Source organism: Xenopus laevis, chromosome 6L (genome assembly GCF_017654675.1).
Source record: "Xenopus laevis strain J_2021 chromosome 6L, Xenopus_laevis_v10.1, whole genome shotgun sequence".
Taxonomy (NCBI): Eukaryota; Metazoa; Chordata; class Amphibia; order Anura; family Pipidae; genus Xenopus; species Xenopus laevis.
The window spans coordinates 53675688-53810786 of NC_054381.1; the positions used below are offsets into that span (position 1 = coordinate 53675688).

General features: G+C 39.4%; 1 protein-coding gene across 1 annotated transcript; it reads right to left on the reverse strand.

The window, feature by feature from the left end:
- Positions 1-214: 214 nt before the first annotated feature.
- znrf2.L (zinc and ring finger 2, E3 ubiquitin protein ligase L homeolog) lies at positions 215-68877 on the reverse strand. The gene is made up of 5 exons (XM_018267490.2): positions 67538-68877; positions 17765-17860; positions 4590-4695; positions 1947-2027; positions 215-637 (listed from the first exon to the last, which is right to left on the reverse strand). Exons 1-4 carry the CDS (start codon positions 67989-67991, stop codon positions 1970-1972), a joined length of 714 nt encoding a protein of 237 aa, XP_018122979.1. The 5' UTR covers positions 67992-68877; the 3' UTR covers positions 215-637; positions 1947-1969.
- Positions 68878-135099: the final 66222 nt, after the last annotated feature.

A 135099-nucleotide genomic window follows, 5' to 3' on the forward strand; every position in this document is an offset into this window, starting at 1 on the left:
CGGATACATATAGAAAGTGTTGTGTGAGTATGTAGGACATGGTGCTGCTCATCCTACAGTTGTCACTTCTATTATGATGCCCTTGGATTCCCTATGTCCCACTTCCCCTCTCCCAAGTGAATGTAGCACAACTGGGTGGTACAGAAACAAATGAACTGTACTGAATTTGGCATATAGAAAAACAAGGGATACAATGAAAAGTTCTGCTAGAAAGTACCTCAAGCCCAGGAACCTTTTATATTACAATCTGTACTTACTATTTATAAACTGTCACATGAGAGGAAAAAAAATTACACCTTTTATCGGTTCCAGTCAATATTCAATGTTAAAAAAAGAATGCTTGGACACGGGGTTACTTTGGCCTTCACATAGAAAATGTCCATTAGCAGGAATGGAAGGGCTAAAGAGTATGTGCAGCATTTCTATAGAATCCCTGTGTGTTGTGTGTCCGTATAAGAAGGTTTGGCACACTGATCTCTGAGGCAGTCCTTTATCATCCGTGGGGCGGAGTCACTGGCACTGCCGCACATTGGCCCACGCTCACGTCAGTCACGCTGCTTAAGCCGATATAATGCCGTCTCTCAGGTACTCGCTGTAGTCATTGGCTTTTCCACTCACTCACAAGTAGAGAAGGAACCTGCTCAGAGGAGACACAAAGAAATCACCTCAGTGACCACACAGACAGAAAGGAGCTGCTTGGGAACAGAGAAACAGACAAAGTACTTTTATAGGAATCCTCATCTTTCACTTTTATTTATAACACCTTTAAAATAGTTCCATAGAAAGGAGACCCAACGTTTGGGATCATCGTCACAAGCTTTGCTGTATTTCCCAGTATTCGAGGGATTTAGCAAATCTCACACTTGGTTTAGGAGGAGTTACAACAGTGGTGTAACTGGAGTGCTGGGCCCTGGGAAAAAAGTCTTTGGAGGGGCCCGGCACACAGCAATCCCTGCCCACCTCCCCCCGCTACATAAATTAAGTGTAGATTCCACTGCTCTCAGCCTGTGTATTTTTCTGGGGCTCTGTGCTCCATCTCAATTTATTTGAATTAGATCCACCTGTATGCACTCACACGCAGTGACGAGGAAGCAGATGTCAGCCCAAATACCTCAGCAGGCACCTTCAGTCCTAAGAGGCTCAGATAAATGGAGCAGGGGCACTGAGCAAAAACATGCAGGCTGAGAGCAATGAAGCCTATGCAACGTGTGCCCTTGTCCTATATTAAAGGGATACTGTCATGAGAAAAAAATGTTTTTTTCAAAAAGCATCAGTTAATAGTGCTGCTCCAGCAGAATTCTGCACTGATCTCCATTTCTTAAAAGAGCAAAAAGATTTATTTTTTATATTTCATTTTGAAATCTGACATGGGGCTAGACATATTGTCAGTTTCCCAGCTGCCCCCAGTCATGTGACTTGTGCTCTCATAAACTTCAGTCACTCTTTACTGCAAGTTGCAATGATATCAACAACCCCCCCCCCCCAGCAGCCTAACAACAGAACAATGGGAAGGTAACCAGATAGCAGCTCCCTAACACACGATAACAGCTGACTGGTAGATCTAAGAACAGCACTCAATTGTAAAATCCAGGTCCCACTGTGACTCATTCAGTTACATTGAGTAGGAGAAACAACAGCCTGCCAGAAAGCAGTTCCATCCTGAAGTACTGGCTGTTTCTGGCAAAATGACCTGAGATGGCTGCCTACACACCAATATTACAACTAAAAAAATACACTTGCTGGTTCAGGAATGACATTTTATATGGTAGAGTGACTTATTTGCAGTGTAAACAGTGTAATTTAGCAATAAAAACGACACCCTAAAAATCATGACAGAATCCCTTTAAGTATAGGGGCTATATCAGACTAGTGAAAGAGGTGCCTCGTGTGTGTGCTAACCTCTTGAACACAAGATTTACATTGGGAAAAAATAAAAGTATTGTTACCTATCATACAGGACCCTTGTAGTCTAGTCAGAGGGATGTTCGGGACATGATCTATTTACTTCAAACCATTCATCTATGCACCTAAAGGAAAGAGAAAAATAAAGGCTGTGAAGAAAGAAATTTCCCATCCCAAGAAAGATTAAAGGGAGAGCTATGAAATAGCAGGGGAAGATAGGAAGGCAGAGAAGGGGGAATGTTCCTTTGTAGATTGGTGAGCACACAGACATCTGGCAGAATAGGCAGAAGAAAAACAAAATACATTAATTTATACAAAGGCACATTCTCCTGTACTGGGCAATATTTCAGGCCCATATTGCCTCTTTATCAGGTTCACTGGCAGCAAATGAGTTCACATCAGTTAAGCTGGATGAAGAAACTGCAATCTTATATACAGTATATATACACAGTCACTGACCTTTCTACATTTGTACTGTTTGCACTTGCTCTTATTTGTGCACTGCTATTTGTGAACTGCTCTTATTTCAGCACTGCTGACCAAATGGGAAGATTTGGGAATGTGGGAATTGCTGTTCTCTTCCCTGTTGGTCCTGGCAACCACTGAAACCGTAGTCAGCTCCCTTCAGTAAAGGCAACAATGCCCACAATGATTGCAAGTTCTATGATTAAAGGAGAACTAAATATTAACTAAAGAAGTAGCTAGAAATCTTGTACATGATGTATTGTGCTTCTATACCAGCCCAAGGCAACCACAGCCCTTTAGCAGTAAAGATCTGTGTCTCCAAAGATGCCCCAGTAGCTCCCCATCTTCTTTTCTACTGATTCACTGCACATGCTCTGTGCTGCTGTCAGTTATTGAGCTTAGGGACCCACTCACAATATACAGTACACATAGAATGTAAATGTCACAATATAAGGCTGATCAACCTCATTTTCTGATTGATAATTAGTGACGACCCCTAAGCTTAGGTTCTCAACAGCCCACTGAGCATGTGTCGCACATGCACTGAAATTATATATATATTTATATATTTATATTTTTTTTTATATACACCTTGGTCTATAAATTATAAGGAAAAAAATGGAGGGAGGGGGAAAAAAAGATTTGGGGTAGAGGGGGTGAAATAAAGGTTTATCAAAAAAATAAATATATATATATATATATTTTTCTTTTTTTAAAGAACAACTAATTTTTTTAATATTTTGTTTTAAAGGGGTGGTTCACCTTTACATTAACTTTTAGTATGTAATAGAATGGCCAATTCTAAGCAACTTTTTAATTGGTCTTCTTTTCTTAATAGTTTTTGAATTATTTACCTTCTTGTTCTGTATCCAGCTTTCAAATGAGGGTCACTGACAATTGCAAATTGTCTTAGAATAGCACTCTCTACATCATACTAAACGTTAATTTAAAGGTGAACAACCCCTTTAAGAATTGATATAGGTTACAAGTGCCTTGTGACTTGAACAACGTGCAGGCAACAATAGAACACACTTGCATATAAATGTATATAAATCAGCTGCCTCCAGGAGTCAGAGGAGGCTAGTGGTTGGCTGATTCCTGGCATGTGTTTTTATGAGAAGCAGCCCCACCTAGCAGTAGCCTTATAGCACATGCTGCCTCCCATTCACTTTAATAGCAATGGCAGACTGGACACTTCATCACCAACCATAAATCTCACTCCACACAGGCAACAGAGTTACAGGTATGGGATCTGTTATCTAGAAACCTGTTATCCAGAAAGCTCTGAATTACAGAAAGGCCGTCTCCCATAGACTCCAGAAAATGAATTTCCTTTTTTCTCTGTAATAATAAAACAGTAGCTAATACTTGATCCAAAGTAATATATAATCAATCCTTATTGGAAGCAAAAACAGCCTATTGGGTTTATTTAACGTCTAGTGGACTTCAGGTACGAAGATCTAAATTACGTAAAAGCTTTGTTATCCAGAAAACTTCAGGTCCCGAGCATTCTGTATAACAGGTCCAATACCTGTACCTGAAAATACCTGGAATTGCTCTCTTTGTGCGGGTGAAACATACTTCTCACCTAATTGTGCAGAAGGGAACATTGTCAAGCGATTATACAAGGTTAGTTTTACCTTCGGCAATTCACACAGGGAGCAATTCAAAGGTATTTTGTTGTTTTGGGTGTTTTGTTGAACTGACTATATTTGCTGTGTCAGTAGATGTTACATCAATAGAAAGTGGCATGGGAGGCTTCAGGCATTTCTCAGCTACAATACACTGTTCAGAAACTGCCCCATGTTCCATTAGCTTCAGACCCTCCAAATTAGCTTGCACATTATACATTATAGGATATATATATCAACCAAACAGATTCGCACTCTCCTTGTTAACCCTTGTAAGGTTCGCCTGGGTGCTGGGATTTAGATGTGCATAAAGAAAGAATGGTAGCGCACTCCTGGGACTTCAATAATATTATATTTTATTTCATCATGGCAAAGAGATCGAAGTTTTGGTTCTACACAGTTCCCCAAACCAAACAGACTGAAATTGTCTATTATTATGTATTATTATTATAGTCTACTATTTCATTCAGTTTGGTTTGGGGAATTTTGTGATTGTCTTGTTAAAGGTCCTCCGTGTAGGACTAAAACATCGACTCACAACAATAAAGTTTTTTGGGGTGACTGTACTGCCCTTCAGACTTACTTACTTACCCTTTATGATATATACAGAGACATGGCAGTCTTGCTATCGTGTCCCCTTGCTGCAGTTCTTCCAGGCATATTGAACACTCACCAGCATCTTTAGTGAGGACGTCCTCTGTAAAAAGTCAAAAAGAGAAATTATATGTAGTGTAAATATGTATCCCCAAGGGTTTTTTCTTTAGCATTCCAAAGTACAGTTACTGTATCTGTTCTGGGAGAAAGGGAAGAGGGTATTATTGTAATAAGTGCCTGTGTTGTTTAATAAGGGGAGTTTGCTCTGTAGTGTATTTACTTCACTTTGGTCACATGTAATAAGTGATCACTGCTTCCTTTTCTTTTTATGCCTACATCAACTATGACTATATTGGCCAATAACGGAAAGTGCTTATTGCAGAAGAAAAAGACAAATGAGTATATATATATATATAGATATATATATATATATATGAGCAGAGACATAGGAATGGGAGCTGGAATGTGCACCTGGGATCCCCCTTATGGCTGCTGACATCTACCTAATGGAATAAGTTCAGCAGACATTTTTAGGGACATGTCCCTTGATGTTGGTGACCCACATCCTGATTATAAGAATTGCTTACATATTCACACACAGATTCCTCATGCTGTTTAAACTAAAATATATTCTAAGTGAAGTATGGTTTGTGCTATAACCAGACATTGCAGTTCCTCGTTTTAATAGTAGCTGAGAAATGCTCCTCCTCCCTATAGAAACAGTCTGTTTGTCTCTAACATATTTACAAGCAAAAAGAGTTGGGCCCCGTCCATTTGGCCACATCCTATAATCCAGCCACACATACTTGCTCTCTTATTCAAAATGATTTCTTTATGTTGTGCCTATTACCCCTGACAGGCAGACTACAGACTGAGCCCAAAATGTCATATATTGCATTGGATATAGTGCAAAGGAGTTTAGGAATATTACAGCAGACTGGTGGTTAATCTTATGTAATTTGCATTGTAAATATTTACCCATGGATGTCAGAAAACCAGATGAACTTGGAACATTTAAGGTAGCTGATGTAAATAAACTTGGCTGTAGCAAGCAATGCCCGTCAACAGCATCAAGGGCAAATAAGGTCTTGAACTGTATTGATTGTGCATTGATTCATGGGAGGAGGGGGTCATTCTTCCACTGTATAGAGCACTGGTAAGGCCCCATCTAGAATATGCCATACAGTTTTGGTCCCCATCACTCAAACAGGACATTATTGTATTAGAGAGGGTACAGAGAAGGGCAACTAAGCTGGTAAAAGGTATTGAAAATCTTAGCTATGAGGAAAGACTGGCCAAATTGGGGATGTTTACGCTGGAGAAGATGAGCTTAAGGGGTGATGTGATGACTATGTATAAATATATAAGGGGATCATATAATAATCTCTCTAATGCTTTATTTACCAGTAGGTACACAAGGTCACCCATTCCGAATAGAAGAAAAGAGTTTCTGCCTAAATATTCGGAAGTGTTTTTTTACAGTGAGAGCTGTGAAGATGTGGAATTCTCTCCCTGAATCAGTTGTACAGGCTGATACATTAGATAGCTTTAAGAATGGGTCGCTTTTTAGCAAGTGAGGAAATACAGGGTTATGGAAGATAGCTCATAGTACAAGTTGATCCAGGGACTAGTCTGATTGCCATTTTGGAGTCAGGAAGGAATTTTTCCCCCTCTGAGGTAAATTGGAGAGGCTTCAGATGAGGTTGAACTTGATGGACGTGTGTCTTTTTTCAACCTAACTTACTATGTTACTATGACTTAGCAAATTGATTAGGAGGGCAGGTTCTGTTTTAGGTATGAGATTATAGACATTAGAGATGGTTTTAGAGAAGATGTTGTCTAAACTAATGAGTATTTTCAGAAATGATTCTCATCCTTTACATGAAAGTTTGGAGTCATATCATAGCTCTTTAGCAATCGATTCATTTTACCTAGATGTACTATTGATCATTATAAGGGATCTTTCTATCTATCTATCTATCTATCTATCTATCATCTATCTAAAGATTAACCCTTCACATGAACACAAAGAACAGACTGCCCTGCCCCCCCCCCCCATGGGAGTTGTAGCCAGGATTTTTATTTTACTTACCAATGAACCATAATAAATAAACATCAATGCATGGTGGAGAATGGTCACAGCTACTGTTTTATTAATTACCTGTCATATTAATCAGGACAGAAACAACTGCTAATAACTGCTCAATACATACCTTCCCAGCCAGCCCCTGCATCAGATCTCCGCAGAAGGCCACCTTAAAGGATTAAGAAGCATTAAACCACCATGCCTGTTTACTACCTAGCCAGGGGCATACCTCCACTTAACCTGTAACCTTTATCAATTTATAGCTGCAATAAGATTAAATGTTTTCTAATATATTTATTATATTAACAACTGGGTGGTTGGGCTTCAGTCGATCCTCTCCCTTCAACCGCTGGCGAACAATGAGGAACGCTCCGCAAGTTCGCCTTTATATAGTTTGATTTTGCGCCTTTTTTTGGATGCCAGTAACCAATAGAATACAGGTAAGCAACTCTATGGGAAAACATCTATAATACAATTTTAATCACTGTCACACTGCCATGCCATGGGAGAGCTGAAGTCTCAGTCCATTCTCACAATGTAAAAGAACATTTTTATTTATTTATTTTTTTTAAAGAGCATTACTGAGCCACAAGAATTACCCACAAGGCACCATCTCATTGCTCAGGTGTGTATAGCCTTTAGTAATGTGATAGGCTGATGTGCAGACTGAGGGCCAACCAAGCCCAGGATTGGCTGCCTGAGAGATGAATGTAGCAGGTAATATAGGATATTATTGGTACTTTTTGATGAAAGTACACTGATGGAGTGCAAATACCAAATCATCCAGTAGGCGGCAGTGTAATGGTAAGAAATGGTTATGCAGAGCTCACTATTGGTTTACTCTGACACTTCTACAGTAAAGAAGGAACCTAGTTGGCAAAACAATGTATTTATATTCTCACAGTATATTCAAATCCATGTTACAGATTTGTGAATATGTACTAATGTTTGCCTAAGCAAAGGCATGGATTTGTTATCTGCTGCAAGAGCTTGCTAAGTGAGTACTAAAAGACGTGCTCTTGCTCCCCTTGCTGCTCTTGCACTTGCGCCCAGGAGTTAAGTAAATGATCCTTAAACTGGCCATACACGGCCCGATAGGCAGCTTATTGGCCCGTATGTGGGGCCCTCTGACAGGCTTCCCCGATCGATATCTGATCGAAAGTCGGGCTGCTGACGATCAGCAAGGGTTAAAAATCCTATTGAATCCAACTGCCCGTATTGGCCGCATTATGATCCAATCGTTCGGATCACCCTGATATCGCCCACCTCATTGTGCACATTTCGGGGAGAGATTCGGTGTTTGGCGAAATCACCAAACGAGTGAATCTCTGTGTATAGCCAGCCACCTTTAAGTGTTTTTTCCACATACAGCAGCTGGAGAAATGGCATATCCCCAGACTCCTGCTCCCTGTTCTGTATGCACTGACTGGCACAGCATTAGGTGCACCGAAATACACAGCAAAAAGACAGGGCTATCCGGCACTCAGAGTAATCCACAGGGCCAAAGATGTACCGTATATACCCGCGTATAAACCGAGTTTTTCAGCACCCAAAATAAGCTGAAAAACGCTGCCTCGGCTTATACGCGGGTCAGTTAAAAAAAAATTACCTGTTTGACTGATGCGCGATGCGCATGACTCTTCCCTGCTGATCGCAGCAGTCCTGTCCTGCTTTATGGCAGCTGAGATTATAGCTATCTGTATAACAGAACATTCTGTCCCAGTGGCTGCACAGATCCTATCTGATCCCCATTATAAGCAGCAGTCCTGCCTGGCTTTTTGGTAACACACATTAAAGGCTTGTGTCTATAGCATAGCCATGTAAGGGGTGAGTTTCTCTAGTGGGCAACCAGTGATACATTAGGAAATTCCTAACCACCAACTGAATTCATAAATATATACCGTACATGGGCTGTTTTATAAGGTTTTTTTACTGTATATATGGGGGGACTGACTTTTTTTTTTTATCCTGTTAGAAATGGATACCGATACCGCTAATCCTAGACCAAAACAAAAACGCAGGTCATACGAAGCTAGTTTCAAACTGAAGGTTGTGTCAAGAGCAGAAGAAAGCAATAACAGTATTGCAAGTAGGGAATTTTGTGTTGATGAAAAACAAGTGAGGGAGTGGCGGAAAATGAAGGCTGACTTGGAAAAGATCCCAAAGGCTAAAAAAGCTCGACGTGGTTCAACAACTTCTTATGGGGCTTTAGAGATTGAATTGCATAAATGGGTTATGGAGTGTCGTCAAAATGGTTACTGCGTAACACGCATGGGAATTCGCTTACGTGCCCTTCAAATGGCTAAGGATGACAAATATAAAGCACCAGGCATTGAAAATTTTGTTGCGTCAGCAGGATGGTGTACCCGCTTCATGGATAGGTTTGACCTATGTTTGTGACAGAGAACAAAGATTTCACAGAAGTTGCCGCAAGACCTTGAAGAAAAAGTGATGTCATTCCAATCATTCATCATAAAACAAAGAAGGATTCATAACTATGACCTGGGAAATATTGGGAATATGGATGAAACACCCATGACTTTTGATCTTCCAAGCAACAGAACTGTGGCAAGTTTAGGAGACAAAACTATTTTCCTCAGAACCACAGGAAATGAAAAAAATCATTTCACAGTTGTTCTGTCATGTTTGGCTGATGGAACTAAGCTGCGACCTGTCATTATTTTTAAAAGAAAGACCTTGCCTAAAAAGGTAAAATTCCCACCAAAAATTACAGTGCGTGCACATGTTAAAGGCTGGATGGATGCAGACGGAACAAAAAAATGGCTGGAAGAAATTTGGAATGCACGACCAGGAGCAGCCTTAAAAAAGAAACCATCATTGCTAGTTTGGGATATGTTCAGAGCCCACACATCTGATGACATAAAACAATTGGCAAAGTCTTCTCAAGTTACTTTGGCTGTTATTCCAGGTGGGCTTACATCTGTATTGCAGCCCCTCGATGTGTCTTTAAATAAACCTTTCAAAACCGTGTGCGAAAGATGTGGCATGAATGGATGTCATCTGGTCAAGCTAAACTGACAAAAGCTGGAAATCTAACAAAGCCTGACATTGAATTAATAGCAAAGTGGGTTCGAGATGCATGGGAAGATATTCCAGAGGACATGGTGCAACGCGCCTTCCAGAAATGTGGCATTAGTAATGGATGGCAGTGAAGACTGCGCATTGTATGAGAATGACAGCAGTGATAGTGATGCCTGCGAACTCAATGATGATGACAATGTCTATGCTGACATCCTCACACCAGCTGAAATTGAAGCTCTGTTTGGAGAAACAGATGATGAGGAGGAATCCAGTTTTGAAGGATTTTAACTTTTTGTGATTTAACTTGGTTGCTGATTGAGCTCAGGTGGTTGTACTTTTAAAGTATCATTGTTGATACCATATTGACCCTTTCTTCACTTACAGAGTTACAGTAGTTTACTGTTTTTATTTGAAATAAAACCATATTCAAAAACATTTAACCCACTCATGCCTCAATTTTTGATTATTGAAACTTACCAGTAGCTGCTGCATTTCTCACCCTAGGCTTATACGCGAGTCAATAAGTTTTCCCAGTTTTTGTAGGTAAAATTAGGTACCTAGGCATATACAAGGGTCGGCTTATACACGAGTATATACGGTAAGTTAAAAAAAAAAAGACTTCATTAGTAATAGTTAAAAGTATACGTGCATCTCCATAGGCCCTGCACGTTTCGTACCCGCAAGGTACTTAATCATGGGCTAAGGTCTCCACAGAAAATGAGCTTTTATACAGAAAACAATCAGAAACAGTTAGAAGAAAAACATATATATATTGTATATATATATATATATAGCTCAATAGTAACATGAAACATCAAAGTCTGAGTTCATGCCCAGTGGTATCCAGGGCCGTATTCATATTAAGGCACCCGAGGGCCTGTGCCTAGGGCGGCAGGTTTTGGGGTGCCTATAAATGTATTTTTTAATACATAGGAAATCTGGTGAAAGAGCTGAGGGGTAGGGGGCAGGCTGGCTTGCAGAAGTGACGTCACTTCCACACAGCTTATGACGTCACTTCTGCTATGTCCGTTCGTGTAACTTCACGCGCACACGGCACGTATGGGGCGTGTTTAGGTCCGATGCCTAGGGCAGCATCGGACCTAAATACAGTCCTGGTGGTATCCTTGTATTTAGATTAAATATCCAGAAGACTTCTCTTTTGGTAAGTATTTTAGACAAATCACTTCCTTGATTACCCAAGCTTACTTAGGTAGCATTAGGCAAACACAGTGTGGATCTTAAAGTGTAAAATATGCATCTTTGTGCTAAAATCTATATTATATGTGCACAGGCCGATGCTTTGCCTTTCAGTTAATACAGAACAGGGAGTGGAAGTCAGCAGATCCACCTTTTCTATGTACGTGGAAAACTGCTTAGTGTGCCACTTAGGAAAGATTTGAGAAAGGTTTCTATTTTTTTTCCTAAGCAGAAGAACATCAGAGCAGCCTCTTCCTTTCTCCTGACAACTTCCTTGACTACTTGGTTACATCCACCTATTTTTAAGGTTTACTTATCCTTTAAGGCCGTTATAAACAGAGTGTCCTGCCATCAGTGTGGATTTACAGTGCTTACTGCACGGTGCAATATAGTCCTTATAAGGCTTGTTACAATAGACTGCCATGGAACAGTATTGCTGTGTTTCGTAGCTTTCTGAATAATCACCATCATTTATTTATTCAGCAAGGGAAAGCTTTGCAACCCGTGTATAACAAACAGGGGGCCTTATAATACATTGACATAGAAAGGTTAAAGAAAACAAACAGTAGAACTGGAAGGCCCTGGGGAACAATCAATAAATGAGGTTGATGCTATGATTCTTTATGGTGCCTTGACCTCAGGGTGCATTAAATTGGCTTGATTAACCCTCTGAGTGCTGGCACTGGCAGCCACAAATGGAGGATCACCCCAACCCAGCAGGCAATACAGAAATAGACAGTCCTAATTTTGCTTTATATATTATCTTTTTCTCTCCATGCCCAATGCCACTAGTTCAGAAATATTCTTTAGCCATCCTCCCGCGCTGTATGTTTAAGATCTCACGCACTTTTGACAATATTCAAGTCTAGGAACTGAATCCAAATACCCAACCTCTTTTCAGCTTACGTTTCTTCACTGTGGGACAATGGCATTTAGAGGTTGACTTTAGATGTTACTTACAAGATTCTATTATTGACTCTACCCACCCAGTATTCCTTTGCTGCCGGACTGAATAATAGAACAATTTAGAAAATGATATGTTGAAAGAAACCCAACAGTATACACTGGGCCTCAGGTGCACCGCCCTGTGTATTCAGCAGCTCTATTGTCAGTGACCTCCATTTGAAAGCTGGAACGAGTCAGAATGCGGCAAATAATTCAAAAACGATGAAAAAGAAAAAATTGAAGACCAATAGACAAGTTGCTTAGAATTAGCCATTCTATAAGGTACAGGTATGGAATTAGGGTTGCCACCTTTTCAGAATATTTTTACCGGCCAGTGGTGGGGGCAGGAACATTGGGCGTGGGGCATGTCATGATGCTAAGGGGGTGGAGCTGCTGACCCTGACGCAAAAGGGGTCTTGGCAGGTGTTTTACCAGTAGGCCGGTAAAATACTGGCCGGGTGGCAACCCTATATGGGATCCATTATCCAGAAACCCATTATCCACAAAGCTCAGAATTAGGTAAAGGCTGTCTCCTATAGACTCCATTATAATCAAATAATCCAGATTTTTAAAATTGATTTCCTTTATCTCTGTAATAATAAAACAGTACCTTGTACTTGATGCAAACTGAGATATAACTAATCCTTATTGGAAGCAAAACCAGCCTATTGGGTTTATTTAATGTTTACATTATTTTCTAGTAGACTTAAGGTATGAAGATCCAAATTACAGAAAGATCCATTATCTGGACAACCCCAGGTCCCGACCATTCTGGATAACAGGTCCCATACCTGTACTAAAAGTTAACTTAAAGGTGTAACCAGCCCTTTAACAAAAAGCCATTGAGCAGGGATGTGAAACTTTTGGGAAACCACTGTCTGTCTGTATTTAGGCTGCTGAACATTAGATTACACATACATGAAGGCTACTCCCTTATTTTGTAAAGCACTGCTCTCTGTATAGTTAGAGTCATGTTTCAAGAAGGTTTTTTTCTGTTTCAAGTGAGAAAAAAATGTCAGTGAAAATGACAGTTTGATGCGATATGGGGAATATGATTGCAGAATGCTCTTTATTGGGGTTACTAGATCACTTACACATTTAGGGACACGTTTAATGAATGAAGGTAATTTAAATTGCAATCAGTGCAACCTTTGTAGCTGGATTTTCTGGATGTGCCTATTAATTTTCAAGTGATCTGATAATATATTAAAAGGCAAGCAGACTATAGATAAACTATATTTAGGATTTGCTATAAATTTTTCTCCAATATGTAATTTATTGAAAATGAAGATATGTCAGCCATTCCATGTTGTCAGTGGTATTTAAAGGTCATCTGAATTAACACCCTGACAGAAAATTAACAGTGCAACAGAGCGCTCAGTTAGGTAATGCACAAGGGAGGCATATTAATCTATAAATCTCCTGACCCTTTCTTCATCCATATTAATGTGCTCTTGTAAATTCCCATCATGCCATGCAATTTACTGTAACTACTTAATCTCAAAGATTATTAGACAACAGATCTACATCTAAACAATCTGATAATTTGACTGATCTCTTTGTAACCATTCTGTCCAGTTCATTCTTAACATTCTATCTCATACAACCTAGCAAACTGTTACTAAAATCACAATGCTGTTTCATCTTATCAAGGTGGTACAGGTATGGGATCTGTTATCTGGAAACCCTTTATCCAGAAAGCTCTGAATTAAAGAAAGACAGCCTCCCATAGACTCCAGTTTATCCAATTAATAATTTTTTTTAAAAATGATTTCCTTTTTTCTCTGTAATAATAAAACAGTACATTGTACTTGATCCCAACTAAGATATACTGTAATTAACCCTTATTGGAAGCAAAGCCAGCCTATTTGGGTTTATTTAATGTTATCATGAGTAGACTTAAGGTTTGCAGATGCAAATTATGAAAAGATTCTGTTATCCAGAAAAAGCATTCTGAATAACAGGTCCCATACCTGTACACGTTATCTAGGATGCTTGGGAAAAAGAGATCCAATAAGGATTAATTATATCTTAGTTTGGATCAAGTACAAGGTATTGTTTTATTATTACAGAGAAAAAGGAAATAATTTTCAAGAAATTTGAAATATTTGATTTCAATGGAGTGTATGGGATGGCCTTCCTGTAATTCGTAGCTTTCTGGATAATGGTTTCCAGATAACCTGTACATCATTTTACCCAAGCGCTCCACCCTTAGTAACTTTAGCACATCATGTAAATAGTTAACAGTTTCAAATACAATAACCAGGCCCAACCACTGACAGCAGAGGAACGAATGTTAATTATTTTAATGGCAAGGGAAACTATTAAAGTGTTTTCCTATCATGGCTTATTTTCACAGAAGAATACTGTATCTACAAGCAGCAGTACCTGAATACTTTATAAACATAGCTGACATACCTACATTAATGCACAACAGTCACTTGGAGAAAGGTGATGGCCTACAGACCTCCAGTAAACTGTCTGGCGCTTCCAGAGACGCACAGTAATGCTTTGTTCTCAAGTTATTTTCACTAACATTAACTAGAGCCTGGCTTTAGGAAATACCCAAAGAAGCATCCAGAGCTAATGTGTGGGGCTGGAAGTAAAATGTAAACCTAACAGCCACATCATAAGTACACTAGATGAATGGAATATTTGAAACATCTGTTCTGAGTGGGCAGAAAGCTTTAGTGTATGTAACAGTCCTGTAAACCATAATGATATTTTAAGCACCCGCAAGAATTCTGTTTTTAAAATTTATTGCATTTTTTTTTTTAAGATAAAAGCGCTCATTTAAGTTCACTAACTGCAGCAACGGGTAAAGAATTGAGCCCATTAAAGGAGAAGGAAAACTACCAAGGCAGTTTATTGACACTAGATTAGCCACAACAGTGCAAGCTAGGACGCCATTTTTTTTCTGCAGAATGCTTTATCATACCGGAGTAAACAGCTCTAGACACTGTCTCTGTTTAGGATAGCAGCTGCCATATTAGCTTGCTATGATATAACTTCATGCCTGAGTCTCTCCCTGCTCACTCATAGCTCTGGGCTCAGATTGCAGCAGGGAGGGGAAAGGAGCAAACTGAGCATGCTCAAGCCCAAGCCCTGGAGGCTTAAGCTGAAAACAAGAAGTCTGATACAGAAGCCCATGTGTACAAAATAGAAGGAAAGAAATGTGGTGTTTATTTTGACAGAGGACTCGGAGCAGCATTACTTTGATGGTTTTCTAGTGTATTCATATAGACCTTTCTGATAAAGCTTACTTAGTTTTAACCTTTCCTTCTCCTTTAAAACTCCATACACAATGCAGTCTCTCTTACTTGTACTGCCTGATAATTTGCTAGTTACAACTACTTGAGAGTATGTGGCACAAGGTGTGTAAAGGCAAGTATAGAACTCATTCATATTGAAATAGCATTTATCTTCTAACTATTTTGCATTACAGAAAGAGCAGGGCACATAACAGTTTATTATACAGAGAGCTTTCTTCTAAGTGTGAACTGACATATGGGAACGTTGGGAAATTCTCCATTAATAAGAGCTGCATCCCACGCAGAAGAATCTGTTGCAATTGCTATCTGTGGAGAATTTTTTCTATTTCATTTGGCAAAGACAATGAGACTTTTCCTTCTCAGATATACAGCCATGCACAGGAGGACCACTCTGCATTTAGTAAGCTACTTCTTTGCACAATATACGCTGAACAATGCTCAAAAATGCCCACATTTGCTTTGCTTGTTTAGTGGATTTCAGCTATATTGCACAGCTGTCTAGATAATGTATGTACAAGTGTAATTCCTGTTATCCAGAATGCTTGGGAACTGGGGTTTTCCAGATAAGGGATTTTTCTGTAATTTGGATGTCCATACTATGTCTATTAAAAACATTTAAACATGAATTAATGCCCATAGGATTGTTTGCTTCCAATACGGATTAATTATATCTTAGCTGGGATCAAGTACTATGTACTGTTGTATTATTACAGAGAAAAAGGAAATCATTTTAAAAACTTTGAATTATTTGATTAAAATTAAGTCTATTGGACATGATCTTCCTGTAATACGGGGCTTTCTGTATCCTATACCTTTGGGTTTAATGGATCATCCTGTAATTAAGTCGGATCACAGAAAGTCTATCCAAAACATAAAATGTCATCTGCTGATGCCTCATTTCAGCAGGTGCAGAAAAGAGAGGAAGTACAACTCTCACTTCCCGTTCACCCTAAGTGGGTTATGTAATAAAAGGCACTAAGTTTGCCCAGAGGCAGTTACCCATAGCAACCAATCAGTAGGTAGCATTTACTTGTCACCTGTTTAAATGCAAACATTATTGGTTGCTATGGGTTACTGCTCCTGGGCAAACTTAGTGCCTTTTATTACATAACCCCCTTAATGTATTATATATAGGTCCTTTTCCAGCAAGGAATTAGATGCAGACCACCATCATTTGATTCCATTTATATCTTAAATAGATTTAAGATACACAACAAAGTTCAGTGTTTCATTCACCAAGCACATCAGATACTACTGGGGCAGCATACGCACTCTAAAACAGTGTGCCACAACCTGAGCATAATTCATAAAAATCAAGTTCTATTCTGCACCCATACTGGCACTTTGTGAAAAAGCTGTTTAGAACCCAGTAATTGTGGATTCAGTGGATCACTACTTTCAACTGAGAGGCTCGGGAGACAGTATACTGTACTATAACTGTACTATAACTGTACTAAACACATAATAAGTAACACTGAATTAAGTGCACACGTAATTGCTCCCTTCTTTGGTTATCAGCAGTTAACATCAGGTGACTTACATTTTTATTACCTCTGCTAGATTTAGTTATTGAATAACTCTGACACTAGAAATACAGCCACATTCTACTGGGGTAAAAGTTAGTAATGACACACACATACTGCGGGTCTGTGAATCATCATACAAATCTGATCAGAACCACCACCACTGTCCCAATGCCTTCCAAGCTCTTCATGCCAACCCCTCTATCATCCATCCATTTACCAAGGTCCCTCAATGAAAATGTTACTTTTCTTTTTGAAAATCTGTGTGAACGATCCTGTCCTGAGTACTGACAGGGTCTCTTAGGAAAGAAGTGCACTATCCCTGTACCCAGTGTAATTTCTAATGATGTCCCCAATCCTATATAGTTAAGGATCCAGCCAAACCCATTGTTTTTGGCTGAACCAAAAATATTTTTTAAGAGTAATGCCAAACGGGCTGATTCTTAGCCTGTCCACACCACATTGTGAGAAAGAGTGTGTGTGTGTGTGTGTGTGCATGTGTGTGTGACACAGAGCATATTTTGGCACGAAAGATAATGCATATTTTGTGCCAAAATCATCTCCATCTGTCTGTACCAATGCCACACACAGTGCCTTTTGTTGCAAGCATTCAGCTTGAAACATCCATTGGAAACGGATGAACTTAAAAAACTACAGTTTTCATTCTTTTATTAATAGGCATTAGTTATGTGCGGGTTGACCTGAAAACCCATTGTGACCCACAGGTTGGGCAGGTTCAGGTTTAAATCTAGCCAACCGTTACAGGTTAGGAATGGGTGCGGGTCAGACTGGGGAAGTACACTCCTCCACTGCTCCGGAAGATTCCCTGTCTTGGGACCAAAGCTTTGCACAGAAGTAGTTTATGGAGTGAGAAGAAGCAGGTACGGGTTGGACGCGGGTCTTAAAGTGGCATCATTTTGTGGGTTAGGGCCAGGTGCAGGTTGAGTTTTTTTCTTACCCACACATCACTATTGAGCACAGAAAAAAACCTTCTTTCAAGTATTCTAAATGTATTTGTGTTTTACTGCCAACATTTGTTTAAAGTTTTTACTTCATGGCTTTAAATTCTATGCTTCAGTTATAACATAAACAAACAGTATTACTCACCATTGTATGTTATTCGTGGCTTTGTTAAGCACATGACAAGGTGCAAATCCATTTCATCTGTGGGAATGAATTTTGAGCACACCGGGCACTTAAATCCTGTTAAAAAAATATTTATATATAGTTAGCGACATAAATCTCTCAACTTAATGAATTTGTAACTAAATATAAGCAAGTTATTTGGGGATTTGGGCCCAATATTTCCAATCAGGTTGACTCTGGGATCGATAAACAGATCATCTACTGACCCTTACAGAGACCCCGATGAGGAATGCAGCTGCTGATGCACTCCTCCTTCAATGTCATTTTCAAACCTGATATCAGTCATGGAAGCTGGAAAAGTTGTCAAACAAGAACCACATCAGCAACTTAATCCAGTCCTTACCCAATGGAATCTTTAATCCTGAATGATTGATATCGGGAAGGCAGGCTCCATACAAGTGCCGATAAACTGCTGAATTGGCATCTTAAATCTGCCTGTGTATGGACAGCTTAACTGTGTGCACACATTATAAAACAGAAGTTATCTATACTGTGGTCTTCCTTTGAAATAACAAATCATAGTCTGGTAAGTACTGGCCACCTATCATATTGCAATCAGATTGTCGTTACATATTCAAGGAAGATTATTAATCAGGTGGGCATGACATTAAACCACAGTCCATTATGCTTGAGCCAGGATCCAAATCACCTTTGGTTGGATAGGATAAACTCCTAATATGAAATGTTGTATGGCAGCGCAGTTGTAGCTGATACACTGAAATGTATTCTAAAGTCTAAATAAACATGCTGCTTTGGCTTATTTAGGGGGTTATTTTCTAAACTCCGAATGCAAAAATCACGAAAATTTTTTTTTTTTTTTTTTTTTTTTTTTATAAAATCTGACTTTTAAAAAAATCACTAATTTTTCAGAATTTATTAAGCCAAGGATGGAAAAGTCCGAATCTGAAAATTCGGCATCTCAGACCTGTCGGGGTTGCATATAAGTCAATGGAATAAGTCACAACGATTTCTTGATGTGCGCTGGGTTTCAGGCAAAACCCCATAGTTTTCGGGTGAAAATTACGAAAGAATCGGATGAAAAAGTCAGAAAAATTTGTGAAAATATGATTTGTTTCCGCAAAGCAAGTTTTCAGGAAAATGTGATAATAAATTAGTATAAAAAAAAACAGGATTAGATTGGAGTTTGTAGCAAAAAATATTGAGATAAATTCGGACTTTGATAAATAACCCCCTTAGTGTCTTTACCCTTTAAGCGTCAGCTTCTTTACATTCCAGTAAATAGTATTCATGGTGGAAACGAATATGCATTTTTTGTCTACATGAGCACAGTGAACGTCTGATCCAGTGGAGCTTCTAATCTAAGGTTCCATCCATGGGCATACACACACACACACACACACACACACATACACACACATTATGAATATCTTTATTAGGAGCCAAACAACTTGCTATTAAGTATTTAAGTGTGGAAGGAAGTGGAATAAAACAGGTGAATACAGGGTGAGCATGGAAACTCTATGCAGATGGTGCCATGAAGCTAAAGGATAATCAGCTTGCCACGCTTTGCCCTTGTGACAATTCATACTAATTGAATTCTTGCCCCCCTTATACCGTACAGATTTAGTGAACTTCCTGTTTTACACACAGTTACTGTCATACACAGAGCATCATGTGAGCAGTGCAGGCAGGAAAATACGCCATTTGGCTTTAGTTTCACTACCTCAAACATAAAGAAGAAAAAACTAAACAAAAAAAGATTTCCCAGAATATCCTCGTGCTGTCAGTCAGTCAACCGACTCCCCTCACAAGGTCTAATGCTGAATAAAATGTGGCAGTGTTTTGTATAAAACTGACTTAACAACCTTCAGTTATCAGTTACATGCACAAAAAGACAAACAATTTGTTAATTTGTGTCCAAATTGCAGACCCTGTAATGAAGACCAGATAATGTTTACTTTGTTTACACTATTCCAGTAAGATCTGCTATATACTACATGCTACTTGTGAAAGTTATTATTTTGTAACGGGGACTTATTGTCGGACTGGGCCGTTGCATTATACTTCTCTAAATATAGAAGGAATGTGCTTAGAAAAGTTGTGCTGTTATTTCACCAAAAATCACCAATATGTTCCACTTCCTACTGACTGTTTCTCCCGGCCATACAGGAGAGTAGGCAGCGCCAAGCACCAAATAGCAGCAAAGCCAACCTGACAGGGAACCGCAACATATATTTGCCTGTGTGACTGCAGGGCTATGATTGGCTAACCTTCCCCTTCCCCTCTTTTTTGGCGAACAGGCCTTTGCCAATTATGATAAGATTTTGGCAGAATGCATATTTGCTCACCTAGATACACCCGAAAGAAGGTCATTTAGGTTGAGATTTTGTTGGAACCCATTTACTGTTTTAGATATGGTTAGAACTATGGGTGAATGGCTGATATATTCCAATATCTGTAATTTTATGAGCTTAGAGTTCCCTGACCAAAAGTCTGACCTCAAATAGGATTTGAACGGAAAAAGTATGAAAACAACTGCAATTGAGAGTCTTTCTTTCCTTCCAGTGTTTACTATTTGCACAGGAATGGAATCGAATCTAGTATTATGAATACTTGGGTTTTAGAAATAAGGGATCTTTCCGTAATTTGGATCACCATACCTAAAGTCTGCTTAAAAAAAACCCCAAAAAAACTGAACAATAAACAAAAGGGTTGTTTTACCTCCAATATGGATTCATTCAGCTTAGTTACCATCAAGTACAAGATACTATTTTATTATTACAGAGATAAAGAAAATCATTAAAAAAAAAATTAATTGTTTGCTTAAAATGGAACCTATGGGAAATGGCGTCCCCATGATTTGGAGCTTTCTGGATAAAGTGGATCCCATACCTGTACAAATATGGGATCCATTTTCTGGAAACCTGTTATTCAAAAAGCTCTAAATTTCGGGAAGGCCATCTGCCATAGAATCCATTTTAATCAAATAATTGCTTTTTTAAATCATTTCCTTTTTCTCTGTAATATTAAAATGATACCTCGTACTTTCTCACAACGAAAATATACTTATTTAATCCTTGTTTTAGGCAAAACAATTCTATTAGGTTTAATCAGCATTTATTTTTTTAGTAAACAAGGAAAGGAATTATGCAAAGAGCCCTTATCCAGAAAACCCCAGGTCCCAAGTAATCTGGATAACAGCTCCCATACCTGCACTAAATTACTGATATTTATTATGCAGTACCATGTAGGGTTATTGGTGCTTATTTCAGATGCATAAAAACGTAAGATTGGTCCCCCACTGTCATATATATTATACACACTGAATATTCAAAGGTATAAGGATGCTGTACATAAATCTCAAGTGCCAATGTTATTTCCTGTGCTCTCATTTGTATAAATGGAAGGGAAATCCCCTCTTCCACAAAGTCTCCAAGACTCAAGTGTTTTTGGCATTCAGACAGAACCAATGAAACAACGCTCTGTCTCACAAGCCAGAAAGGCACATGAAGCTCTGAAGAAGATGCATGAAGACTTGCCAGGTCTTGAGCACTTTTCTGACTGCTATAATGGCAGTGAAAAGCATTATAATAATAGCAACAGCGATGGATTATTATAAAGTGCTGACAGATTTTTTTTTCTACTATTAGGCACACAGTTACATAAAACAGACAAACCTTACATATATATATTACATACCTCTAGAATTACTGTAGACTGTATACTGCCTCTGCCTAAACACAAGTGCCACGTATCTGGTATATGATTTGGCAATATTTAAGACTACTTCAACAAGCATTGCATGTACTGTATATTGGACAATTCATACACTGATTACAATGTATGTGCTTTCCAATTTTATAGGACTATATTAAATACTTTTTTAGTCTCCTCTATAAATACATAAAACAACACAAACATCAATATAATATATATATATATATATATTTTTAAATTATTACTAATTATACTAATTTGCGTTATTATAATTATTGTTATTAAATTTATTAAGCAAGCACAGTTTGATACATTCTATTCCTTATTCTTAATGTTTTCAAAAATATATGCAAAATCTACCAGCCATGAAAATGTAATAAAACAATTTGATGACATACTGTAGCATGTCATAGATGCGCATAGCCCCAAGATTTTAACAGCATATTATAAATGTGAGCATAGTAGGGACTTTTTATTGTTTATTACCTAGTCATACAAAAAAAAAAACTTTCTGAATGAATGCCAAACAGGCATAGATCTCTATTTGCATCTAGAATTAGAAAATTAATAGCTATTGCAGTTATTCCAGGAATACAGATAAAGCACAAACAAGGTTGGATTTGAATTTTGCTTTTGTGTTCCAAACACTGCAACCCAAATATACATACACTCAGCCATTCTACACTGATCCTGTTCAAACTCCTCCTGGACAGTTAGAACTGTCTTCTGTTTTCATGTTTTCATTTTTTTTTTTTTTTAGTGAAATCACACAACAGTCAGTTTCTGTCTAAGGGTAGTGGCAGTCGTGGGGGTTAGTCGCCCAGAGACAAATCTAATCTACTTCGGGCAACTACCAGTAATCTCCCCAAATGACTTCCCGCCAGCAAGAATACGAATCGCCAGCCTGATTGCCAAAGTTTCCTCACAAGGAAACTTTGGGCAACTTCGGAAATCCAAAGCGATTCGTAAGCCATCCTGCTGGTGATTCGTATTCTTGCCGGCGGGAAGGCATTTCGAGGAGTCTAGTAGTAGTAAGGTGAGAAGAAGCCAAAAAAAAGGAAGGGTGGTGAATGTCTGGGAGAAGGGTAGTGGAATGTCACTTCTGAGGGTGTTGATTTTGAAGTGCTCTGCAATGTCTTCTGTAAGATTGTCCTGTGAATGGACACATTAATATGATCAGTAGAACACAAGTTTCTACTTACCTTATTCACATGACTCTGTAATTAACAGTTGCTTTCAAATGCTTCCCAGGTTCAACTGATTTACCTATTTTCACTACACTCACTTCACTTACCACTATCTTTTCTGATAAGACTTCAACAATTTCAGTGGTCACCCCCACCTTATCTCTCACTCCCCCCTCTCTCTCTTAGGGCAGAGACACATGCGCAAATTCAGGGAGATTAGTCCCCCGGCAATAAATCTCCTCTTCTTCAGGGCGACTAATCTCCCCAAACTGCCTTCCAGCCGGCTACAATGAAAACCGCGGGTGGGATGGCACTCGGAGCGATTCCTTTTGGGCGACTTCGGATAACGAAACGCTCCGAGTGCCATCCTGCCGGCAGTTTTCATTCTAGCCGGTGGGAAGGCAGTTTGGGGAGATTAGTTACCCCCCCGAAGAAGAGGAGATTTGTCGCTGGATGACTAATCTCCCCAAATTGCCATGTGTCTCTGCCCTTAAGGCCCCCATACACGGGCCTATAAAAGCTGCCGACAGACCGAGTCGAGTGTGAGGGGCCATCCAACAAGCTTCCCCGAAAGTCAGGCAGATCTCGATCGGGCAGGTTAAAAATTCCCGCCGGATTGCGGCCGCATCTGTGAGTTTATGCGGTCCTGTGATCCGACCGTCCGTATCAGATGCATTATGATCCGATCGTTGGGATTTAGGGCGTACCTCCCAACTGTCCCATTTTTAGAGGGACAGTTCCTCTTTTGACAGCTCAACCTGCAGTCCCTTATTTGTACCGAAAAGTCCAGTTTTTCTCTGCACTGAACAGCGAGAAAAATTAACTTTTGGCAGAGAGCCCAGAACAGCCACAACAGAAGATACGATACATTTGTAACAATTCAAATGTATCTAGATAAGCAATCTAGATAAGCCAATGAGTTATTGTAACAATATAAGATAACAGGTCCCTTGGGAAAAGTTAGACTCACAGCTTAAAGGGATACTGTCATGGGGGGAAAAAAAATTTCAAAATGAATTTGAATATAAAAAAATCTGTTTGCTCTTTTGAGAAATGGATTTCAGTGCAGAATTCTGCTGGAGTAGCACTATTAACTGATGTGTTTTGAAGAAAACATGACAGGATCCCTTTAAGGGTCAGTCCACACGAGCAGATTCGGGAAGATTAGTCGCCCCCCAGTGACAAATCGCCTCTTTTTTGGGGCGATAATCTCCCCAAACTGCCTTCCCCCTGCCCTCCGCCGGCTAAAATGAAAATCACGAGGAAACTTCGGGCGACTTTGGAAAACGAAGCGCCACATGTGATATGCCGCAGACTATTTTCATTTTAGGCGGCGGAGGGCAGGGGGGAGGCAGTTCGGGGAGATTGTCGCCCAGAAGAAGAGGCGATCTCCCCGAATCTGCTCGTGTGGCCTGACCCTAAAGGGCAATTCACCTTCATTAGCAAAACTGTAATAACTGAAAAAAACCACAGAAATATGTTCAAACTTTTATAACCTGCGAAATTTTGTAAAATGAACATGGTAATTGGGGGTGTGGCCATACAAATGGGCGTGGTCACAATTAATTCGCCACTCTACGCGCGGCAACTCTTTAGTCCCTCTTTTTTATTTCCAAAATGTTGGGAGGTATGCCCTAGGGCCCACAATTGGATCAGCCCAATATCGTCTACCTCAATGTGGGCATATCGGGTAGAGATTTGCTTGTCTGGCGACATAGCCAAACAAGCGGATCTCTATGTCTATGGCCACCATTAGACTATAAGCTCTAGAAGACAAGGTCCCCCCATTATCTCTTAACAATATACAACTGTAACCATGCACAACTACTCTAGTGAAGACTTTCTGTATGTGCAAACTCTTATATAATTGAGGTCTCTTACACAAACAAGCCTTTACTCATTCTGCATGTTGTGTTTGGTGGTTCAGCACAGTCATAAATACAAGCTACATATGGAAGAATGGGGTCTGTTAACAAAGGCACACCCTTGGAATGCATAAAAACTACTTTGAGTGTAAGAACCATATTAATAAATATATATATTTATATATATATAGTAAAGTTGCAAATGTATTCACACTCTTAACTAATTCTCTACTTTTACTAAAATTTAGCTATGACACAGTTTCCTTAGTAGGTACTGAGCAACTTGTTAATATAGCATAAAGAGCAGATGCAAGAAAACCTGTTTCATTCTGTTAAACTTTATCCTGCCTGATAATACAATGGTTAACTTGGCTGATGAAACAGGCCATCCAGGCCAAGCTACTTTTAGCCTCTGCAGAACTCCAGTTTCTAGATCAATTCTGCTCATAGCCTGAAGTCATTTTTTATTTCAGATCTGGTCTGGTGTAAATTTCAGTTTGAATTCTGTATTCGTTGCCTGTTAGGTAAGACATTGGCTTGACTATTATTATTAGTAGTAGTATTATCCTTATTATTATTTATAATAATAATAACGATTTATTTGGTACTAGATTATAGAGAAATCCCCCTCCCTACTGACTGAAATTACCCCCTCCCTGTAAATCCCTACGCACTGTTTATTATTAAAGAAACCAGGCCAGTGTGTAAGATCACAGGAATCGGGCTGTAAATGGAGCTTTCCATAGCAAGGAAAATCCTTAGGCTTACTGATACCCTGTTACAGGATAGCAAATAAACTCTCGTAGTACTAAAACTGTACCGGCATAGGTATTCCCCTGTAATAAGTACATTTTTTCCTGGAAATTTTGAGTACTGTGGCCATTTAATACATGCATCTCTCTAACATGCTTTAGGCTGCCCCATATGCATACAACATTTAAACCTAAGGTGAGATTAACAACTGCCTGTTTCTTTCTTGAGTGGTAATGATGATCAACACTCTTGAAAACAAATACAGGTATAGGATCACTTATCCCAACCCATTATCCAGAAAGTTCCAAATTACAGGTAGCCATCTTCCATCAAGCAAATAATTCTAATTTGTTCTAACGATTTCTTTTTTTTTTTCTGCCATTATAAAACAATACCTGATGGTAACTAAGCTGCATAAATCCACATTAGTGGCAAAACTATGGGTTTATTTAATTTTTACATAATTTTTAGTAGACTTAAGATATGGTAATCAGAATTACAGAAAGATCCCTTATATGGAAAACTCCAGGTCCCAAGCATTCTAGATTAAAAGATCCTCTACCTGTTCTGATCAATTCTAACTCACTGGTTTGTAGTAGCAATGAAAACCAAATCAGTAGGGATTTATAATTTACAGTTGTCGCTGAACTCTAAGATACTATAGAAAAGAATAGGATTCAACAGTTTAAAGCAGTTGAATAAATTCTGCCAAGCTGGCTCAAAAATTGTTTGGAAATGTAAATGTGTCATTAAAGGAGAAGGAAAGCTACTGAGACAGTTTATTTCCAATAGATCAGCCACAATAGTGAAAGCTATAACACTATATTTATTCTGCAGAATGCTTAACTATACCTGTTTAGGATAGTAGCTGCCATATTAGTTTGGTGTGACATCACTTCCTGCTTGAGTCCCTCCCTGCTCACTTATAACTCTGAGCTCAGATCACAGCAGGGAGTGGAGTAGGGAGGGAGGGGGAGAGAGAGAGAGAGGAGAGAGAGAGAGAGAGAGAGAGAGAGAGAGGCAAACTGAGCATGCCCATGCTGTGCCCTGGAGGTTTAAGCTGAAAACAGGAAGTCTGGTATAGAAGCCCATGTGTACACAATAGAAGGAAAGAAATGCTGTGTTTCTTTTGACAGAGGATTCAGAGCAGCATTACTTCGAGGGTTTACTAGTGTACTTATATAGACCTTTCTGATAAAGCTTATTTCATTTTAACCTGTCCTTCTCCTTCAAAACCAACACATTTAAACATGTCTCAGTTTAAATTCCTTAGGGCAGTGATCCCCAACCCACTGAATGTTGCTCCCAGTGGCCTCGAACCGTGTGCTTATGTTTGAATGCCTGCATTGAAGACAAATTTAGTGCACAAGAACCATGTGTTCTGCTAAGCAGATCCTCCCGTAGGCTGCCAGTCCACACAGAGGCTACCAATAGTCAATCACATCCCATATTTGGCACTGCCTGGAAATTTTTGCATGCTTATATTGCTCTTTTTTTACATTTGAATGTGGCTCATAGGTAAAAGATGTTGGGGCCTTAGAGAATGACTTGTACAATTCTTGATTATTGTTGCCCCCAAACTGGCAATGAGCAGGAGATTAGGAAGCTCTGCGGGACTCGCTTGCTATATGGGAAATAAAACATTAGGCAGAGACAATTTATATACGATAACAATAGTGACAAAGAATACAGTACTGTATTCACATTATTGCAAGCACAATGAATGCGAGTACCAGCTTTTTAGATTTCAAGTGTTCATTTGAGCCTCGAATCTAACTGCTGGATTTGCAGCAAATAATACAATGAAATAGAAAAGTAAAGAGCTGCTATATAAATGCTACTTGCTTGTTCTGCAACGCATCGCACGTAAAGGAGATGTTCACCTTTTGCAAATTCCTATCTTTGCAGCAGAAGCACTTTCCTAAATATGTTGTCCTTTCAAAAATGTATTGTTTTAATATTTTAGTAGTAAATTAAGGTAAGAGCTAGGGATCCACTATTTTGGATTCAGCCAAATCCTCGAATCCTTTGTGAAAGAATTCTTGTGCCTGACCGAACCGAATCCGAATATGCACATTATGCAAATTAGGGACAGGAGAGAAAAAAGTGGAAAACATTTGTTTTACTTCCTTGTCTTGTGATAAAAAGTCATGTGATTTCCCTTCCCGCCCATAATTTGCATACGCAAATTAGGATTCGGTTCGGCCAGGGACAAGGAATTGGCTGAATCACAATCCTACTGAAAAAGGATGAATCCTGGCCAAATCCTGAACTGATTCCGGGATTCAGTGCATCCCTAGTAAAAGCAGATACAAAGATCCGCAAGTACCACTTTGGTAAGCAAAAGGTAAACATCCCCTTTAATGAAATGTAATATCCAACCAGGTGCATTGCAAATGCATTTAGCTTTCACAAACTTCAACAGAAAAGCTGTGATGATAAAATACTTCAGATCACTTAGATCAATGAGAACTGCTGCAAGACTATGGCACTACACTACACCAGATTTGGTTTGTGTGACAATAATTCAGGTGGAATTCTACAAAAGAAACCATCTGTAACAGTTATTGTTGCTACTTGTCCAAAATGCAAGGCAATTTTCCAGTCTGACATCACCCTTAAAGGTTCTGCCTAATGCAAAAAATAGTAGGACAGATACTTTATTTAGAATGATTCATCATTTGTATAAACGTACATTAATAGTTTGCACATGGAGTCATAATTCACTGGAAGATTAGAGATAAAATATTCAACTAATTAATTATTCATCACTAATGGCAGTGTTCTTACAGGAAAATGTGTGCACTTAGAGATCAATTTCTTTAAAGGGAAAGCACCAGTTCAGGGATATGGAGGATAACTAGACAAGTGTTTTTTTTTTTTTAACTAAACTTCAAATTTATCTGGTCAGGCTTTTTGGGGCAAAAAACTCAAATTTTTGATGGGAAAAAACCCTCAAATTTTTTCGAGATTTATTATACCCCGATGCGCAAAAAAAGGCAGAATCCAAAAATCCACCATCTCAGACCTGTAGGGGTGATGTATAAGTCAATGGGAGAGGCACCTATCTAAAGTTGAAATTATTGTGGTCTGTGCTGGGTTTAGTCCTAAAATTGGGGTTTTCAGGCAAAAACTGGAAAAATTTGAAGGATTCAGGTTTTCACTAGATTATATTGAGTTTTTCCATGATTCAATTCATTTGGCTAATTTTATTAATAAATAAGGTCGAATTGAGCATGGGTGTTTGGTTGTGGTTTTTTATAATGAAATGAGATAAATTTGGATTTTAGTAAATAACCCCCTTAGTGTTAAGACACTGATTAAGTGCCTACTGGGAGCAAAATGAGTAGGGAAAATGGAAATGCCTGTATTTTAACTTTTTTCAATACATATTTACTTTTATATCTGTGGCCCTGTGGATTTCCTATAGTGCACAAATAAGTGTTAAATCAGCTCAATGCAGGCACAATAAGGTCAGTGGAGTAAATATATATCACTGGGCCCCACAGCAAATTATTTTTCAAGCTCCCAAAATGGCTAGAGATTGATCTGTTTTACCAATATTTATTGAAATTGTATATGAATTAGGCCCTCGTGGGGCCCCTATATACCTCCTTCTCCCCCTGCAGCCGCAGGGTCTGCTATCTCTGTAGTTACACCCCTGGTCAGAGTGGATAACTAAGTCAAGGTCACAGCAGTCACCACAAGCTCAATAAATAAAGATTAGTACAGATAACAAAAGCAAAGTAGCGTGTGGGTAACCAGAAAAAAGATCATTGCAGTTCTTGGATTGGATCAGAATGCACAACCAAGGAGGCATCAATCATAGTAGGAAAGATCAAAATGGACACAACATTACCACGCTCAACACATGTAGCAAAGATAACTGGCCTATCTCTGTGCTGACAGGGCAAAGGAAATAACCTAAAATTAGTTCTGCTTTGCCATCATAGTGAGCTAAATGCCCTACAGTAGAACGTTTTAATGTTTTTTATGATCATACATCATACACTAACTTCGACATATGCTATGTGTTTGAAGATAACGCTTGGGAACGCTTCATTTGGTTTTTTTATCCTTGAAAAAATTATTAGAAATAACTACACAGAAGGCCAGGCTGTAAACCTTACAGTAAAATACCTCAAAGTAGCATTTTTGGCTCCACAGGGAATACAGTAACAATATTAAATTCCACATCATCCCAGAGTTATTCATTAGTTTGTGTATTTTCAACAACCGGTAAATAACAATAATTATTCACCAATGACCAGAAAACGACTATAAAGAACTAAGGAGAGTAAAGCATGGGCAGATATAAAGGTCATTTTGTTAATAACTAAGAACCCTATGGGGCATGCTGTGATATTTTTCTTTTGCAGTGGTAGAAAATTAGATAATACTAGGGATGCACTGAATCCACTATTTTGGATTCGGCCGAACCCTAGAATCCCTTGCGAAAGATTTGGCCGAATACCGAACCAAATCCTAATTTGCATATGCAAATTAGCTTCGGAAGGGGAAAACATTTTTTACTTCCTTGTTTTGTGACAAAAAGTCACATGATTTCCCTCCCCGCCCCTAATTTACATATGCAAATTAGGATTCTGTTCGGCCTGGCGTCCCTAGATAATACATACAGGACTCCTGTTTATCTATAAGACAAAACAGTCACAACAAAGGGGAGAAGGGAGGGGGGTGTATACTGATAATCTACATTTCTACCAAACATGAAGTAGCTTCAGTTCCTTGGTTTTAGTCTAGTTAGCTCAAGAAATAATAAAAAGCAGATTTATTTTCTGATTCAAGTTGGACAAGAAAGTATAACGTTCCAATGTGTGTCTTCATTATCCAAAAGTATACAACTATACTTTGTAGTAGTTTAATTAAAATAATAATTTCCTGTTCAATGAGAGCAGGGCACAGCAACCAGTCTCTAAAGAACTTACATCTTGAATAGAATGTGCCTGCTAATGGGTCGCCTGCTAATGGGTCACAAGTCCATGCAGCTTTGCAAAACTGGATGCATATGGTGAATTTATTTTTCAGTATGGAATCTTTTCTCTATGGAGCTTTTACATGTGGTACAATTTTTGGCTAGGATTTGATAGCATCTCGCTTTAGTATGTAAATCTTACAAAAGCATTAACATACATTTAGTAACAATTTACTTTTGTCTGTCTCTAAAAATTAATGTTCTGCTTTGCAAAGCCTCCTACACACTCTAATTTTGGCCCCATGAGGAAACTGCACTTGGCTTACAGTACTGTTTTTGGAAAAAAATAAGCACAGCAACTGAAGACAGCTTTGTTTTCATTTGAGAATAATACATTTGATGCGTGTTCATCAAAAATATAACCTGCCTCTATAAAATAAATATTAGTTGCACAAATAAAATCAATGTAATTTCAGAATTCTTGAAATTACAATATGGCCCTGATATCTGTTAAACTAGCAGGAAGTTGTGTGGAATTATGGATCTGATTGGATCAACAGAGGCTTGCTGGATGAGGACTGCATCAACACACCAATGCAGTCCTTGTCCAAAGAGATTTTCAAATCTGACTGATTCATATCTGGCCAATTTTCAGGCAGATATAGGTCAGGAAGGCACATTAGCAGGCCCCATAAAAGGGCCAATAAGCTGTTGAATCGGTCTAGAAGGATGAAGTCAGTTGCTTTTATCCCTTCATCCATATAGCCATCATAAATTAGCAGACTTCTCGTGCACTATTTTCCTGAACTTTGCACCATTATTTTTACAGTTCATTATTTCCATTACTGACATATTTTTAAAGATGCAACATACTCCATGGCACCGTGGCATTAATTACAAAATCATTTTTAGTCCATTTAAACACTGCAATTACATTGCAATATAACTTTAAGAGGTCCATTTTTCAAAGTCCGAATTTATCTCATTATTTTCGGTAAAATACTCCGACCAAATCCGAACAGGTTTTTCCCCTTATTTATCAATAAATGTTATGGTTGGGAAAAAACACAAAAAAAAACGTGAAAAAAAACAAATCGTTTTTTAGATTTTCCACTCCAAAAGTCTGATTTTTTCAGATTTTTGCCTGAAAACCACAAAATCTTCAGATTACTGCACAAAACCCAGCGCAAATCAAGATATCTGCTTCTACCATTGACTATGTAACCTCGGCAGGTCTGAGATGCTGGATTTTCAGATTTGGATTTCCTCTAGGGGAATAATAAATCCCGATAAATTTCAATTTTTTTTCCACAAAAAATTTGCATTTTATATTAAAAAAACATATGTTCTGGTTTTTGGCATATGGAGTTTAATATTAAACCCCCTAAGGGACATACATATATGAGTTAAATGTTTAATGCCAATAAATTGTGTAATAGCTGGTGTAAAATAAATAGTATATTTTAAAACTCTGTTGCATACAGGTATGGCATTGTCTGGTGTATTTCAATGCCTTTTGTTTTTGCATTTTCTAAACATGCCCCATGCCCCTTAGTATGTAAATAACTACAGCTAAAAAGGTTTCATTCCTCTAAGTCATGAACATTTGACAGAGAGGCAGTTATGAAATAGTTCAAGTTGTAACATTATTATAGAGACATGCACATTCCTGCTAAAAGAACCTTTGAGGGAGAGGATTCTTGTATTCGTGCATACGCCCCACTTGTTTACAAGGTACACCTCAAACAGTGACCACCTCGCTCTGTTCAAACTCTAGACTGAGACATACTTTATGCAACTTTTTAGATGAATGTTACTTGTTACCCAAATAATTGCTGGGCATGAATCTTAAAGAAACATGAACAATGTACATGTCACGGTCAGCACCCTAAATCCAGAACCAATGCTAAGCACCCTGTTCTCGACTCTTGCTTCTGCCTTTAACAGCCGCCTTTCACCTCGAGAGGAGCCCTCGGCTAATCGGATGCCGCCAGGTCTTATTAAGAGAGGTGCCAAGCGAGAGATTCTGGACGAGCAAAGGGGTACAACGGTAAAGCAAAGTCTTTTGGGCAGAAGGTCACAGTACAAGGCGTAGACAGATATCGGAGTCAAATCAGGCCGGGTCGGTGCAGGCAGAATTCAAACGAAGTCGGACCGGCACGGGTCAAAGCCGGGAAATCAATCGAGAGGAGTCAAGACAGGCACAGGACGGATTACAGAGAGTAGAATAGTCGAATTACCAGGCAGGGGTCAGGATTCCAGAAGTCAGATTCGTCAGGCAGGGGTCAAAAACAGGAATCAATATCAGATAACAAGCAGGAATACAAGTACAGAGCACCAGGAACTCACGAGGAATGATACTATAACGGGCAGTGTGAAATTGCAAACTGTGGCTTTAAATATTTTTGAAATTCGCGTCATTGTGTGTTGACGCCAGCACGCCTGCGCCTACAAATACAGAAGATGCGCGCCCTAGCTGACCGGCGCAGAGGAGCAGCGAGGCAGGCGTCCCCACCGCACCGCTGGATCACCAGGGAGGCAAGTTGTCACAGTACATTTTAAAGGTGGAGGGAAGTGCGGTTTAAATAGTTGACTGTAAAAGAGCCTAGAAATGATATGTAGTCTTCTTTTGTTTTGTAGTCACCACTGCAATGAGTGAAAGAGGAGCAAGGCACAGTACTTATCTCTGTGGCGACACCTGTTAAACCAGATTAGCAGACCTAAAGTAGCAGAAGAGAGACTAATCCACATTGTGACATAGAGGAGTAGTCAAGCCTTCACTTCAAGCCACTGCCAGCTACACACAAGAAGTGTGAACAATTATTTTAGCAGTAAGTTAAACTGCAGCACAAAATCCTGTAAGGGTTTAGCACTACACAAGTGAAAGGAGAAACTTAAGAGATGAGAAGTACAGGCCTGAGCCAACTGCTTTTAACTTCAGGGTGTTTTTAATTTTTGCTTGCTGGAATATAGTTGCCCTCAACGTCACTCTATTGTCACTTAAAGCAGTAATACTAAAAAATGTATGTGTTTTAAATGAATGACAATATAATATAGTGTGACCCTGCACTGGTAAAACTGGTGTGTTTGCTTTAGAAAGAACTGTACTTTATATAAACAAGCTGCTGTGTAGCCATCTGGGCAGCCATTCAAGCACACGACACACAGTAAGATAAGTTCTGAAGAATCCTATTGTAAACTAAAGAGCTTATCTGTTATATGCTGTGTATGCTGTGCATTTTCTCCTTTTTTTCCAGATTGAATGGCTGCCCCCATGGCTACATAGCAGCTTGTTTATATATACTACTATAGTAGTCTTTATGAAGCACCAGTTTTACCAGTGCAAACTATGTTATATTTTAATTATTGTAAAAAACTTTCACTTTTTGGTGTTACTGTTCCTTTAAACTTTACACCATGTTTTAATTAAGGGGGTTATTTATTAAAGGTCGAGTTATTAAAGGTTGAATTTTTGGAATAAAAATTGTTTGAGATTTATTATGCCCTGAGGCTGCTAAAAGCCCAAATCTAAAAATACTTCAGCTAAAACCGGTCATGTAGAAGTCAATGGCAGAGGTCCCTTTAACCATTTGAAGATTTTTTTTACCTTCATGATTTCAGGTTTTTTATGCTGGTTCGTGCTCCAAAACTCCATACATTTGAGGTAAGTTTTTAAGTCAAAATTCAATTCATTTGAGGTATACGCGTTTTTTACAATCAGGTTTTTTCATAAATAAACAAACATTCCAGTTATGAATTTATTCAAGGTAGAAAAAAACCTCTCAACCTTTGATAAATAACCCCCTAAATGTTAATGTCTTAGCTCAATGTTACACCGTGTAAGGAAAATACATCTCAGCTGAAACAGATTTACAGTGCCACATTTTCAGCAGCAGTTCTTTACGCCAGTCAAAAGAACGGAAAATTTAAGAATCCCAGGTTAGGCTCTATCTGCATGTAAACCTCAAAATTAAAACTTACCCAGAGTAAGAAAATGCAATTCTAAGCAACTTTGCAAAAGACATTACATGGTTTTAAAGTTATTCTAAACATGCAAATATGGGATCGATTATTCTATTATCCAAGCATAGTTACTATCAAGAACAAGGTACTGATTCGTTGTTATAGAAGAAAGGGAAACAATTAAATATCAGATTTGCTTAAATAGGATTTTATGGTATGTGGCATTCAAAGCTACCTGATAATGGATTTTGATCCATCTCTATAATTGCAACTGAAAGCAGTATTTGCCTATGCCTTTCTTCACTGCTTGCCCTGCCTTTTGAAGCAATGTGGCCGACTTTAGTTATTTACATGCTTCATCACAAGTCTGTTAATCGGCTGGCTTCTGCTATATATTGTTTTTAACTCTTCTACAAATAATAATACAGGTATGGGATCCGTTATCTGGTAACCTGTTATCCAGAAAGCTCCGAATTCCAGAAAGGCCATCTCCCATAGACTCCATTTTATCCAGATAATCCATTTTTTTTTTTTAAATGATTTCCCTGTATTTTTCCCTGTAATAATAAAACAGTACATGGTTCTTGATCCCAACTAAGATATAATTAATCCATATTGGAAACAAAACCAGCCTATTGGGTTTATTTAATGTTTACATTATTTTCTAGTAAACTTAAGGTATGAAGATCCAAATTACAAAAAGATCTGTTATCCAGAAAACCCCAGTTCCCAAGCATTCTGGATAACAGGCTCCATACCTGTAACTTGTACTGTACTTGATCCCTACTAAGATATTACTAATTCTTATTGGAAACAAAACATGCCTATTGGATAATTTAATGTTTAAATGAGTTTCTAGTATTAAGGTATAAATTACAGAATTATCCAGAAAATCCCTGGTCCCATACCACATAACATGTACATGTGGCACATGCAAAAGACACCCTTCATATTCACCTCTAGTGTTATTTATAAGGTATAAGCAGCAGAGTGAGGAAGTAAAAATTAATTATTTTAAAGCAGGAGATTGCTATTAAAATACATCTAAAGGCTTTCTAACAAACACATGTTAAGGTGGCCCATACACCTGAAAATCTGCTACCTATGTGCTAGGCCTTGTCAGGCTAATCTATTGGATCATAATGGGCCCCAGTGTAGGCTGTTGGTCGAGACTGCATCAACGTGCTAATGCAGTCCGCACCCCAAGATTTCAAGATTTTGAAACCTTACATATCTATTGGGGTTGAATGCCCATATAGTGGCCAGCTTTTAAGTGAAATATTGCAGTGGAGATAAGATTTGGAGGACGAAAATAAATTGCTGATAAAACTATACATAAACTGGTCAAGTATGCAAAGCAGAACACCAGTTTCACTGCAGACTACATGCTATAATGTTTTGCTGTGATTGGAGTAGTGGTACATTGATGTAATCTATACTTTTGCTTGCAAAATATGATCTGTGTGAAAGTGTCATCATAAGGAAAACTTGCTTGTGTTCTTATTACAAAAATCAAAGTTTAGTATATATGCAGTCATTACATATGACAGCTGAAACGCAAGTAAGGAAGTAAGGAAAAAGGGAAGAATGTCTGACAAAATGATAATGTTTTTGATTGTTAGGCATGGAGCTAGGCATGTGCGGCACCTGTTGATACAGGTAATATTGTGTGAGAAGGGAGAAGAATGGATTCTGCTAAGTATTACATTTGAGAAGCCACAGGTTATAAAAAAAAAAACTGAAGAGGTCAGATATTACATCAAGACAATAATCCAAAGCATCAAAGGTTTTAGAGAGCCCTTATGCTTTCATGCTCAGTGTGTTACTTGTTTTTTTAAAATCTGGAGCAAAGTGTTAGTTTCAGCAATCATATAAAGGTATGGGATCCCTTCCGAATAAGGGATCTTTCCATAATTTGGGAATTTCCATACCTTAAGTCTACAAGAAAATCATGTAACATTAAATAATCCCAAAAGGTTGGTTTTGCCTCCAATATGTATAAATTATATCTTAGTTTGGATAAAGTACAAGGTACTGTTATATTATTACAGAGAAAAAGGAAATTTTTTTTTTTTAAAAAAAATTTGGCTTATTTGAATAAAATGGAGCACTTACTAACTGGGGGACCCAGACACTGTACATACACTGTACATACACAATATGAATTCTGAGACGTTTAGAAGCCGATTTATCAAAAATCGAGTTGGATTTAAAAAAACGAGTATGAAAATACTTGAGAATATTGGTTGTAACCTCGAATAGTCGCCATTTATTAAAGAAAGGAAGTCGCCCAAAAAAAACTTGGCAAGTAAAAACTGGCGAGGTTGTATAGAAGTCAATGGGAATGTTCTCTGACAACTTTATTTATTTTACCAGTTTATTAAAACATTTGAGATTTTCAGCCTCATTGAAAATGAATGGGACAATGAGATTCTTACTGGCATGCAACTTTTTTCCGCGCGATATTTTGTAGCGTATTTTTCATAAATAAGCTGGCATTCAACAGCCAGCACACAGTTTGGCACAGAGTTTCGCAGCTGCCAGGGTTATTTTAGAATTTTTAGAATTTGTGGGTACCAGTGACCTATATACATGCATGTTTATTACTGAGATACTGGTTCTGCTGCAAACTGGAAAAGAAAAGAATGTTTTGACTAATGGTTGGTTGGTTAACCTTACATTAACTGCTTGCTTGCCTTTTTCTTCTGACTCTTTCCAGCTTACAAATGGGGTTCACTGAAAAAAACAAATGCTCTGTAAAGCTACAAATGTATTATCACTCATCTTTCTAGTCATGTCCTCTCCTATTTATATTCCAGTCTCTTTTTCAAATCAGTGCATGCTAAATTGCTAATATTGCAAATTGAAGAGCTGCTCAATAAAAAGCTAAATAACCCAAAAAACACAAATAATAAAACATGAAAAGCAATCACTCTCTACATCATAGTTAACTCAAATGCCTAAGAAAATATTTGCATGGCTAAGTAGAGCTTAAGCTTCCCAAGCAGAACATTTATCCAAGTCTTTGTATTTAGAGTTGAAATGCAGCACAGAGTTAATGAAGCATAGAGGGAACATGCTTGAGTTAAATATGCAAACAAATAAAACAGAAGTATTTATGAGTCTTTCATTTATAACTTGACTGGGTTGTGCCATGTTGCAAAAGAATTGTATTTGCAGGGTGCTGTACTTCTTCCTTGTAATGCTAGTATATAAATAATATTTCATCTGTCAAAGAGGAACAGAGAAACTGCTGAAGCCGCTTCATTTTCTGATGCTAGAATAGCCTGAATATACAGCCCCGATACTTCACTGAGCATGGCAAGTCATTATTTTCTAATGGGAGCATTCTGAATTCTGGTGTATTTTTGGGCTGCTATACTTAAAAAAATACAGCTATTTAAGTAAATTGTCATGCAGGGGTGTTAGTTTTTCTTTAACTAACCTGAATTCTGAGTGCTCTTTGCTCTGCAGAACAGGAACAATACAAGATTTTCACTTCTCTGAAGGGGTTTATTCGAAGTTACAGAAAATGAAATTGAAATATATCATTGTTGAACTTCCCTTGTACTTTTTTTTATTTATTTTTGGTGTCCAGCATACCCTAAAGCTGGCCATAGAAGCAAAGATAAAGTTGTACAAAACAAAGCTTCGTATGATTTTCAGACTGCGTGTGGATCGTCCCGACCTTATTCGTACCATGGTGATCAGTTGTTTAGTTTATCGGACAGGTTAGAACATTTCTATTGGCTAACGATAATATCCTTGCATGTATTGCCTATCTGACAATATCAATGGAAGATTGTCACTACTATTTTTTTGACATAACTTTGTTTGTTATTTTTACTACTTTATTTAATCTGAATTGTTAGTTGTAAATCGGGACATTGCAAACCACTTTTATTGGACATAAGGATAAAATCTGAGCGTCTATGTCCATCTTAAGGCCGAGGTCACAAGGAGAGTGTAGCTTTTTTGCAAGCTGAGAGAAGTGGATCTTCTCCCTTCCCCAGGTCAGTTTATCTGCTCTGAAAAGTGTAGTGTCTGCCTGAGTGCAGGTACACGGATAGGAGTGGAGGTCGGCCCAAAATGCAAAAGGAGGTGTTTTCGGCCAACCTCCACTGATCTCTGTATGCAAGCAGAAGCTGCACTTACATTGGTAGCAAACAGCCTGACATATACATATCTGCAGAATTTAGAAAATATATGGGAAGGCGGTTATTATGAACAAGTCAGTATTGAATGGCCTTACAACCAAAATACATGAACAAAAAATGATTCATTAAATTTAATCATTACAGTACATAAAAATGTTGGTCCAGATGAAAGGCTCAATAATTATTAGTGACTTCCCCTCTAGAGGGGAAGATTATAAAGCTGTAACACTACTGTTTCCTCTTGCTAAAAAACCCTTAAAGGGGAACTATCACGAAAATGTACTATAAACTTCAACATACCGAAATACGAAAATTTCTAAATACAATCAATTAAATATTCGGTATGGTTTCTGAAATAATCAAGTTTATCTTCTTTATCTCACTATTCCTCTCTCAGCATCTGTTTCTCATCATTCTGTCTTCATTCAGGAGTTGGGTGTCAGATATTCATTGACAGTTACATCCAATATATCTTATATAGGGGGCTCCTTTTGCCTAGAAGATGTATTAGAGCTCACTATATTAAAATCACCAGACATCATGTCTCTCTACATACAGAATTTGTGCAAAAGGCAGTTATTTTGATTGTACTGGAATCCGTTATTTGAGTGAGGTCTAATACATCTGCTATACCCCAATAAGATATATTGGATGTAACAGTCAGTGACTATCTGACACCCAACTGCTGCATGAAGACAGAATGAAGAGAAACAGATGCTGAAAGAGGGATAGTGAATATAAACTTGATTATTTCAGAAACAATGCAGAATTTTTAATTGATTGTATTTAGAAAGTTTCTTACTTCAGTATGAGAAAGCGTATATTAAATTTTAATTTTCACAATAGTTCCCCTTTAAACTGCACAAAACCCTTGTGAACCAAATAGGAAACCAAGATGCAACTTTAGAAAACAAATACGTCAGATATGAAATAGTGCTTTGGAAACTTGTAGCATGCCTGCTCTGATGTATCTTTGCACAGTAGCAAGCAATGTGAACGGTGATCAAAATGATCTAATCCATCATCTGACCCCTATTTTATTGAATAGGAAATGAGCTGCCAATGGCAATTAGTCCTGCAAAAGAGAGCTGGCTTGCTTTGGCTCTAGTGATGCAGCATTGTTTTTTTCTAGCATTATTACCATGTATTATTATAGCGCCAACATTCTAGTACCCCACTTGTTTCTCAGAAGACTGCAGTGTTAAAAATAGATTTTAAACCCTTGGCCTAAGGGTTACTTCCATAAGGCATGCCAGGAAAAATTGACACGGTGCTCCATTCTTCACTTGGTCAGCTGTCAGAAAAGAAACGAGTAGCTACAGTACATAGCTTTAATAAGATGGAAAGATCCCTTTATCTGCCAACAACACAAGACCTAAAGCTCCCCATAGACGCGACGATTCTTCTTGCCGAACGACCGATTTTAGGGAAGTCCGACCAATCCTTCAAAATGATCGTGCGGTTAGTGGGATTCCAACGATCGAACATCTTACGATTTTTCGGCCGACATCTGTCAGGAAATTGATCGGCCAGGTTAAAAAAATCTTTGTCGGTCCCAGTGCAATCTATCTATCTATGTTTGCAGGGCCAAGCAGGCAGCTCCCCTTTGTTTTCCTGGCAAATTGGTCTTTTTAGTTGATGGACAATTCAAACGATCGTACGATCGTTCTGAGAAAATCGTGGTCTCACGATGAGGATCGGATCTTCTAAAAATCTCAACATCTATGGCCAGCTTAAGTCGCCGACACTTACAGAGTGCTGGGCAAAGTACATCCTACAGTCATGTGAATTAATAAGTACACCAAATGTGGGCATAGCAATTTTGATCTTCATTCAAAAAGATAAAGGTGATGTAATGAAACGTAAAATAAAGGAAAATTTTACAAATATAAAGTACATTTCCAACTGTGAAAAGAGCTCGTTACTAATACCAGTAGTTGCCCCTTTGGAAGTAACAACCTCAAGTAAGCATAACAGTTTTCCAGTCACACGTGTTCCCACTCCTACATCCAGGACTTTTCAGTTGTGCCATGTTTAAGAGGTTACTTGCATGCACAGCCAGATTCCAATAACCCCATAACATCTTGATAAGATTTGACTTGGCCACTCTGTATGTCTACATTTCTTGTTTACAGCTATTCCTTGGTGGGTTTAGGGGAATGTTTTGGCGAACATTGTCATGCTGTAGGGTCCAACTTCGGATGAGCTTCAGTTTTCTGCCAGATGGTCATATATTATTCTCAAGCACCCTCTGGTACAATAAAGAAATTACGACAATGAGCTGACCAGGCCCTAATGCAGCCCTAAACCACAGTACATAATATTTGTCTTATTGATATTGTGGTCAAACAACTATTTCTTTGCCTCGTCTGAGCACATTCCAGAAGTCCTTGGGGTAGATTCTCTAGGGGCGAAGGGGCTAACGCTAGCGAGATTTCACCAGGAATTCCATCTGCAGGGACATTGCCAATTTACTAACAGGTGAACAGGACTATCACTAGCGTTCTTTCACACTCTATCGCCAGACGACTTTTCACTCTAGCGAGTGGGCATAACTCAGAATTGTGGTGAGAGCTACCTGTAGGTGCCATAATGGATTTCTGGGGTGCTTAGAGTGAGAATCCGGTTAACGCACCGGTTTACCTTGCTGACCAAGTTGTTTGGAATCTTCTTCACTTATAGATGACCTTTTGGGAACTGGAAAGATTGATGCCCAATTGTTTGGAATTTTTTTTTAAAATTTCTTCCCAGACTCATAAGATTATGATTAAAGGCCTTTAGAGAGTTCTTCAACATAAAATTGCGGATAACAGGTCCCATGCCTGTATTACCATACCTAAGAACCTGGAGTTTTCCGGATAAGGGATATTTCCGTAATTTGGATCTCCATGATTTAAGTCTACTAGAAAATAATGTAAACATTAAATAAACCCAATAGTACGTTGATTTTGCTTCTAGTAAGGATTAATTATATCTATGTTTGGATCATGTACAGGGTACTACTGTGTTATTATTAATACAGAGAAAAAGGAAATCATTTTTAAAAATCTGGATTATTTGGATTAAAAGGGTGTCTATGAGAGGCGGCCTTTCTGTAATTGGTTAACAGGTTTCCAGATAACAGATCCCATACCTATAGCACACACTTCAACAAGAGCAGACCAGACTAAAGGTCCTATTTCTTACACTGTATAAAACAATAAACAACAAAAAAATGGAGTAAAAAATCTGTATAAAATAAATGGTGAATTTATTAAGGTGTATGTTTTATTTTACGCCAGCTGAACACCAGATTTAACACGGTTATATTACACCTCTTCCCCTTTATTTTTTACCACTTCAGACATTCTGTAATCCATTAAATGAGAAAAATTCAACCAAGTAATTTCCGGCTAGAGAAAACCAAAGAAAAAAACACGGAAAAAAGTACTATAAATGAATGCCAAATTTTCGGCATAGCATTTTCAAACGGTTGCTTTGTTTACATTGGATTTTTACGCAGAGGTACACGGTCTCTGAAAATCAACACACATCACAGAATTTATATGTTAATACAGTCACAAATTGCCATGAGGTTTACTTATATCTTCACTTCACTATATTTCTGGGTTAAAAGTTACCCTATGGGAATTGCATGTAACCTAGCAATTTATATAAATTATAACAACTGCAGAATTTACAGCCACGTTGCTTGAATAGCAGGTAGGATTATTGCCTTAATCACAGATTACAGCTATCATAAACACAAAGACAAAGCATGTGTGCACTGTCTTTTTTCCTTAGCCAACTGCAACACTTGAAACATATATCCCAGTGTCTACTTTCAATAACATGCTCAAGATATCGGAAGACCATTTCCCACAGAAGATCCCTATTTGTTTTCAAACGAATTAGCAGGCACAGAAGTTTGGCAGGATTTAGTTCCTCATAAAACATGATCAACTACTACTTGTGACATTTTAATAAATAGCTTAAGTAAAGTTACCGGGCCTGTCTCTTGAGATGGATCGGTTAAGATATTAACGTTCATTACATACAGATTGGGCTTTAAAAATATTATTCATAGAAAGTCTCCCCGTTATGGTGTTTTGTAACTTGCATATTTTTATTTTAGTTATATATGAAGTTTTTTTTCATCATGTTTTTGTTTTTGCCAAACAACTAAGAACCAAAATAAATTCTCTAGATGCAATGGTCAGAGTTAAAGAGAGCAATGGATTAATGGCTGCTCACTCATGGCTACAGCTTTCCAAAATTTAGCTTTATATACAGTATGGTTGTTTTGACTGTACCACCTGAAAACTTCATTTGTCTTAACCCCTAAAAAATGCTGAGTAGCATGCTAGAGCTATCATTCAGATCCAACCCTAGTGGAGCTTACAATTTAAGATAACTTGCAATTATGTGCCATTGAACATTAAAGCAGGGAACGTGTTAGTATCAAGTAGTTGCGGCACCTGGAATAGTTCCCCTGAAAGCCCCCTCATAACCGCCCCCTGAACCTGATCTTCCGGGTTGCTTTCGTGATGCTGGGTTAGGGGGGGGGGACGATCGTTCCATAGGCTGAAGTCCTGTTTTCATTCGTAATTAGCCCATGCAAGGATTGCGCCGCCCCCAGCGGCTTTCAGGGGGGCTTTCAAAGGGAACTGAAACTACTTGATACTGACACGTTCCTATGATTTTAATAGGAATGTCAATAACGTTTAAGGATCCGCACACACACTATTTATATGCAGTATGTTCAAATTTATTTCAAATACACCACTGTATCAATGTTTCAGGGGGATTTAACCTCCCTTCATCAGGATACAATCACCAGTGCAAAAACCACCTTTATAGGTATAACTCCGCCTCTTCCCCCACAATCCAACATTTCACATGTGAAAACAATTAATTTTAAATTAAATGGAAAAAATGACAATTTTTTATAGTAGAAAAATTTAAAAAAATATTAGAAAAAATATATTGAAAAAAATATATTTATCAATATATTTTTTCTAATATTTTTTAAATTTTTACCTGGCATACTGGTAATGGCATCTGAGTGCAGTAGATTTTACAATATGTGCACACAAGAGAAAAAGTATTCTGTTGCCAGACAGCCAGAGAAACAACCCTGCATGTAGTGCTATGATCAAGTAGCCATTTTCTCCCACGCCTATCAGATGATTGGAAGAGAGTTAAATTAAAGCACAAACAAAACTAGTTGAATTGAAGGAGTAAGGAAATAGTTAAAGTGTTTTATAGGGCATCCAAAAGCAAAGTAATTTTGTCAACACTTCTTTAGCACAGGCAATAAAATGTTGAAAAATACAGTTGCATTGGTTTCAAACTGAATCATCAGAGGTAATATATTTAAATCACGTAAGGACCGAAATATCAGAGAGACAGCAATTTACAGCTCTTGTGTGATTCAAGCATTTTACACGCTGATACCAATAAAAAGGTACTTTTCTGCTGTGAGGTGACAAAACATACTTGTGTCATTGCCCTTAAGGCACCAGTGTCACTTTTCAAGACTTCAAGATTAAATGGATCCTCCAACCAGAAAAAAAAATGTTCATAATAAAAAGAAAATGTAATTGTAAGCAATTTTCTAGAATTTAATACATGTATTAAATATTTTCAGTGGTTTTAACATTATTTATAAATACAGTAGAACCTCCATTTTACTTTTTTCAGAGGACCTGAATCAAATGGTGTAAAATCCAAGAAAATGAAAATCAGGGAAATGTATTATGCATAATATAGAAGTGGGACCAAAAAACAACAATGTCAAATGAGGGAAAACGTAAAAACAATGAGGGATGTAAAATTGAGGTTCCACTATACGTATAAATATGTATGGAATAAAAGTAATTTTAGTTGAAAGCAGAGGTTAGGTGGCCATACACCTTTAGATATACTAGTTTGGGGAGGTCACCAAATAAACAGCTCTTTGCCCAATAGGGCCACCTTGTGATGGCTGATATCAGGCAATGTAGTCCGTCGGGACAGGAAAGCAACAACAGGCTGATACGCTCCTCATTCCAAATGGATTTTTATACCTGTCTGATAGAGATCTGCCTGATTTTCGACCAGTCAAGTATCACAAACAACAATAAAACCAATAACATTTTTAATTAATGTATATTGGGAAGTTTCTTAAAATAATATTTTCTTTCACTAAATATAATATAATTATAAAAAATATAATTTTTTGGGTGGAGGACCTTAGTTTTTTGTCCAGGGTTACAAGGAGTTGCCACAGGAATTTAAACCTTGGTCTCTAGCTTGAGATCCAGCATTTTGGGCACATCACTTAAAGAGGTGGTTCACTTTTAATTTAACTTTTAATATGTTATAGAATGGTCCGTTCTAAGCAACTTTTCAATTGGTCTTCATTTTTTATTTTCTATAGTTTTTTAATTATTTGTTACCTTCTTCAGATACTTTCCAGCCTAGAAAACAAAAGCTCTTTAAAGCTACACATTTATTGTTATTACTGTTTTTTATTACGTATCTTTCTATTTAGGCCCTCTCCAGGCAAACTGGAGAGCTTCTGCACAAAAAGCTAAAAATGAAAATCATTTGCAAATTGTCTCAGAATATCACTCTCTACATAATAATAAAAGTTAACGCAAAGGTGAACAAACCCTTTAAATGCATAATGCCGTATCTGTCTGGCTTGTCATACCAACTCATAAAGTGTATAGAAAAAATTAACATGCACTTCCAAGGACCAATCTTCCAGGCAGACTTGAGAGTTAAAAAGTATTTTTATTTCAGTTCACTAGGATACAGCCTTATGCAATTCGCATCAATAGGATACTTAATCATAGGCTACATGATCCCATTTCCCACAGCATATTTAAAACAAGAGAGAGCCAATTGGGTTCGTGGATACTAGAGTTACACTTGTGACACAATAAGAAACACAATCATTGATAACCCTCAATGTGACTTCACTCTTCACCCCAAATGGGCTGGTTAGTGGCCATCTTGGCACTCTCTTAGAAGTTAATTTAAAAAAAATCAAAAACTTTATACAAAATAACAGAAGACCACAATAATAAAACAATGTACAAAAAATATATATAAATAGCCAAAAAACAACAATAACAGTTTGACTAAATTTTCAATGAGTATTAGACAAAATCTCAAAATAGTTTGTATAGTTGTATATTATTTATAGAAACATGCATAACATATATTATTTATAGAAACATGCATAACAGCATATTGAATTAACAATAAACTTTGTATCCCAATAAAAAAATATATGTAAAAAAACACTGTTGTGTATGTTTCCAACAAAGCAACACAAACTCAGAAATAACATGTCACGTCATATTCGTTATTCATACCTAACGGAAATCTAGTGCCTAATGTAAAAATACACTTAGTTTCAAGATATAGAAGTTTCTTAGTTATATCTCCCCCTCTCTGGTTCAAGAACACCGTCTCTGTGCCCATAATAGAGAAATATTGGAGGTTGTTTTCACAACAGAACTGAAAATGTTTACCCACATTAGTCTCATTATTTTTCTGTATGTTGTTAATGTGCTCACGGGCTCTTTCTTTTAGTGTTCTACCTGTCTGACCCACATATTGTTTACCACAGAAAAGGCAGGATATAAGATATATTACATTGCTCGTATTACAATTGATATATTTCTTAATTCTATGTGTCTCTTTGATGGTGTGTGACAGGAAACTATCCCCCACCACTACATGTTGGCAGGTAATACACTAGGAAGTGACAAATTTAAAAGAGCCTTTGTGGGTAAGCCATGATGGTTTTTTATCAGTATGAATCATACTGATTTTAGACTTCCTAGGGACAAAATGGCAACCATCTCCTAGAATTGTGTCTAATGTAGGATCAGTTTTGAGTATAAATTAAGTTATTCTTATATTGTTTACAATTTCAAAATATTGTGGACTATAAGTTAGAATACAAGAGACAGTGTTAGGTTTTTGGACATAAGAGGACGTACTGTAGTGTTCCTCTGTTGATTTCTATATTTCTTAAAAAGAGTATACAATGCTCTGGAGAATGCCCTTTTTAAATTTGACATGTGGTATCCCCTGATTAGAAGCCTGTCACTGAGCTCACAGGACTCTTTCACAAAGTCATCAAAGTTCGAACAGAGTCGCCTTAGTCTTAAAAATTGTCCCATAGCTAGTATAGGTCAATCTAAAAACAACTGGACTTGCTGAGTAATCAATGAAGACGTTTCACTACTCATCCGAGCAGCTTCTTCAGTTCAACTGACTGGTGTGGGAAGTTCTCGGCATATAAACTCTTCCACTAATCCATTTACAATGGCACATTGTAACTCTTCAAAGAGGTGACATCTGAAGAAACTCACAGAGGTGTTGACTCTGTGTAGTTGTGATAGGATTATCCAATGTGTCATGCAACTCCTAGATACAGGTGTTACTTGTGAGAGTTGCATGAATGGATGTGTGAAGTGTTCTGAATCCGCCGGGGTACAGATGTTAGAACAGCATTGTATATAGCAGACAGGTGGTGTCGAAGGCCCCCGCCTCTGTTCAGAGATGGTCTCTCCACCTTGACATGAATCGCCTCTTTCACGCCTCGTTCAAACCAGCGGTCTTCTTTATCCAAGATTTGGACCTTGCTGTCTTTAAAGGAGTGTCCCTTGTCTTTTAAGTGTAGAAAGACAGCTGAGTTTTTCCCTGTAGAGTTCTCCCTCCTGTGCTGAGCCATTCGCTTGGAGAGCAGTTGTTTTGTCTCCCCAATGTATAGATCTGTGCACTCCTCGCTACACTGGACTCCGTATACCACATTGCTTTGTTTTTCCTTTGGTGTTTGATCCTTTGGGTGTACCAGTTTTTGTCTCAGTGTGTTGCTAGGTTTGAAAAACACAGGGACATGGTGTTTGTTGAAAATCCTCCTGAGTTTCTCTGACACTCCAGCTACATATGGGATGACTATGTTTCGCCTACGATTTGTCTCCGGGCGGTTATTTCTATTGGTGTTCCTGTTGGGCTTGGTTGCTGCTGTTTGTGGACAGTTAACTCAGTGGACAATAACATCAAGTTCACAAGGGAAGATGTCCACGATAACAAACTTGCTTTTTTGGACTGTTTGATATGTATCCAAGAGGGGGGTAACTTGAAGACGGAAGTATACAGGAAACCCACTCATACGGATCAATATCTGTTGTTTGATTCCCACCATCCACTGGAACACAAACTGGGTGTCATTCAAACCCTGCACCACCGGGCGGAATGTGTGGCAACTGATACAGAGTCCAAAGACAAAGAGCAGAAACATCTCAGAGGAGCTTTGAAAGCGTCTGGCTACCCAGACTGGGCCTTTTTTAAAACAGCAGCAACCAAGCCCAACAGGAACACCAATAGAAATAACCGCCCGGAGACACATAGTAGGCGAAACATAGTCATCCCATATGTAGCTGGAGTGTCAGAGAAACTCAGGAGGATTTTCAACAAACACCATGTCCCTGTGTTTTTCAAACCTAGCAACACACTGAGACAAAAACTGGTACACCCAAAGGATCAAACACCAAAGGAAAAACAAAGCAATGTGGTATACGGAGTCCAGTGTAGCGAGGAGTGCACAGATCTATACATTGGGGAGACAAAACAACTGCTCTCCAAGCGAATGGCTCAGCACAGGAGGGAGAAATCTACAGGGAAAAACTCAGCTGTCTTTCTACACTTAAAAGACAAGGGACACTCCTTTAAAGACAGCAAGGTCCAAATCTTGGATAAAGAAGACCGTTGGTTTGAACGAGGCGTGAAAGAGGCGATTCATGTCAAGGTGGAGAGACCATCTCTGAACAGAGGCGGGGGCCTTCGACACCACCTGTCTGCTACATACAATGCTGTTCTAACATCTGTACCCCGGCGGATTCAGAACACTTCACACATCCATTCATGCAACTCTCACAAGTAACACCTGTATCTAGGAGTTGCATGACACATTGGATAATCCTATCACAACCATACAGAATCAACACCTCTGTGAGTTTCTTCAGATGTCACCTCTTTGAAGAGTTACAATGTGCCATTGTAAATGGATTAGTGGAAGAGTTTATATGACGAGAACTTCCCACACCAGTCAGTTGAACTGAAGAAGCTGCTCGGATGAGTAGTGAAACGTCTTCATTGATTACTCAGCAAGTCCAGTTGTTTTTAGATTGACCTATACTAGATATACTATGACCTGGATGAATGAAAATCTTCATAGTCAAATTGTCCCATAGGTATACTTCGAAATATATGTGGCGGGTGAAAAGAGGATGCCTTCAATATAGTATCTCGCATATCTTGAAACTGAGTGGATTTTTTTACATTTGGCACTAGATTTCCGTTAGGTATGAATATCGAATATAACGTGACATGTTAGTTCTGATTTTGTGTTGCTTTGTTGGAAACATGCACAACAGTGTTTTTTTTACATATATATATATTGAGATACAGTTAATTGCTGTTGTGCATGTTTCTATCAATAAAATACATTTTGTCCCTATTTTGAGATTTTGTCTAATACTCATTGAAAATTTAGTCAAAACTGTTATTGTTGGTTTTTGGCTACTTATATATATTTTTTGCACATTGTTTTATTATTGTTGTTTTGTGTTATTTTGTATAACGTTTTTCTTTTTTTGAATTGACTTCAAAGAGAGTGCCAAGATGGCCGCTAACCAACCCATTCAGGGTGGGTTGAATGAAGTCACATTGAGGGTTACCAATGATTGTGTTTCTTATTGTATCACAAGTGTAACTCTAGTATCCACAAAGCCAATTGGCTCTCTCTTGTTTTAAATATGCTGTGGGAAGTGGGATCATGTAGCCTATGATCCTATTGATACGAAATGCGTTAGGCTGTATCCTAGTGCACTGAAATAAAAATACTTTTTAACTAGTCTGTCTGAAAGATTGGTCCTTGGAAGTGCCTGCTCATTTTTTCTATACAGTTATCCGCTCCCTCAGCTGAAGGTTCAGGGCGGTGCACCTGGACCCCTTCTCCAAATTGGTGAGTTTTTACTTTGAGACCTGAGATTTGAATCTACTGCAAATGATCACCTATTAGTGTTTATGACTCTATTTCAACTCATACAATGGTACAGGTATGGGATTCATTATCCAGAAACCCGTTATCTAGAAAGCCCCAAATTACGGGATGCCCATCTCCCATAGACTCCATTATATTCAAATAATCCAATTTAAAAAAAAAAAAAAAAAAAAAAAGTATTTTTCTTGTACTTGATCTAAACTAAGATATAATGAATCCTTGTTGAAAGCAAAACCAGCCTATTGGGTTTATTTAATGTTTCTATAATTGTCTAGTAGACTTGAGGTATGAAAATCCAAATTACAGAAAGATCCGTTATCTGGAAACCCTCAGGTCCCAAGTATTCTGAATAATAGGTCCCATAACTTTAAATAATATAATTAATGTATTCAATTAACTTTTAATTAATGTATATTGAAATTTCGATTAGAATTATATTATGCAATAACAGTTTTGAGCAATTTGCTTTTAAAGCTGAATCTCAAGCCAGAGACCCCTAATTAACCTTCTGTGGCAACTGCCCCTCAGAGTATGTGTGCAAAATGAAACAGTTTTGTTGTTCAAGGTTGCTGCCCAGGCCAACATACTGCAAAGTTGTGCTCAAAGATTTTGTATTGTTTCTTCAGGACAGAACCTTCATCCTGATAAAGATAATTTGGCACTGGTACTTACAAATTGCCTGCCAGTGAATTGGGTTAGTATAATACAATTAAGATGGAAGTAATTCCTGGAATAGCTTCTTTGGTTCTCTCTCTGTACAAGATAGCAGTAAAAGCATACTTAACCCTATTATACCTGTTTCTTGAAAGAGACAGGATCAATTGTAAAAGATTTTGAGAGCAAAACCTGTACAAGTAAAGCTAGCCAAACAAAAATATCAGTTTGCATGGTGAGATTGTCAAACAAGTGAAACTTTGCCTGATTTGGACAATGATTGGCTCATAATGAGAGCCTGTAGAGGCCTGATAACTTAGGACAGCATTAAAGGGATTGTTCACCTTCAAATTAAGTATGATGTCGAGAGTGATATTTTGAGACAATTTGCTATTGGTTTTTATTTTTTATTATTTGTGGTTATTTAGCTTTATATTCAGTAGCTCTCCAGATTGCAATTTCAACAATCTGGTTGCTAGGGTCCAAATTACCTTAGCAACCATGCACGGATTTGAATAAAAGACTGGGATATGAATAGTAGAGGACCTGAATAGAAAGATAAGTAATATAATGTAGCAATAACAATAAATGTATAGCTTTACAGAACATTTGTTTTTAGATGGGGTCAGTGAACCCCATTTGAAAGCTGAGAAGAATACAAAGAAAAAGGAAAATAACTAAAAAACTGTTAAATTAAATAATGAAGAATTTGCCCATCTATAACATACTAAAAGTTAATTTAAAGGTGAACCACCCTTTAACATGTTGATGCCTTGAACAATGGAATTTTCATAGCTGGGTAGGCAGTAGAGCAGAACCCATACATGGGGGCCAAATCAACATCTTAAATGTGTATGGGCAGCCTAAAGATGACCATAAACTGGCAGATTTAAGATATCAATTTGGTCCCTTCAGACAGAATTAGCATCTTATCTGCCCATGTATGGGGCCCTCCGATGTGCCTGAACGCTATCAAATTTTATCATCTGCAAGTTAATGTGGTACTCAATCTGATGGCCAACATAGCAGCAATTATGATTTGATCTTTGGCCCAAGGGCCAAACCATTGCATCAGCCTGATATTGCCCACCTTAAAGGGGTAGTTCACCTTTGAGATAACTTTTAGTATGATGCAGAGTGATATTCTTGGACAATTTGCAATTGGTTTACATTTTTTATTTGTGTTTTTTTTAGTTATTTAGCTTTTTTTCAGCAGCTCTCCAGTTTGCAATTTCAGCAGTCTGTTTGCTATGCTCCAAATTACTCTAGCAACCATGCATTGATCTGAATAAAAGACTTGAATATGAATAGGGGAGGGCCTGAATAGAAAGATGAGTAATAGAAAGTAGCAATAACAATACATTTGTAGTATTACAGACCATTTGTTTTTAGATGATCATTGACCCCTATCTGAAAGCTGGAAATAGAAGAAAGGAAATAACGCAAAAACTATATAAAAAAAAAAAATGAAGACCAATTGAAAAGTTGCTTAGAATTAGCCATTCTATAATGTATAAAAAGGTATCTTAACGCCGAACAACCCCTAAGGCAACCTTGCCGAAAGAGTGGATCTTAAAATGTATGGCCAGCTTAAGACACCAAAATGCTAGATCAGTTCTTCTAGTTAAACAGGCAATAATACATATACATTAGTGATGTGTGGGCTGGGCTGATATCCGCAGGTTTGGCCGATCTCTTCCTGCCACCTATCCCGCCCACAAGGTCGCGGGCACGATTGGAAACAGGAAGACCTCGGGCCAAACTCCCTGTGGCCCGAATTCACTGTGCGTGTGTCGGCCTGAACCCGAGGGTATCAGGCCAGTAGTGATGTGCGGCCCGACCTCGCACCTCCAGTTGCCGGTGGCGGGCGGGTCAGGGTTGAGCTCTTCTTCCTGCTCTCCCTGCTGCCACCTTACACTGACAGCTTCTCACTTCCTCTTTTATAGATGCACGCCTGCGCGCCCTGGCCCTTTTGTGATGTCATCGGCGGGGCAGGTCTATAAAAGGAACCCGGGCGCGGGTTAGGGTCGGGTGTGAGTCGGGTAAAACCCGACCAGCACATCACTACAGGCCAGCCCACACATCACTAATATATAGGTATTATTGGCATATTATTGGTTTAATTAGCATATCTTATCTAGCATATTGGTGTCTTAAGATGGCTAAAAAATTTAAGATTCCCCCTCTGTGACATCAGAGACGGGGGCAGTGTCTTAAGCTGGCCATACATTATAAAATCCCCCTCCGTGATGTCAGAGATGGGGGAGAGTCAGGCGCGGGTATATAAAAGGAAAAGAGAGACAGGTTAGGGTCTGATATTGGTGCAGAACAGAAGGTTAAGGTTGCAGATTGTTGACCTGCACATCACTACTATATATATTTTTGTCAGGAGTGTTAGAGCCAATTACTTGAAGAGTTCAAGCAGTTAAAACTGCTTAAGTGTAACAGCCAATCAAAGAGAACTCAGCGGAGGGAACGATAGACAGAAGTCAGTAGGCAGGCTGAAGTCAAGCGTAGTTGGAAGCAGGCAGAGGTCAAACACCAGAAGATCAGAAATAACGAAAGGCAAGCCGAATCACACAGGAAACGTTCATAAGCTAGGAAAATAAACAAGCGCTGTTTACTTCCTCAGACGTCTATTTAAAGGGACGATTTTGGCGCCAAACGTTAGGGCGCAGCGTGACGACGCTGTGCCTCAAACATAGTGCGTCCGCGTCTGTAGCGGCGCGCGCATCTGAATAAACGGACACACGCGCAGGAAACAAGCGCCAAGAATGTACAGAACCCTGCGCGCAGGCGAAGGCTTAGCTGCGTCCAGTGGTACCTTACAATTTTACATACACCCTTTCTGTTTTTATTTTACCTCAGTGGATGTTGCCAAGAAATACACAGAACAATCAAAAAGAAACCACAACTGGCAACATAGACTTTAATGTGGTTAGTACTGGCCTGGGGTTCTACTGAATTTAGAAGCAAAAAGTCAGCTTTTCATTCTCTGCACATTCACACCTGGCAATGGGTTGCAGAGAGGCTCCAACAAGAGGAAGATGACGATGGGTGTTCCTACAGTAAGCTCCCTGGGCTAGTGCAGATAGTGAATTTTTTGTAGTGTTTCAATAAGCTCACTGGGAACAGTCTTCGTTTGCCCTGCTATTGTTATATATGTGAATAATGTGTCACATGGGGCATTTTGATTCCAGTTGTGGGAAAATTAGTTAATACCATTGTTGACCCTAGAGAATAGGTGCTTAAAGGAGAAACAAACCCAAGCCTCTACCCTACATAGACGCTCCTCCCTGCTTTCCCAGCCTAGGTGGTATCTAAATGCTCCTAACTCTTTACTTACCCCTTGTTGCAGATTCTGTCCAGCGGAGTTCACGGGCGCCATCTTCAGCCGCTTCGGTAATCTTGGGGTCTTCTTCCAGAGCTTCTCCAATTTCCGTGACTTTCAGTGCATGTACAGTTGTTGCGAAACAGAAAATTCCTCCAACTGCACATGTACCAATATAGCATTTACTTCCCGAAGATTACCGAAGAGAAGAAGATGGCAGCCGTGAACTCCGATGCTCTCAATCTGCACGAGGGGTAAGTAAAGAGTTAAGCTGGCCATGGATGCAAAGATCCGATCGTTCCAATCCTCGAACGATCGGACTTCCCCATCTCCTGACCTGCCTCGAACCTTTCACATCAAATAAAGTAGAAAAAGAACAGATCAGCCGATGTTCTGCCCCTACAGCAATCGTACAAAAGTTATGTCTGACAAAACTGAAAATCGTCCGATCGGAAATAAATGCAGAGAAATTATCGGCAGCCAAAAATGTCGGGACTCTCTACACACGGTCCGAAAATCATACGTATCGAGGATTTGTACGATCTTTGCACCTATGGCCAGTTTTAGGGGCATTTACAATGGGTAACAGCTGGGGGGGAGCAGGGAAAGGGGTCTATGTAGGGTAGGGGGTAGGGGATTTTAATAAAAAGGGTTTACTTCTCCTTTGATAACTATGTATAAATATATAAGGGGATTGTACAATATCTCTCTAATCTCTCTAATGCTTTATTTACTAGTAGGTCCTTCCAGCTGACAAGAGGTCACCCATTCTGATTAAAAGAAAGGAGATTCCCTCTAAATATTAGGAAAGGTTTTTTACAGGGAGCTATGAAGATGTGGAGTTCTCTCCCTGAATCAGTCATACAGGTTGATATACTAGATAGCTTTAAGAAGGGGTTGGATGGCTTTTTATCAAGTGAGGGAATACAGGGTAATGGAAGATAGCTCATAGTACAAGTTGATCCAGGGACTGGTCTGATTGTCATCTTGTAGTAAGGAAGGATTTTTTTCACCTCTGAGGCAAATTGGAGTGGCTTTAAACCAGTTAGGCAGGTTAAATATAGACTATATATAGGTTGAACTTGATGGACGTGTATCTTTTTTCAACCTAACTTATTATGTTACTATAATATCAATGGGAAGAATCTGAGGCTGCTTAAGAACTACAGTTATCATTCTGAATTGTGCCAGTTTTCCTTTTCTTGCTGTAACTACACCAGTAAAGGGTAGAATATCACTGCATTATAATCACACATGGCAAAACTGCAGTTACCTATCAAATTTACTGCTAGCCAAACAATTGGATCACTTGTTAAGCATGTAGTCAATGTATTTCCTGGTCGAATGAGGACCCACCACACATGTTGAGATTTTCAGCAAGCCATAATTTGCACCAGAGTTTGATCAATGTCATCACTCAGCAGTGGTGCCCATACAGAGGGGATTCCAATTGGCTAGCTAGCAGTGGAAGCACAACTAATAAATTAACCTGACACAGCCTGCAAGTCTAGCCAAGCAAATTCAATTCACCTTTAAGAAATACAAGCCTGAAAGAGTGTATCTTACATGTGCACTTCCTTATTGAATAGCACTGGCTAAAATGTTCTCAAAGCTTGCTATGATTATCTTAGCCACTAAAGGTATCACCTTTATTCCACCTGTTTGTTATTTTCTTGATCCGTGACTGCTGAAATAGTAACTTGCATAAAGGAAAAGTAATTGGAAAAGCTAATATGCCAAATATAAATTCATTTTCTTGTGGCAGTAAGGTCCGAGCTTAGCAAAAAGGGCATCCGAGACTCCATTTCTAAATCTGTATTTTGAGTTCTCATTTATGCAATTATCACCTTGCATGCAATGATGAAAGTGTGTGGTCTGTGAGCATCTCATTTACTAGATAATGAAATGGATGTCTGACTCAGAAGATGATGACCTTCGGTAACCATAGCAAGACTGAATATGTTAAATGGAAAACATAGAGTCTGTTCTCCATATGAAGGAAGTACTACTGCAGATACCAGCAGTCAATTATACACCCTATTATACCTATATACTCAATATACTGGATAAATGTAAGCATCTGTATGTGTGCTAACCGTTAGCTGGATAGGCAGCTTTCTGAACTCTAGATTAGTGTTCAAATTGTAGAAAATCTTTTCATACAATGTTGTAGATGTATGTCAAGGTCACCACCATATATACTAGGCTTAAATGCTACATTTTGTTCATTATAGTTGCACGTTTGGCTTAAATTTAGGGCAGGAGATTGAGCTAAACCACATAGTACAATTAGAAAAGTTTGATTGGGCAGCTGAAGTTAGTTTTACTTAATATCATCCTAGCTGGATGGTATGTAACATATGCCAGTTGCTTATGGACCCTGCAAAATATCTAAGCAGCTGATTGTATATTTTATTCTTCACCAGGATGCACTTCTTAGGGAGAAATACTATTGCCATCTACCAAAATAGTAACAGAAAATATCTGCCCATTTTTTTTTTTTTGTTTAAGTTGTTATTTATGCTTTTTAGGTTAACAGTTCGCCAGTGGAGTCAATCAATAAATGGTCAACAATTATTTAAAGTGTCATATTTTGTTTTTTTACCATTGTCATACATTGTCGCACAATGCCCCGACCTTAACATCCGCATCACTATCAGACATTTTCATTTGGACGGGTGTCCTCCATTTCCATCCATAGGCCCCAGATTGCCTCGTATTTTTTTGGGCAGCCCCGGGCTATATAGGTCAGTTTTTGGTTGGGGAGGGTTTTATTCACAAATGAATGCCAAAAGGTATATCTGCCCATTTTGCCAGAATCTTCAACAGTTTCGTGAATTTTATAGTTGATCATCCCATTTCTCACATTCAGGGGCGTAACTATTGAGGAAGCAGACCCTGCGGCTGCAGGAGGGCCCAGGAGGTATAGGGAGTTCCTTGAGGCCCTAATTAATGGGCAAATTCAATATATATTAGGAGAACAGGACAACCACTGGATATTTTGGGGGGCCTAAAATAAACTTGCTGTGAGACCTAGTAACATCTATTTATGCCACACAGTGGCTTATTCTAACCAGAAAATGTTTGCCAGTCAAATCCTATAAGCACAAATCTTACAAGGCTACATAGTGAACCAATCTGTGAGAAAAATTAATACTGCATTAATTTCTATACAATGAAAAATGTAGCAATTTTATGCACCAATAAAATATTTAGCATGTTATTTTGAGAACACTGGAAAGAATTTACAAATCTCAAACTAATTATGCTTCTTTTCCTACTGATAGCCACTCAAAGAAAAGAATGATACTTTGTAAATCCACCCCTTAATCTTCTAAATGCTATGTCTAGAAGTAAAAAAGAGACTAGAATATGAATAGGAGAGAACCTGAACAGAAAGATGAGCAACAACCGATTTGTAGCCTTAAAGAGCATTTGTCTTAAAGATGGGGTCAGCAACCCATTTTTAAAGCTGGACAGAGTCTGAAGAAGGTAAACAATTCAAAAAAACTATAAAATAAAAACAAGCCCTTTTATAACATACTAAAAGATAATTTATAGGTGAACCATCTCTTTAAAACAATTTACCACAGTAATTTGTGTCAATTTTAGACACTGCAATAATCACACAGCTACAATCTTACAAAAGAATGATGTAAAAGGCAAGGCATGGCACATAGGAGAAATTAAATGGGAAACCCCACACACTCCTTCCTATATAATGTCATACAGGGTGTTTTTTCAGCTAGCACAGAGAACGGCAATTCGCTCTGATCCACACCTTGTTTAGTAAGCATTGACAGGAATGGAATTTGCTTATGATTGCTTACATGTGACAGATTTCAGCCCAAGAACGGCACAAATGTTTTGACCCAAAATTCACACCATGAGAGCACTGCTGGGAATTTCAATTTTCTTGGCCAGCAGAGAAAACACAAAGTGTAGGAGAAATAGTGCGCAAAAGAATGGGAAGCAGTAAAGATAAATTAGCCTTGCCAAAAAAAACCACACACATTCAAACTTGCTACATGTTAGAAATGTACAAAAACCACATTTCTTAAAAGAATAAGCACAAATATGTTTGACACAAGCACTATTCATTGAGCTCACACTGAAAACAAGGAGCACACTATCCCTTTAATAACATCTGTTATTATTACTTCCCTCAGACAAATCTGGCAAAGAACTAAACATCAACTAATAGGTGCAAATGAGAACAAAGTCTATGGGGCCTTTGAGCAGACTGGAAAGTCATAAAAATCTGTTGGAGGGCCACATCCAGCCAGCTGGCCTTCAGTTGGACAGCTCTGATCTAATACACAGCTTTCCAACTGAAGGTCCTGGAGAGAGATCTGGCTGCCTAATTTCCCTGCATACAAGGTGGGTGTGATCTGGGCTTTAGTGATGTACTAGTCAACAACAATTCGACCCGCAACCAACCATAACCGGCCCCCTTCCCAAACCACACCCAACTTTAACCCAGCCGGCACCTCCATTTATAGACCCATGCCCAATCCGCCCCTTCTCTGATGTCACAAAAGGGGGTGGCACAAGGCAGGCGTGCGCCTATAAATGGAGGCTGCCAGTCAGGAGCATGTTGTGTGGAAGAAGAGCTTAAAGGGATAATTTTTTTTTCAAAACACATCATTTAATAGTGCTGCTCTGGCAAAATTTTGCACTGAAATCAAAAAATAAGAAGAGCAAACATTTTTTTTTATATTTAATTTTGAAATCTGACATGGGGCTAGACATATTGTCAGTTTCCCAGCTGCCCCCAGTCATGTGAAAAACTTCAGTCACTCTTTACTGCTGTAATGCAAGTTGGAGTGATATCACCCCCTCCCTTTCCCCCCAGCAGCCTAACAACAGAACAATGGGAAGGTAACCTATAGACACAAAGATCCGATCATACGAATCCTCAAACGATCGGACTTCACCATCTCCCGACCTGCCATTAACCATTCAGATCAAATAAAGTAGAAAAGAACAGATCAGCCGATGTTCTGCCCCTGACAGCAATCGTGCAAAAGTTATGCCCGACAAAAGCTGGTGACAGTCTCCCACTGAAAATTGTACGATCGGCAATACATGGATATTGTACTGCAGAGATATTATCGGCAGGGGACAGAAATTTTCTAACCTGTCTAATCGATCAAACGACCAATGTCCGGACTCTCCACACACGGTCCGAAAATCGTACGAATCCGCGATTCGTACAATCGGATCTTTGTGTCTATGGCCAACTTAACACAAGATAACAGCTCCCTGGTAGATATAAGAACAGCACTCAATGGTAAGATCCAGGTCCCACTTCGCCACCTTCAGTTACATTGAGTAGGAGAAACAACAGCCTGCCAGAAAGCAGTTCCTTCCTACAGTGCTGACTCTTTCTGAAAGCACCTTACCAGGCAAAAAGACCTGAAATGGCTGCCTACACACCAATAAAAAACATACACTTGCTGGTTCAGAAATGAAATTTTATATGGTAGAGTGAATTATTTGCAGTGTAAACAGTGTAATTTAGAAATAAAAACTTCATCATAAAAATCATGACATACAAATTTGTGTGGGAGTTGGGACAACCAGCACATCACTAATGGGTTTCTCACTTGCTTGCATGTTATTCAGGACATGCAAGTCAGACATGCCCGGAATGCAAGGCACTAAGGTGCCCTATACTTACTGCCTTTTTATTGCAGGTGTTTGGTCAGTGATGCCCTCTTTGCATTGGACCAGAATTATAAATCTCCAAGAAGTGGAGTAGCACAGACCATGTGTAGCGATACAAATTGTAAGTGCATGGCCGTAAAGGGGCACAAGTTTGTGATTGTTCACATGCTAACGCTTGGGCCTCTGCTTATAGTAAATGAGCTTGAATATCTCTTTGCATGATGTACGCAGAGTATAAGACCTGCATTTCAATAAACACAGCAAATGAGATCCAGAAATAGCAGGCTGCTACTTTATCAAATATTTATACCAAAATTATATACATAAATGCTCACAGCACACCTTGGGAGAGAAAGTATCACTGTCATTTTTTAAACTAAATCAAACACAACTTAATTTCAGAGCACACAGAAAAACAAATTACTTCCAATGCTGTGAACACAAGCATATACTTTCACAAACACACTTATGACAGATCATTTTTGGTATTCGCAATAAGACATTTTAAATTAAGAAGCAAAACTATTAATTTTAAAGTTGTGATTTTGCCGCAATGAATGTGACTTACAGTAATATTTTTTATTTTTTTTTAGGGACAAATTTCTATTCCCAGAAATGTTTTTTTATTCATGGGTTCTTTCCCTGCAATCAAGTTGTACAACAAAGATTTCAATTGCAGCAGGTTTAAGGTGGGCACGATTGTTTATTCTTTTAAAAATACTGCAACCACAAATAAAACTAAAAACAAAAATGTGCCCCAAGTGTCAAAAAAACTAAAAAAAAAAATCCTCATGGCCCTTGGCAACACAATTTATTATGATAATCCTCTACTTATCCAGAAACAACAACAACCATGTTGTCATCGTACGACATCGCCCCCTCATACTCTCTCCCTTTTGATCCTTTGCATTGTTTTCTATATGCTAATCAACTTATAACAAACGTTGCACGTTTTATTACATTACCCCCTATGTTGCTCCATTCCATTCACTTGCCATTAACAATGATGGTTTTAGAACCAAATCAGGCAGAAAACACTAATTTATGCAATAATGTGAACTGGTATGTGTTAAACCTGCCTTTTTTAATCTTTTAAGAAACAAATGAATAAATCAGCCATATGTTTTGTTTCACAAAAATTCAAGACAAATATCTGCCAATAGCTTCTTTCTAGGTGGCAATTTGAATCACTTAGTTTATGGCTCACAAAATGAATTATTGTTTCAAAAAACAGAAGCCCTTAAACTGTTATGTTTTCACTGACAAACATGGATACCCTTTTGTCGCCATTTGCCCCACTGGAAAAAGGAAAAACTGCATTGATTCAACATTGAGGTGTGTCACCACCCGTAGGGTAGGACTTCACGATGCGAGAGGAGCCGACACGTTGCAATGCGACAAAACGCATGAGACGTGTCAGATGTTCTAAAGAAAACGGAAGTGAAGGAGAAATTGCAGGTAAGACTGTCGGATGAAAACACAGCGGGCTGCATCGCCTGCTTGAATGAAGGATCACCTGCGCTAATGCACTCGCGGCGCAGGTGATCCTTCATTCAAGCAGGCGGAAGGCAGTTCGGGGAGATTGTCACCCCGCAAAGGAGGCGATTAGTTGCCAGGCGACTAAATCTCACCGAACCTGCTCGTCTGCCCCAACCCTCAAAGAAGCTAGTAATGCCAACCAAAATCTAATGAAGCCTAACTCATTATGTCCATAAAGGCATTGGGAAAAATAAACACATTTTTAGAAAAGGTTTTATTGGAACAATTAAGAGTACAATAAACTACCAGGGCAGACTAAACCGGTCCCCTCTGCTCCTTCTTTACACGCAGAAAATGGGTGGGAGCATAAACGTTGCCACAAGCCCAGTAAAAATATTTTATATGACATTTTTATTACCAATTAAATGAATTTGGAACACATATCTGTAACGTGTGTCAAGTCATCAAGCCAAGTGAACTATGTTTGCAGCAAAAGGAAGGGTAAAATATTAACCTTACCATGGTAACCATTCTGCTAGGTTAAGGACAAAGGATAATTCAAATGTGAAATTTGTACTGACATAAAACCTTAAAAGTTAACCTTTATTGAACTGGCATTGTAGATATCACATCTATTTAGTAATGCTTACTTCTCAACTCCCATTGCTGTAAAAGAAAACATGGTGGTATTATACAACCACCTTTTTCTAATAGAAACTCTGCAATGGCATACAAATCAATATCAGCATGGTTGGTTGTTTGGAATTTTCTGTAATAAGGCTGTAAATTACAGTTATTGATTTGGGAGGCAAGTGTTCTCTGAGTAACTTGATCCTGCTGTGAACACTGCATGACAAGAGCCATCACCACATGAAATGATGCCATTATTTTATACCACCACACTCCTGGCGTAACCCATTGAATTCACAAATGAAAGCACAAATTCCTTTTTAATAATGTGCACTTTTGTCCTATAATAGGAACTTATTTTTAAAGTGGACCTGTCACCCAGACACAAAAAGCTGTATAATAAAAGTCCTTTTCAAATTAAACAAATTAAAGTAGGCTCCTGCCTACTTGCTATAATAATGAGTTCCCAGACTGAAGGAAATAAGATTCAAATAATTTATATAGTGTAATTAAAGTTAATTTTGCTTGACTGATGTGATAAAATAGGATTATGAATATTTTTTTTTGGGTGACTGGTCCCCTTTAACCAGCTTGTTGGTAATGAAGGTGAATTGACCAGTTGAAAAAAGACCAAGGAACACCAGTGTAGACCTTTTTTGAAACCTAACATCTACCAGTCTAAATATCTTTTCAAGCCCAGATTTTGTCTCTTCTTTCTATCAAGTCTATACAGCACCAGCTAATGTGAGTTAAAACTCCCAGAATCTTAAACAAGTTGTTCACCTTTAAATTAAGTTTTAGTATAATGTAGAGAGTGATATTCTGAGACGATTTGCATTTGGTTTTCATTTTTTATTATTTGTGGTTTTTTAGATATTTAGCTTTTTATTCAGCAGCTCTCCAGTTTGCAATTTCAGAAATGTTGAATTTGTAGCCCTACAGAGCATTTGTTTTTTTAGATGGGGGTCTGTGACCCCATTTAGAAGCTGGAAAGAGTCAGAAGAAGGCAGTAAATTAATCAAGAACAGGTGGAATGCATCATATAAAAAAATACATACATATACAATAGTTATATTTTATGGGCTTACCCAATTTTATATTTATTTTTGTTTGCTTTGTTAAAAAAAATACTGTGTCTTTTTTTCTTTAATCCTCAGCCACAGAAAGGTTTGACACAAACTAAGGGTGTGAGCCAATAAACTCATCCACCAAATGTACATACTACCTATTCAAAGAATATGAAATTATGTGAAAAAAGAACCAGTGACACTGCTTGTGCCAAAAAGTGAAATGATGCAGGATCTTCAAAAGTGACAACTAGGTAAAGAATATAAGTAAAACACATGCAGAGCTTGTTTCGTTTTTAGAGTTTCTGGCGCTTTAATCCAAAAAAATGTCTCAGACTAGTACAGTACATACAGTAATACCATATTGTATCATCATTACCTGCCAAACCTAAATTTCTACTCCTCCTACTCATGTCAAATTCTATTCTTCTAAAACTAGAATGCCCCCTGTTACACAGGAAGCTCATTCAAACAATACAACGCCTATGAATGTCTCTGATGACATTAATAACTCCAAACATCAAGATCAAGGCACACTGCTAATGTTGCTTTAGATTTATACACAACAAAACCAAACCTTTATCTGTTTTATACATCACCTTTGGAATTTTCTTCTGGCTATATTTCAACCTGATTCAGTCTGACATTATTTCCATAGCCGACTCATTATCATTGTCTTTAGGTACAGTCCCAGGTACTCTGTGTGTGAAACAGCAAAGCTACCTATCCCATAATACATTTGTGCTTTTATAACTGATCCTTCTAGCTATTATTCCCCAAATATATTCACAGCACTGCAAAGTCCAGCAACATTTACCTGTAACACATGTAAAATTAGGGATGCACCGAATCCAGGATTCAGTTTGGGATTCGGCCTTTTTCACCAGGATTCGGCCGAATCCTTGTGCCTGGCCAAACTGAATCCTAATTTGCATATGTAAATTAGGGGCAGGTAGGGAAATCACATGACTTTTCATCACAAAAGAAGACTTTTTTCCACTTTTTCCTTTCCTGCCCCTAATTTGCATATGCAAATTAGTATTCGGTTCCGTATTCAGCCAAATCTTTCATAAAGGATTCGGCCTAATCCCAAATAGTGGATTTGGCACATCCCTAGTAGTATTTGCCACCTATTTTTGACTATTTCCAGATTACAAATGGGGGGGTCACGTTAAATCAGGCAAAATTCATTATTATTGAGTGTGTGAATGTGACGTAAATATATGATGCTCTGAATAGTATTTAGTGATTTAAAGGAGACCTAAAGCCTAACAATGAATGTATCTAGAAATGCCATATTTTCTATAGTGAACTTATTGCACCAGCCTAAAGTCTCAGTTTGTCAATAGCAGCAATGATCCGGGACTTCAAACTTGTCACAGGGGGTCACCATCTTGGAAAGTGTCTGTGACATGCTCAGTGGGATCTGAGCAGCTGTCGAGAAGCTAAGCTTAGGGGTCGTCACTAAAAATGTTAACTTTTTTTTTCTTCCTCTAACAAGAATCAACATGTGATTCCACTAAGATGAACAAACCACTATCACAACAGCTCCATACACAACAAATTCATAAGATTTGGTTTTATCTTCTGTAACTAGATGCAATAAAGAACTGTCTGCCGTATACAGGGACCAGTAGTGAATAAAGTACCCCTTCTTGTTAAGGATCTTATATGTGACAGAGGAGTTCCATGACCATACAAAAACACAAGGCCGAAGGCCGAGTGTTTTTATAGAGGTCATGGAACAATGAAGTGACTTCTAATATCCTCATATTTTGCAACATGCGGTATTTTATTATACACAAATTTCAGTAAGTCATGTGACAGAAATGACCCCACTAAGCTCTGGTTATAATCAATGACATCACGAAGCACCATTTATAAATATATAATTTACAGGATATTCATGGCTCTTGTGCATTATATAGTGAATAAAGTACCCTCTCTTATAAATCATAAGGATATTATAAGTTACCGAGGAGTTCCATGACCATATAAAAACACGAGGCCGAAGGTCATGGAACGCCGAGGTAACTTCTAATATTCTCATATTTTGCAACTGGGGGTACTTTATTTATTATAATACACAAGTTTCAGTGAGTCATGTTACAGAAATGACATCACCGTTTATAACTGATGACATCAGAATGTCTAGTAATGCCTATATAAGAATATCAAGTACATCAATGCGAATATCCAGTTAATACAGATAGTTATACTACTGAGTTTTACAGTGATTTTTTATGGCCGATCTATTTGATATCCAGTGTTCAGGGTCAGACCCTCTTCCTGTGGCTGTGCGTTACTCCCTGACCTACCACTGGTCCTGATCTTGGCCACATGAAGAGATAACAAGCTGGCAGGGGTTGACGCTGAGGCAAGGGGCCCCTAATGGGACAGCCCTGGTGGGCCCGGCAGGAAGGCAGGGGAGGCACTTCGGGGAGATTAGTCGCCACGAAGAAGAGGAGATTTGTCACTGAGTGACTAATCTCCCTGAATCTGTCTGTTTGCCCTGATCCTTAGGGTGGTGGCAGACGGGGAGATTAGTCACCAGCGACAAATTTTCTCTACTGTGGGCGTCTAAGCTCCCCAAACTGCCTTCCAGCCAGCATACGAATCAATTTGTGTGCCATCCTGCCGGAGGGACAATTTAAAATCAAGGTACTTAAAATCGAGGCTTCACTATAAGGGGAAAAACCCGTGCAGATTTGGTCAGAGTAGTTTTTAGAAAATAATGAGATAAATTCGGACTTTGATAAATGGGCCTCTATGTGTTTCACAGAAAGTGTTGTTGGCATTGTTTACAAGAATGTGTCCCTCCTGACAAGGAAAGCCTTAATCACTGAGGGATCAGATATGTTAGGCACCCCCAATGAATTGAATTACTTTGATTTTTCACTGCACCAGTGCTCCTTTTAGTAAAAAAAAATACACCAGCCCAGGGGAAAAAAAAGTATAGATGCGCCATGACAATATCTTACTTTTCTTTTCCCAGGCATCCCTAATGCAGAAAAAAAATGTATCTGAAAGTCAAGGAACATCTGTGAAAAGTAAGTAAAATAACAAAGGAAACATTTTTGGCACCCGCTTCCAAGTAAATGAGGCTTTACTTGTGCTTTATTGTTTACAGTGTCGGACTGGCCCACCGGGATACCAGGAAAACTCCCGGTGGTCCCAGGTGTCAGTGGGCCTCTTGCTTCTAACCATTTGGTCTATTTCATGGTCATTCCCTATTCCTTTATGTTAAAAAATAGGCTTAATAATGGAAGAATTGTATAGTAATAATAAAGTATAGTAAGTAGATATAAAAGACTAGGAGAATAAAGAGGTTTACTACAGAGAGAAGGAATAATAGTTTGGAAAGTAGGCCCATGGTCACGGTTTACCAATGGGCCCACCATCTAAAGTTTTCTGGTGGGCCCCTGGCATTCCAGTCCAACACTGACTGTGCATTTGGCTGGTGGGAATCACAGAATCAAATATTTCTGGGGGATAATCCTGCCTTCACCTGACAGTGAAGAGGTCATCCCCTCAAAAAGCTTGTAACACTCTACTGCAGCATATAAATGGGTAAAGCACCTTGCATGATTCATTGTGTGAGCATGACTCCTGCTTTCAATACCCCGTTACCCCACTTGGAAAAATCCTGGGAGCTTTAACACCATCCGGCTACATGTTATTATGTGTGTCGGAAAAGCCATCTTTGTAGATAGAGAGAGTTGCCATGGCAAACAATTTCTGCAACTTGCACACTTTACACGCAGCAAGAAATTCCATCCAGATGAAAGTTACAACATGTCACATCTTGAACCCAGCTTCAGATGCTTATTTACATGTACCGTTATCATAAAGGTAATGGATTGATTTAAAAATCCCAGCATCCTCCAACAACCAACAGCAAAGGCAGTTCAACAATGGCTAGAGTACCTGTTAGACACAGAATCCAGTAACAGTTCATAGTTTGCCATATCTAGTATTCATGACACTACAGAAAACCTAGTTTATCCATAAGTAACAAACAAAAGTAGGCTGAGAAAAGAATATGCAATCCCATGACTCCCATGTCGCATTACATAAATTCCACAGTCAAGAATGTGCCATGTCACAAATTAATCTGAATGGAATTCCAGTAGCTATTGATCTTTTGATGAAGGGTTTCAAGCATCATCACATGATTTATCACAAGTAAGCCTCCAGAAGTGCTATACAATCTAAATGCCAAACAGAAATATTGATACAAAATCAACAGTGATTGACATTTTAAGAGAACAGAATAAAAAAAATATATTATGTTCACTTTTTGAGAAAAAGTGAAAAAAAAAAGTCACTTGGTAGGACAAAAATGTTGGCACATTAATTTCCCCCCACCATTTCTATTATGATGATATGAGTGCACCACCCACTCTCTATAAAAATATAAACCAGCACAATAAAATATTGACTGCTTGAATAGGGATGCACAGAATCCATTATTTTGGATTCGGCCGAACCCCCGAATACTTCATGAAATACCGCATATGCAAATTAAGGGTGGGAAAGGGAAAACATTTTTTACTTATTAGGATTCGGAAGAAGGATTCAGCTGAATCCAGTGAATGGATCTCTCCCCGAAATGCCCACCTTTTGGTGGGCAATATCGGGCTGATCCAATCGTGGGCCCTAGGGCCCAACGATCGGATCCTAACGGTGGCTTTATGGGCAGCCGGATCGCGGGACCGCGTCAACGAACAGATGCGGCCGCGATCCGACGGGATTTTTAGTCCCATCCGATCAAGATCTCAATCGGGGAAGCCCGTCGGGGGGGCCCCATACACGGGACAATAAGCTGCCGACTCGGTCTGTCGGCAGCTTTTATCAGCCCATGTATGGCCACCTTTAGTTATATATTGCAAGACCAGAAGCGAGAGTCACAAGGTGACATGGTATGTCCAGTGGTTTCCAGACATTTTTGGATCAAGCCCCCTTTAAGTGGCAAAATTTAGCCAGGCCCCAATTAGGTCAGATTTAAGTAAAAGATCACTCTATGATTATCTGACCATCAAGCAAGGCTATATATATATATATATATATATATATATATATATATATATATATATATATATATATATTCTGCAGCACTGTACAATTAGATATGTGGTTTGCCCCTGCCAATGTCTTTATGTGTTGTCAGAAGATGCTGCCCCAAAACAGCAGAGGAAGCTGAGGGCATAGGCATATTAGGCACCTTCCTACTCATTCAATTCACAATGGAACAGCAAGCGAAGGGCATCCACTGTCACGTCACTCCCGAGGTGTCACGTGATGTCAGCATACTCACCGCCAAAGAGGTGTGGGGAGAGGTGAGCTGGTAAAGATCCGATCATTAGTCTGGATTCACGCCCCCCAGGTGCCCTGTCTCGGGATCCTTCCTCGGGCGTGCTGCTGCCAGAGTCCCGGGCTGCACCGGGGATACTAAGCGGGGCCTGACTCCGAATCCCCCCGACAGAGCGGCTCCTGGAACCCAGTGCTGCCGGCTGAGCGCTGTCCGTGCCTCTCGCCCCTCTCCCAGCCGCCCCTGCTGTCGCCTGCTGCCCACTTGAGACATACGAGTACCTGGCGAGAGGGGACGAGGAGGAGGAGGCCACCCCAGAAGAGCCTCTGTAAGGCCCCCGGGCCGTGTTAGGAGTAGGGATATCCGATCCAGAGTAAGCCCTTGTACGACCATCCGCTGCTGGACTGCTGCTCTGCCGCCCACCCATCCCCGACACACAGCCGCCTGCTTCAGCGCGCATCCACCGGGGGTGAGGGGGAAGTGTCCTTGTGCTTAGTCCGGAGTTCAGTGCCTGTCAGATGCTAGAGTGTTGCACACTGTTGCCTCATTCCCCATACATCAGCCACTATACATCAGCCAGTCACACAGCGGCGAGACTAATACACGGCTCGGGTGTCCCTGTGTCTCACTGAGGAGGACATATAGCCAGTATCAGGCACGCAGGACATTGTTTGTGTGACGCTTATCAGCTCCCCGGCAGGTACAGGTGTGTAAGTGAGCTCTGCAGCCCAGCGGTGTATGTACACAATAACCCCCCGTGTCACCTATCCGGACACATTGTATATTCCTGTCACAGGCCGGTCCCGAGGTGTCCTTCCGTCTGTCACGTGCTTCTTTAGTCCCCGCTCAACACGGAATCCATAGAGTGCCCGCCTATTCCCAATGCCCAGGTGTCTGTGTGACCTCAGCGCCTACGGGAGACACAGGCTCTTTGCCCACACGCAGCGGGGCTACAAACTTTCCCCCGGCAGTGTCCGGCCTCACGTGCCCGTACCGCAGTGTCAGGAAGGTTACCCGTGTCACGGTGTCAGGAACGTTACCCGTGCGCTTGTGAGAGCTGATAGGAATGCACGGTGTGTATGCAGGGACGCATGGAGCCTGGGCTGCCCCTCCTGTCAGATAGACGCCAGTCCTCCCTCCTTGTTATGAAAGACTAGCGCTCTTGTTATTCTTTCCTCAAGTACAAAGCTCCTTGGCCTGGTTTCCCTCCTAGCTCGGCGTGCCATTCGCCCTCCCTGCTGTCTGTCACTAGTACGTCCCGCCCCCTTGTGTCTCTTCACAAAGCTCTGTGTCCTTTACTATCTCCGCGTGTTCCTACTTTCGTTATTTGTCTGTCTCCTCTGCTGCTGTTTGTTGCTTCACGCTCCCATTTCTCTCTACGTGTCATTTCTTTTATTTCCCTCACAGTGAATCGCAGCTCCTACGCGCCTTCCACCGAACAGACTGTTGTTTCAGGGAAGATCTAGAGGACATTTGCACAGGGCTTTCAGAACGTAGGGCTCTTTTCGAGAAAATGTTTCATATTTATTTTGTTACCACCTAGTATTCTACTACAACTCCCAGCACCCACTTTCCGAATAAGGGCGTGGGACTTGTGGATCAGCAACAGCTGCAGGGGTGGTAGACTGTACATGGTTGAATGCCATTGCCTTTTTCCTTAGATATTGGCCCCATACCCCCAGCCTTTGTGTAATGCCTGGCACCAGGCCCGGACTGGCAATCTGTGGGGTTTGGCCAATGCCAGAGGGGCTGCTATCCTGTCCCATAGAAAGTCAGTATTCTGTGGGCTGTTTGGGCCTATATGTGGGCTGATTTGGGCCTCTGTGTGCCTGAAATGCCAGGGCCTATTTTAATTCTCAGTCCGGACCTGCCTGGCACCCATTCATCTTAACTTCAACTCTGTTGCCAAGCAACCACGCTTGTTGTTCAGCCTCAGCACTGGGCATCATCACGGCATTTGGAGTGTAGTCCTTCAGCAGCTGGGCTAGTGGCTACTTTTATTCAGTATATTCAGTACACATTGTCATTACTATATATATATATATATATATATATATATATATATATATATATATATATATATATATATATATATATTGGAAATAGTAGAGATCACACTCACAGGTCTTTATGTAGAAAAAGAATATTTATTGTGGACAATTAAAAAAAAATATATATATATGTGTGTGTGTGTAACCTATGGAAGATAAAAGCACTCACTTCAACAGTTCAGTTCAAATAACTTTTTACTACATCACAGCAAAATCGGACCGCCAGTACCAGCTATTAGTACTAAGGAGAGGTGAGTGCTTTTCACCTTCTATAACAGGGATCCCAAACCTTTTGAACCCGTGAGCAACATTCAGAAGTAAAAGGAGTTGGGGAGCAACACTAGCATGAAAAATGTTCTGTGAGTGACAAATAAGTGCTGTGATTGGATATTTGGTATCCCCTATATGTCAACCTACATTGAGGCTCAGTTTGGCAGTGCACCTGGTTTTTATACAACCAAAACTTATCTCCAAGCCTGGAATTCAAAAATAAGCTCCTGCTTTGAGGCCACTCGGAGCAACATCCAAGAGGTTGGAGAGCAACATGTTGCTCACGAGCTACTGGTTGGGGATCTCTGTTCTATAACCTCTATGCCAGATCGGGATCTACCAGTAGACCTTTAGCTGGTTTTCAGTAGATCTGAAGACACTGTCAACATACAGCTTTTCTAAATCACCCTCCTATTTCATGCTTTTCATTCATATATGTATTATGTTAAGGTTACATAAGAAATTGTTGTTTGCTAAATATAGCAATAAACATTTTCCCATAAATAAGTATTTAATTAATATTTTCCAAGGAACAGAATGGTAATGCTTTTATGGATGTAGATCTTAATGGGACAACATCACTAAAAGTAGCTCTACACAGTATATTGTTCATCTAATACTACATCCATCCATACATACACACTGCATATCTTTATTGTATATTATACTTGGCTAGGCAGACATTTTAGTACCAGTGCCTAATTTAGCTTATTGTGCTACTTCCCTTATTCTGTTATTCTGCCCTTCCCTTTTTATTGCTATTGTATGTTTTCATGCGTTCCAGTTCTAGCCTGTAACGTAGAGATTCAACGGGCAGCACAAAAGGGCAGGTGTGAATGATGCTTTCATAGTTACCATCCAGACAACAGTCATCTCTTAGCCAATCACAATAGACATAGGCAAGCACTAATTAATTTTTATTCCCCTAGGAGATGCAAAGCCATTCAAGTGTTTTGTAGCAGAATTCTGAGTCATAGAATGGTTTTCTCTGAGAGATGCTAGTAACCGTCTCAGTGTAGCAGGCAGAGGAAGGAAAGCACTCACAGCCCTGATGTCTAGACGTACACGAACATCGCTATAGCCAGGTTCTACAAAATGAAATTTGCTATATTCTGCATTTTGTATATAACACTGTAAACATATGAGATTTTGCAAAGAATACAAAATACAAACATGTCACTGATGTAGGTCATAATTCAGGTTTTTCCTTTTTTCACAACAATATCCAGCCTTAATATATGAGATTAAAAATCTTTGCACCTACAAGAATCTAAAGCTGGCCATAGACGTGTAGATTTTATTCTTTGTACTGTACGACCACAGATTGTTTCAATGTAACAATCTACAACTAACCATTCAGATTGAATGAAATAGTTAAAATAACAAATCAGACAATGTTCTGGCTATTCATTGACAGGCAGCAATTGTACAAAAGTTATGACGACATATAGTCATCCATTGATATCGGCAGATAAGCAATACATGAAGAGATTTTATCTTTAGCCAATAGAAGTTTTCTAACCTGTCCAATCCCCAACCCATAAAAATTGTACGAAACTTAGTTTTGTACAACTTTATCTTTGCATCTATGACCAACTCAAGACCTTGTGTTTATCAAGTCCTTTTATGCTTTGCTTTGTGCTCCATAACCTGACCAGTGACCTGTTTTTATATTTTGTACTTAAATTATGACTTCAATACAGGAGGAGAAATATTTTGAACCTATTATAAAAAGTGTTCCATTAAAGTGAGGGGTGCTGCCACTACACTGAAGATTGTTAGGTTATTAAACTGAATATCTATGCTAATAAAATATATGGTAGAGGGATTGTGTTACTTTAATGACAAACTTATGGCTCGATATGTCACAATATGTTGTTTACTTTGGCATAGGTATTGTGAATTTTATTGTGAAAATACAAATGTAACTCAATTATGCAATTGCCTGTAGTATGGTTAATTGAAATGCTTTTGGCCATTAATCATCTTGTCTGAACAGCAAAGAGAATATAAAACAATACATTATCACCAATGATATCTGAAAATGAAAGACTTAGCAAAATGTAAAAAGTTGATGTTGATAAATCAGACCTTACCATACAGTACTGTAGTATCGCTCTCCCAGTTACTTGTGTGGCGACCCCCTTTGTGTCCTGCGGTATTTATCCATTCTAGATGCTCAGTGAATTTTTCTAGCAACAATCCTGAGCCTGTGTCGCTCAAGCATAGATATTTAAGCATTTTGTCAGACCCTAAACTATTTGACCATGTCCAACACACAAACACCATCTTACTCATCATCCATCGAAAAATCTATTATACTAGTTGTGGATTGGATTATGTTAAAATTACATCCTACAGAGAAATCTCTGGACCTTTTTTTTTATTTAACTTTGGTCTATAATTTAAATTCGCCCTGAAGCCTACAATGGACAATCATGAGCTATGAAACTAGTCAATGTGAAGTTTAAGCCTGCTAAGTGGGTTTCTTCATAATCTCAGTTTTTAAGGAGGGTGTTCATACAGATATCTATATTAGGGATGCACTAAATCCAGGATTCCTTTTGGGATTTGGCCAAGATTCTGCCGTTTTCAGGGGGATTTGGAATCTTTCACAAAGGATTCGGGAAATAATGGATTTGGTACATCCTTAATCTATATATTGTATATGCTTTATAGATATATAATAAGAGGTCATAATCATAAGAGGTCTTTTACTTATTGAGGTCGGTGTCCAAAGTGTAAAAAAACAGCCACAACCAGTAATGTTTTTGTCTTGTTTTTGTTAATTGATGCAGATCTGCAGAATGCAGAGACCTGCGGCTGCCACAGATTAATACAGCGTTGCCTGTATTGGGCAGTATTCTGTTCATAAGGGGCACTGTATTCATACGGACAGGAGGCAATCCGGGGTGCCCCAACTCTGTAAATGACCCCTATAGAAGGACTTGCAAAAAGTGCAAAAAACCTTATTACTAAACAAAGTTATTTTCACTGAAAATGTTTTAAGGAATTACTGAAATAACATGAATTACTGAAATAGCACAAATCATGGGCAGTCACACATGCTTTACCGGGGAGTGAATTTGCTTCTGGCTAGAAAAAATGTCTTGGGCAGAACAGTTGAAAATGCTGCAATAGACCTGTGGCACTTTGCATGAACTATAAATTCCTTCTGCGGTTGGAGTTTACAGGCAGGGCAGTTATATAGATTATAGACCCACCATCTTTAAGGTCCAAACTTATGAAACCATGCTAGAATGTGTGGTAGGAATCCCTGCCTGGGATGCAAGTATTTGGGAAAAGTAGGAGAGTGCAATTTTTTTAAAAAAAATCTTATTGCTGTTAATTTCTGTTTTATTGCCCATACAATTATCAATAACAATGCAACACACTTTTATAATATGTCTACAACTAGTGTCTGTCCAACATGTGCTGAACCCTGTGTATTCACCTGCATTTAGACAGCCCTCTTTTAATAATACTCTAGAGTAGCCAGCTCATAAATGGGGATGTCACAATGTCATAAAATACATTACAGGTGTTGTGTGCTCAATGTCTCCCTCTTAATCTTAATGTTGTGGTTGTATCATGAGGGGAGGGAAGGGGAAAGCTGTGTTATGTATTCATTACACAGCTACATTTGTGTTATAAGGAGTAATTTCCTTGTCAGAGAGACATCACTGTGAAAAATGTTCTGGAAAAAAGTCTGACACAATAAACAAGTTAATATGATGGTACATCCTGTAGGCTTATGGATTTTATGCAAGGCAACAGGTAATGTGTAGACTAAAAATAAGAAAATCACTTGTTGGACTGGGATTCAGATTGTTTGTGTTACTAATTCAAATCAATACACACTATTCTTACCCTTAACTACTGGTTGTGTTGTGACTGAATTTTCGGTCAAAGGTCTTGTGGTATGTGACTCAGCAGATACGTTATAATAGCTAACTTGTTGTTCTGACACAACTTTAAATGATCAGCCATGACTTAATTATTTCCAGCAACAATTGGTTCATTTTCCTGCAAGAGTCATGCACACACACCATAAGAAATTGTAGTAAGCTCTTATGCCCACTAACATCTTTGCTATCATTCTGACATGAATGCTTGCTGTACAATTAGCTGATCAACCTAACTGCATCCTCACCTGCTAGTACAGGGATCCCCAGCCTTTTTTTTTAACCATAAGCCACCTTCAAATTTAAATAAAAGTTGGAGAGCAACACAAGTAAAACTTTCCTCCAAATCAGAAAATCAAAAATAAGCACCTGCTTTGAGGCCATGAGGAGCAACATAGAGGGGGTTGGTGAGAAATATATTGCCGCTGGTTAGGGACCACTGTGCAAGTACACATGTACAGGGATTACGCTGGTTTTTGCAACAACTGTGCAACACAGACACTATCATAAATCATATTATATCTGGCCATCTTCTAGTCATGCCAGAAACAACAACAAATTAAATATATATGAAATATATGCTCTGCTGTAAGCGCTACTGGGGCAGTACTGATACGAATAATGAAGAATCTCTGTAATACACTGAGTAGCAAACTAGAAACTAGTCATGTTACCTGACATTGATATACAGGTATAGGATCCGTTTTCCAGAAACCCATTATCCAGAAAGCTCAGAATTCCAGGAAGGCCATCTCCCATAGACTCTATTTTAAGCAAATAATTCTAAATTTTAAAAGTGATTTCCTATAATATAAGATTCCTATAATAAGATATAATTAATACTTATCCAAGGGAAAACAATCCTTTTGGGTTAATTTAATGTTTAAAAGATAAGTAAACCTTAAAAAAAGTTAATGTTAAATTGACGAGGGTGCTTTTGTAAGCGCTTTTGCAGTGTACATTCATTATTTATTTTTTTAATTCCAAGATATTAAAGGATAAATGTACGCTCCTCTTCCCTCTTCAAAAAAGGCGACACAGCAACGATCCATCATGCAGCTGTGTCCTATAAGGAAGGCAGGGAGGAAAAATCGAGCGCCACACGATGGATCACCGGATTGCCTTTTCTAAAGAGGAGCGCAAGCGGAGTTTCCATAAGTTATTTCTTAATAAAGACTTAGCGATTTAAACGTTTAATTTGTCTTTGTGGTTTTTTTTTCATTCTATACTAACAAATTTTTTTTAAATAAAAATTTATGTTACTGGTGCTTTAACATGAATGAATTTTGTTACAACAGCGCCACCTGCTGGTCATTTTCCAACCAGTCTGACCACCAAATAGTCAAGGAAGTTGTCACGAGAAAGAAAGAGGCTGCTCTGATGTTCTTCTGCTTAGGAAAGATTTGACAAAGGTTTTTAATTAATCTAAATAATCTAATTAATTGACCCTTTAATATCTTGGAATAAAAAAAAAAAATGAATGTACATTATTGGCCCGTGTATGGGGCCCCCCGACGGGCTTCCCCGATTGAGATCTGGCCGAAAGTCGGATCGGATGGGACTTTGATTGCTATGGTAATTTTGACCATAGCAACCACATTGCTGAAAATGGAAATTGAAGAGCTGCTGAATAAAAAGCTCGATAACTAAATTGTCTCAGGATATCCTTCTCTACATTATATGAAAAGTACATTAAAAAGTGGACAACCTTTCCCGATGGGCTTCCCAATATTTATTTGTTAAAGTTTTTAATTATTTGCCTTCTTCTTCTGATTTTTACATCATTCAGATGTGGGTCACTGACCCTATAAAAAAAAGCTCTGTAAGGCTACACATTTATTGTTATTGCTACTTTTTATTACTCCTCTTTCTATTCAGGCCCTTTCCTATTCATATTCCAGTCTATAATTCAAATCAGTGCATGATTGCTAGGGTAATTTTGACCCTAGCAACCACATTGCTGAAAATGGAAATTGAAGAGCTCCTGAATAAAAAGCTCGATAACTAAAAAAAACACAAATAAAAAACAATTGCAAATTGTCTCAGGATATCCTTCTCTACGCTATATAAAAAGTACAGAAAAGGTGGACAACCCCCTTAAATGATAATTATGAAAAATCCTTTTTCCTGAAAACCCCAGGTTCCAAGCATTCAAGATAATAGATCCTATACCTGAATATTGACACTGCTCTATATAACATTAAATTACATGTATTTATATTCACTTTCTGTTCTTTAGGGGGCAGATTTATCAAGGGTCGAATTTCGAGGGTTAAAAAACCCTCGAATTCGACCCTCGAAGTAAAATCCTTCTAATTCGAATATCGTATTCGAAGGATTTACCGCAAATACTTCGAACAAATGATCGAATAAAAAACGTTCGATTGAACGATAAAATCGTTAGAAGGAAGGTCCCCATAGGCTAACATTGAACCTCGGTAGGTTTAAAGTGGCGAAGTATGAAGTCAAAGTATTTTTTAAAGAGACAGTACTTTGACTATCGAATGGTCGAACGATTTTTACTTCGAATCGTTCGAATCATTCGTTTTGATCGAATTTGACCAATTCGATGGTCGAAGTACCCAAAAAAATACTTCGAAATTCTAATTTTTTTCAATTCAAATTATTCCCTCGAGTTTAGTAAATCTGCCCCTACATGTTAAGTAAAGAATTTTAATAATGTAGTTCATTCAATCATTTAACAGCCTTCTTCTGTATTTTTTTTAAATGGTCACAGATGTTCTGTTGTAAGTTTCACTGGGGCAAGGACTGTTGAGAATGATGAAGAATCTCCGTATACACTGATTAGCATGTTGGTGCTATTTAAATAAAGGATAAAAAGTCTGTTGATGCCGGAATGACATGCCATGAGGCATACAGATTACAGAATTGCAAAAGTACGTAGCAGCCCCCAACGGCAAACAACTATAAATTCAAATGCTACTGCAAAGTGTTTAAAATGTTTAAGTTATGAGAAGATTGTTATTCTGAGGTTTAGATGGCAATTGATGGAATGTGTGAATGTTTTGCTGAGTTTTCCAGGGGGAGACTTAATGGCACTATAAACTTTGCTTATATTAATATATGTTGACACTGCTTAAACTAATAATTACATGCATACATGCAATATTTATGTTCTATTCTTTACATGCTGACTAAAGAATGTCAATAATTAATTCAGTCTTTAAACATATTGACAGACTTCTGTATTTTTAAATGGTAACTTGTTTAATGTCTGTTGTTCATTGCAGTATGCGCTAATTTAAGGTGGCCATACACGGGCCGATAAAAGCTGCCGAGTCGGCAGCTTATTGGCCCGTGTATGGGGCCCCCCGACGGGCTTCCCCGATTGTTCGTTGATGTGGTCCCGTGATCCGACCGCCCGCTCCCATTCATTAGGATCCGATCATTGGGCCCTAGGGCCCACGATAGGATCAGCCCGATATTGCCCACCTCAAGGTGGGCATATCGGAGAGAGATCCGCTTGTTTGGCTACATCACCAAACGAGCCGATCTCTCCATGTATGGCCACCTAAGGGTTTTATAAACATGGAACCTCTAAAAATCATGCACATATATTGTAGCAGCATCGACTAAGTACAGGCAGCAAATTCAAAGAGAAAGCCCACAATTTCATGTCATTTGAAGTTTAATAAAAAATATGTACTGACAATAAATGTGAAGACAGAGCTGTAATAAGTGGTGTGAAATGTGCATTGGAAGGTGGTGCAAGGAACCTGCCTAATTTAAGAACTGATCCTTACTCCCAATTGATGCATATCTTGGATTAACATGATAATTAAGCATCTTAATATGCACACCTCAGGTGCTGAGAATTAACATGAAGCAGTTCAACTGTCTGAAATGAGTGGCAATATATGTGGTTCCAGTGGATGCATGACATTCTCACATGTTATAAGAACAAGTTTTGATTTACAGTTACAACAGTACAAGATAAAATATTGTTCCAACTTCAAATGTGAATTGTACATTGAAGTGTGACTATTTTACAAGTCATACATTTTTCAGATACAGGTATAAAAGGACTCACTGGGAATTAGAGGACTCCGGGAAGTAATTATTGATGTACGGCTGGTATGCTGATATGTATATCTTTATTTATATTGTGCTGCTTTTATGATTTGCACTCTGAATTTTATAATACATTAATAGTACACAAAGAGGGAAATAGTCAATGGTGGCTTTTTGTGGGTTCCTGTACAGAAGAATGCAGGAGTTAACTCAGTGGCGTAACTACAGTCCGCCAGCCTTCCCTGCAAAAAAATCATCACCTGCCCACTTGTGCCCACCCACTCCCCGCCCAGCACTGGAGCAGCCTTCATCCCCCCTTCCACGGCCAAAGATAAGAGAGAGGCTGGGGGGGTAGTTCCACGTAACTGCAGAGGAAGCAGACCCTGTGGTTCGGGCCCCCCTTGCGACTATGGGGTCTGCTTCCTCTGTAGTAACGCCACTGAGTTAACTGACACCATTGTCCTCTATAGAGACTGTACTCACGGGAGTGGGCTAAAAGCTGCAGAGAAGAACAGTCAGTTAAAGCCTGCATTCCCTTGTGGTGTAAATACCCATGTGTACAAGTCCTAAGGGCCCTGATGGGGCTTTATAACCCACAGGAAATCTCCTCTCACGTGGCTGATAAAGCACCCAAAAATACCTTGACCTTCAGATTCACAGAAATTGCTGCATGCAAAACACTTTAAAGTTGGCCACAGACGCAAAGATCTGATCGTATGAATCAATGTACGATCGGACTTTCCCATCTCCGACCTGCCACTAACCATTCAGATCAAAGTCTTACCATTCCGACCAAATAAAGTAGTAAAGAACAGATCAGCCAATCTTCTGCCCCTGACAGCAATCGTACGATAGACAAAGCTAGTGACAGTCTCCCACTGAAAATCATACGATCGGCAATACACGCAGAGATTATATCGGCAGCTGCCAGAAATTTTCTAACCTGTCCGTTCGACCGATCTCCGCTGGACTAAATGTCCATAGAGGCGGGGCAGACAATTACTTTCACTTTCCATTCAGCACTTCCTAGATGTCACTGCTCTCCACACATTCCCCCGTTCTCTTTACTGTTTAATTGTGTAGCCAGGGCAAGGAAATGGACATCAGGTCCCCCATTCTGGTGAACAAACAAGATTCTGAGATGATACAAGGCTTGCCTTAATAAAACTGTCCACAAAATGGCTGCTTCCTGCTTGCTATAATTATGAATTCCCAGATTGAAGGAAACAAAATTCAAATAATTTATATAGTGCAATTAAAGTTCATTTTGCTTGACTAATGTGATAAAATAGAATTTGGAATATTTTTTTTGGGTGACGGGTCCCCTTTAAGTGTAGAAAGTAATTGTATGAAAATGGCTTCTTCCACATTTTCATGCAATTACCCAGGATCACCGCATGGAAAGTGTTTTGGTAATGGCAATCCCAATGGATGCCAGCAGGCAGGTTTTTGAGGGACTTTGTGACCCGTGGACCATATGAACATGGGTCATGGCCTTAAGAAACAAGGGAGGAAGGAGTTCCCTGCCCTGTAGAGCTTACAATCTAAGCCGTAACTAGATGTCACTGGGCCCCACGGCAAATTCAATTTAGGGTCCCAAAATATTGACACGTTTATATACGTTAAAATAACTCATTAATTATGGTGTTACTGAGCCCCCTACACTCTTGGGCCCCCTGCAGGGCCTGCTTCCTTTGTAGTTATGCCCCTGAATCTAAGGGGCACATTTACTTAGCTCGAGTGAAGGATTAGAATAAAAAATACTTCGAATTTCGAAGTATTTTTTTGGCTACTTCGACCTTCGACTACAACTTCGAATCGAACGATTCAAACTAAAAATCATTCGACTATTCGATAGTCGAAGTACTGTCTCTTAAAAAAAAACTTCGACCACCTACTTCACCACCTAAAACCTACCGAGCACCAATGTTAGCCTATGGCGAAGGTCCCCATGGGCTTTCCTAGCTTTTTTTGATCGAAGGAAAATCGTTCGATCGATGGATTAAAATCCTTCAAATCGTTCAATTGGAAGGATTTCATCGTTCAATTTAATCAATTTAATCGAACGATTTTTTCTTCGATCGTTAGAACGAAGGAAATTCGGTAAATCCTTCAACTTCGATATTCAAAGTCGAAGGATTTTACTTCGACTGCCGAATATCGAGGGTTAATTAACCCTCGATATTCGACCAATAGTAAATGTGCCCCTAAGTGTTATTGACTGATTTTTCAGGTCGAAGCATTGGAACCCTGAGTTTGCATGCACTTGGTAAGAAGTATTCCTTTTTACTTACAGTAAATGAAGGGGCAGATGTATCAAGGGTTGAATTTTGAGGGGTTAAATCCCTCATAATTCGACTGGGGAATAGAATCGAATAGTGAATTCGGGCGAATTTACGCGCTGGCGAATAGTCGAATGGGCAAATATTCGCCCGGCGAATAGGCACACAATCGAATATTCGATCGAAGGATTTTCATTAGATCGAATGATCGATCGAATGACTTTTTATTCGATCAAAAACTTAGAAAACAAGCCTATGGGACTTTCCCATAGGCTTTTAAAGCAATTCGGTAGGTTTAATCTGACAAAGTAGGCAGTTGAAGTATTTTTTAAAGAGACAGTACTTCGACTATGGAATGGGCGAATAGTCGCAGCGTTTTTTCGCTCGATCTATTGGAATCATTCTACTCGGGCGAATTTACGCCAATTCGATAGTCGAGGAGCACAAAAAACTTTTTTTTTTCCCTCTATTCATTCACCCGAGCTTGGTGAATGTGCCCCCAAATGTGCACCTACAAAAGAAGTCATTTTTTCTGGTGTATTGTTTGAGAACAGTTGAACTGAAAATTGTATTTAGAAGGTGAACTACCCCTTTAATGATGAATGTTGAGATATATAATAAGACTGAGAGGACTGTGAATGTGTTTATTTTAATGTGTATGTACTTGGAACAACAGATGGTATGGTGAGAGGAGGAGGTATGGGGCTGGGGTTGGAATGAACAGGAAGAGATGGAGCAGAATAGAGTGGAGGAGATTCAGTTAAGAACAGCTATCCAACTCTCATGAATTATTTCACAAAAATATACTTTTTTAATATAGACTTCCTCTTCTTTAGCATATTATTTTTTTTTGAACATTTTGTTGATTATAGACATTTGCTTCCACATGATCTTTAGAAATTATGAATTTGTTCAGACACAGTCAACTACTGATGAATCAGCTTCACATGCTGTGTCTGTAGCTGTTGCTTTTTTAAAATTGATTTATTTTATGTAACCAAATTTTGTTATACAGTTCCTGCAGATTAATGGAAAATAAACTTTTGATGCAAAAACACAATGCACTGTTTTGTACAGACCAGCCATCTGCACCACAAAGCATGAAATGCGAGCACATTCAGTTTAATTCTAGAATTTACATTCTAATATATTCACCGAGCAAGTGTTTGTTAGTAAATGTACAGGCATAGGATTATCAATCATGGGTAGACATCTCTTCTTACAGACACACTGCCTCCGGTGCAGTCAGTTGGAAATAAATTAGTACTCCTCTAGAAAAGTTGTGAGTTACATTATGGTACAAATGACAGGGCATTGTACTTACACACTGTTGAACAGGCCATTAAGTGCTGTGCAACATAAATCATTAAAAAGGTATACAACAAAATGTTTTCTACTTGCACACTGTCAGAATGCTTACAGACAATGTGATTCACAAATATATATCTAAACAGATGTATTATTTATTTTCAGTCCAACTAGATTTGATTATTATTAGAGATTAACATGTGCTATTGAATTCTATGAGTGTGGCTGCAAGGTACCCATATAGCTAAATTACTTAACATTGAACAAATGCTGAACTGAAGCAATTGAGTGTTGATGAGAAAGGATATGAAAACACATCTGTGATACTTCATTCTATTCAACACTCTTAGTTGAATAGGTTGAACTGGTGAAAATATAAATCGGATGTTTACATCTGCTTCTTATATAATGATTAAAAGTAAAAAAATAAAACAAAAAATAAAAATAAAAAAGAACAAAAAAAACCCATAAGGCTGTTTCTTCTGTGTACTTCTGGACCTAACACACTGCATCTCTCTTTGCCAAAATCAACACACTGCAGCTCTCTTTGCTGGGGAGACCCACACACTGCAGCTCTCTTTGCTGCGGAGACCTACACACTGCAGCTCTCTTTGCCAAAACCAAAATTTTTTGCCTTAGAATTACACAGGCAATGTTTGGTGAGCGTCCTTCCTTTCCGAAGCACAGGCATCACGTCGGATGCGCCAAATCTAATGTAAGTAATACAAATGTCATACGTGCAGGCTGACTTGCACAGCATCGGAACGGATGGAGGCGCACCAAAAATTGACCATGTAGTTCTACCCTTAGTGCTGTGACACAATGCAGCTCTCTTGGCCAGGTCCCATTCGATAGCGAATTACAAAAGCAATTGCGCTTTCTGCACTAGCAACGTGGACCGCCCCCTCCGGCGCTGAAGAGGTGAGTGCCGTGGGGAGGGGTGGCAGAAGGAAGGTCGCCTCAGGCGGCAAAATTACCAGGATCGCCCCTGGCCGCTATCCACGTTGCAGCTATGGGCGCAGCCATCTTGGACATGCTGCTGAAGAGGACAGGAGAGCCATTAGGCTCTTCTGACACCCTGGTGCTGAATCATTAGTCCTCCTTCTTTGTCCAAACCTTGAGTTCCTTTATTACTGAAATCCTGAATTCCTGAATTCTGAATCAGTCAGTTCCGGCCCTGCCCTTGCCCCCAGTGTTCTGTTCTAGTGGATAATTCTTACAAATTGTATGGGGTAGACCCTACATTTTTTCTGCATCTATTCTTTACATGAAAGTGTCAATATGTGCTCAAAGATAGCATAATGTCTATCCATAAATAGTATCAACCTCATGTTATATCGTCATTAATGGAAGGCTGGGTCGCATCGGAAGGAGGTGGGTCCATGTCTTGAGAACAGCCCAGGACCTAACGTTCAAATAATCCATGTCCATCCATGTTGCATATGCCAATATAATATTTAAAGGATAAAAAAAAGAACCCTATGTCCAATATACTTTAATTAAAAAATGTCTACCCTTTTTATAAGAAGCCTCAAGTAAACCTCATTTACTTGCTCTGACTGCTGTGGATAGGAAACTTCAGACGGCCCCTAACTGCTCTGCAAGGAAAGGATCATACTTTCAAACAGCAGCTTGTTTGTTTTCCTGTAGAGCAGCCAGCAACCATGTAGAGATTCGTATCTGCAGCAGTCAGAGCAAGTAAATAAAGGGGTAATTTCACTGCATACAGTCAGTTTGGTACAGATTTATTATCGGGGATAGGTTTTTTTTTCAGTTAATAAAGAAAAAAGGTGATTTTATTTTTTATTTTTTTTCACAAATGTTTTTATTGGTTTTCAATGTGTACGAAGAATTTTTACAGTAAACAAAAGAAAGAAAAGGAAATTAGAATAAGGCAAACAAACAATGTCAAGTACAGATTCAAATACAATAAAGCAGGGTTGACAAAGATAGGCTAAAATAGCGTCAAGTGATCGCAGAAAAAGAAATCAGGTAAACATACCCCTAACTGTAGAAATTGAAAAGTACTCACGATAGTACCGTTTGTAGACAATGGATTAGCACGTGGGAGGATTATGATCGTGATATAGTGGAAGTAAACAGCTGGTTAAGATGATGACTCCTGGGGGTTCCCATCGTAGGTGATTGTTGCGGGCTACCCACGGATCGCAACAGGTGATCCGCCTCACAGACAGGATCTGTGCCCAACAGCAGCTCCCTTTCGTACCACGTGGTGTTTTGAAAAATTTGAAGAGTGAGTGATCTTGTAAGTGGTGTGAAGGTGTTTATGTAAGACATCCAGGTGTCAAAAAATTTTTCAGTGTTTTTTTCTTTGTTTGTTAGGGTCTCTATCCAGTCTAAGTGGAAGAGGTATTGCAGTTTCTGTCGCACCAAAGAGATTGGCGGAGGAAGTCGGGACAGCCAGGTATGTAAAATAGTCTTTCTAGCTGCCGCCGCAAGTCGTTCCGCCAGGGCCCTCTCCGGCTTGGAGATATGTGGGGTAGAGTGAAGTTTGCTAAATATAGCCCAAGTGGCGTTAATGGTTATAGATTTCCCAGAAAGGGTTTCCCAATAACTGGCGACCTCCTTCCAAAACTGTTGTATGAGTGGGCAGGACCATAGACAATGTATCATATCAGCTCTGGGAGTTTCGCATTTCAGACAGCTGTCTGAGTGTGTTGTACCGATATGAAATCTTTTCAAAGGCGTCAGGTAAGTGTGGTGCAATAATTGCAGGGACATTTCCTGGTAAGTGCTAGCAGGCAAAATTTGCATCAGGCGCGTGTGGTATCGGAGAACATCCACATTCTCGGCTTGTGGGATGATGGATTTCCATTTTGTAAAGGCCATAGTAGTGGTATCAGGATCGACATTAGTCCTAATCTGTTTGTAGATGTGTGCGGTGGATTTAATAGTTTCACGTTTCGGCCAAAGGTGATTTTATTTTTGCCTTCACATCCTCTGTTTCCAACTCCAGCTGCAGGGACAAAGACCATGGGGCCAGATTTATACAGATAAACTGGGATTCTATTTGGAGGATTATTTTTTCAGCAGCCACTTGTTCTGGAGAGTTGGAGAAAGTTTGTATTAAACCATACAAAAACTATAAAATCCACAATAGATTACATGACAGCAAAGGACCCAGTGCAGTTTGCATATTCTGATTATTAATCAGTTTTTCTGTATCTACTTCTATGCAGATAATTTTTGACCTGTTCTGTTTTAATAATTTATGATGATCCCTAAGCCTCCCAACAGCAGCCCAGACCACACTGAGCATGGTCTTGGTCTTGGTCTTGCAGAGATGTTTAACAAAGTTACAAGATGGTGACCCCCTGTGGCCAACTTTGAAAACATAAATCATTTGTTTAATTAGGCTTCTGGTGCAGTAAGTTCATGTTTATGTTTAGTATACAAAATACAACATTTCTAGCATTATTCTGTTTTAGACTTTAGTTTCCTTTTAAACATAAGAGAATATAAAATTGATGAGGGTACTATTCTAAACAATTTTGCAATGTACAATCATTATTTATTTTTTCTTAATTCCAAGAAATCTGGTATACTTCTGCAACCCTCAGCTGACTGTCCCTTCTCAACTAAATAGTAACAGACTAGTGCTGCACGTTTATGGCAGCCCCATCATAGAGGAACATGAGGGATAGAAGTCCAAAGTAGATACTGTATTTCATATTTAACTTACTCCCTAAGGTTTTCATGAAATGCAAAAAAATTTATTTATTAACATTTTTGCACATATCAATTGATTCTATTTTTTAGTTTGGAATGTTCAGCCACACAGAGTAATGTTTGCAATTCTGTCTTTCTGCATCAAAATGAGGAATTAACTTAGACTGTGTGTCCCATTACCAGCATGAATTAAACACCAACAGCAAAAACATAATTTAAAGTGCAATTAAATATTCTGATTCCTATTTTGGCTTTGCTTTCTCCCACAGAAATAAATGTAAATGCATTGAGCTATAAAGGACTAATAGTACTACAGCTTTCCATAGCAAATACTTCATAGGAATCATTTACATTTTGGAAGCCAGGACCACAGTGCAAAAAACAGCTGCAGTCTGCCATTTCTTTGGATTTTGCAACCTGTCTTCCATTTTATTTTAACTTTGTTTTATGGATCCAGGGCTGTCTGTTTTTAGCAGTGCTGTATTCATGAGGGGTGTGAGAAGGGAAGCACATTGGCAAATAGGCCCCCCTCCCACACCTTACCTGTCCACTTGTGTACCTTATTTTTGTTTTTTACACCCAAGATTTTTATGTAGGAGAGGGTCTAAACAAAATAATTTTGTGGAGTTTCCCATCCCACCAAAGTTACAGCTTTGACACATAATTGAATTGCACCTAGGGAATTGCATGCTAACCTCGCTTTAGGCACCATGAGTGTCTGGAAATGACACACAATCATACCAGAAAAACAAAGCATGAGTGTGATTTACAAACATGGCCACCGTGTTGCCTTGGTATTTTGAAATCTGGGGAAAACTATACACTGTGGGTAAATGTACAATAAAGCTAAACTACAGTGGAACCTCAATTTTACATCCCCTGATTTTATATTGTTGTTTTGTGGTCCCACCTATATATTATGCATAATACATGTCCCTGATATTACATTTTACTGGATTTTACACCATTTTTTAACTGACCTTTGGGTAAATGATGCCCTTACAATGGGTGAACGGTTTAATGTCTTCCCTTTCAGTTCATACTCACAGGATTTAATGTAATAAAATGTAATTAATTGACTTCATGTGTTGCAAGAGTTTGTACAGAAGCAATGTCCCCTTCCTTGTGGCCCCTATGCAGCTGCATACATTATACATGCCAAAGGCCAGTCCTGAAAATGCCCAAGAGAGGAAACGTGAGTTTGGTGGCTGCTCAGAAAATAGAATTAAAGACAGCTGGAAGTAACACAGCTTTGCAGAGCCTGTTAAGGAGCATATAAATTCCAGTTTCTGTAGCAACCACTTGAGAATGACTGATGGAGAATGCCTGGCCATACCGCAGTTGGCAGTCCTTTCTTTACAGGCAAATCAATGGCTCGCTGTGACATGGAGTGACCGGGTTAAAGAAAAGAAGAAAAATCTTTTTAAGCCCCTAGTAATGACTTGGTATTGGATCCCATTACCCCCATCCAGGGTTAATAGTAACCCCTTTTGTTGAAATTGATATTAGGATAGTGCTAGAGATACTTGGTAGGGCCCATTCCAGCTGCTCTTAAAGATAAAGCATTGCTACTTGTGCCTCCTCACCTCAGCTGGGCTCTCACAAGCCGCGTAGCAAGACGGCGCTGGGCACCCACGCGAGAGAGAGGGGCCCAGCATCCAACACACATAACATACCTCCCAACTGTCCCATTTTTCGCGGCACATTCCCGGATTGTTACTGAAATGTCCTAACTTCCACTTTAATCTCCTGCACTGAACAGAAAAAGTTTCCAAAACTCTCTTGGCAGAGAGCCCCGAATACGTGGGGCAGATGCACTTAGATAAATGTGTTACAATTTTAAAAAAAAGGAAAGAAACAACTGTAACTATTGAAGATAAGCAGGTTTCTTGGGAGAATTGTGACTTAAAGCTTTAAGGGCAATTCACCATCATTAGCAAAACTGTAATAACACTTAAAACCTGACCCTAAAACCCCCAGAAATGTGTTCAAACTTTCCATAACCTGCCAAATTTTGTAAAATGGACATGGTAATTAGGGGGTGTGGCCATAAAATGGGAGTGGTCAAATAATTTAGTTAGTAACTCCAGCACACACATTAAAAGGACCTTTTCCCAGTTTGGTGACATACATGTGTGCTTATCTGTGTGCATGCTGCTGCAGGTAATCAATTTTACAGGGAGCAAAGTGGCTTTAGAGGAAACAGACTGTGCAGATGGACCCCCCTGTTTCCTGGGCGCCCCGTGACTACGGGGTCTGCTTCCTCTATAGTTATATCACTGGCTCTCACAGACTGTATTAGACAAGGGATTTCCAGGCTGAGCTATAACACATTCACTCTTACAAAGAGGAGCTCATTCATAAACACTTGGCAAATTTGCCCATGGGCAGTAACCCATAGCAACAAATCTGTGATTTTCTTTTTTAAACCAGTTGCAGGTAGAACAATGAATGCAACAATTTGATTGGTTGCCATCGGTTATTTCCCATGAGCAAATTTTCCCAATGCTGATAAATGGCCCCCAGTAAGTTGTTCTTAATATTCAATGGTAGATTTACTGTACATCCTCACAGTAGGTACTACTCACACCCAGGTGTCTACTCCTAATGAACCAGTTTATCTCAATTGGAGTTCCCTGAGTCCTACCCACTTGAGGCCCTACATGTGATGAGTGTCACCCAGGGCTGCCATCAGAAATCACAGGGCCCCGTACAACAAAACCCCATTACAGGAAAAAAAAACCTCCCCCCACCTGGCCAAGTTAAAAAAAAGAAACAATGGTGGCCAAGGCCCCCCTCCATAATAGTTACAAAAAAAAAAAAGGGAAATATGTCTGCATGGGATTCATACAGTGTAAATAAATTATGTCTATTGACCCAGGCTGCTGTGGTAATTCTGGAACTACATTCAACTTTAAAGTGGTGGTTGCTCCAGGGATCCCCTGCATTAATATGTGCTCACCATTCACAAGAGGAGGGGGCAGACCCCGTGGCACTAAGCACAACATTTTTACAACTGTGGCTACAACTTTATTTGCTCTTGGTAAAGAAGCTTATTACAATCACAGGTAGTTATATTTATATATTTAAATTCATTTTTCTGTACATCAGGTGAGCAACATTCAGATGTAAAAAGAGTTGGGGAGCAACACAAGCATGAAACAAGTTCCTGGGTAGTGCCAAATAATGGCTGTGATTGGCAATTGATGGCCCCTATGTGGACTTGCAGCTTACAGGAGGCTCTGTTTGGCAGTACATTTGTTTTTTATGCAACCAAAACTTGCCTCCAAGCCTGGAATTTAAAAATATGCACCTGATTTGATGCCCCTGAGAGCAACATCCAAGGAGTTGGGGAGCAACATGTTGCTCACAAGTTACTGGTTGGGGATCACTGCTGTATATGAACTGACAAATATTTGTTATACTTTTCTTATTTTAATAAACAAGACTTACATTAAGATAAGGAAGGTGAATAAACAGTATGAGAGTCATATAAGGGTCCTGCATCAGTACTTCTCCCCAGTGTTTCTTTACCACGTTCAGTATAAATGTATTAATGGACCTAATTGCAAATTTTACTTATTCCTCTTGGAAAAGTTACTGGCAGATGAGTCTAGCAATAATGTCAAAAGCAGAACTTACCATATCACCTGTATAGCCCTACTCCGTTAACATCTCTTGTTTCTAAAAACATTCTGATGTAGAAGAAATTAGTTGTAATGTAAGCTTATAAACTGATTTATTAAATATCTCTGGGCTGGGTTGTCGTGGGTTGGCTTTTAGAAGCAGAGAATTGTATTAATAAATAATAGGTTTTCTATTTAAGATAGTTGCAAGATTTTTACTGGTAGTTGTAACAGTCACATACAAATATGCAACCTCAGAAATATTACACTTCTATGTAAACTAAATATTTTATTTTTTACTACAGGTATGGGACCTGTTATCCAGAATGCTAGGGACCTGAGGTTTTCCATATAATGGATCTTTCCGTAATTTGGATCTTCATACCTTAAGGGGCCGATTCACTAACTTCGAGTGAAGGATTCGAAGTAAAAAAACTTCGAATTTCGAAGTGTTTTTTGGGCTACTTCAACCATCGAATGGGCTACTTCGACCTTCGACTACGACTTCGAATCGAAGGATTCGAAGTACAAATCTTTCGACCATTCGACCATTCGATAATCGAAGTACTTTATCTTTAAAAAAAGTTCGACCCCCTAGTTCGCCATCTAAAACCTACCGAACTCAATGTTAGCCTATGGGGAAGGTCCCCATAGGCTTTCCTAAGTTTTTTTGATCAAAGGATATTCCTTCGATCGTTGGATTTAAATCCTTCGAATCGAACGAACGATTCGAAGGATTTAATCGTTCGATCAAAGGAATAATCCTTCGATCGTTCGATTGTACTATCTGCGCTAAATCCTTCGGCTTCGATATTCGAAGTCGAAGGATTTTAATTCCCAGTCGAATATCGAGGGTTAATTAACCCTCGATATTCGACCCTTAGTGAATCGGCCCCTAAATAAACTCAATAGGCTGGTATTGCTTCCAATAAGGATTAATAATATCTTAGTTTGGATTAAGTACAAGGTACTGGTTTGATATTACAGAGAAAAAGGAAATCATTTTTTAAAAACTGGACAGTTGTGAGGTATGCCCTACCCTTTCTCCACCTATCCAGAGATGGTCCATTCTGAGTAAAAGTGTTGCATGTGATGTCTGCTCTGCCCTTCACCAGGCTGGGTTGAGGGCAGGTAAAGGTAATAAATACAGTGTCCTCTGTCTTATATCACAGAGTATAGCACTTCATTTAGCTATAGTGTTGCACAGATAATAAATTGAATATTACAGAGGCAGAATATCTGGCACATGCATCTTTCTGGGGCAAAGTCAGGTCATTTATGATTATTTGGGTGTAACTCAAAGATCTTCTCAGGGGTGAACCCTGCACTCTTTACCTTGTGAGTAATTGGATTTGTACACAGGCAAAGGGCTGAGCCAGCTCAGTATATGAATGGAAAGGTAAGCTAGCTCCCCGCCTACCATTTCATTGAATTAAAAAAGGCATATAAAAAAGAAATTACATTTGTATTAGACATGAAAAATTAACATCTGTGGTTCTGAAACCACAGGTTACAGGAAAGGTTCCCCTATAATTACTGCGAATATTTCTGCTCAATAATTACACAATAGAGCATGTCATTTGGAGATTGTTTGATAAAAAGGTAAATAATACGAGTAAGGGTAAGGGCACACTGGGCGATTCGGGGAGATTGGTCGCCGCAAAGTCGAGGCGATTAGTCGACAGGTGACTAAATCTCCCTGAATCGCCCAGTGTGCCCTTACTCTAATGGTCAGAGATTATTGCAGCTGATGCATTTGCATTAACCCATTTCTCTGATATAAAAAACTAACTTTTTACATTTCATGATTGAAAGGACAAAGAAAGGCTAATACACAGGAGGGTACCAAAATATTTGCACCTGTGTACAAAATCACATTTTATTCCTGGTCATTTTTCTTAAAAAGAAATGCAACAGTCTGGGGATTTTTATACCTAAGCAACATGCCACTAGGATTTCTCAAGATTCTCTTGCACCACGCTAGTTTTTTAAATAATGAGGATAGTAATATCGGAAATATTTACTATAGTGCACATCTGCAAGTCTAGAAAGCTGTGGAGAGAGCACAACAACAACAGGAGCCCCAGCTACAGAATTGGCACCCCTGTTTATTATGCTTTTTTGTTCTCTAAAATTAAATATGTGGACCCTTGCTTCATGAACTGACCAAATTAATTCAAGAAATACAACTACGAAGAAAAGCAGGTTTATTTCTGCCTCTCAATAGACAGTGTGAAGGTGCATAATTTTCCAGACATTTCTGGCTCAAGCATTTGATGCTGAATACTGTGAATGTGTTTGTCTGTCCCCTTCTATTCATTTTGTGTTCTTCTTCCATACAGGTATGGGACCTGTTATATGGAATGCTAAGGACCTGGGATTTTTCATATAATGGATCTTTCGGTAATTTGGATCTTCATACCTTAAGTCTAATAGAAAATCATGTAAACATTATATCTAGTATAGATAAATTTAAACATTAAACATTAAATAAACCCAATAGGCTGGCATTGCTTCCAATAAGGATTGATTATATCTTAGTTGGGATTACATAGTAACATAATAAGTTATGTTGAAAAAAGACACACTTCCACACAGTACAAGGTACTGTTTTGATATTACATAGAAGAAGGAAATAATTTTTAACAATTTGGATTATTTGTTTAAAATTTAGTCTGTGGGAGATGGCCTTTCTGTAATTTGGTTTCTGGATAACGGATTTCCGGATAACAGATCATATACCTATATTTTCTTCTTCTCTTCTTTTGTCCTGATTTTCCTCTTCCCTAACTCATTATTTCCCTCTATCTCTCTTCTCTCCTTTACTCTTTTTTCTATTCTACACGTTCTCTTTATACGCCACTTCTCTTTCCTTTCCCTCTTGCTCCTTATATTTTCCCTTTTCCATTCCTTTACTGCTCTAAAATTCTCTTGCCTTTCCCTAAGCCACTCTTATTTCCTAATATATTTTCTCATTGCTCTCCCATTTTTCTTCTGCTCTTCTCTACCCATATATATCGAGAAGCAGCACTAGCAGGTTAGGGAGTTAGGCAGTTTTCAAGAGAATCTGGACAAAATCCAGGGAAATGAACAAGGGTCAATTTTAAATTATTTGTACAGGTATAGGATCCCTTATCCGGAAACCCGATATCCAGAAAGCTCCGAATTACGGAATGGCTGTCTCCCATAGACACTATGTTATCCAAATAATCCAAATTTTTAAAAATGATTTCCTTTTTCTCTGTAATAATAAAACAGTAGCTTGTACTTGATTCCAACTAATATATAATTAATCCTTATTGGAAGCAAAACCAGCCTATTGGGTTTATTTCATATTTAAATTAATTTCTAGTAGACTTAAGGCATGAGGACCCAAATTACGGAAAGATCCATTATCCGGAAAACCCTAGGTCCCAAGCATTCTGGATAAGAGGTCCCATACCTGTATTTTGCCTGCTAAGATTGAAACTGCTCAACAGTACTTCATGACCTTTATCAGACACTGGTGCAATTGCCTCCCGCCCCGGTGTGTATCATGGGCGACTTTAACAATTGTTGTAACCCTCTGTTGGATAGGCTGTCCGCTCCTCCAGTAAATACCTCTAAACTTGCAGATTGGGCCCGGGCGTACAATTTGGTGGATGTATGGCGCTGGAAGTACCCGGAGCGTAGACAATTTTCCTGTTATTCTACTACCTATCAGTCATTGTCACGAATAGATTTGGCACTGGTTACCCCGGATCTCCTCCCCAAGGTTAGAGTGGTTGGATATTTGCCACGGGGAATCTCAGATCATGCCCATTTGCTTCTTTCATTAGACCTCCTCTCCGACCCCACACATAGAACTTGGAGGCTGAGCCCATACTGGCTGAAGGTCCCTAGTGTGATTGGGGAATCCGCTGATTCAGTTGCACAATATTGGAGTGTGAATCATGGCTCTGCGGATCCCTCAACTGCCTGGGAGGCTTTTAAGGCAGTTTCCCGGGGTACCCTAATGGCTGCAGTGGCCAGAGCTAGAAACACCTCAAAAGAAACTCTACAACACCTAGGGGCAGATTCACTAAGGGTCGAATTTCGAAGTAAAAAATACTTCGAAATTCGACCCTCGAATTGAAATCCTTCGACTTCGAATATCGAAGGATTTAGCGCTAAACGTTCGTTCGTTCGATCGAAGGATTTTTTGTTCGATCGAACGATTAAATCCTTCGAATCGAACGATTCGAAGGATTTTAATCCAACGATCGAAGGAAAATCCTTCGATCAAAAAAAGGTTAGCAAACCTATGGGGACCTTCCCCATAGGCTAACATTGACTTCGGTAGGTTTTACCTGCCGAAGTAGGGGGTCGAAGTTTTTTTTAAAGGGAAAGTACTTCGACTATCGAATGGTCGAATAGTCGAACGATTTTTCGTTCGATTCGTTTGATTTCGTTCGTATTCGAACAAATTTAACCAATTCGATGGTCGAAGTACCAAAAAAAACTTCGAAATTCGAATTTTTTTCATTCGAATCCTTCACTCGAGCTTAGTGAATTGGCCCCCTAGAATCGGCAATTACCCAATCTGAAGTGGCCTATGTTGACAATCCCACGCCACAGACGCATGGGGAATTTGCTACTGCTCTTAGGCATCTCAATTTGCATAGGATAGAACTGACTAAAAAGCAACTTCTACACGCCACCAGCCGTACGTTTGCATATGGTGATAAAAACGGCAAGCCTCTAGCTTTCCTAGCCAATCCTCCCACTGGTGCTTCTGCTGTCCCCAGGATACTCTCCTCATCAGGGGAAATGTTGACCTCCCCCCCTGAGATAGCCTTGGAATTCAGTAAATTTTACTCCTCTCTCTACACTTCTACTGCGCATTACTCTAATGCTGACCTTCATGAGTATCTTAATGGGATTCCCATTCCGAATATTTCACCTCAGCAAGCAAAGTACATGGATTCCCCGATCTCTCCTCTTGAGATTGCTGAAGCCATTCTATCCTTTCCCTCTGGCAAATCCCCAGGCCCGGATGGATTTGTTATAGAATGGTACCGTATTCATATACGCGAGATAGTCCCCAAATTGCATGAGACCCTGATGTATGCCTTTGAAAATTTCTCTCTGCCTACAACTTTCTCAGACGCGACAATTGTGGTCATCCCCAAACCAGGGAAGGATCCTACACTGTGTTTCTCTTATAGACCAATCTCATTACTCAACATGGAAATTAAAATTCTTGCCAAAATTTTAGCTAAGCGTCTTGTTAAAGTTGTATCTACAGTGGTGGAACCTGATCAGACGGGCTTTATGCCTTTTAAATCAACCAGCTTTAACCTGAGAAGACTATTCCTTAATTTACAACTAAAGCATGAAAACATGGGCTCCAGGCTAGTGGTCTCATTAGACACGGCAAAAGCATTTGACTCTGTGGAATGGCCATACTTGTGGGAGGTTGTTACTAGGATGGGTTTTGGCCCTTCCTTTACGAAGTGGCTTAAGCTGATGTACAGTGAACCAAGGGCATCCGTCAGGGTTAATGGCATTACTTCCATTCCGTTTCACCTTACTAGAGGTACTCGTCAAGGGTGTCCTCTCTCCCCACTCATATTTGCGTTGGCAATTGAACCCATGGCCATAGCAATTAGGCAATCTCAAAAAGTACGGGGGTTCATTTACAAAACAATTGAGGAGAAGGTCTCACTATATGCAGATGATACGCTCCTATACTTAGCAGACCCCCATGAATCACTCGCCTCTGTACTTAGGATTGTCAAACAATTTGGTACGTTCTCAGGCCTTCAAATTAATTGGGACAAGTCCATTCTATTCCCCCTTGACGGACAACTTCCAGTAGAGATGGCTGCGGACTGTAACCTAAAAGTGGCAGACCATTTTAAGTACCTAGGGATAACGGTGCATAAGGATCCGACATTATTTTTGCAGCATAACCTCTACTCCTTACACCGTAAATTTAAGGACACACTTGCACACTGGACCAAACTCCCTCTTACGCTAATAGGCAGAATAAATATATGCAAAATGATTTATCTTCCTAAATTTCTTTATATACTGAGTAATACCCCCTGCCACATACCCAAGCAAGCCTTACATGATATAGACCGAACGCAATCTGAATTTATTTGGGGGAACAAAACACCCACACTTTCCAGGGCCACTCTCAATGCTCCGCAAGATCAGATGGGACTGTCCTCTCCCAATTATGAGCTATACTATTTTGCCTCCCAGGCCTCACATGCAGCCGGTTGTTCGACGCTGATAACCCGGCGTCCATAATAGAGGCTCTGTATCTTACTTCTGTTGAAAGCCTGCACAATGCTCTATATAGAACTCGAAGGGATCTTGGCCCTTTACTGCCTGTAATGGACGCCACTAAGAGGGCCTGGGATGCAACTGTGCAAATCACTAAAGCTGCTACTACTCTATCTCCAGATTCACCTTTATGGGGTAATAGTAATTATCTACACTTAGTCGCATTCTCAGAGGTGGGAACGTGGTCTAAATTTGGTCTTAAGCGGCTGTCTCAAGTTTATGCTGATGGAACTCTTCCCTCACTACCTCAACTTCGCCAGATCCTCTCTCTGCCTGACCTGTCCGAATTCCGATATAACCAGATCAGTCATCTTTGCTCAGTACAGTTCCCAACCCCTCCTCTGCACCTACAATACAAAGGGATAGAGGAATTGATATCTCAACCCGCCAAGGCCAAGCTCCTATCCAATGCATATAAGATCTTAATTTCTAATAGATATGATCCCCGACCCAGGGTGAAGTATAAGTGGGAGAGTAGTGGGGTTTGTATTGACCCAGATGATTGGGAAGAAATCATTGACAACCTATATGTCCCATTAGTGAGTGTTAGAGATAAGCTTATACAGTTTAAGATCACGCATCAAACATACCTCACCCCTCAGAAACTATTTACGATGGGGAAAGTAGCTTCGCCCAGCTGTCCAAGATGTGGTGCTTCTGTCGCTAATTTCATGCATTTAATGTGGGATTGCCCAGTGATATTTAGATATTGGAGGGCAATTGTGAGCTTCATGGCTACTGAACTGGATCTTCCCCAGATACTTAACCCTGCTACTTGTCTGCTGGGTCTCCTTGACTCCGTGATACCTAGAGTAAACACTAGATGCCTGATGAGGTTGCTTTTCTTTTACGCAAAAAAAGTTGTTGCCCTGCACTGGATGGGCCCATTGCCACGACCCTGAATAGTTGGATTGGACTAATTAATTCGCAACTGGAACTGTACAAGCTCACCTACTTAGCACGCGGATGCCCGAAGAAATTTGAGAATATTTGGAACCCCTGGCTCGAGTCGCCGGCCACATCGTCTAACTAGTGATAGTCACTTTTTCAGCCGTACCTCCTTCTCTACTTTCCCCTTTCTTTCTTCCTTCTACCTAGCTTTACTTCCTTCTTTTTTTTTATGTTGTTAAAACTCAATAAAAATCAACCTTTAAAAAAAAAAAGATTGAAACTGCTCAGAGGACAAAACATCCTGATTTAACCCATGTGTTATTGCCCTTAAGGTACATATGCAAGAGTCTTAGGGAAGGCTTATGTCCCCTTTAAAAGGATTTTTTACATGCTGGAAGTCATTTTATATAATGAACACGCACCAATGCATTTCCTGCCTGCCAGCACTGTGCCTGGGAGCTTTTATTAGATGCCCAGTTCATCATATATAATGTTCCATTCAGATGAGTGAATTTGCTTTATTTAGCTTTGGCTGAAAGCTTCACTTGACTAATTGGAAGTCATTTCCCATGTTCTCTAATACTAACAGCTTGCTTCCTACATCATTAAACATGCCATTATTTATGAAATGTCCACCAAGAATGCAACTAGCAAAAATCAATGGAATTATATTATTTTTTTCTAATTTAATTTTACTTAGGAAATGTACATAGGAAATGTTTTCTCTTTTAACCACTTCAAAGTCATGACATCAGGGTATGCCAAAAGAACCCTTATTACACTGAACACTTTATCTCAAAAATAAAAGAGACATGATGTTCTTTCTACCAGTGAAGAAACCACTGATTTGGCCCAGTATATACATATATATGTGCATTGACAGAACAGGACACCAGTAATTTGTTAATGGGATACAAGCCCAAATGCTAAATTTTGCATAAAGTAAGCAACTTCCCATGGTACATTAACTAAACATTTTGAATGGTTTTAAAGTTATTTGCAAATGTATTTGCTATTTAAACCCTTAATTTCCTGTCTTTCTGTTCTTGTTCTGATACTGTAGCAATCAGTTCTCTATCAGGCATGTGTAGTCTGTTATAACTGGTTCTGCTACACTGGGGCATATTTATGAAAGAGTGACGCTAGAACTTGCACCAGAGTGAAATTCCACAACTCTATTTATGTCTATTGGATTTTTAAATGCATATTTATGGAATGTTGAACTCTCACTTTCAACCACTGATAAACAGGTTTCCAAATATCTCATAGAAATATATATAGATGGTGGAACTGTGGTGAGCTCTAGATTCACCCTTTTATAAATATGGCCCATTGAGCCAACAAGGCAAAGAATTGAATGGGTGCTGAGAAGGGGGAGCAATATAGGGAAATTCGGGAGTAGGAAGAATGTAACTTTCTGCACAGAACGATTTAAGTACAAAAAAAAAGAAAAACAATGTAGAGGTTGGGTTTGGACATACCTTAACTTTCATATGGTGAAGAGAGAATAATATATATATATATATATATATATATATATATATATATATATATATAAACTCCTAGAACGTGTTCTCCCGTATTACTAACTTTCTACACACCCATGATCTGTTGGACCCTCTGCAATCTGGTTTCCGGCCTGGTCACTCTACTGAGACTGATTTGTGCAGAGTTACAAATGATCTTCAGGTTGCCAAAGCCAAAGGTCACTTCTCCATCCTTCTCCTCCTTGACCTATCATCTGCATTTGATACAGTTGATCACTCTCTCCTGATGCAGATTCTCTATTCGCTTGGCATCCGTAACCAGGCTGCATCTTGGCTCTCTTCTTACCTTTCTAACCGATCATTCACTGTCTCCTATGATAACAAAACCTCATCTCCAGTTCCACTTAATGTGGGGGTGCCGCAAGGCTCTGTACTTGGTCTGCTGTTGTTCTCCCTGTACACTCTGTCTTTGGGAGATCTCATCCATTCATTTGGCTTTAATTATCATCTGTATGCTGATAATACCCAAATATATTTATCCACCCCTTCAATAACAGCTGAAACAGAGGCTCAGATCTCTAACTGCCTCCTGGCTATCTCAAATTGGATGAACCAGCGCCACCTGAAACTCAACCTAACAAAAACTGAACTTATCATCTTTCCACCTAAGCCTGGTCCTACTCCCCTATTTACTATCTCTATTGATGGCATGCTAATTAATCCTGTCAACTCAGCTCGCTGTCTGTGGGTAATCTTTGACTCTCTCTCTCCTTCTCTGATCATATTAACACCACTGTCAAAACCTGTCACTTTTTCTTACACAATATTGCCAAAATCCGTCCCTCTAGGGGTAGGGTCCTCTAGCCTTTTGTTTCCTTCACACTGAGCACTTAATCTGTATTGTAATTAAGTGTCGGACTGGCCCACCGGGAAACCAGGAAAACTCCCGGTGGGCCCAGGTGTCAGTGGGCCCTTTGCTTCTAACCATTTAGCCTATTTCATGGTCATTCCCTATTTCTTTATAGGGGGAAAAGCATAATAATTGAAGAATATAGTAAGTAGATATAAAAGACTAGGAGAATAAAGAGTTTGAGTGGGGAGAGGAGGAATAAAAGTTTGGAAAGTGGGCCCACAGTCTAAGATTTTCTGGTGGGCCCCTGGCATCCCAGTCTGACACTGATTATATTTTTTATATTTATGTGAATTGTATTTCTAATAATGCACTTATTGTTACTTTTTATTCCAATGACCCCTTGTTTGTTACTACTAATTTATTGTTTTGCTGTACAGTGCTTTGCCCTCAAGGAGTGCTTTACAAATAAAAATATACATACATACATATATATATTGGGGTTACTTCGTCTTTAATATCATCTATTTCTGCTTTTGTAGTTTTGGTGTATCTGAGGCCTTTTTTAGGCAACACAATGGTTTTTGTTTCCTTCCTTTCTGCTTGTTACTTCACATTACTTTTTGTAACTTAGGAAAAAGGAATGATAGTAACCCCTACCATCTTATTCTGGCAACAAAATCTGACCAACAAAACTGATTGTGTAAACCAGCCATAACTGAATCCAGTGCCTGTTTAAGGAAAAACGCCTTATTTATATATATTGTGGTTTTGTTGTTTAATTACAACTCCCAGAAACCCTCCTTGCAGCTTATAGTACAGCCGAATTGATCAGGTCAGAAGCTGGAGATCCCTTGCATAGAGTGATCTCTCACTGATAAGGATGATACAGTATATGGCATGTCGTTGCCTGGCCAGCTGGAGTGGTAATTGGAACACATCTGCTGCATAAAAAATAACAAATGTGACCCTATAGCCAAAGATCAGATCACTCATGCAGCTATGGGAAGAGCAGATTATACTATTCTGGTGCCAATAAATGCTGCCAGTACTACAGATGATGAAGCTTTATATAATTATTCCTTTTTCAGATGACAATTTCATTAGGGTAAGCACACACAGAACTAATCAAGTGCCCTTTATAATGATAAAACACCCGATCTGCTACACTAGGGGTGTGTATGTGTAAAATCACACATACTCAGGACTATAAATAGGCAAATGCAGCTGTCACTCTATTTCTCAGATGAATTGGCTTGCTAGGCAACACCGAGTGTCTATGTATACACGTTGCATCACTGGGTAATATTATCCAATAGAGGAGACATTCACCTGGGATATGATTATGATGCACTGTGTCTTAATCCTTTCACTACTGGAGCAACAGATCTTCAGTGTGCAATGCAATAACCCTTGTAATGTGTTACACTTTCACAACAGGCACAGAAAACAAAGAAACAAACTCTTTAAATGCCATGATTCCTGATTTGTGTGCCCCACTGACCATATATTTTTATTTCAGGAACAGAGAGAGCTATAGTATGTTTCTTGGTTGGGGTTCGCCTACTGCAAAAAAAAAAAAAATGTAAACCACTAACAAATGTAAACCATTAGGCAGGGGGGATAATGCAGATGTGACCACAAAATTCATACACAAAGACAAGAAATCACTTATCAATATTTTAAGGATTTTTAAGACATTTGGAGCATTAAGCTACTAAAAAATGCCCTTGAAACAAAACAGGATGCATATATTGCAATATATTTAAGCTGGCCAACTATGTGAAAGTCATCCCTGATCTGGCCAGTCCAACACTCATTTTAATCGGATTCATTAAAAATTCTGCTGCTTCATTTTCAACAACATCAAGTCCATAACCCATCATCTAATGTCTAGTTTGTATAGTCACTCTTTGATAAATATGTACTGAAAACCCCATAGAAATGACACTCTGGTATATAGCGCTAGTTTCTCCCTAGTGAGAGCCACTGGGTCCTGGCACCCACATTATATATATACTAATAGGCAGTGGGCCCTGTCATGCCAATATATTTTGAATGTAATGAGAGACATGAAAGTAAATCTGCAAAAAAGGGGGGCGTGGCCGGGATGCTAAACTAGACAGACGTTCTGCACTACAGCTCTGTGCTCCTGATATAATCCTTGGCAAAACCTATCTGATCCACCCAGCACACTTAGACTCAAACAACAAGTAACTCGACAGGGAAGCTGTTGAACAGCGCAGAGATGGGGAAAACAGGACAAAAGCGAATAGACAGCTTCACAGGGCCGCGGCTGCACCACGTGAGCCTAACGAAAATGGCGACGCAGCTCAAGCTAAGGAGCCAGCAGGACAAACCTGATCACGCCGCCTGAGCCAGACCCGGTGGCCCAAGCCACACAACTCCTCCTGCAGGCGATAGCAGACTCCAAAGATGCCCTCAACACCAAGCTCTTATCGTGGCTAACAGTGCAACCCTCACTGCAAAAATCAAAGAGATGCGCATTGACCTTTCCCTCCTGAGGCAGGACCTGCAGTCGGTCCAAGAGCGCACCACAGAGGTTGAGTGCAGGATGGTGAAACTGGAAGACGAAGTACGTCCACTCACACAACAAGTTCAACACTTCCAAAGGGAGCATGCAACCATGGCTTCCAGAGTGGACGACTTAGAAAATCGCAATCGTAGATCCTACCTCAGAATCATGGGCCTACAAGAGGGGCAGGGCCACCATTAGAAATCACAGGGCCCCTTACAACAAAATTTTCAGGACCCCCTGGGCCCCACCAACCCCTGCCCTCAAGCCCCACCCCAGATCCAGCCCACACCACAGTTAAAAGACCCCACAGACATCAGCGCTAAAAAGGTAACACCCCACACACACAAGTTATAAAAAGCTATTGATGGTCAGGGCCCCCTTATAAGTTAAAAGAAACTATGGTGCCAGGGCCCCCATAAAAGTTTTTTTAAAAAATTGGTGGTCAGGGCCACCCTTACAAGTTAGAAAAAAATTGGGGCCCCAGAGAATATTTTTAAAAAAAACATTGGTGGCAGGGCCTATAGACTGAGTATTAAAATAATACATTGGCCCCAAGGCAGATCTATTACATAGTCTGTGGTCTTGCCCCTTCCTACAGACCTTCTGGATGGAGGTTGCTAATTATGGTGCTCAGATGACTGGTAACCCCATTCAAGCACATTTGGAATGGGCGATGTTTAGTGATGTAACTGCTTTGACACGTCTATCAAAGTCTGACAAAAATTTTATGGGGAAACTGGCTGCTGCGGCCCGGAAAACAATTCTGCAACAATGGCTCAATACTGATTCACCCACCATGGCAGTGGTAAAACAAAAATTACACTTCATCTTTCATATGGATTGGTTGGAAACCACGATAAAAAAAGAACAGAATACTGATAAATTTTTTGCGACATGGTCAACATATATTGAATCTTTACCAGTATTACTTAGACACCTTACGGTACACACATTCCGTTATACAACATGGTACGATACAGCGATACTCACGGAACATCCGATGGTTCTGGAATCGTCCCAGTATCTCAGAGACCAGCGACTAGACCATCAACACTCAAGTCAACCGCCCCCAGGGACTCATCTCACCAACAGGTTATTAAGTTCCTACTCATCGAACTCTATATAGGGGTTTTTTCTTGTCTTTCTTAATCCTTTGTCTGAGCTGTTAATTTCATTTGTTATTACTGTTCTTGATATATTATGTCTAATGCATACACATAGGGGCCGATTCATCAATAGTCGAATATCGAGGGTTAATTAACCCTCGATATTCGACTGGGAACTAAAATCGTTCGACTTCGAATATCGAAGTCGAACGATTTTGCGCAAATCCTGCGATCGATCGATCGAATGTCTAATGCATACACATAGGGGCCGATTCATCAATAGTCGAATATCGAGGGTTAATTAACCCTCGATATTCGACTGGGAACTAAAATCGTTCGACTTCGAATATCGAAGTCGAACGATTTTGCGCAAATCCTGCGATCGATCGATCGAAGGATTTTTCGTTCGATCGAACGATTAAATCCTTCGAATCGAACGATTCGAAGGATTTGAATCCAACGATCGAAGGAAAATCCAACGATCAAAAAATCACAGGCAAGCCTATGGGGACCTTCCCCATAGGCTAACATTGACTTCGGTAGGTTTTATCTACCGAAGTAGGTGGTCGAAGTATTTTTTAAAGAGACAGTACTTCGATTATCGAATGGTCGAATAGTCGAACGATTTTTACTTCGAATCGTTCGAATTCGAACGAATTTAACCAATTCGATGGTCGAGGTACCCAAAAAATACTTCGAAATTCGAAGTTTTTTACATTCGAATTCTTCACTCGAATTTTGTAAATCTGCCCCATAATGTTACAAACCTAACGTGAAATTTTTTTTCCTTGATCTTGACTTTGTAACTGATATGTGAAGATCCTTTAATAAAAACAAGTTTGAAAAAAAAAAATAATAATACATTGGTGGCCAGGGGATTTAAAAAAAATTAAAAAACACACATTGGTGTTCAGTAGAATTGAACAAATGGCTTCAGGACTTCAACTTCGCCTCCTATCGTGACTTTGGGTCTTTTCGCCGCTTCAGGACTTCGGCTATTTTCGTGGCTTTGGGTCTTTTCGCTGCTTCGGGACTTTGGCACTTCTACATTTGGCTGTTCGGGACTTCGGAAGGGCGGCACGGCTTTGGTGCTGTCAAGGGGGGCCCGGCAGTGCTGAACTTTTTGAAAGAGCCGGCTCCTCTTGACAGCGCCAAAGCCGTGCCGCCCTTCCGAAGTCCCGAACAGCCGAATGTGTATGTGCCGAAGTCCTAAAGCAGCAAAAAGACCTGAAGCCAAGAAAATAGCCCTTCAGGCCCAGGCCCGGAACACTTTAACCCCCTGAGCCCCCCTGATGGTGGAGGGGGGCAAAACTGAAGACTTCATAGAGTGGCTTCAAGACATGCTGGGACACTCTACCTTCTCACAGCAGTTTGTGGTGGAAAGGGCGCACCGCATACCTACCAGACGACCACCACCGTGGCCATTGATCCTTAAACTGCTTAATTACAGAGACCGGGATGCTGCGCTAAGAGCTGCCAGAGAGAAAGACTACATCATCTTCCAAAACTCACTGTAGCCGGACTATTCACCGTGATCCAGAAGAAAAGGGGAACCGTCACAGAAACAGGCACGCACTGGTTAGAGTTACTAGAAACAGCCGCCCCCCCTGTAATAGCCTAGGACGGTCGTACTTGATGTGTATTCTACAAGGTAAATGTAAGCAACCTATGTTGTAGTGCTTGATTGTAACCCTCTGATTATTCACTGTGACTTAATGTACGAAAACCTTTATTCTTGTTTCTGTACTTTCATATGTTAATTGAAAAGGTTAATAAAAACAAACTATAAAAAAAAAAAATCTACAAAAAATCAAATCACTTTTAATTTTTTCCTGCAGGTTACATAGAATAAAGTAAAATTTGTATATAATGTATATACTATAAAGCCACCAGCACCAGGGGAACTGAGCAGCTAGCCCGTATTATATTCTGCAAATGATTACAATGTAATATTGACAAGCAAACATTGCACTATTATCTGATCTAAATATCTTTTCATTTTTTTTCCATTTTAACAAGGACATCTCATTGCACATTTGGTATTTTCACCACCAGTGTGCTTTCATTGAAAAGCAGTCACAGAAACAGATTTCTCTCTGAGAGAAACACAATGGGGCATCTTTCATCTCAAGCAGTTTGGGGCTGAGCTGATGTGCATGTCCCCGTGTACACGTGACTAAAGATGCCCTTAGGACTGAGGTGGTTTTGACGATCCCCTGCATCGGAAAGATCTTTGAAAAGTCTTATTGCAGCACATTGGACATTTCCAAGTTGATGCACTGTAAACCACTCGGAAATGCTGATTTAGTGGAGAGAAACACACATATAAATGTTATTATTAGGGTGAATCACCCCTTAAAGGGAAAATATCCACTATATGGCTCTTTTATGACCACAAACACAGTAACGGTCATGCAAATAAGGATGTAGATGTTTCATGAACTAACTATTGATTGAAGGTACTTGTCACCAAAGTTGCTTCTTGCACTTCTGCGTAGTCACACTTTTCACTAATGGATTCATCCTACCTTCTGTTCCAAACTGTGTGCAAGTTCATTGCTAGGACAACTTCAATTTACTGGGGGTTGCCAATAGAACACTTAGGGGGTTATTTACTAAAATCTGAATTCATCTCATTATTTAAATAAAAAAACACAACCAACCTCCCATACTCGATTTTACCTTATTTATTATTTAAAAAGCTCTAAATTAATAGTTTCTGGGGAAACCCCCAAAAAATTGTCAGAAAATTGTATCTTTTGGCCTTTTTCACCGAATTGTACAATTTTTTCGGGGTTTTGCCTGAAAAGCCTGAAATGGTCGGCTTTTTGGGCTAAACCCAGGGCAGACCACAATAAATTCCAATTAGGATAGGGACCTCTGCCACTGACTTGTACACAACCTCGGCAGGTCTAAGATGGCTTTAATAAATCTTGAAAAATTTGAGTTTTTAAAAAATAAAACCTCCATATCAGAGTTTAGTAAATAACCCCCTTAGACACTGAGTCAACACTCATATTCACTGAAAACTGCACAAGATCTAGGTAAAATCCCTTGAGCATCTCTGCTGATGTCCCATGAATCCTCTGTGCTGTCTTGAATAGTTTCTTGAAGAGCATAGTGCATTTTTTTCCAGGAAATAAGTAACAAAATGCACAAACATTAACTACTGAGTTGGTGATTGTAGATAAATATTTAATGTTGCCAAAAAAATGAATGGTCGTGTGATGATACTATGCAAACACAGTAAGTTTCCTTTACTATATACAAAAGTACCATAATGTATGGCTTTTTTACTGTACATGGTCTGTAGCCTATGTTGTTGTGGCAAATTTACATGGAGCATGAAATAATTGCAAGTAATCTAATTTCTACCACCAAGGGCCCTGTAATTTTTTTTTATTTAATATGAGAAAATAACAGAATGATAAAAGGATGGGAAGCTGTCACTTCTTAGTTCCTAACAGCTAACACTTGAGCTGAGCATTATGATGCAATGTATTTACATGGGTGACTGCAGCTGTCAGTTCAGCTTTTTCCTATGGATTGCTAGCAAGAGCCTGGCAAATAAACAGAAACTTACATTTTGCATGTCAATTGCCAGCATGTTGCCAAGGAGGCAATCTGCTGAAAGCTTCTATGGAATCTGTCAGCTATATCACAGTTTCCATTTATTTCTTTCACATTTAGTTATGTCAACATTTTCAGGAGTACAGGCAATTACATGTCTGTATGAGACAGCTTGTCTTCATAGGAACTGACCTACTGCTGTTGTGAATTGCTAGGCCCTATGAGAGGTAAGCTGTTGTATGGACTCCATGGGTTTTTTATTACCAGAATAAGGGTTTTCATTCATCTGTAAGGAAGAAGTGAAGGAGTAAATATTCCACCTAAGTATTTCATTCACAACTTGTATAAGCAAGATAAAACCATTAGTAAGCCAGAAGTGAGTGCCATGTTGCTAGCAACAACATGGGCCACAGCTGACCCTTGGCCTTCTGGGTCCAGTATAGAAGAATTAGAAGGATGTCTGGGGCCCTGTTAAAGATTTAAGACACTTAGAAATATCATTTTAGTGCTACACCCTGCTATAAAACAGAATAGGCTATGGCTACTGAACCCATGATTGAGGGCCCACTGGGAAAGTGTATAATGTAAATGTAATATATGTTAGTAAGGTTATAGTGCCATAGTGTTTTGGGGAACGTGAAGATGTATTACTATAGGACGAGTAAATTATAAGCATGGTCTTCCCCATGCCTACTCAGATTGGAATGGAACTCCAAGTCTCAATATGAGAATAGCTTACTCTGTGTGCAAATCTGCTTGATATACATAAAATAGAAATGACTGCCCACAATGACAATATCACTTTACCTTATCTAAACTTGGCTGAAGCTTTTTAATGGCTAACCAGACAATATTCTCCAAACCTTTTTTTTTACCCGTGAGCCACAATAAACTGTAAAAAGAGTTGGGGAGCAACGTAGGCATGAAAAAAGTTCCTGAGGGTGCCAAATAAGGGTTGTGATTGGCTATTTGGTAGCCCTATGTGGACTGACAGCCTACAAGAGGCTCTACTTGACAGTGCAACTTCTATGTAACCAAAACCTGCCTCCAAGGATTCAAAAATAAGCACCTGCTTTGAGGCCACTGGGAGCAACATCCAAGGGGTTAGTAAGCAACAAGTCACTCACGAGCCACTTGTTGGGGATCACTGTCCCAGAATTTCATTGGCTTGTCCAAATGTTGTGCAGCAAACTTTAAACGTGCTTCAACATGCTTTTTCTTCAGCAGTGGAGTCTTGCGTGGTGAGCGTGCATAGAGGCCATTTCGGTTGAGTCCATTACTTCTTGATTTATTTGAAACAAATGTACCTGCTAATTCAAGGTCTTTTTAAAGCTCTCCATGAGTTATTATTGGCTCTTGGACAACTCTTCTGATTATTCTTTTGATTCCTTTGTCAGAAAACCTGGTTGTGGCTGGTTTAGGCTGAAATGATGTTCTTTCGACTTCCAGATTATGGCCCTAAAGATGCTCACAGGAACTTTTAGAAGCTTAGCAATGAGTCTGTAACCAATGCCATCGGTATGATTTGCAACAATAAGGTTGCAAAGGTCTTAAGAGCGTGCTTTTACCCATCAGGAGATACTTCTTGTGTAATACCTTGGTAATGAGAAACCTTTTTGTAGGCCATCAATTAGGACTAAACCAGCTGATATTAATTTGCAGGATTGCTTTCTAAATACTTGATAAGGACCACTGGTTGTATTCTGCTATACACACTGCTACAGCCTTACGAGTGAATGAAAGCAGAAAGATATATATCTTATTTGGCTAAAAAATGTGGCTGTATCTTTAAAATTCCCATTTTCTATTTTCAACATTAGTGGAGGGAAGGATAGATAATATATATAAGGAGAAGTGATTAAGATGATAAAGGAGTTGAGTGAAGAGAGAAGGAAAACAGTGTAAAGATTGTCCTGCATTCTAAAGCTGCCCAAAGATGCAAAGATCCGATCATACGAATCATCATACGATCAGACTTCCCCATCTCCCGACCTGCCACTAACCATTCCGATGAAATAAAGTACAAAAGAACAGATCAGCCGATGTTCTGCCCCTGACAGCAATCGTACAAAAGTTATGTCCGATAAAAGCTAGTGACAGTCTCCCTCTGAAAATCATTTGATCGCCAATACATGCAGAGATATGATTAAACTGTCTTTTAAACGGCCCAATCGGAGCAATATGCGAGGAGCTGAATGAGACAAGAGCACCATTGGAGAATGATAACAGGGAACTGTAACTGATCTGATTCTGGTTATACCCACAAGAGGAAATTACTCGGATAGGGAAAACATAACTGAACAAATAAGACCATGAAAGGCATGAAACAGTAGGCCTCGTTTATTCTGTTATTTTGATTGATGAAGAGATAGACATGTTACAGAAGGGCTTATCCTGCTGTCCCATATCTCCACCAGATTTTTTGAGGTGGATTTGAATTTACATCAGTTTTTCAGACTTATATCAGACTTATTAATGTTTTTGGGCTGCTCTTTGCAAAGGATGCATATGATAATACATTTTTTCTGTCAATGCCAGGGCCACAATGTGCATCTCCTTGCGCACCATGCCATACGGAAGATGCTGAGGACTCTCTGCAGTTCATAGCTCAGACATCGATGTTGCTCCTGAATCATTCTTGTGTATTTCAAGTGTTATTTACTGCTGCTGGCTTCGGATCCGTTATTTGACTTCACTTTTGGCTCCCCTGTTAAGTTGCTCAATTTCTGCCTGACTACCTGGTTTGACCCCCTGCCTAGAAAACTATAGCATAGAACCTGATCAATTTCGGCTCCAACAAAGAAAGTGCAGCAGTACCTTTTAAAATAGAGTTAAGTGCCCTATGTAGTCAGCTTCTTGAGTGAGTGTCAATAACCACACCTGTACATTTTTAAAGGGGTGGTCCACCTTCAAGTTAACCTTTAGTATGATATAGAATGGCCAGTTCTAAACAATTGGTTTTCATTATTTATTTATTTTTTATAGTTCTTGAATTATTTGCCTTCTTCTTCTGACTCTTTCCAGCTTTCAAATGGGGGTCACCAACCCCATCTAAAAACGAACGCTCTGTAAAGTTATTTATTGTTACTGCCAGGGGCGTAACTATAGAGGAAGCAGACCCTGCGGCTGCAGGGGGGCCCAGGAGGTATAGGGGCCCCATGATGCTCTAGTTCATATACAATTTAAAAAAATATTGATAAAATAGAATAACCTCTGGATATGTTGGGGCCCTAAAATTAATTTGCTGTGGGGCCCAGTAACATCTAGTTATGCCACTGGTTACTGCTACTTTTTATTAATCATCTTTCTATTCAGGCCTCTTCTATTCATATCACAGTCTCTTATTCAAATCAGTGCATGGTTGCTAGGGTAATTTGGACCCTAGCAAGCAGATTACTGAAATTGCAAACTGGAGAGCTGCTGAATAAAAAGCTAAATAACTCAAAAACCACAAGTAATAAAAGATGAAAACCAACTGCAAATGGTCTCAGAATATCAATCTCTACATAAAAGTAAAAACTTAAATGTGAACACCACTTTAACTTTAATTTGGCTCTTAAAGGTACCAGGAATGGCTTATTTTCTGGTTCTGGTAACCTCCTTGGTGCTGCCACCTGAGGTGAGTTCTTCAACTCACCTCATTGGCTCAGCACTCCTGATGGCACTCATTTGCTTCAAAACCTGTGCTGTCACATTACATTGGACATCTTGACAAATGTCAAATGTGGATAGTCGGTTATAAACTGCCCAAACATCTCCAAAATATTATGCATTATGATGTAGCTTCTCGTTCCCTTCTCTGGTTAATATCTCATGGCAGCTCTGTAACCAAGATAATATAGAGTAGGCTCAACTGTATACTTCGTCAAGCTGAAAAACAAGAACAAACAGCTCTCAGAGTTTTTTTTTTTCCTGTTTTGGCAACTCTTTAAAAGAACCTATTAGCGGCATGTCGGAAATAAACATGTGAGCCTTTCCAAAAATAATGTTGTGTGAACAATAGCAAAATAAAAGTCGTCACAGTATTTGCATATCTTGTTTAAAATAAAACCTATTTGTTTTACAGTGAGTAAAGAAAGAAATCTTAATTCTCAGTAAGTAAAAAAACTCATGTAGAAGAATTAGTATTTCTAAAGCTATCCCATATTTCTTTATGACAGCACTTTAGTTCTCACTATTGCCCTTATTGCTGGCCTTGTTATCACATACCCAAAAATAGTGTCCTTTATTCATTGCTGCTATCCCACTGTTGACTTGAAGGCTTCAATGACCATTCAATAAATGTGTATAGAGAACATTTTAAAGTGTTGTTCATCTTTGAGTTAGCTTTTAGTATGGTGTAGAGAGTGGTATTTTGAGACAATATGCAATTTTTCATTTTTTATTATTTTGGTTTTTAGGTTAGTTTTTTTTTCCTCAATAGATATGTTTATTGAGTAGGTAAAAAGCAAGGTACATTGTACAGATACATTGAATTTGAGGGGTATCATTAGGCAAGGATTTCAAATTGACAAAATGTCTAGCCCCATGTCAGATTTCAAAATTGAATATAAAAAAAACTGTTTGCTCTTTTGAGAAATGGATTTCAGTGCAAAATTCTGCTGGAGTAGCACTATTAACTGATTAATTTTGAAAAAAAATCTTTTTCCCATGACAGTATCCCTTTAAGGAATCCCAATAAGGGAGTATACTTCTGGTTGAGTGTCAGAAAGTGGCTAATACTGTCTTCTACAGTTATGGTTATCCAGTAAGTTTAGCCAGACTGGATTGATAGAGGGGCTTGGATGATATTGTAAGGTAGCTTTAACTGCAACTGCACCGGTGCATGATCTCAGATCCCTAGGGGTAAATGTTTTGCTGACATAGGGAACCATGGCAGCATTGATGCCGTGTAAGAGGTAGTATAGCAAGAGAACTGGCATGTGTTTGGGTTAGCCCTCCACGGGTCCATAAGAGCCAGTGAGGACATGATCCTGGCTAACTGGATGGTCTTGTGTCGAGGTTTCAATGAGTGTTTACTTATTCTGTCTAGTGCCGGTATTAGTAGCTCTTTTAAGTAACCAGCTACTACCACTAGGGTATGCAGGCATTGTGTTAGTCTCAATTGGTGGGGGTATATAAATATACTGGCCAGTACTACCTCACATGAATAAATTGTAAAGATCCCTGGTGGTCTAGTGGCCGGTGGGGACGTGTGGTTCCTTCCTGCTCCTTTGGTACCGGTTCTCCTATGGCGCGCACAGCCACGCGCTTCCAGGTTTATGCACCGGCGTGAGGACTTCACAGCGCAATGGCGCGAAATTCAGATGTATTTAAAGGGGCTTTTGAATGCATCACATGGCCCGTTGTAGATCTAACTTGTTTAGCTCCTGGGTGTTTATTCATTGTGAATCCTGCTTGATTATATTATTGACCCTTGCCTGTCTGCTGACTATTCTGAACTCTCCAATCTGACCCTTGCCTGCCTGCTGATTATGCTACACTCTCCAATCTGATTATCCTGTAAACACTGCCTGTACCGACACGGCCTGTCTGTTTGTTCTTGAACTCTGCTTGTGCTAGCCCGGTCTGCCTGACTACGCTTTCCGTCCAATATCCTTGGTAAAACGATCGTGCCCCTTTGCTCGTCCAGAACCCTTTGTTTGGCTCCTCTCAGCCTAGCGGCATCTAATTAGCTAAGGGCTCCTTCTGAAGTGAAAGGCGGCTGTTAAAGGCAGAAGCAAAAGCCGAGAACAGGGAGCCTAGCGCTGGTTCTGGATTTAGGGTGCAGAACGTGACATAAATATAGTAATGTAGAAACATTACATGCAAATTAGGATTCGGATTCGGTTCGGTATTCGGCCGATTTGTGAAGGATTCGGGGGTTTGTCCGAATCCAAAATAGTGGATTCGGTGCATCCCTAATGCATAGCATGCCATACCATTGAGCTTGCTGCATAAGAACTGGAACCAGGGTGCAAACGTTGCGCACACACTTATCCAAACCCCATGAAGTACCCTCCTCCCAGGTCTGGACTGCTATTCAAAAATAGGCCCTGGCTTTTCAGGTACACAGAGGCCCAAACAGGCCACACAGCAGCCCAAACAGCCCCCCACCAGCCCAATATATGGTGACTGCCTATGGCAACTTACAGCAGCCCCTCTGGCATTTGCCAGAACCCACAGATTGCCAGTCTGGGCCTGCCCCCTCCCCTTCCACCCTTTCCCCATCTGTGGATAGAATTTGTCCCATCAGTACGACTAAAAGTTACATCCTTGGAAGTGGGTTTAGTTTAGAGTTTAAGGCAATGTCTCTGTGTGGGCTCAAGGGGCATAGCTGAGTATGGCTTACAGCAGGGGTCAAAGGATACCCAAAGGATATTCACTGATGGTCTTACAAAGTGGGGCATCCCCTCCTTATTGTAGCCTCATACTTAGGCTGGGATTTCTTTAGCATCCAGCCACATGTTCTGAGATTGCTGTGTCTGAGTCGGTTCTCTAGGTTGTCTGATTTGCGCTGACACTCCTGCACCAGCTTCTGCACCGTGCAGGCCTCTACAGGAATCCTCCAAGGTGCTAACTCTAAACTGAACTGCCATGATTCCGGGGCTAGTCAGGATCTCTTCACAGCCGGTGCCATTTTATGCACTTTTATGCACCCAATTTTGGCTGATCAGTGCCCTTTGTAGTAAGGGTATCCAGTTGTATGTCTCAGGCTCCATATAAAAGGGTTTTGAGTGGGTATATCAGGATTATATGCAGGGTCTTTGAGGGCTCTCTAAAAAATGTCAGTGCTCACATTGGTGGTCAGACCACCCCTCTGTTATTGGGTTATTTTACTTTTTAATCAGCAGCTCTCTAGTTTGCTATTTCCCCAATCCGGTTGCTAGGGTCTAAATTGCCCTAGAAATCATGCATTGATTTGAATAAGAGACTGGAATATAAATAGGAGAGGACCTGAATTGAAAGATGAGCAATGAAAAGTAGTAATAACGATACATTTGCAGCCTTACAGAGCATTTGTTTTTTAAATGGAGCATTTCCAGCATTCCAGCATTCGAAAGCTGGAAAGAGTCAGAAGAAGAAGGCAAATAATTCAAAAACTATAAAAAATGTAAAACCAATTAAAAAGTTAATTATAATTGTTCATTCTATAACATACTAAATAAATAACGTAATGGTGAACCGCCCCTATAATCCAGTAATATTTTTTTCTTTACACCTTCTTATTGATATTTCTTACCTTATGTTCCCTGACTTTATATAATAAAGCAGACGCTATTGTAGTCACAAGAGACAGGGTCTGTGATGATGGCAATGGCATTGCTGCTTTGAGGCACTGGTGGGCCCAGGGCAAAGTTACCATCTGTCAGCCCTTACCCCAAAGAGCTTGTGGAAATACCGCCCTACCCTCATTACGCCCACATACATTGATGACAGGGTGCAAAGTACAAAAGACATGTCAGCTTGTGTCTGTCTTTTCAACTTTGCACCCTCCCCTGCAAATGAGCCCTAATGTCTCTTGACAGAGGCCACTTTTAAGTTTCCACATGGGTTCTTTATTGTCTTTAGTTGGGGCAGAACTTGAAACAAAAGAGAGTTTACCAAGCAGTCGACAAAATGAAAGTTTAGCTAACCAAGTGCAAAATGTGCTGATTTGCCCTTCTCAGTGGTTTCAGTGTAATTGGAATGTAAGACAGATGGTTCACATTCAATTACATTTGTACTGAAAATGTAAAATTGTATTATTTATAGACAAAACTATTCAGGAACCACCACAAATCAATGATTTCCTCAAGTCCGAATTTTGGATTACTGGGCCTTAGTGCCCATCGCCCGCACTCGCTCTGGGAATTATGCATCCCAAATGCTCTTTGGATTCTGGCTGGACAGTATGTGGCCTTGCCACAAATCCTGTCCTGGATTCATTGATAGACATTGCTTGGGCTCCATAACTCTTTATCATATACACAATGATTAGCAAATGGCTGCACACATTATTTACTATGTATTTATTATTCTTTATATAGCAGCAATATATTTAAGGGATTGTTCACCTTTAAAATAACTTTTAATGCGATGTGATGTGTTGTAGGGCAGTTAAAGGGTACAGAGATCAAGAGCATGTTTTTGTTGTTAAACAAAAAGAATGCAAAAATGTCCAAGCTTTATCATCATAAAAAGGTTTTTCTCAAAAGTGCAAAAAAAGATGTGTTTTGTGAATATCCAGCTCAGTAGAAGTTGCACAAAAGCCTATGACTTCTCAGTTTTAAGCAGACTCTGATTCCCGCTCCCAGTGCTGCAGTCAGCAGATTCAAGGCCCTAACCCTTGTACTGCATGTATAAAGTATGCAATTACACATTACCTGATATTTTAGATGACTCACTCAAGGGCACAGCAATTTCTGCAGCCTGTCAGGGAACATTGGGACTTTATTTTAATGGTCGTTATAATGTTCTTGCAGCATATATGATGCATATATATATATGAGTCTGATGTCAATATAGTTCGTTTAATCTGTACCCTAGCAACCAGATTGCTGAAACTGCTAAAAAAAAGAATTTATGGATGCAAGTAGAACCCTGTACTTTACTGCTATGAAATGAAAAGCATAAAGTTAATGGTTCCCTTGAGCATTGCTGCACACTTAAGTCACAAATTTAAAGCACAAATGAGGCATTGTCCCTAGAGCCTGCAAAGGCACTGTCTGTATGCATTTTAACTCATGCACATTTATGGGTGTTTTTTTCCACCTGGTACTACCTACTAGTCATCTAGCTATCAATCTTTTTATCTATATATATCTATCTATTATTATAAGCCCTCACTTTTTACCTTAGAAATATTAATAAATAATATTTCTCCTCACCTCCTTTATCTATTAGGCTGCTAGACCTGTCAAACTGGCACACTAGAGCCAGGGGTAATGCACCCAGGTTTAGAGATTTATAGCATAAATATACAGTATATATGCAGAGGATACTATGACTGCCAGTGCTATATAAGCACACTACCTATTATTGCTGTCAGGACATGTTTTCCAATGAATCATTGTATGAACTTGTACCCTGTTATTTATTAATATATCATATTTTTTTATAACTTCTTTTATCAAATTGTCTTTTTAACAAAAGAATTAGTTACACTTATACAATAGGACATACATGTATTATATCATAATTTTGTACACATATTATAGAGTTTAGAAAAGGAAATAATCCCCCAATGTCCAAGTTAAATGCTAATCTTTCAAGCAGAAAGTTGTATTATTGGTGTGCATATCTCTGCCCCCTGGAGGACAATATGGCAAATTAGTCCAAGTTGAAACATTCTTGAAATGCAATGGTGAAAATATGCATGCATTTATGTATATCTTTATATAGTGCTCCATCTACACACAGTGCTGTACATTTATACAATGCATACAACAAATATTGCACTAAATGAATATACTGTAATTGCAGTAATTAAATGACATGTTATGAAACAAAGGTGGGAGGTCCCTGCTCCACTGAGCTTACAGTCTAATGGGTGGGTTACAAAGAGGAGAATAAGAAGTGGTACTATTCACAATGCTTGGGATATTCCATCAGTTCCCATCCCACAGGGACAGAACCCATGAAGTACCCCCACCTGCCAAACTTAATTCCATATGAATGAATTTACAGCAAAGGAGTAGCAAAAGAGAGTGCTTTAAAATGGGAGGTGGCAATAGATATGGGTGGCATGCACAGACAGTGGCTTTAAAAGAATACAGTGAGATGCAGAGGTTTTACGGGCTTTGTGGGGTTTGTAAGTTATCCTTTGCCAATAATAAAGCCTTAATAAAGTTGTTAACAGAGGAGGAGCAGGTTCTCTCCTAGGTAAGAGAAAGAGGATTCTACCAAATGAGTTTAATGGGGATCTAAACCCAAAAAATGAATCAATGCAAACTTAATTAGCGTGCAAATATTTTGCAATATAAGTACATTTTCATACAGCAAACTGAGGGTTAACTAAATCCAGGAAGTGCATAGACAGAGTTGCAATTGAGCTGAACTAACTGTCTACACTCTGAATATTTGATAAACAAAACATTTTAATTATAAAAGTGCTTATAGGACCACTCTAAATATGTTTACATAAATTCATAGTTTGGATTGATAGTTCATAGCTCCCCTTTAAGACTGGTGGAGGGAGAGGTGGGAGCCAGAAAGGCCATTTAATAGCAGATTGCATTATTGTAGACAGGATAGTATAAGGGAGTGGATTAATGTTTAGTAGTTGTATGAAAGAGAAACAAACATGTCTTGGCAGTTTTTTTATTATAATTATAGATGGAAAAGTTCTATTAATATGATTAGAGACAAAGACATTTCAGTGACAATGTAAAAAAGCAGAAACAGTGGAGCTTATAGACAGAATAACAAAGGCTGTTTGAGTATATCACTTACAAATAGAATCGAACGAAGCAGCAGAGCGCACATAAAAAATCAGGCAAGTGATGAGGTCTTGTTATATTCTTGATCAATCAATGAGGTGTCAGTTACACCATTACAAATGGACAATTTTCCAGTGAAACTTTGCCTTCTTCCCAGCGTATAGACTGTTTTGCATACAAATGAGAAGGGGACATAAACATGCTGTTTGTGCTACAACACTTCTCTGGCTTGGCATGTGCTGAGCAAAAATACCTTCATGAGTCCCAACAAGTAGCTGAGTTTGGATCGGTACTTACACTAGCGCTGATTAAGGGCTACTCCACACGAGGAGATTCGGGGAGATTTTGTTGCCTGGCGACTAATCGCCTAGTCTTTTGAGCGACTATCTCCCCAAACTGCCTCAGCGTTTTTCCCCATAGGCTACAATGAAAAGTCGCCTGCACTAATGCACACGCGGCAATGCGTTTTCAATAGTCACCCAAGGCAACTTCGTGTGGCCTTACCCTAAAGAGAATTTAACAAAGGTTAAGAAAGAGAGAGCTGCAGTTTATAGGTTATTTTATAAAACTTTTACATTTTGTAGCAAAAACTGGACTTGACTTTATTCCCAGGATTCCTACTGATTTGCATTTAAAAGAGGTGGGGTTCTCTTTCTTCTAAACATGATATTCTTGATACACTGCACTGTGTGTGTCATTAACTGCCTGGCATTATATTTATAAATTATTGTGCAGGTCATAAAGAAGATCTAGTAAATATTACTGATGACCAAACCATTGCTTTGCTGCTTCAAATAAAGTATGGGCCTCAATTACAAATGCCAGGGCTGGGTGCAAAGTTAAAAAAAAATCAAAACAAGCCACAGTGATCTCCACTTTGCACCCTGTCCCATTATCATTGCTTGTGGGCGCAGGTCTTGTACTGTGTCAGGTATATACAGATAATATATTGTTTGTATAATAAGGTTCGATATATGACCACAGTGACACACATATGCCCCTTGCCTTGAGGGTAATTTTGGCAGAGCTACTCATTAAGTCTGTCATTCTGTTCAAAGACATACAGGGATCGCCCCTCTGCTAAGCTGGACCATGGGAGGTATATCCCCATTGATGGCAGCCTTAAATCATAGGCATATCATTTCCTGAGGCCACATTGTATAATACAGATTTCTGGGTTCAAAGAGACCACCTATGTGCATGAAGGTGCTCACACTATATGGGAATTGGGTCATATAGCAACAAGAATACATTGGTAAAGGCAGGATTTGCCTTCAAATTCTCATGCCACCCAAAACAGGCCAATGCCTGCAATGAAATAGCAAAGCATGACTGTAGCCCAAGAAATATATTTGATGCTTTAGAGCAGGGATCCCCAACCAGTAGCTCGTGAGCAACATGTTTCTGCCATAATGATAATGGCTGCACGACTGGTAACAGTATCTGTGCTGAACACTCTCAAGTACATCCTGCAGCGCTAAAGAACAACCAGATCATTAGGGCCATGTAGGTTGGTGGGGGGGGGGCCCAGGCCACCTGCCATCTCCATGACCCCCACCCCAGCCTCAACCCCCTTACATACCTTCCCCTGCCTGCGTTTACCTACTTATTTCTTGATGTGGTCACGATCAGGGCAGGGGGAGGTCAGGGAGTAGCCCTGGCAGCTGTGGGGAGCAGGTCTGGGCCAGTGGAGTCCACTAGGGCAGGGGCTCACCAGGTTTTTTTTCCTAGTGTCCCACTGGAACAGTCCAACCCTGAGAGCACTGCCTGAGAGTAAGCAAACAAGTGTAGGTGCAAGGCACTCTGGTAAGCCACGTATAGATCAGACCAACGTCAATGGATAAAAATGGATAACCTTTATTTATAAAAACATCTCTTGCCTAACGTGCTTCGTATCAGTGGGACACTTTGTCATAGGCTACTGAGAGGCTTATATGGCTCAACAGGCTCTGAGGATGCAAGTTAATCTAGAAAGATGCTAAAGGACAGGTTTATGGAAAATTAAGTCTTTCCATTTACTGATATGGACCAATCTAGTACAGGTCCTTATACATCACTGTGTGCATGCAATTTTGCTTCTTTAGTAAATCATCTAATAATACCTGGGGGAATTCTTTGGATGCTTCCTTTTGAAACTGAAAATATTCATATTCATATTTTCCCCTTTATGATTTGGCCCCTGATGACACTGCACCATTATAGCCAATATATATTTTTTGGCTCTAGCTCTCCAAAGGAGCAGTAGTATGGTTACCATTCACACTAAATACCCATTTATGCACAGTAGCATATCTACCAACGGTAGGGTTGCCACCTGCCCGGTATTTTACTGGCCTGGCCAGTAAAAATTATGGCTGATCCCAATGTTATTAATAGGGAAAAAGATAAATATATAGGAAGGCCTGTTTTTTTTTTCAGAAAAGGTGGCAACCCTAACCACCGGCACCAGGTGTAGTTCATGTGCTTCTTCTTCTTAAATTAACTGTGGTCAGAAACTGGTTACACAATCCTGTGAATTGTTGGGGAGATGTAGAAGTGAAACAGTGGAACTATTTTAATTATATGAAGACTACAGTGTGGAGTGTTGTTTTGATTCTAGAGATTTCCCTGTAATGTGAACACGGAGAGACCTACACCTGGCAAAAAAAAATAAAAATTAAGGTACTTGGTGTGTTGCTGACTATTAGTAACTGTATAGCAAAATAATAGCAAGAAAATAAACAACTCTCTAGGGCACTCTACTGACCAAGAAGAGGAATTGCACCTTGTGCTAAGTTTCATTTATTTTATTATTATTATTATTATTAACATGTATTTATATAGCGCCAACATATTGCGTAGCACTGTAAAGTAAATGTGATTATACAACTTTATGATTAAAGTCTGTTTATATGTTCATTTTCTCTCTCAAATGAGCCCTTGCAATAGATAGATGAAGGGGTCAGAGGAGGCTGAACTGTAACACTAAATGTACACAGCAGTTGAATTGATAAAATGCACTAACAGGGTCGGGCCATGGCGATCAGGCACCCTAGGCAACCTGGCCGATCCGGCGCCTGCTAGCCACGTGCATGCTCAAACTGTTGCTATTGTGCAGCACGCATGCGCAAAGCTGCCGCTTTAGTGTGGCGAGCATGCACGAATCGGCGATCGATGCGTACGCATGCGTGGAAGCACAAATACAGGGCCAAATAAACGAGTTGTTGGAGAGCGGGGACCGGACATGAGGTAGGAAACAGAGAAGGTATGTGCATGGCACCCCCCACAGAACAGAAATGGTTGTCCTTTAAAATGATATTAAATCATTACTGTTCTCAATTTATTCCCTTAAAGGAGAAGGAAAGCTACGGAGCCATTTTATTGCCAATAGATTAGCTGCAATAGTGCAAGCTAGAATGCAATATTTATTCTGTAGAATGTTTTACCATACCTGAGTAAAAAGCTCTAAAAACTCTCTGTTTGTTTAGAATAGGAGCTGCAGTATTAACATGGTGTGACATCACTTCCTGCCTGAGTCTCTCCCTGCTCTGGGCTCAGATTACAGCAGAGAAGGGAGGGGGCGGGGGAAGAGGAGCAAACTGAGCATGCTCTTGCCCAGGGCAATGAGGTTTAAGCTGAAGGCAGAAAGTCTGATACAGAAGCCCATGTGTACACAATAGAAGGAAAGAAATGCAGTGTTTCTTTTGATAGGGGACTCAGAGCAGCATTACTTTGGGGGTTTACTGGTATATTTAGATGGACCTTTCTGATAAGGCTTACTTAGTTTTAACCTTTCCTTCTCCTTTAAGGACTAAACGTAGAAGCTCTAAGAATCATCCTGTGTGGCTTAATACAGAAGTAAAGAAGTTAATGGGAAAGAAGAGAAAGGCATTTAAAAACTACAAATCTGTAGGGACAGAAGATGCATTTAATGAATATAAACACTGTAATAAATGTTGTAAATCAGCAATCCGGAAGGCTAAGAAAAACCCTAAAAAGTTTTTTAAATATATTAATAGTAAAAAGATGCAGGTTGAGAGTGTTGCTCCATTAAATAATGGTACCAGTATGGTTGTAACAGATACAGATAAGGCAAATGTGTTAAATCAGTTCTTTTCTTCAGTGTATACAATAGAGGAGTCTGGGTTCACAGGCTCACTTAATAACTGCACGAATGGTTCAGCTCAATCTAGTCAGTGGCTGACTCAGGATATGATTCAAAAAGCTTTAATACAAATTAATGTAAACAAGGCTCCAGGGCCTGATGGCATACACCCCCGGGTTCTAAGAGAGCTTAGTTCAGTTTTAGACCAGCCCTTATTTCTGATTTTCTCAGATTCACTGTCATCTGGTATGGTGCCTATGGATTGGAGAAAAGATGATGTTATTCCAATATTTAAAAAGGGATTACGATCTCAGCCTGGCAATTATAGGCCAGTAAGCTTGACATCTGTGGTGGGCAAATTATTTGAAGGCTTGTTAAGGGATCACATTCAAAATTTTGTCCTAATGAATGGCATTATGAGCAACAATCAGCATGGCTTTATAAAGGATAGGTCATGTCAGACGAATTTGATTGCATTTTATGATGTGGTAAGTAAGATTCTGGACAGTGGGGGGGCAGTAGATGTGATCTATTTGGATTTTGCCAAAGCGTTTGATACTGTGCCCCACAAACGACTGCTTTCTAAACTAAGGTCTGTTGGGCTTAATGAAGTCGTTTGCACGTGGATAGGAAACTGGCTACAGGATCGGGTACAGAGGGTGGTTGTTAATGGGACATTCTCTACTTGGAGTAAAGTTCTTAGTGGGGTCCCCCAGGGCTCAGTATTGGGTCCACTTTTATTTAACTTGTTCATTAATGACTTAGGGGAGGGTGTTGTAAGTAATGTATCAGTGTTTGCAGATGACACAAAATTATCCAGCCCAATTAATTCCATCCAGGATGTGGCATCCTTGCAACATGATCTTGACAAACTGGCAATCTGGGCAGCTAAGTGGCAAATGAGATTCAATGTTGATAAATGTAAAGTCATGCACCTGGGATGTAAAAATATCCAAGCCACTTATACCCTTAATGGGACTGCACTAGGCAAATCCATTATGGAAAAGGACCTTGGAGTCCTTGTAGATGATAAACTTGGCTGTAGCAAGCAATGCCAGTCCGCAGCATCAAGGGCAAATAAGGTCTTGAGCTGTATTAAAAGGGGCATAGAGTCAAGGGAGGAGGGGGTCATTCTTCCACTGTAAGGCCCCATCTAGAATATGCCGTACAGTTTTGGTCTCCATCACTCAAACAGGACATTATTGTATTAGAGAGGGTACAGAGAAGGGCAACTAAGCTGGTAAAAGGTATTGAAAATCTTAGCTATGAGGAAAGACTGGCCAAATTGGAGATGTTCACGCTGGAGAAGAGGCGCTTAAGGGGTGATATGATAACTATGTGTAAATATATAAGGGGATCATATAATAATCTCTCTAATGCTTTATTTACCAGTAGGTCTTTCCAGCTGACACGAGGTCACCCATTCCGATTAGAAGAAAAGAGGTTCCGCCTAAATATTCGGAAGGGGTTTTTTACAGTGAGAGCTGTGAAGATGTGGAATTCTCTCCCTGAATCGGTTGTACAGGCTGATACATTAGATAGCTTTAAGAAGGGGTTGGATGGCTTTTTAGCAAGTAAGGGAATACAGGGTTATGGGAAATAGCTCATAGTCCAAGTTGATCCAGGGACTAGTCCGATTGCCATTTTGGAGTCAGGAAGGAATTTTTCCCCCTCTAAGGCAAATTGGAGAGGCTTCAGATGGGTTTTTTTTTGCCTTCCTCTGGATCAACTGGCAGATAGGTAGTTAATAAAAAAAAAAAAAAAAAAGGTTGAACTCGATGGACATGTGTCTTTTTTCAACCTTACTTACTATGTTACTATGTGTTACTATGTTACTATGTTTTGCACCCTAGGCATGGCCTACTCTGCCTACCCCTAGTTCCAGCCCTGCAGACAAAGACAACACACAAGAGGCTTAAAATGTTGCTCATTTAACAACTAAACTTCCAGGACAAGGTAAAAAAAGCCATATGAAGCAGCAGCCAATTTGCCTCAGACAGGGAAAAACCCTTGACCTGGCAAAACTATAAAACTATATACATAACTAACAGGGAAAGGGTTCCACAGACATGATGTGCAGGAAGACAAAGCAGGCTGTGATCTTAGCATCTGTTTGTCTTCTTGTTACACCCTTATCCTTTTATATCTCACATTCTCTCACACAGTCACACACCATTCGCTCCACATATAGATACTCACTCACTTTTCATGTATCCAGATGAGTAACTGCCACTCATGTTTCCAGATGTTTTTCATACTCTGGAAGATGGTATTCCAGGTGAAGGAGTGCTGATGGTGCTGAACAGAGGAAGATGTGGCCTTTGTGCAGCAAGTGGAAATGATGTTGAATTCTAAAGATAGGCCCATTGGGACTCATTTATCAACACTGGGCAAATTTGCCCATGGGCAGTTACCTATAACAACCTATCAGTATTTAGTTTTTTAAAGCCAGCTGCAAGTAAAACAATGAATGCAGCAATTTGATTGGTTGCCATGGGTTACTGCCCATGGGCAAATTTGCCCAGTGTTGATAAATGACCCCCATTATCTGCTGATGCTGTGTACCTGTTCTCGATGGAATACCATTGTGTTATACACTTATATACACTTGCATATATACTTACTTCAGCCTGGTGGAACTTAGAAATGAGAAGCCGGGAATGATGTCTTTATTCCCTGATGCAGATTAATCCTCCTGTGACTCGAAGAATGATAGCTTCCCATTATATGGCTGGAACAGCTTTACCAATGGCTGCATTAAGGGCTATTCCACACGGGGAGATAGCGACGCGTTTGCGGTCGCGGCGACAGTCGCCGCGACCGGCGCAGGCGACAGTTTTGTATGGGCGCCTATGTAAAAACGCCTGTGCTAACCACACGAGGCGATGCGCTTTTCAACAGTCGCCTGAAAATGCCTCGCCAGGCTTTTTCAGGCGACTGTTGAAAAGCGCATCGCCTCGTGTGGTTAGCACAGGCGTTTTTACATAGGCGCCCATACAAAACTGTCGCCTGCGTGAACAACCCCTTTAATATTGTGGGTAGCTGATGGTTATCCTGCATGTTTTATTAATCTTTGCAGGAAGAATGCAGTAATTGTTATATAAATCCTGCATGATCGTGTATGGGAAGTACAAGGCAACCAGGGCTTATATAATGTGTATAATGAGTGATGTATGAAAAGTGGCATAACCTTGGCAAAGGAATGGGCTGTCTCTCGCGATCTTTAGTACTTGTGCTTTGTTTAGAAGGTTTTTGAATTCAGATTTCTTTGTCTTTCTAATAAATTTTACATCCACATATGGCTTCCTGCCATAGCCAGCATAACATGAGAAAGGCAAGAAAAGAGTCAATACAGTATTTAGAGAACTAAGATGAAAATAATATTCAGGTCTGGATTTTTTTTTTCATTCCCTTTGTTTTCTACATTCAGTATTTAAACCCTATAATCCCAATGGGAACCAATCACTCATCTTGCCATATCCTACTTCTCCCAGCTCAGAGTAGAAGTTATAGCTGGTCACACTGAGTGGGTTGGGCCTTGAAGATTGAGCTTGTGCAATTATGGGTCCAGCTCCTCCTAGTGGGAAAAAGACATTTTATTTGCAGCTCATGGAATAATAACCGTTAATATTGGAATATATATATATATATATATATATATATTATATACCTATAAATTCATTAGATAGTCCATATTTGTAGTGAAATATACCATTTACAAACTGGAAATATGTTTTTATATAATAACAAATGGTTAATTCAATCTGAAAATAAGAGTCTTATAGCTCAACAAGTGTATGTGCGCAGGAAATCGTGAAATATACGAGTCTATATAAAAAAGTGTGATGTTATGTACTAAAAGGTGAAAATTCGGTACTGGTCTAGCACATACAACAACCAATTAGCAGGAAGCCTAACAGCAAATAGCAGGAATCACACACCCAGTAGGCGATGTGGCCAGCCAGGTTGCCTAGGTTGCCCGGTTGGCCTGGCCCTGCTCTGGTTGGCAATTTCTCTTAACCTTTATTACTCTCCTCCTTTCTCTGTTTCTTCTCCCTGCAGCACTCATATGGATGCTCTAAACTTCTTTCTCTTCTTTTCCTTCTCTTTGCTTCTTCATCTTGTTTTCTTCATCTGTGATGGTCCAGGGCCCGAATCTCCGAAACTTGAACGAATCCTCTTCATTTTTTCACTGAGAGATCTCCCCTGCTACCTGTCTCTCTGAACTCCTCACACCAATTTCCCAATGGCTGAGGGGTCTTGCCCTGTGGCAGGTGCCACTTGGTGACATCATTACCTGGGCACAGGCTGCAAGATACCACTGCAGTGCAGAGCCAGGTACATAAGTTGTGGTGATAGATTTCCCTTTAAACCAGCAGATACTGTCTGATGCTCAGAGAGTGTTGATATTTGACATCCTCACAAAAATGCACAAGGGTGTGTTAGACAGAGGCTGCTTGCCACTACTCCGTGTCTATCAGCCAGTTTGATTTCAATTAAGCAGGTTGAGAGCCAGACAGTAGCATTTCATGGTAAAAATTGTAAATACATATAGGGTAATCTAGAGCATCTGCCAAGGGTACACTGATTTTGGTGGCCCACTGTGCCTTTATAAACTTTTATCCAACATTTGTTTTTGACCAATGTCTCTTGTGATTGCCTCCTCAACCAACCCTACCCCCTACCAGTGTATCTCCTGATCGTGTAACATCTCCCCTCTCCCAGGTGGTCATGTCCTTCACATTCACCACTGCACTACGGACGAATGCACGCAATGATTTAGCAATGCCCCTGAATGCTGATCGAGCTGTCCGATAGGGTGTACACAGGCAGTTCTCTGCATGTGTGCTCAAATGTGCTTTTTCAGAGGGTGACAACTTGTGATTCATCACCTGTCCTTACCCAGTGCTTGTCTGAGTAATCTTTCTGTGTTTGTCCTAGAAATGTGCATACACCCTGCAGAAAGAAACACAGTAGTATAGATATAGCTGCCTCCTCTGCTCCTCCTGATCCAACACCCAACAGGCTGCAATGGGCTGTCACCCTGTCAGAACTGCTTCTTAGCTCCACCTGTTATCAACGTTAACTTATCTGCAGTAAGTCAGTTACACAGCATTTTTATTAAATTATGACTAATAAAACCATTATGACTTGGATCTTATACCAGTGATCCCCAACCAGTAGCTTGTGAGCAACATGTTGATCTTAGTGGCCTCAAATGAGGTGTTTATTTTTAAATTCCTGGCTTGGAGGCAAGTTTTGAATTCATAAAAACAGATGTACTGCCAAACAGAGCCTCCTGTAGGCTGCCAGTCTTCATAGGGTCGACCAATAGTCAATCACAGTCCTTTTGTGGCACCCCAGGAGCTTTTTTTCATGTTTGTGTTGCTCCCCAACTCTTTTTACATTTTAATGTGGCTCAAGAGTAAAAAGGGTTGGGGATCTCTGTCTTATACCCTCCCTGAACCGCAGGCACCAACATGAGAATGTAAGCATTAAGGGCAGGGGCTTACTTTATGTTGAAAATGTATTATACAGTGCCTTACAAAATAATTAGATTAAGTAATAGTGAAAGGGTTCTTTAATCCATTATACTATACACAAATAAAGACAACTCCAAGTAAAATCATATACATATTTGGGAAGGGGTTCGTAAAAAGAGAAAGTAAAAATCTATGGCCAAGAAGCGCAATGCAAAACCCTTTTTGCAGGTTAATATGTATGACAAAATGTCCTTATAAGTACAAAAACTACATGTTAGTGGGCCCCACAGCAAATTCAGTTTAGGGCCCAAAAACATTAATAAACTGACCTATTCTACCCAAAAATTTGCTCATTAATTAGAACCTCATTGGGCCATGGATACTGCTGCCCCTGGTCCTTACATATCCCATATCCCACAGGACCACTTCATTGAAGTGCAGGGTGTTCTGCAGTCATTTAAACTTGGATTAGAACATTTAGATTTGCAGGGATTAATGGCCATTTCAGCCTGCAAGTGCAGTGGGCTACATACAATTTTTAACCACAAGCGTAATTTTTTTACCCCACAATGCAGCATTTTACCTATGATTCCAGTGTCATTGCACTTTGAAATCAGATTCAATTGTGCAGAATTTTTTCTATGCATCAATTCCTGCCACTCAGCATGAGAGTGATATGTGGACTATTCTTACAGTTCAACAGCATTTCGGTGACTGACGCAGGCCTCTGTAGAAACCCAAGAGCTACTGCCTGGTTTTCGTGGTGCTGGTAGCCCCAGGGATCCCAGTCCTCATTAGGCAAAACTGTACAGAATTCGGAACAGGAGAAAGGCAGCAGCACCGAGTGCAGATATATGAAGTGCAAGAAGCATGTTGACACAAGTACATAATGAACGAGGTGTTTCATGCAAATGACTGCTGCCAATTTAGTGACCCCACACAACTGCGCTTGTAGTCATATATTGAAATCTATTTTTAACATCCTTTTCTTGCAGTATTGCAGCATTTGGCACACAAGTGTCATGCACCAAAGCAGGCATAGAAATTGGATTACAGTGTGCTTTTTATAATCTCTAAGCACTTTTAGATGCATTTAATAATTATTGGGCCATTCTGAATCCAAAAGTAGAGCAATAGTGATACACAGCAGGTATGATGTCCAGTGGCTGGCAAATAACCAACTGCCCCACTATTAAATGTATCAAAGACAAAGGGGGGAATTCACAAAAGTGTCGGTAAAAAAAGTAACCCAGAAGTGGCGGTCGACAAATTTGTAAAATGTCGTACGAACGGCAAATTCACAAAGGCAGATGTTACCATCGCTGAATGTCTCGTAAGTCTGACAATTTTCTAAAATGTCGTATATCTTTTCATCGTACAAACGACATTTACCAAGACTTTTTAAACGACAATTTGTCTGACATTTTCATTTTGGAGAGCCTAAAGTGTCTGAAAAATTGTCGGTAAAAAAAATGAGTTTACGAGTAATTCATAAAAATGTCGGGAAAAGTGGCGCCGAAAAAACCACGCCCACTTTTAACGACACTAATTCAAAAGTGTCGCACATGTCGGAAAACTGGCGGAGAAATGCTCTGTGAATTTGTCGGCTGTTGCTACAACACTTTCTACGACATTTTAAAGACATTTTTTCGTTCCCGACACTTTTGTGAATTCCCCCCAAAGAGTGCTTACAGGTTATATTGGGGGTATTAAGCCTAAATACATTTGAACAAATTATAGTTCACTTTATAGTAAAGTATAACAAATAATAATAAAGTAGAGTTTTTGCCTATATATTGGAATAACTATCTCCACTACAGCTAACTGAGGCTGACCGATTAAAAGTTACAATTTAATTTAAGCAAGTGTCCACCTTTAACATTGTACAGTATATTATCCCTCTTACATTTAGCTGTTTATTCCTCATTGGGTGCACACTATTTCCAACCACAACTTTAATTTTAAAGAGAATGCCCACTGAAAAGCTGCAAACAAGATTTGCCCACTGAAGCCAGCAGTTTAAAAGATTGAATTGGTTTTATTTGCAGACTCTTCAGACCCTCGAATGTAAATATTATAATTATGTATGTGTTATATTTCCTGTTTGGGTTAGTTCACACAAGGAGATTCGGGGAGATTTTGTCACCTGGCGACTAATCGCCTCTTCTTCTGGGCGACAATCTCCCCGAACTGCCTTCGCGTGTCTTCCCGTCCGCTATAATGAAAAGTTGCCTGCACTAAAGCACACACGGCGATTCGTTTTCCGAAGTTTCCTCGTGAGGCAACTTCAGACGACTTCGGAAAACGCAGTGCCGCGTGTGCTTTAGCACAGGGAAGACACGTGGAGGCAGTTCAGAGAGATTGTCGCCCAGAAGAAGAGGCGATTAGTCACCAGGCAACGAAATCTCCCCGAATCTCCTCGTGTGAACTAACCCTTAAAAGGGTTAACAAGTGGGTGCTGCCTTTCCTTCAGACAGACATTAGGTAATACAATTAAGTTGTTGGCATAAGGAGGGTAAGGGGCATGAAGCTCTGAAACACTGCTGTTTGCTATTATAGGTATGGAACAAATCATCCAGAATTTTCAGGACCTGGGGTTTTCCGTATAATGGATCTTCATACTGCAGGCAGATTTATGGCTGACCTGGGTGCTGTTTTCTCTGCTCACAGCACTCACAAAAATAAATCAGGCTTAACGTTAAAACATGCAGGCTGAAAAATCCTCCACAACGGCACAGCAACTGACTTCCAGCTTAAGAAGAAGTTGGGTCAGGAGATGTGGCGCATGCACGTAGAATAAAGCTGAGGGCATGTCACCATATCGCCCTATTTCTGAGACACAGCACTAACAGAAGAAGATATTCATTATGGTATTTTTTAATAAAGCATTAAAAATAATAAACATTGTGCTGGAAGAAGAAGATACTAAAAGAGACTAAAAATGAGGTGCAAAAAGCCACCCTGTTAAAGGAATAGTAATGCTATAAAGCAAACTTCTATTTCTTTCTACATGAAGGCTGGTACCTGTTCATTCACTATGCTAAAATTAACTATTTTATATAACTGTCCTGTTTTATATGAGTAAAGTGTAAGTCTTTCTGTAGTTTTGTAGAGTCAGAAATGGCATTTGACTGCTGTTATAGAGGTTGTTCAACTTTAAATTAACTTTTAGTATGATGTATAGAGTTATTCTGAGACAATTTGCAATTGGTTTTCTTTTATTTGAGTAGCCATTTTATAACAGACTATGGGGTCCATTTACTAAGGGTTGAAGTGAATTTTCGAATTCAAAAACTTCGAATTTCAAAGTAATTTTTGGGTACTTCCACCATTGAATAGGCCAAATTCGACTTTGATTCAAATTGAAAATACGACCATTCAAAAAAATCGAAGTTCTGTCTCTTTAAAAAAGTTCGACACTTTGCCACCTTAAACCTGCCGAATTGCTATGTTAGCCTATGGGGACCTCCTAAAACCTATAGCCAAAATTTGGCTTAGTTTTAAAAAGTCGAAGTATTTTTTTGAAAATCGTTCGGTCGATCGATTTCTACAATCGATCGAACGATTCAAATTCGACCGAAAACGCCCAAAAAAATTCAAAAAGAAAACTTCGACTATCGAATTTGGCCTATTCGATGGTCTAATTTCGAAGTTTTTTAACTTCAAAATTCGACCCTTGATAAATGTGTCCCTATAAGTTAACTTAAAGGTGAACCACCCCTTTAACTATTGTTCCCATTATGATTTATTACACTGGAGAGTGCATATTGGAACAATTAATCCCCCATACAGCTGTACACTATATAAATTGAGAGTTTAGTATAGTTCAGTTAGTTCAGTTCAGCCCCTCTCTGGTTTAATGTTATCTGTTTGTTACTGTTGCACTACGACTAGACTATTTTAATGACTGCCTGAACGATGAAAAGCAGCGGTACCCTGATGCCAACAGAAACGACAAATATATCTGGGAATATAAATACAGGTATGGGATCCATTATCCGGAAACCCATTATACAGAGAGCTCCGAATTACTGAAAGCCTGTCTCCCATGGACTCCATTTTACCCAAATAATTACATTTTTTAAGAATGATTCCCTTTTTCTCTGTAATAATAAAACAGTAGCTTGTACTTGATCCCAACTAATTAATCCTTATTGGAAGCAAAATCAGCCTATTGGGTTCATTTAATGTTTACATGATTTTCTTGTAGACAAGGTATGAAGACCCAAATAACAGAAAGATGCATTTTCCATAAAATCCCAGGTCCCAAGCATTCTGGATAACAGGTCCTTTACCTGTACCAACACATTTATTCCCCTGCAAAACTCACCTATCAAAGCTGCTGTGTCTTATTCTGTTTGGATGTAACAAAGTTCTTTCTAGTTTGGCTTTCCTTGCCCTTTAAACTATTTTCTTACTGTTTTAAGCAATTCCTGGAAATAATTCCCCCCCCATCGAATAAGATTACATATGAATTTCTGTATTAATGCAAACAGCAGAGAAGATGTATTTTAGAGCTACAGTGAAAGTAATGGTCTACGTGTTCTTAGATTTCTGAATTGTAAACTACCTGATCTTTGCACTAAAAGCTGGGATTCCATGAACTGATGTTCAGGTTTAAATAATTGATAATGTTCAGCATTTTCAGCCGCTGAAAGCTTCTGCCATCCATATAGGTAAATAAATTCTCCTTCAACATAGGATTTGCTGAGCATGGGTATTGTGTAATTGCAGAGAATGAAAAAGATAATGTTTGCAGTGTTAAGTGTTCACTGCTATGTTATTTAACTGCTGAGGACAAGGGTGCAAATTCATTAATGCCAGATTCCTAAATCTTTCCTTAGTGTTCTGGATAGTTTTACAAGAAAACATATCAGTGAGATAACATATGACATATTTTGCATGTCATCAAAGCCAGGAGGCTAGACTTGCACTTGCACAGGATATATAAATAGGTATGGGCAAATTTTTTCACCTTGTTTCGCTGCGGAAATGACGCCCATAGATTTGTATGGCGGTGTGCGTCCCAAAAAAAAGACGCGCGTCAAAAAATGTCATCGCGCAACAACATTTTTTGACGCCAATAGACTTTAATGGGCGTTGGCGACAATTCGCCCACGGCGAATTTTTGGCGAAACAAAACGGCTCAGATTCGCCCATCCCTATATATAAACACAAGGGGGCAGATTCACTAAAGGGCGATGGATACGCCGCACTTCAGGCGGGCGTAAATTTGTTACCACTACGCTAATATGCGAAGTTGCGTCTCTGTAGCTGAACGCTGGCGTAGTTTTGCAAACGTTAATTCGTCAGCATTAAAATTTCATTGCAAACTTTCACTAGCGTTCATTTCTGCCTAGAAAGACTTTGTTAGTACTCTTACGCTTAGGTCAGTTTGAATAGAGCGGGTACATATCAGTCATATAGACGTCTTTATTAGAGATGTTGGTGCAAATGCCACAATATGTCCAAGGAACCATACTAAAGACATAGAAGATCCTCTAGCCCACCCTAAAACAAATGTGGCATAAGATTGAGGAGTCTCTGTTGCTAGCAAATTTGTCCTCTACACCTCGATGTCCCTGCGGATGGGATTTCTGGCAAATTATTGCTAGCGACAGCCACTTCGCCCTTTAGTAAATCTGCCCCAAGGACTCTTTCCATAAAACTCTCTCTCAATGCTTTACCTGTTTTCATAGGCATGGTGATACACAGATTGATGACTTTACTTATGTGCAACCTTTAGCCTGATACGAGATGTTGTGTTTCTCCTCTGGCATATTTCAGCAAGTTCTAAAGTGCCCCAAACTCCTCTGCTGCCTACTATACATATTTACTTAAATCAGGAACACCTAAATATCCAACAGTGCAATGTTCAATTAAGAAGAAGTACATTTCAGTTAACAAAAGCTCACTAGAATACTTTGGGATAAAAAAGATCCAGTAATAGGCATTTCCCAGTTAACTAAATGGCAAGACAGGGCACCATTGGGTTTCTCAACCAGGCTTAAATACACTGGTCAAGGAACGCTGTGTGTCATCAACCTTGTTCCTTGACCAGTGTATTTAAGCCTGGTTGAGAAACCCAATGGTGGACGTGCTGCACTAAGGTTTACAATACTATATATTAGTCCAGTCCCAGAAAGGACATTGTTGTTACTTAAGAGGGGTCTGCAAATAAGTGTCAGTAAATGTGAAGTTTCTGCTACCAGTGAAAAGCGTCCATTTGAAGAGAGCAAAGGCTCAGGAGAAGAGTAAGCACATATGTCTAGTTTTGGACCATTAATATTTTATGTCATTTATGCTCTAAGGGAATTGGCCCTTGGACATTACGTGATTTTGGAGTTTTGCCAAATGTGCATTAAATTGGGAGAATGACAAAACATTAGGAATGCAACGAATCCAGGATTCGGCCATTTTCAGCAGGATTTGGATTCGGCCAAATCCTTCTTCTCTGCCGAACTGAATCCAAATCGGGAAATCAGTGACTTTTTGTGACAACACCAGGAAGTAAAAAATGTTTTCCCCTTCCCACCCCTAATTTGCATATGCAAATTAGGATTCGGCCGAATCCAAAATAGTGGATTTGGTGCATCCCTACAAAACATTAAACCACCTACAATCACCACCTACCTATTTCAATAGCAATGGTTTGAACCAAATGGTATGGTGACTTTTGCTACATAAAGTATTTGTTTTCAATTAAGGTCTCAAGTCTAGATTTCATAATAACCCTATTTTTGGGCTTGTGTGCAAGGATTATATAGGAAATGTTGTGCTCCTAGTCACCAATCAGTTCTATGAAAATAAAAAGGTACATAGCCCACAGTTCATGCCTTCTAAAATCCTCATATCTTAACATTGGGTACATTATTATAATACACAGTGACCAAAAAATTGAAGCATTTTAATGGAATAACAATACAATGTACTGTTGCCCTGCCCTGGTAAAACGGTTGTGTTTGCTTCAATAAGACTGCTATAGTTTATATAAACAAGCTGTTGTGTAGCCATGGGGGCAGTCATTCAAGCACAGGAGACACAGCAGATAACATAAATTCTGAAGAATCCCATTGTATACTACAGAGCTTATCTGTTATCTGCTGTTTATCCTGTTTCTTGTTTCCTTTTTCTGCTTTGAATGGCTGCCCCCATGGCTACACGGCAGCTTATTTATATAAATTGTTGTACAGTATATGACGAAAATACACAGGCTGTACCAGTGCAGCACAACAGTACATTATATTCTTATTACTTCGAAACACTTTAATTTTTTGGGGTTACTGTTCCATTAAGAGTGTCATGTAACATGGCATCATAAACCATTATAGTTAAACATATATTTTTCCAATGTATTCATTGATCTTGTGCATTATATAAAAATAAGAAGTTGCAAAGTCCTATGGTAACTAAAGAGGCCTCCCAACTGCAGTAGGCCACCTTATGCTGATAAATGATTGGCTGATAACCTGGTGGAAATCTGCACAGATACTGGTAAAGGGGTTGTTCACCTTTGCGACAATTTGCCATAGGTTTTCCTTTTTTATTATTTGTGCTGCTTTTTTTTAGTTATTTAGCAGCGCTCCAGTTTGCAATTTCAGCAATCTAGTTGCAAGGGTCCAAATTACCCTAGCAATCATGCCCTGATTTGAATAAGGGACTGGAATACAACTAGCAAAGGCCCAAAATGGCAAATAATTAAAAAACTATAAAAAAAGAAATAATGAAGACCAAATGCAAAGTTGATTAGAATTGGCCATTCTATAACATACTGAAAGTTTACTTAAAGGTGAACAACCCCTTTAAAAAAGGCCTACTGAACCATCAGACCTGCACAGGGCTCTGGTCACTGATCTTAGGCCATGTTTGTCTCCAAGCACATAATCTGATAAGATCTATGGTCAAGGACTTGTTTAGGTGTATCCTGTACAGGCCTTGAGTCACACAGTTCTGCTGTTCTAACACAACACAAAATACAATGAGACATTACATGCAAGCTGCTGCATTTACTTTGTGCAGAGTAGAAATAAAGACCTTTTATTTAATGTTTTTTTTTTAATAATGTTGATGATTTATTAACCAAGACCCCAATCCACAGAGAAGCAAACATCTTTTACATGCAATGCCACCACAAACCTTTGTCTACATGAAGTACATACAAGAAGCCGAAAGGACGTTCGTCAAAAAGCAAAAAAAAAAAACACGTAATCTCGTTAACGTTTAAACGAGCAACATATTAGGTTTTCAGAAACGGTGCCTGTTTGAATATGAACTTCAGCTCTGGATAACACAAAAAATGGATATTAACCTCTTCAGTGCTGGAATCCTTCCAAGGGCTGAAGTGGTTAAACGAGCATATACACATTCTATTTATATAGAATAAAAAGTATATTCAAAAATAAATAAGGATCAGCATAGGCCTTGATTACATTCTCTCTTTATAGATACACGGCAGTGCATCTCCCGCACCGTTTTCCCCAATGACTTGTGAGTTCTTAGCCTTTACATCCATATTATTTGTCAATCCAAGGTCCACTATAGGCAAGAGCCGCAAAGAATGTTTATTTTGCAATCACAATGGAAGATCTTCTGAATGAAACAAGTGGTCCCTGTGGCAGGATTCGTGTTGTGGACTGATATGAGCAAGCTAAGTTTTCAGTACTCCTGGTGCAGTTATATGGCTTCTTCAGTAGCAGGGGTGAGCAGACAAAAAAACAGAAAGAACTGCTTGGTTTTACACTGTGTCAACGGGGAGGGAAACAGGTCTTTAATTACAATTACTAAATGATGGTTACATACAGGTTCCTGGGTATATATTTATATAAGTACTGTAACATTTACAGATCTCAAAGTAAAACAGTTCATGTAATATTTTCCAGCAGGGTAGAAGCAGCAATTTTCCTGTACAATCCATACCTCCTGGGCAGCACGTCTGTTAGTCCTGTGGCAGGTTTGGCCACAGCAGTTCCCTATAAGGCTAATCGCTCGCATACAGTTGGGAAAAAAAAACAACATTGCTCTGAACTGCCTGTGATTGCAGCTTGTTTATAGGAACTATAGTAGTGTTTCTGAAAAAAACATATCAGTTTTACCAGTGCAGGGCAACAGTACATGATATTTTCATTACTTTAGGAACAGTAACACCAACAAAATAAAGTGTCACAGTAATTAAAATGTCATGTAGTGTTGCCCTTATGGGCAGAGACAGACAGGCAGATTCTGGGACATTAGTTGTCCGACGACAAATATCCTCTTCTTCTGGGTGACAAATCTCCCCGAACTGCCTTCCCGCCGGCTAGAATGAAAATCGCCAGCGGGAGCACTCAGATCGCTTCCTTTTCCGAAGTTGCCTCATGAGGAAACTGTGCCATCCCACCGGCGTTTTTCATTCTAGCCGGCGGGAAGGCAGCTCGGAGAGATTAGCCCCGAAGAAGAGGAGATTTGTTGCCGAGTGACTAATCTCCCCGCGTGTCTCTGCCCTCACTGGTGTGTTTGCTTCAGAAATACTACTATCGGTTATATGAACATGCTGCTGTGTAGCTATGGTGGCAGCCATTCAAAAACAGGTTACATAGCAGATACCAGATACACTGTGCAGAATTCCATTACAGAGCTTATCTGTTATCTGCTAAGTAGCCTGTGCCTTTTCTACTTTTTCAGCTTGAATTGCTGCCCCCAT

What these genes read in the sequence shown, in the direction of transcription:
- znrf2.L (XM_018267490.2), bottom strand. Translation starts at nt 67,991, where the DNA reads ATGCGCGCTGAAGCAGGCGGCTGTGTGTCGGGGATGGGTGGGCGGCAG. An exon ending in CTCCCCACACCTCTTTGGCG is followed by an intron (nt 17,861 to 67,537) that starts GTGAGTATGCTG and finishes TTTTTTTAACAG; the next exon opens with GATTTAAGTGCCCGGTGTGC. An exon ending in CTCTGTATATATCATAAAGG is followed by an intron (nt 2,028 to 4,589) that starts GTAAGTAAGTAA and finishes TCTTTCCTTTAG; the next exon opens with GTGCATAGATGAATGGTTTG.